Genomic DNA, 121,896 nt, shown 5'->3' on the forward strand with positions numbered 1-121,896 from the left:
AAGTGCCATGTATAATGTTCTGATTACTGGTAAAGTACATCTATGGGAATGACAAGTGCCATGTATAATGTTCTGATTACTGGTAGAGTACATCTATGGGAATGACAAGTGCCATGTATAATGTTCTGATTACTGGTAAAGTACATCTATGGGAATGACAAGTGCCATGTATAATGTTCTGATTACTGGTAAAGTACATCTATGGGAATGACAAGTGCCATGTATAATGTTCTGATTACTGGTAGAGTACATCTATGGGAATGACAAGTGCCATGTATAATGTTCTGATTACTGGTAAAGTACATCTATGGGAATGACAAGTGCCATGTATAATGTTCTGATTACTGGTAAAGTACATCTATGGGAATGACAAGTGCCATGTATAATGTTCTGATTACTGGTAGAGAACATCTATGGGAATGACAAGTGCCATGTATAATGTTCTGATTACTGGTAGAGAACATCTATGGGAATGACAAGTGCCATGTATAATGTTCTGATTACTGGTAGAGTACATCTATGGGAATGACAAGTGCCATGTATAATGTTCTGATTACTGGTAAAGTACATCTATGGGAATGACAAGTGCCATGTATAATGTTCTGATTACTGGTAAAGTACATCTATGGGAATGACAAGTGCCATGTATAATGTTCTGATAGCTGGTAAAGTACATCTATGGGAATGACAAGTGCCATGTATAATGTTCTGATTACTGGTAGAGTACATCTATGGGAATGACAAGTGCCATGTATAATGTTCTGATTACTGGTAAAGTACATCTATGGGAATGACAAGTGCCATGTATAATGTTCTGATTACTGGTAATGTACAACTATGGGAATGACAAGTGCCATGTATAATGTTCTGATTACTGGTAAAGTACATCTATGGGAATGACAAGTGCCATGTATAATGTTCTGATAGCTGGTAAAGTACATCTATGGGAATGACAAGTGCCATGTATAATGTTCTGATTACTGGTAATGTACATCTATGGGAATGACAAGTGCCATGTATAATGTTCTGATTACTGGTAAAGTACATCTATGGGAATGACAAGTGCCATGTATAATGTTCTAATAGCTGGTAAAGAACATCTATGGGAATGACAAGTGCCATGTATTATGTTCTGAATACTGGTAAAGAACATCTATGGGAATGCCAAGTGCCATGTATAATGTTCTGATTACTGGTAAAGTACATCTATGGGAATGACAAGTGCCATGTATAATGTTCTGATTACGGGTAAAGAACATCTATGGGAATGACAAGTGCCATGAATAATGTTCTGATTACTGGTAGAGTACATCTATGGGAATGACAAGTGCCATGTATAATGTTCTGATTACTGGTAAAGTACATCTATGGGAATGACAAGTGCCATGTATAATGTTCTGATTACTGGTAAAGTACATCTATGGGAATGACAAGTGCCATGTATAATGTTCTGATTACTGGTAAAGAACATCTATGGGAATGACAAGTGCCATGTATAATGTTCTGATTACTGGTAATGTACATCTATGGGAATGACAAGTGCCATGAATAATGTTCTGATTACTGGTAAAGTACATCTATGGGAATGACAAGTGCCATGTATAATGTTCCGATTACTGGTAAAGTACATCTATGGGAATGACAAGTGTCATGTATAATGTTCTGATTACTGGTAAAGAACATCTATGGGAATGACAAGTGCCATGTATAATGTTCTGATTACTGGTAAAGTACATCTATGGGAATGACAAGTGCCATGTATAATGTTCTAATTACTGGTAAAGTACATCTATGGGAATGACAAGTGCCATGTATAATGTTCTGATTACTGGTAAAGTACATCTATGGGAATGACAAGTGCCATGTATAATGTTCTGATAGCTGGTAAAGTACATCTATGGGAATGACAAGTGCCATGTATAATGTTCTGATTACTGGTAATGTACATCTATGGGAATGACAAGTGCCATGTTTAATGTTCTGATTACTGGTAAAGTACATCTATGGGAATGACAAGTGCCATGTATAATGTTATGATTACTGGTAAAGTACATCTATGGGAATGACAAGTGCCATGTATAATGTTCTGATAGCTGGTAAAGTACATCTATGGGAATGACAAGTGCCATGTATAATGTTCTGATTACTGGTAATGTACATCTATGGGAATGACAAGTGCCATGTATAATGTTCTGATTACTGGTAAAGTACATCTATGGGAATGACAAGTGCCATGTATAATGTTCTGATAGCTGGTAAAGTACATATATGAGTATGACAGTGTGCTGTTTAATGTCATGTTTTAACTGTAATAACTGGGGCCTTAACGCACTGTGGTACCCTATTACTATATTTGATACCATGGTGCTATCTTGGCTGATTTTATGATGAAATGTAGAGGCCACGGTGCTATAACTTTTGGCAGACCAGTGCTATGTTAATTTCCATTGTGCTATTTGAAATTCTAGGGAATACTCTGAGTAATACACATTTATAAGAATTACAGTGCTATGTATAATATTCTGATTACCGGTATAGTACATGTACAAGTAAGGCTGTGCTTTGTATAATATTTTGAATATTTGTATTGTAGATATACAAGTTTGGCTATACAATTTAGATTTACAAACTAGCAATTTCGCAAATCAGTTTACAATTTGTAAGCACATTCATTTCTAGTGTGTTATACAGAGAAATACAAGAGAAATAAAGAGACCTCAATATTCCACACAATTTTAATAATAATGATAAACAAAAAATCATACACATACATTTACATAATCTAATAAAGTGATTGAATAGTCAATAACAAATGATTAAAATAGAATAGAAATATTGTTAGGGGATGAGATGTACATACATGTAAATAAATAAACATTTAAAGAAGTAACCTTTGAAAATTCATAATTTATAATTAAATTTAATAAAATTTAAATATAAATTCATTAAGATTCATTAGTAAAATGAGGAAGTAGAAACATGTATAAATGTAACAACAGTTGACAAACTATAATGTCTGCATTACTGGTCATGATGAGGATGAACACAAATACCTCCACTTTCATTTTTGACAAAAAAAACATCTGAAAAGTGACATTTTTTTGGCATATTTGATAGATTTTATATTTTTATGCTTGAATCGGAGCGTTTTTAATGACTAAAAAAAATTCTCTCCCCCTAAACAAATTGAGAAAATATCCACCTCCCTAATTGTTTAGAACGCATCCCCCCCTCCCATAAACTTTTAAAAAAGTCATAAGAAACCTCAAATTAAAAAAAAATATGTATATGTTTATTATAACTAAATGGATAGTTTTCATTATATAACTTATGTACATGTTCCAGACCATATGAGTATTTGGACCGTACGCGTACGGTCCGGACCGTATGCGTATACTCGTACGGTCCGACCAGACGCGTACGGTCCAGCTGACCAGACATGTTTTGAGATCATATGGGTTAAACTTTAAACAAACATTTATCAAAATCTTTATTTTTAGTTATAAAAATTGTTATTATTACAAATAGATGGATGAAGTGAATAAGCGAACAATTGACATTAAATATGTGTTTAAAAAAAAATCAACGGTACCAATTTTGTTGCACCAGATGCGCATTTCGACAAAATATGTCTCTTCAGTGATGCTCGTGGCCAAAATATTTGAAATCCAAAGCTTATATAAAAGATGAAGAGCTATAATCCAAAAGGTCCAAAACGTATAGTCAAATTCGTGAAAGGAATCAGAGCTTTGCATGAGGGAGATACATTCCTTAATTTATAATAATTTCTAATATTTTGTAACAGCAAATTTAAATAACACAAAAAAATTCCGTATTTTCATGCCAGTACCGAAGTACTGGCTACTGGGCTGGTGATACTCTCGGGGACTAATAGTCCACCAGCAGAGGCATCGACCCAGTGGTAGTAAAAAAATCAACGGTACCAATTTTGTTGCACCAGATGCGCATTTCGACAAAATATGTCTCTTCAGTGATGCTCGTGGCCAAAATATTTGAAATCCAAAGCTTATATAAAAGATGAATTGTATATCTGAATCCTATTGTGTTACTCTGGCCCAAGGTGACACTAGTTAGTCTTGCTACCACAAGGAACGTCATATTTTTTTTTTTACATTTAATAACATGTTTTGTTCATGCATGTTCCTTTGCATATGCATTTTTTTTGTAAAGTTCTTAAATATTCTATAACAATTGTGCTCCTACATTATGTTTACTTCCGATAACTTCAATTTCAATGAGCATACTGGGCTGCAATTAATGAATTACTGACATGCTAAATAAAGGAGATTAACAGATTTGAATAAGCGTGATTTTTCAGTTAAATAGTTAAAATATTAAGTTTTCATTTCAATTACTATTGAACTTTTTATATTAATTTTAGATATAAGTTATGTTGATCTGTTATATACATTTGTATCTAATAAACTTGACCAACTTCTTAATATTAGTCAGACCGTACACGTACGGTCCGACCATATATGTATTTTGAAAAAGTACGCATACGGTTTAGACCGTACGCGTACGGTCCAAATACTCATACGGTCTGGAGATCTGTATTACATAAGGTGTACTACACCATTATATGTAACAGCAACCAGAGACCTGTATTACATAAGGTGTATTACACCCTCATATGTTACATCAACCAGAGATCTGTATTACATAAGGTGTATTACACCCTCATATGTTACATCAACCAGAGACCTGTATTACATAAGGTGCACTACACCCTCATATGTAACATCAACCAGAGACCTGTATTACATAAGGTGCACTACACCCTCATATGTAACATCAACCAAAGACCTGTATTACATAAGGTGTACTAGACCCTCATATGTAACATCAACCAGAGACCTGTATTACATAAGGTGGATTACACCCTCACATGTCACATCGACAAGAGACCTGTATTACATAAGGTGTACTGCACCCTCATATGTAACATCAACCAGAGACCTATATTACATAAGGTGTACTACAACCAACATTTACCAGAGACCTGTATTACATAAGGTGTACTACACCCACACTACACCCGTATATGTAACATCAACCAGACACCCGTATTATATAAGGTGTACTTCACCGTCATATTTTACGATAAACCGACCGTGCGAGGACTGTATAGCCAGTCAAGGTCGTTAAACACTTCCATATATATATTTTACGTCTAGCAGAGACCAGTCTCATATATGGTGTACTACATCCTCATATATGTTACATCCACAGGAAATCTGTATAACATAAGGTGTATTACACCTTCATATGTTACATTCACCAGAGATTTGTATTATATAAGGTGTACTACACCCTCATAGGTAACATTTACCAGAGATCTGTATTACATAAGGTGGACTACACCATCATATGTAACATCCACCAGAGACTTGTATTACATAAGGTGTATTACACCCTCATATGTTACATCAACCAGAGACCCGTTATCATATAAGGTGGACTACACCCTCATATTTAACATCAACCAAAGACCTGTATTACATAAGGTGTACTACACCCTCATATGTAACATCAACCAGAGACCTGTTTTATATAAAGGTGGATTACACCCTCATATGTTACATCGATCAGAGACCTGTATTACATAAGGTGTACTACATCCTCATATGTAACATCAACCAGAGACCTGTATTACATAAGGTGTACTACACCCAACATCAACCAGAGACCTGTATTACATAAGGTGTACTACACCCTCATATCTAACATCAACCAGAGACCCGTTATCATATAAGGGGTACTACATCCTCATATGTTACATCCATCAGAAATTTGTATAAAATAAGGTGTATTACACCTTCATATGTTACATCCACCAGAGATCTGTATTTTATAAGGTGTACTACACCCTCATATGTTACATCCACCAGAGATCTGTATTACATATGGTGTACTACATCCTCATATGTTACATCCACAGTAAATCTGTATAACATAAGGTGTATTACACCTTCATATGTTACATCCACCAGAGATCTGTATTTTATAAGGTGTACTACACCCTCATAGGTAACATCTACCAGAGATCTGTATTACATATGGTGTACTACATCCTCATATGTTACATCAACCAGAGACCTGTATTACATAAGGTGGACTACATACCTCATATGTTACATCAACCAGAGACCTGTATTACATAAGGTGGACTACACCCTCATAGGTAACATCAATCAGAGACTTGTATTACATAAGGTGCATTACACCCTCATATGTTACATCGAAAAGAGACCTGTATTACATAAGGTTAACTACACCCTCATATGTTAAATCTACCAGAGACCAGTATTACATAAGGTGTATTACACCCTCATATGTAACATCGACAAGAAACCTGTTTTACATAATGTGGACTACACCCTCATATGTAACATCAACCAGAGACCTGTATTACATAAGGTGTTCTACTCCCTCATATGTAACATCAACCAGAAACCTGTATTACATAAGGTGGACTACACCCTCATATGTAACATCAACCAGAAACCTGTATTACATAAGGTGTACTACACCCTCATATGTAACATCAACCAGAGACCTGTATTACATAAGGTGTACTACTCCCTCATATGTAACATCAACCAGAGACCTGTATTACATAAGGTGTATTACACCCTCATATGTTACATCCACCAGAGATCTGTATTACATATGGTGTACTACATCCTCATATGTTACATCCACAGGAAATCTGTATAACATAAGGTGTATTACACCTTCATATGTTACACCCACCAGAGATTTGTATTATATAAGGTGTACTACACCCTCATAGGTAACATCTACCAGAGACCTGTATTACATAAGGTGTACTACACCCTCATATGTAACACCAACCAGAGACCCGTTATCATATAAGGTGTACTACACCCTCATATGTAACATCAACCAGAGACCTGTATTACATAAGGTGTTCTACTCCCTCATATGTAACATCAACCAGAAACCTGTATTACATAAGGTAGACTACACCCTCATATTTAACATCAACCAGAGACCTGTATTACATAAGGTGTACTACTCCCACATATGTAACATCAACCAGAGACCTCTATTACATAAGGTGTATTACATCCTCATATGTTACATCCACCAGAGATCTGTATTACATATGGTGTACTACATCCTCATATATGTTACATCCACAGGAAATCTGTATAACATAAGGTGTATTACACCTTCACATGTTACATCCACCAGAGATTTGTATTATATAAGGTGTACTACACCCTCATAGGTAACATTTACCAGAGATCTGCATTACATAAGGTGGACTACACCTTCATATGTAACATCAACCAGAAATCTGTATAACATAAGGTGCATTACACCTTCATATGTTACATCCACACATATTTTTAGATATTGGAAAGTTATTAGAATTTCTTTGTGAACAGTGATACTTAGATGTTAACAGAAATACTTTGTGGTGAAGGAAATATACACATATTTTGTAATCAACTGGGATTCTAAGTATTATCATCACAACTTTGGACAGCCTTTGTTTTCTTGAGATACACATCAACACTACTTCAAGACTGGAAGTGCAAAACTATTCTACCTACATACAGTCACCCAGATATGATAAATATTAATGTATTGCCATAAATAGTTTGGAAGGCTTTGTCTACATGAGGTTCATATTATTTGAACCTAAAGTCCAAATTGTCTCGAACTTTATCTTAGATGGTATATATTACAGCTAGGACCTTGGTACTCGTTTAATACATATACATGTACATCTATTGGGAAATCTAAATTGACATCCGATTTACACTTATGGATTTGTGTAACGTAGTAGCATATTAATTTTGTGTTTCTTATTTTTTTGGAGGCCAAACGACCCCGATGACTTCCGTACACTATATACAGAATTAATGGCAAATCATCGGCACAGACATATCTAATGTATGGTCAAGCTATATTTTTATTTATTGTGGTCTACTAGTATTAGACAGATATTAGTAAATTTATTTTTTCACAAGGGCAAATAAATACACATTTAATATTTGATTATCAAAAACATCTTCAAATACAGCAAATATGACATGTTGACATTTTGCCACACATTAAAAAATGTTTTTAAAAATTGTTTTACACCTTTTGGGAAAATATTGTGTACGCGTTTTTCCAAGGGCAACTAATCTAAATGAACGACTATTCTTGCACCTGAACAACCGCTATGGTAAACCGTCAACAAAAAGATGCAAACAACTAAATCATTGAACACTGTCATCCTGAAGAATATATTTTGTACAGAAGATTCTCCAATCAGACAATACTATATATTGAGACTATATAAAACATAATTAAAAATTTTAAGATGTGCAAATCACAAATCAGATTCACATTTTGAGATCAAATACAGAAACTTCAAAACATTTAATGATGAAATGTTTTTACAAGATTTGTCAAATCAACCATTCGATATAATACAGGAAATCAATGATCCAAACGAAGCAATGGACATGTGGTATTACTTACTTGTCAATGTATTAGATAAACATGCACCTGTTGTTACTAGACGTGTAAAAAATAAAATATCAACTTGAATGGTATACTAATGAAATTGGTAAATCAAAATTCCAAAGAGATTATTTTCACAAAAAGAAAGACACTGAAAATTATAAAAAATATAGGAACAAAACTAGTGAATTAATCCGTTCTGCTAAAGCAAAATATTTTATGGATGCAATAGATAACGATAAAAACTGTAACATTCTTTGGAGGCATTTGAAGGATATGAATTCAACAACAACAGGGCCGTAACTACATTGTGGCAAATGAGGCAAATGCCTCATGTTTGAAATTTAAAAAAAACCCAAACAAAACAAAACAAAACTGAAACAAAAGATTGTCTTCATATCAAATTGTTTTCACGGAAAGTGTCTTGCAAGACGCAAGTTCTCTTTACTCTCAGATGTCGCCCTTGCATGTTTATCGTGGTCCATGTTTCTACTTTATTTTTAGTTTTCAGAGTTGATGGTCTATTGTTTGTACTTTTGTGTCCCGGGTTTATCTTTTGTTCATTTATTGTCCTACTTTATGACTATATAGATATAGGAAGATGTGGTGTGAGTGCCAACGAGACAACTCTCCATCCAAATAGTCTGAATGTTGATTTTCATTTGTAAACGTGTGATTTTGCAATGTTGCATGTCCACCAATGTCCAGGCATTGTACGAGAAATTTTTTTAAGAATATTTACGATGCTACTGGACAAAGAAAAATATTATCGTTTCTGGATGGAATTGAACTTGATACCAAAGAAAACAAAACTGGCTCTTTTTGTTGTACATAAAACTAGATAGCTGACATGGTTTAAATTAAAGTAAGACCACCAATTTCCCGGTATCAAATTATCTATAAAAACATCAATGTATTGCCATATGATCTTTTACATTAAACACAAAACTAATGCATAGAAAAAATACAAATGATCAGTGGTCAAAGTTTTTATTCTTGTTCTTCATCTTGATAGTTTCTGGTGGGGTTTTCAACAATAAAAGAATCATTAATACCATAAAACAAGGTCAAGATTATCCTTAGTGTCGACTTAAGCAGTACTTAAAGTATACTACTGCACTGTCACTATATATAAATCTAGTCACAAAAAGATCACCAAAGTCTAAGAACAATACGAGACAAAGAACAGACAGACGGATTCGATTTTAATGATTGTAAGAATTACGATTATTGCTTTATCCTTCATATCGGTCTACTTTTAATGTTGTCCCCGTAAAACCCGTAAAAGTCTTAAATTACAATGAATCTATATTTTTGCTTTGAGACCAGAATATTGTCAAAAAAAGCGCTAAAAATAAATTGCGTTTTAATGTAAGAAAGAGTCCGGGAAACGCTCAGAATGCACGATTTTGCTTCAATTTTCTCAGAGCTTCCCCAGACCCTCGCCAATTTTTTTTCGCCCCTTACGCTCTGCGAATATGTTTTGCCTCACTATTAAAAGTGGCTAGTTACGGACTTGAACGAAACAGGAAATTGACATTTTAACACACGAAGGAAAAGTACTTATAAACAAAAATGATATTGCTAACTGCTTAAATGATCATTTTAGCACAGTAGGTGAGAAGCTTATATCAAATCCTCACAAAAGTTTTAAATCTGAGAAAATTAATAACTATGTTAATTCAAAAATAATTGATGATACTAAATTTTCATTATATACTGTCACAAATGACGAGGTTCTACAAGGTCTAAAAAATCTAGACATAACTAAATCAACTGGAACTGATGGAGTTGGACCAAGAATTTTAAAACTATCAAGGTCGATTGTAGCAAGCCCCCTTGCTCACATAATAAACCTTAGTTTAGGTACAGGAATATTTCCTAATATATTAAAATCTGCTAAAGTTGCTCCCATATTTAAAGGAGGGGATAAAACAGACCCAAACAATTATAGACCCATTTCAATTTTACCAACTGTGTCCAAGTTATTTGAAAAAACTGTCTTTAAACAACTATATTTATTCTTAACCACACACAAATTATTAATACAACAGCAGTCTGGATTTAGAGAAAAACATTCTTGTCATACAGCACTCATTAAAATAATTGATAAATGGTTAGAAAAATTTCTCTTTTTAGATTTTAAGAAGGCTTTTGATACGGTAAATCACAATATACTTTTATCAAAACTCAAATTATACAAATGCGATGACCACTCTGTAAAATGGTTTTCATCGTACCTCTCTCAGAGAATGCAAAAAGTTAAGTTAGGAACCACTGAATCAGAATATAAAACTGTAACCTAAATGACTTACCATTAACATTAAGTCATACAGAATATGATCTATATGCTGATGATACAACTTTACATTTATCATCTAAATCTATTGTAAATTTAAATATATGTTTGAATAAAGACTTAAACAATGTTATTAAATGGTGTAAAGAAAATGATATGAAGATAAATAGCAAGAAATCAAAATGTATGCTTGTTGGATCAGACAGAAAACTGGTAAACTGTAATGAATGTTTATGTGTTTTATCACAAGACAATATCGCTTTAGATAATGTTGAAGTTGAAAAACTTCTCGGAATTTACTGTACAACAGTAGTCAATAATGGGTAATATATAGCTATTGTAAAAAAGAATAAGACCCTTTAATGGTAAATAACGTTTCAACCTTTTTAACAAATATATTCTGGTTGAAATAGTTTCGCATATTTTATCAATTTAACATTCAATATTTAAGCTGCTATATTTTACTGTATTATGTTAGAAAGTAGATACAATGATAATATTGTCAGCTTTAATTTATAAAATCTTATGTTATGATTAGGTATTAAAATACAACCTTGTCTAGCTTTAACTAGTTCAGTAGTATTCCTATATAAAATAAGGATATGTGGTATCATTGATAATTAAACATCCATCCAACAGAGTCGAAGTGCTGTGAATTTAAGCAACAAGAGGTGTCTGTAAGGCCAATAAGCAAACCCAATATCATATAAAAGTCCAAGACATGACAATGTGAAACAATTTCAACGAAAAAGAAAGCCTTGTGTTTTATGAAAATCAATATAACAGATACATGTAGTAACAAACCACAACCACTAATTTACCACCAGTTTCACTTTGGACAGGCACATATAGAATGGTTGCAAATTGTTGCTTATATCACTGCATTTTCTTTTATAGTACACCTGGTCCTTTTAATGGAACATATTTTAAAAGTTGTACCTTTTAAGGTATTTGCTTTAACGGTCTAGGTTGATGTACAAAAAATGGTACAAATACAACATTTGGGACACATACAATACACTGTCATAAATTTATGTTTCTCCCATCTTCCGCATAATATAAGAGGATCTCTGTAAAACTTTCAGCATATACCTTCACTTCACTAATAGCTATATAGAATTAATTGTGTAAATTCCTTTTGAATGTGGCAAACTTAATTGCAGGATCAATGATAAAGTACAGAACTAACCATGAGAGTATAGTATAACACAGCCTCTTTCTTACTCAATCATTTATTTCTAAACATGCAGCTTTCTGACATTGCACATTTATTGTATATATCATTTTGTATTATATTGAATTATTGAAATCTAGCAACTTGCATTATTTAACAAATATTTACTTGCACATGTTCTTAATGGTTAAATACCAATACACTTACTTGTGATGGTTGCAATAAAAGTTATTATAATTTTGATACCATATAATCAACTTTTCTTATGTACAATATTCTTCCTTCTAACTGGGCACATTTGCTTTATCAAGTCTTTAGTCACCAAATCCTATTTTTTAACACTTCATATATTTCAATTATTTTGCTTTTTCTTCCTTTTTGTTTCTGCATAATTCATGCAATGACAGCACCTTTCCAATTACTATTTATGTGTTGCGTCTTAATATCAAATGTAACACTTTAAAGTGACTGGAAAGGGTAAACAAATCATCAGACATGTAGAAGACATCTGGAAACAGCACCAGATCATTTGATATTGCAGCTTATAAAAGGGAACTCAGATTTGGATAGTTCCATTTTAAGGTAAAAAAATGTTAATCTCTTGTGAAATGAAATAAAAAATATGTTATCATTGTAGTTAATTGATAAAGATATCATTATGCGAGTATTTCTGAATTGGCTTTGTTATTGGTCCTTGGTCAGCTGTATTGGCTTTGTCTTCTCCTAAGGCCAACACAGCAATCCTCAAACCAATAACAATACCAATACAAAAATACTGGCATCTTCAACAAATAAAAACAGCATGGTAAACAAAATTTGTTAAGCTGAATACTATAATTTCTTCTTTTCAGTACATATTTTAGATGGATTATAAGAGAATTGGTAATGGAGTCCTTGCATGGTTTTTTTCTTTAAGGTAACAGATTTAAGGTTACTTTAATATCAATGTAACACTTTAAATTGACTGGAAAGGGTAAAAAAATCATCAGAAATGTAGAAGACATCTGGAAACAGCACCAGATAATTTGATATTGCAGCTTATAAAAGGGAACTCAGAATTGGATAGTTCCACTTTAAGGTAAAAAAATTTAATCTCTTGTGAAATGAAATAAAAAATATGTTAACACTGTAGTTCATTAATAAAAATATCATTATGCGAGTATTTCTTAATTGGCTTTGTAATTGGTCCCTCGGCCAGCTGTATTGGCTTTGTCTTCGCCTAAGGCCAACACAGCAATCCTCAAACCAATTTCAATACCAATACAAAAATACTGGCGTCTTCAACAAACAAAAGCATGATAAACAAAATTTATTTAACTAAAAACTATAATTTCTTCTTTTCAGTACATATTTTAGATGGATTATAAGAGAATTGGTAATGGAGGCCTTGCATGGTTTTTTTCTTTAAGGTAACAGATTTCAAATATTATGTGTCATTCTTTTTGTATTATACATAAATGGCAAACACTTGTGCAACAAAATCATGAACATTTAGCACAATAAATGGAATTGTGTTGTATATATATGTGTGCCGAATTGTATAAATAAAATATGTACAATACATATTGTAGATTCTTTTGTGTATCTCTGTGACTTCCATAGAGAACAGGCATGGGAGAGGTGGGTTACTGCAATGCATAATGGAGTCTCTCAGTTTAAACCAGAACTACTCAAGATGTTCAGAGACATATTGCAGCATCAACAACAGAAGATGAATATGTTAGAGCAAAAGAGTTCCTACAGGTAAAACATTGCATACTTGTAGATAGTCAAATACATTACTATAGATATAAGAAGATGTGGTATGAGTGCCAATGAGACAACTTCCAATCAAGTCATAATAAGTAGAAGTAAACCATTATAGGTCAAAGTATAGTCTTCAACACAGAGCCTTGATGCAGACTGACCACAAGTTATAAAGGGCCTAAAAATGACTAGTGTTAACCCATTCAAACAGGAAAACTAACAGTCAAATGTATATATAAACAGAGAAATGAGAAACACATAGTACAAGAACAGGAGTGAAAATTTATAGTCATACTAAAGTTTAGTAATATTACAGCTAATTTCCTAAAGCATGAAGAGCAAGACTTTACTTAGCTTGCTTGCTTTGTTTTTATATTGTACAATCATTAGGATAACACCCAATTAAATTCAAATATTCTATATACAGGTTAAACTATGTCTATATATATATTGTTTAAAGATGTCAATCATATTTTCTAAGCTTATGTAAACAATTATACAAACAAAGCAAGCAAGCCAACCAAAGTTTTGCTTTACATGCATTAGGAAATTAGCTGTAAACTCAACAATAATCAAAGCTAGTATATATTAAAAATAGAGAGAAGAGATATAACTTTTAATAAGTTAACTTAAAATTTTAAACCAAAAAGCATTACAAATTGTATCAACAGGTCAAATTAACACAGAAGTATGATTTGAGAGTACTCTAGTTAAAACTATACCTGATTGTTTTTTTTAATAACCTAAAAATATTTTAATGTTTATACAGACTGTGACAAGAAAAGTGTTTGATTTCCTGATAATGATTCATTTTCCACACAACATGGGCAATTAAAATGTGGAAGAGTTCTAAATGTATAACTGCACCTAGTACAAAATGTTAAATGTCTGTGGGACACAGTAATAAATGTAATGTCACAATCACTGAACATATAAATGTAATGGTTATATGTTTTGGTTAATGGTATTTTGTATTCATATCAACTTGAACTTTATTCATTATTACATAAATTGATATATATATACGCCTACTAGGTTATTTTTTGCAAGATTTCGCTGATCCTTTAACAGGGTCCATTGTACTATTGACAAATATTATTATGACTTCTGTAAGCCACTGAAGATATTAATTTGGCATCTTTTTAGTAGATCTAGGTTATGTATGTTTCATTCTTTAATAGGCCAGTGTTATCTGGAAAGAGAATGACCGGTTAAGTAACTGGTTTGGGAGAACCTGGCTAAGCAAGTACAAGGTATTTAATTTCTAATTATTTCTTTTTCTTGTATGTTATCAACAACAATCAACTATACTATTGCACTGTGGTGAACATTATTCAGGCTCTAGCATACAGTTCTGGAAGTTATTAACATAGTTACTTGCATAAGAATGGTTTTGATGAAATAATCATAATGTCTAGAGTGCATGGTAGAATTGTAGTTGGTCATTTAATGACTAGTAGGTCAAAGTTACAAATTTAATTAAAAAGTAATCTAATTTCAGCGCTGGGTAAAAAGTTTTCGTGAAGGAATATTTAATATATTGGTAAACACAAACAATGGTGTGGAGCGTCAGAACAAAGCCTTGAAGTATGACTATTTAGATATGAAAAAGTCAAAGTCATTAAGCCAGCTGCTAGGAACACTTGTAAAGAAGTTCTTTCCAGATTCATACACCAGGTGAGTATTATGTAAAACATACACACATTGATTAGGAAGTGCAGGAAATAAATATACAAAAATGTTATTGTTCACTTTTTTATTTCGTGTTTACTTTACTCCTTGATATTTAAACCACAAGGCATCTAGAATATGTTTGATTTTCATTAGCCCAATTAACTATTTAATTACAAAATCTCATATAGTTCAAATGTATTTTTTACTGACAATCAAGATGATTCACTATTCCATATTTCAGATACATTTGTAACACTCAGAAACGTGTCCTTCCCCCCAAACGTGTTCGATACTCCCAAACGTGTCCACATCGACGTCTCTGAACTGCAAAACATGTCTAGTTGTAAAAAGGGCGTCAAAGCGTGTCATTTGTATTATTTAAACGCCTAAACGTGTCCATTTTTTTAATAAACACCCAAACGTGCCCAATCCGTCAAACGTGCCCAATCCCCCAAACTCAAGTTGTCCTATAGTATAAAGGGAACTAAAAGATTGTTACACTGATATTCCGTAACAATAAAACTGTCCTTTTCCGCTCCAAAAAAATATAATTTAATTCTGAGTTATGATTAGTGTTGATTCCTAAAAACCGTAAAGTGTAAATTCTTATAACTGTACACAATTCATTTAGGCCTATTCCCAAATTCCCGGTATGGTAATAAAACTTATGTATAGTATTTATTGTTAATATGATATCGTTCAAATAATGCATGAAATATTTGGCACCGGACTTATGACTCTTGTTTGTATGTCTTCACTTTAGTAGTGATGCTGGAAATCTAAAATTTATTAAAATACCTGATAACCAGTTTATGATTTGAATATCTTTTAAAATATCAAAACAAGTGGATCAGGAACTGCTAACCATTCAGGGGCGGTTGAGTTCACTTCGGTTTTTATTGGGTTTGCATTGCTAAATCTTTAATATACTATTGGTATCGGTATCGGACTCGACCCGGAACTTCTTAATTATTGGCAATATTAATTACGTGGAAAACAAAAGGGCCTGGAGTGGTGTAATTTTTAATCTACGCCTTTGTACTATATTAGTTATATATAAAGTTGAATTCTTTGATTCGTCGTTTTTACGTGATGACGGCTGACAAATTGGACCTCGTAATTTTAGTATTATAGATGTATAGGCATAGTTAAATATTTGAATTTAATTTGGTGTTATCCGCTATGGTAAACGCTTAATCCAACTGAACTAGAATTGTTTGTACATGTTTGTGTGCTTTAAACGAGCATAATACTTGCAACTGGACTATAAGCAATTTCAGTCAAGAGTCGATTTATATGTTACAGATTAAATTTGCAATAACAACCGGCATTGAACCAACTAATACTAATAAATGATCACTTCATCAACTGTGTCCCCCATTATAGAATTGCCGTAAACGTTATTGATTTTTTTCATGTATTAGCGCTAAAAGACGTGAGACGTCCTGGCGTTACAGTGGACACGTTTTGGCGAATAACAATTATCGGACACGTTTGGGGGTTATAAAATCAGACACGTTTGGGGAATATTGGATATTACGGACACGTTTAGGGAGAATAGACACGTTTGGAGGAATCGGACAGACACGTTTGAGGGGATGGACACGTTTGGGAGTGTTACACATTTAATAGATAGTAAGTGACTTTTTGGTAATCAATTAAAATATGGTGATGGACACATATAACTAATTTTATATATTACAATGTATAACTCAATATTAGTGTTGCAACATATTCACTTGTTTTTTCTCTCATCCTTTAATTTCGTGGTTCACCTTTACCCACAAAATCCACAAAATTTGGTAAATAACAAAATAATAATGAATAAACAGTATCTTAAAATGTTGGTAAGATCTTTGTTGACCTTCATTTTGTTGCATTGCTTTGATCTGTACAATATATAAACAGTTGTATATCATCATTTCATCATAACAGTCATCATATAATAGCCCTTCCATTACAGGACCTCAGCTCTTTTATATGCTTATTTATGCAATTTATTTTTTTACAACAGTATAGCTTTGTCAAATTTTGTGGTTATATATTTCCATTAACATATCACATTTGTCAGCATTTTTTGGGATATTTTTTCAAATGTCACCAAAATTTTAAACTTCAGTTTTGTTAAAGCAATAACTTCAGATTTATATTTCAGTAGTATATATATGTTATTAAATTATGATTTTTTTCTCTGGTACTAATAAGTAATATGATCAATACATTTCAAGGAAATTCAATGACAATTGAAGAGATGGATGTACAAAACTGTATGTATTATATAGTTGATTGTGTATGACTAGGATGTCACAAGGGCATGACTGGGGTGTTAGATGTAGACCTTATACATGTAGGTGTGATAGATACAATATAACAATTATTACAAAGATATGATGTCTGTATGTATTATATAGTTGATTGTGTATGACTGGGATGTCCCAAATGCCTGGTTAGGGTGCTATGAGGGCATGACTGTGGTGTTGGATGAAGACATTATAAATGAAGGTGTGATAGATACAATAGAACAATTATTACAAAGATATGATGTCTGTATGTATTGTATAGATGATTGCGTATGACTAGGATGTCACAAATACCAGACTAGGGTGCTATGAGTGCATGACTGGGGTATTAGATGAAGACATTATAAATAAAGGTGTGATAGATACAATAGAACAATTATTACAAAGATATGAAGGTGTGATAGATACAATAGAACAATTATTACAAAGATATGATGTCTCTGTATGTATAATATAGTTGATGGTGTTTGATTAGAATATCACAAATGCCTGACTAGGGTGTTATGATGGCATGACTGGAGTGTTGGATGTAGACCTTATATATATAGGTGTGATAGATACAATAGAACAATTATTACAAAGATATGATGTCTGTATGTATTATAAAGTTGACTGTGTATGACTAGGATGTCACAAATGCCAGACTAGGATGTTACAAGGGCATGACTGGTGTGTTAGATGAAGACATTATAAATGAAGGTGTAATAAATACAATAGAACAATTATTACAAAGATATGATGTCTGTATGTATTGTATAGTTGATTGTGTATGACTAGGATGTCCCAAATGCCTGACTAGGGTGCTATGTGGGCATGACTGGGGTGTTAGATGTAGACCTTATACATGTAGGTGTGATAGATACAATAGAACAATTATAACAAAGATATGTTGTCTGTATGTATTATATAGTTGATTGTGTATGACTAGAATGTCATAAATGCCTGACTAGGGTGTTACAAGGGCATTACATGGGTGTTAGATAGGACATTATATATAAAGGTGTGATACATGGGTGTTAGATAGGACATTATATATAAAGGTGTGATAGATACAATAGAACAATTATTACAAAGATATGATGTCTGTATGTATTATATAGTTGATTGTGTATGACTAGGATGTCACAAATGCCAGACTATGGTGTTACAAGGGCATGACTGGGGTGTTAGATGTAGACCTTATACATGTAGGTGTGATAGATACAATAGAACAATTATTACATAGATATGATGTCTGTATGTATTATATAGTTGATTGTGTATGACTGGGATGTCCCAAATGCCTGATTAGGGTGCTATGAGGGCATGACTGTGGTGTTGGATCAAGACATTATAAATGAAGGTGTAATAGATACAATAGAACAATTATTACAAAGATATGATGTCTGTATGTATTGTGTAGTTGATTGCGTATGACTAGGATGTCCCAAATGCCTGATTAGGGTGCTATGAGGGCATGACTGGGGTGTTAGATGTAGTCATTATATATGTAGGAGTGATAGATACAATAGAACAATTATTACAAAGATATGATGTCTGTATGTGTTATATAGTTAATTGTGTATGAGTGGTATGTCCCAAATGCCTGACTAGGTTGTTACAAGGGCACGTAGTTGAGTGTGTACGACAAGGATGTCACAAATGCCTGACTAGGGTATAACAAGGGCATGACTGGGGTGTTAGATGAAGACATTATAAATTAAGGTGTGATAGATGCAATAGAACAATTATTACAAAGATGTGATGTCTGTATGTATTATTTAGTTGGTTGTGTATGAGTAGGATGTCACAAATGCCAGACTAGGGTGTTTCAAGGGCATGACTGGGATGTAAGATGAAGACATTTTAAATGAAGGTGTGATAGATACAATAGAACAGTTATTACAAAGATTTGATGTATGTATGTACTGTATAGTTGATTGTGTATGACTAGGATGTCCCAAATGCCTGACTAGGGTGTTATGAGGGCATGACTGGGGTGTAAGATGTAGACCTTATATATGTAGGTGTGGTAGATACAATAGAACAATTATTACAAAGATGTGATGTCTGTATGTATTAAATAGTTGATTGTGTATGACTGGGATGTCCCAAATGCCTGACTAGGTTGCTATGAGGGCATGACTGGGGTGTTAGATGAAGACATTATAAAAGAAGGTATGATAGATACAATAGAACAATTATTACAAAGATATGATGTCTGTATGTATTATATAGTTGATTGTGTATGACTGGGATGTCCCAAATGCCTGACTAGGGTGTTACAATGGCGATACTGGGTTGTTAGATGTAGACTTTATATATGTAGGTGTGATAGATACAATAGAACAATTATTACAAGATATGATGTCTGTGTGTTTTATATAGTTGAGTTTGTATGACTAGGATGTCACAAATGCCTGACTAGGGTGTTACCAAGGGCATGACGGGTGTTAGATGAATACATTATAAATGAAGGTGTGATAGATACAATAGAACAATTATTACAAAGATATGATGTCTTTATGTATTATAAAGTTGATTGTGTATGACTAGGATGTCACAAATGCCTGACTAGGGTGTTACAAGGTCATGACTGGGGTGTTGGATGAAGACATTATAAATGAAGGTGTGATAGACCCAATAGAACAATTATTACAAAGATATGATGTCTGTATGTATTGTATAGTTGATTGCGTATGACTAGGATGTCCCAAATGCCTGACTAGGGTGCTATGTGGGCATGACTGGGGTGTTATATGTAGACCTTATATATGTAGGTGTGATAGATACAATAGAACAATTATTACAAGATATGATGTCTGTGTGTATTATATAGTTGAGTGTGTACGACTAGGATGTCACAAATGCCTGACTAGGGTGTTACAAGGGCATGACTGGGGTGTTAGATGAAGACATTATAATTAAAGGTGTGATAGATGAAGACATTATAAATAAAGCTGTGATAGATACAATAGAACAATTATTACAAAGATATGATGTCTGTATGTATTATAAAGTTGATTGTGTATGACTAGGATGTCACGAATGCCAGACTATGGTCTTAGAAGGGCATGACTGGGGTATTAGATGAAGACATTATAAATGAAGGTGTGATAGATACAATAGAATCATTATTACAAAGATATGATGTCTGTATGTATTATATAGTTGATTGTGTATGACTAGGATGTCACAAATGCCTGACTAGGGTGTTACAACGGCATGACTGGGATGTTAGATGAAGACATTACAAATGAAGGTGTGATAGATACAATAGAACAATTATTACAAAGATATGATGTCTGTATGTATTATATAGTTGATTGTGTATGACTGGGATGTCCAAAATGCCTGACTAGGGTGCTATGAGGGCATGACTTGGGTGTTAGATGAAGACAATATAAATTAAGGTGTGATAGATACAATAGAACAATTATTACAAAGATATGATGTCTGTAAGTATGATAAAGTTGATTGTGTATGACTAGGATGTCACAAATGCCAGACTAGGGTGTTTTAAGGGCATGACTGGGGTGTTAGATGAAGACATTATAAATGAAGGTGTGATAGATACAATAGAACAATTCTTACAAAGATTTGATGTTTGTATGTACTGTATAGTTGATTGTGTATGACTGGGATGTCCCAAATGCCTGACTAGGGTGTTATGAGGGCATGACTGGGGTGTTAGATGTAGACCTTATATATGTAGGTGTGATAGATACAATAGAACAATTATTACAAAGATGTGATGTCTGTATGTATTATATAGTTGATTGTGTATGACTGGGATGTCCCAAATGCCTGACTAGGGTACTATGAGGGCATGACTGGGGTGTTAGATGAAGACATTATAAATGAGGGTGTGATAGATACAATAGAATAATTATTACAAAGATATGATGTCTGTATGTATTATATAGTTGATTGTGTATGACTGGGATGTCAAAAATGCCTGACTAGGGTGCTATGAGGGCATGACTGGGGTGTTAGATGAAGAAAATATGAATGAAGGTGTGATAGATACAATATAATAATTATTACAAAGATTTGATGTCTGTATGTATTATATAGTTGATTGTGTATGATTAGGATGTCACAAATACCTGACTAGGGTGTTACAAGGGCATGACTGGGGTGTTAGATAGGACATTATAAATAAAGGTGTGATAGATACAATAGAACCATTATTACAAAAATATGATGTCTGTATGTATTATAAAATTGATTGTGTCTGACTAGGATGTCACAAATGCCTGACTAGGGTGTTACCAAGGGCATGACGGGTGTTAGATGAATACATTTTAAATGAAGGTGTGATAGATACAATAGAACAATTATTACAAAGATATGATGTCTTTATGTATTATAAAGTTGATTGTGTATGACTAGGATGTCACAAATGCCTGACTAGGGTGTTACAAGGTCATGACTGGGGTGTTGGATGAAGACATTATAAATGAAGGTGTGATAGACCAAATAGAACAATTATTACAAGATATGATGTCTGTGTGTATTATATAGTTGAGTGTGTACGACTAGGATGTCACAAATGCCTGACTAGGGTGTTACAAGGGCATGACTGGGGTGTTAGATGAAGACATTATAATTAAAGGTGTGATAGATGAAGACATTATAAATAAAGCTGTGATAGATACAATAGAACAATTATTACAAAGATATGATGTCTGTATGTATTATAAAGTTGATTGTGTATGACTAGGATGTCACGAATGCCAGACTATGGTCTTAGAAGGGCATGACTGGGGTGTTAGATGAAGACATTATAAATGAAGGTGTGATAGATACAATAGAATCATTATTACAAAGATATGATATCTGTATGTATTATATAGTTGATTGTGTATGACTAGGATGTCACAAATGCCTGACCAGGGTGTTACAAGGGCATGACTGGGATGTTAGATGAAGACATTACAAATGAAGGTGTGATAGATACAATAGAACAATTATTACAAAGATATGATGTCTGTATGTATTATATAGTTGATTGTGTATGACTGGGATGTCCAAAATGCCTGACTAGGGTGCTATGAGGGCATGACTTGGGTGTTAGATGAAGACAATATAAATTAAGGTGTGATAGATACAATAGAACAATTATTACAAAGATATGATGTCTGTATGTATGATAAAGTTGATTGTGTATGACTAGGATGTCACAAATGCCAGACTAGGGTGTTTTAAGGGCATGACTGGGGTGTTAGATGAAGACATTATAAATGAAGGTGTGATAGATACAATAGAACAATTCTTACAAAGATTTGATGTCTGTGTGTACTGTATAGTTGATTGTGTATGACTGGGATGTCCCAAATGCCTGACTATGGTGTTATGAGGGCATGACTGGGGTGTTAGATGTAGACCTTATATATGTAGGTGTGATAGATACAATAGAACAATTATTACAAAGATGTGATGTCTGTATGTATTATATAGTTGATTGTGTATGACTGGGATGTCCCAAATGCCTGACTAGGGTACTATGAGGGCATGACTGGGGTGTTAGATGAAGACATTATAAATGAAGGTGTGATAGATACAATAGAATAATTATCACAAAGATATGATGTCTGTATGTATTATATAGTTGATTGTGTATGACTGGGATGTCCAAAATGCCTGACTAGGGTGCTATGAGGGCATGACTGGGGTGTTAGATGAAAACAATATGAATGAAGGTGTGATAGATACAATATAATAATTATTACAAAGATTTGATGTCTGTATGTATTATATAGTTGATTGTGTATGATTAGGATGTCACAAATGCCTGACTAGGGTGTTACAAGGGCATGACTGGGGTGTTAGATAAGACATTATAAATAAAGGTGTGATAGATACAATAGAACCATTATTACAAAGATATGATGTCTGTATGTATTATAAAATTGATTGTGTCTGACTAGGATGTCACAAATGCCAGACTAGGGTGTTTCAAGGGCATGACTGGGGTGTTAGATGAAGACATTATAAATGAAGGTGTGATAGATACAATAGAGCAATTATTACAAAGATATGATGTCTGTATGTATTGTGTAGTTGATTGCGTATGACTAGGATGTCCCAAATGCCTTATTAGGGTGCTATGAGGCCATGACTGGGGTGTTAGATGTAGACTTTATATATATGTAGGTGTGATCGATACAATAGAACAATTATTACCAAGATATGATGTCTGTATGTATTATATAGTTGATTGTGTATGACTGGGATGTCCCAAATGCCTGACAAGGGTGCTATGAGGGCATGACTGGGGTGTTAGATGTAGACTTTATATATGTAGGTGTGATAGATACAATAGAACAATTATTACAAGATATGATGTCTGTGTGTTTTATATAGTTGAGTTTGTATGACTAGGATGTCACAAATGCCTGACTAGGGTGTTGCCAAGGGCATGACGGGTGTTAGATGGATACATTATAAATGAAGGTGTGATAGATACAATAGAACAATTATTACAAAGATATGATGTCTTTATGTATTATAAAGTTGATTGTGTATGACTAGGATGTCACAAATGCCTGACTAGGGTGTTACAAGGTCATGACTGGGGTGTTGGATGAAGACATTGTAAATGAAGGTGTGATAGACCCAATAGAACAATTATTACAAAGATATGGTGTCTGTATGTATTGTATAGTTGATTGCGTATGACTAGGATGTCCCAAATGCCTGACTAGGGTGCTATGTGGGCATGACTGGGGTGTTATATGTACACCTTATATATGTAGGTGTGATAGATACAATAGAACAATTATTACAAGATATGATGTCTTGTGTATTATATAGTTGAGTGTGTACGACTAGGATGTCACAAATGCCTGACTAGGGTGTTACAAGGGCATGACTGGGGTGTTATATGAAGACATTATAAATGAAGGTGTGATAGATACAATAGAACAATTATTACAAAGATATGATGTCTGTATGTATTATAAAGTTGATTGTGTATGACTAGGATGTCACAAATGCCTGACTAGGGTGTTACCAAGGGCATGACGGGTGTTAGATGAATACATTATAAATGAAGGTGTGATAGATACAATAGAACAATTATTACAAAGATATGATGTCTGTATGTACTGTATAGTTGATTGTGTATGACTGGGATGTCCCAAATGCCTGACTAGGGTGTAATGAGGGCATGACTGGGGTGTTAGATGTAGACCTTATATATGTAGGTGTGATAGATACAATAGAACAATTATTACAAAGATTTGATGTCTGTATGTATTATATAGTTGATTGTGTATGATTATGATGTCACAAATGCCTGACTAGGGTGTTACAAGGGCATGACTGGGGTGTTAGATAGGACATTATAAATAAAGGTGTGCTAGATACAATAGAACCATTATTACAAAGATATGATGTCTATGTATGATAAAGTTGATTGTGTCTGACTAGGATGTCACAAATGCCAGACTAGGGTGTTTCAAGGGCATGACTGGGGTGTTAGATGAAGACATTATAAATGAAGGTGTGATAGATACAATAGAACAATTCTTACAAAGATTTGATGTCTGTATGTACTGTATAGTTGATTGTGTATGACTGGGATGTCCCAAATGCCTGACTAGGTTGTTATTAGGGCATGACTGGGGTGTTAGATGTAGACCTTATATATATAGGTGTGATAGATACAATAGAACAATTATTACAAAGATATGATGTCTGTATGTATTAAATAGTTGATTGTGTATGACTGGGATGTCAAAAATGCCTGACTAGGGTGCTATGAGGGCATGACTGGGGTGTTAGATGAAGACAATATGAATGAAGGTGTGATAGATACAATAGAATAATTATTGCAAAGATTTTATGTCTGTATGTATTATATAGTTGATTGTGTATGATTAGGATGTCCCAAATGCCTGACTAGGGTGCTATGTGGGCATGACTGGGGTGTTAGATGTAGACTTTATATATGTGGTAGTGATAGATACAATAGAACAATTATTACAAGATATGATGTCTGTGTGTTTTATATAGTTGAGTGTGTATGACTAGGATGTCACAAATGCCTGACTAGGGTGTTACAAGGGCATGACTGGGGTGTTATATGAAGACATTATAAATGAAGGTGTGATAGATACAATAGAACAATTATTACAAAGATATGATGTCTGTATGTATTATAAAGTTGATTGTGTATGACTAGGATGTCACAAATGCCTGACTAGGGTGTTACCAAGGACATGACGGGTGTTAGATGAATACAATATAAATGAAGGTGTGATAGATACAATAGAACAATTATTACAAAGATATGATGTCTTTATGTATTATAAAGTTGATTGTGTATGACTAGGATGTCACAAATGCCTGACTAGGGTGTTACAAGGTCATGACTGGGGTGTTGGATGAAGACATTGTAAATGAAGGTGTGATAGACCCAATAGAACAATTATTACAAAGATATGATGTCTGTATGTATTGTATAGTTGATTGCGTATGACTAGGATGTCCCAAATGCCTGACTAGGGTGCTATGTGGGCATGACTGGGGTGTTATATGTAGACCTTATATATGTAGGTGTGATAGATACAATAGAACATTTATTACAAGATATGATGTCTGTGTGTATTATATAGTTGAGTGTAAAATTGAGAATGGAAATGGGGAATGTGTCAAAGAGACAACAACCCGACCAAATAAAAAACAACAACAGCAGAGGGTCACCAACAGGTCTTCAATGTAGCGAGAAATTCCCGCACCCGGAGGCGTCCTTCAGCTGGCCCCTAAACAAATATATACTAGTCCAGTGATAATGAACGCCATACTAATTTCCAAATTGTACACAAGAAACTAAAATTAAAATAATACAAGACTAACAAAGGCCAGAGGCTCCTGACTTGGGACAGGCGCAAAAATGCGGCGGGGTTAAACATGTTTGTGAGATCTCAACCCTCCCCCTATACCTCTAACCAATGTAGTAAAGTAAACGCATAACAATACGCACATTAAAATTCAGTTCAAGAGAAATCCGAGTCTGATGTCAGAAGATGTAACCAAAGAAAATAAACAAAATGACAATAATACATAAATAACAACAGACTACTAGCAGTTAACTGACATGCCAGCTCCAGACTTCAATTAAACTGACTGAAAGATTATGATTTCATCATATGAACGACTAGGATGTCACAAATGCCTGACTAGGGTGTTACAAGGGCATGACTGGGGTGTTATATGAAGACATTATAAATGAAGGTGTGATAGATACAATAGAACAATTATTACAAAGATATGATGTCTGTATGTATTGTATAGTTGATTGCGTATGACTAGGATGTCCCAAATGCCTGACTAGGGTGCTATGTGGGCATGACTGGGGTGTTATATGTAGACCTTATATATGTAGGTGTGATAGATACAATAGAACAATTATTACAAGATATGATGTCTGTGTGTATTATATAGTTGAGTGTAAAATTGAGAATGGAAATGGGGAATGTGTCAAAGAGACAACAACCCGACCAAATAAAAAACAACAACAGCAGAGGGTCACCAACAGGTCTTCAATGTAGCGAGAAATTCCCGCACCCGGAGGCGTCCTTCAGCTGGCCCCTAAACAAATATATACTAGTCCAGTGATAATGAACGCCATACTAATTTCCAAATTGTACACAAGAAACTAAAATTAAAATAATACAAGACTAACAAAGGCCAGAGGCTCCTGACTTGGGACAGGCGCAAAAATGCGGCGGGGTTAAACATGTTTGTGAGATCTCAACCCTCCCCCTATACCTCTAACCAATGTAGTAAAGTAAACGCATAACAATACGCACATTAAAATTCAGTTCAAGAGAAATCCGAGTCTGATGTCAGAAGATGTAACCAAAGAAAATAAACAAAATGACAATAATACATCAATAACAACAGACTACTAGCAGTTAACTGACATACCAGCTCCAGACTTCAATTAAACTGACTGAAAGATTATGATTTCATCATATGAACGACTAGGATGTCATACATGCCTGACTAGGGTGTTACAAGGGCATGACTGGGGTGTTATATGAAGACATTATAAATGAAGGTGTGATAGATACAATAGAACAATTATTACAAAGATATGATGTCTGTATGTATTGTATAGTTGATTGCGTATGACTAGGATGTCCCAAATGTCTGACTAGGGTGCTATGTGGGCATGACTGGGGTGTTATATGTAGACCTTATATATGTAGGTGTGATAGATACAATAGAACAATTATTACAAGATATGATGTCTGTGTGTATTATATAGTTGAGTGTAAAATTGAGAATGGAAATGGGGAATGTGTCAAAGAGACAACAACCCGACCAAATAAAAAACAACAACAGCAGAGGGTCACTAACAGGTCTTCAATGTAGCGAGAAATTCCCGCACCCGGAGGTGTCCTTCAGCTGGCCCCTAAACAAATATATACTAGTCCAGTGATAATGAACGCCATACTAATTTCCAAATTGTACACAAGAAACTAAAATTAAAATAATACAAGACTAACAAAGGCCAGAGGCTCCTGACTTGGGACAGGCGCAAAAATGCGGCGGGGTTAAACATGTTTGTGAGATCTCAACCCTCCCCCTATACCTCTAACCAATGTAGTAAAGTAAACGCATAACAATGCGCACATTAAAATTCAGTGCCTGACTAGGGTGTTACAAGGGCATGACTTGGGTGTTAGATAGGACATTATAAATAAAGGTGTGATAGATACAATAGAACAATTATTACAAAGATATGATGTCTGTATGTATTATAAAGTTGATTGTGTATGACTAGGAGGTCACAAATGCCAGACTATTGTCTTTCAAGGGCATGGCTGGGGTGTTAGATGAAGACATTGTAAATGAAGGTGTGATAGATACAATAGAATAATTATTACAAAGATATGATGTCTGTATGTATTATATAGTTGATTGTGTATGACTAGGATGTCACAAATGCCTGACTAGGGTGTTACAAGGTCATGACTGGGGTGTTGGATGAAGACATTGTAAATGAAGGTGTGATAGACCCAATAGAACAATTATTACAAAGATATGATGTCTGTATGTATTGTATAGTTGATTGCGTATGACTAGGATGTCCCAAATGCCTGACTAGGGTGCTATGTGGGCATGACTGGGGTGTTATATGTAGACCTTATATATGTAGGTGTGATAGATACAATAGAACATTTATTACAAGATATGATGTCTGTGTGTATTATATAGTTGAGTGTAAAATTGAGAATGGAAATGGGGAATGTGTCAAAGAGACAACAACCCGACCAAATAAAAAACAACAACAGCAGAGGGTCACCAACAGGTCTTCAATGTAGCGAGAAATTCCCGCACCCGGAGGCGTCCTTCAGCTGGCCCCTAAACAAATATATACTAGTCCAGTGATAATGAACGCCATACTAATTTCCAAATTGTACACAAGAAACTAAAATTAAAATAATACAAGACTAACAAAGGCCAGAGGCTCCTGACTTGGGACAGGCGCAAAAATGCGGCGGGGTTAAACATGTTTGTGAGATCTCAACCCTCCCCCTATACCTCTAACCAATGTAGTAAAGTAAACGCATAACAATACGCACATTAAAATTCAGTTCAAGAGAAATCCGAGTCTGATGTCAGAAGATGTAACCAAAGAAAATAAACAAAATGACAATAATACATAAATAACAACAGACTACTAGCAGTTAACTGACATGCCAGCTCCAGACTTCAATTAAACTGACTGAAAGATTATGATTTCATCATATGAACGACTAGGATGTCACAAATGCCTGACTAGGGTGTTACAAGGGCATGACTGGGGTGTTATATGAAGACATTATAAATGAAGGTGTGATAGATACAATAGAACAATTATTACAAAGATATGATGTCTGTATGTATTGTATAGTTGATTGCGTATGACTAGGATGTCCCAAATGCCTGACTAGGGTGCTATGTGGGCATGACTGGGGTGTTATATGTAGACCTTATATATGTAGGTGTGATAGATACAATAGAACAATTATTACAAGATATGATGTCTGTGTGTATTATATAGTTGAGTGTAAAATTGAGAATGGAAATCGGGAATGTGTCAAAGAGACAACAACCCGACCAAATAAAAAACAACAACAGCAGAGGGTCACCAACAGGTCTTCAATGTAGCGAGAAATTCCCGCACCCGGAGGCGTCCTTCAGCTGGCCCCTAAACAAATATATACTAGTCCAGTGATAATGAACGCCATACTAATTTCCAAATTGTACACAAGAAACTAAAATTAAAATAATACAAGACTAACAAAGGCCAGAGGCTCCTGACTTGGGACAGGCGCAAAAATGCGGCGGGGTTAAACATGTTTGTGAGATCTCAACCCTCCCCCTATACCTCTAACCAATGTAGTAAAGTAAACGCATAACAATACGCACATTAAAATTCAGTTCAAGAGAAATCCGAGTCTGATGTCAGAAGATGTAACCAAAGAAAATAAACAAAATGACAATAATACATCAATAACAACAGACTACTAGCAGTTAACTGACATACCAGCTCCAGACTTCAATTAAACTGACTGAAAGATTATGATTTCATCATATGAACGACTAGGATGTCATACATGCCTGACTAGGGTGTTACAAGGACATGACTGGGGTGTTATATGAAGACATTATAAATGAAGGTGTGATAGATACAATAGAACAATTATTACAAAGATATGATGTCTGTATGTATTGTATAGTTGATTGCGTATGACTAGGATGTCCCAAATGTCTGACTAGGGTGCTATGTGGGCATGACTGGGGTGTTATATGTAGACCTTATATATGTAGGTGTGATAGATACAATAGAACAATTATTACAAGATATGATGTCTGTGTGTATTATATAGTTGAGTGTAAAATTGAGAATGGAAATGGGGAATGTGTCAAAGAGACAACAACCCGACCAAATAAAAAACAACAACAGCAGAGGGTCACCAACAGGTCTTCAATGTAGCGAGAAATTCCCGCACCCGGAGGCGTCCTTCAGCTGGCCCCTAAACAAATATATACTAGTCCAGTGATAATGAACGCCATACTAATTTCCAAATTGTACACAAGAAACTAAAATTAAAATAATACAAGACTAACAAAGGCCAGAGGCTCCTGACTTGGGACAGGCGCAAAAATGCGGCGGGGTTAAACATGTTTGTGAGATCTCAACCCCCCCCCCTATACCTCTAACCAATGTAGTAAAGTAAACGCATAACAATACGCACATTAAAATTCAGTGCCTGACTAGGGTGTTACAAGGGCATGACTTGGGTGTTAGATAGGACATTATAAATAAAGGTGTGATAGATACAATAGAAAAATTATTACAAAGATATGATGTCTGTATGTATTATAAAGTTGATTGTGTATGACTAGGAGGTCACAAATGCCAGACTATTGTCTTTCAAGGGCATGACTGGGGTGTTAGATGAAGACATTGTAAATGAAGGTGTGATAGATACAATAGAATAATTATTACAAAGATATGAATGTCTGTATGTATTATGTAGTTGATTGTGTCTGACTAGGATGTCACAAATGCCTGACTAGGGTGCTATGTGGGCATGACTGGGGTGTTAGATGAAGACAATATGAATGAAGGTGTGATAGATACATTAGAATAATTATTACAAAGATTTGATGTCTGTATGTATTATATAGTTGATTGTGTATGATTAGGATGTCACAAATGCCTGACTAGGGTGTTACAAGGGCATGACTGGGGTGTTAGATAGGACATTATAAATAAAGGTGTGCTAGATACAATATAACCATTATTACAAAGATATGATGTCTGTATGTATTATAAAGTTGATTGTGTCTGACTAGGATGTCACAAATGCCAGACATGGGTGTTTCAAGGGCATGACTGGGGTGTTAGATGAAGACATTATAAATGAAGGTGTGATAGATACAATAGAACAATTCTTACAAAGATTTGATGTCTGTATGTACTGTATAGTTGATTGTGTATGACTGGGATGTCCAAAATGCCTGACTAGCGTGTTATGAGGGCATGACTGGGGTGTTAGATGTAGACCTTATATATATAGGTGTGATAGATACAATAGAACAATTATTACAAAGATATGATGTCTGTATGTATTAAATAGTTGATTGTGTATGACTGGGATGTCCAAAATGCCTGACTAGGGTGCTATGAGGGCATGACTGGGGTGTTAGATGAAGACAATATGAATGAAGGTGTGATAGATACAATAGAATAATTATTGCAAAGATTTTATGTCTGTATGTATTATATAGTTGATTGTGTATGATTAGGATGTCCCAAATGCCTGACTAGGGTGCTATGTGGGCATGACTGGGGTGTTAGATGTAGACTTTATATGTGTAGGTGTGATAGATACAATAGAACAATTATTACAAGATATGATGTCTGTGTGTTTTATATAGTTGAGTGTGTACGACTAGGATGTCACAAATGCCTGACTAGGGTGTTACAAGGGCATGACTGGGGTGTTATATGAAGACATTATAAATGAAGGTGTGATAGATACAATAGAACAATTATTACAAAGATATGATGTCTGTATGTATTATAAAGTTGATTGTGTATGACTAGGATGTCACAAATGCCTGACTAGGGTGTTACCAAGGGCATGACGGGTGTTAGATGAATACATTATAAATGAAGGTGTGATAGATACAATAGAACAATTATTACAAAGATATGATGTCTTTATGTATTATAAAGTTGATTGTGTATGACTAGGATGTCACAAATGCCTGACTAGCGTGTTACAAGGTCATGACTGGGGTGTTGGATGAAGACATTATAAATGAAGGTGTGATAGACCCAATAGAACAATTATTACAAAGATATGATGTCTGTATGCATTGTATAGTTGATTTCGTATGACTAGGATGTCCCAAATGCCTGACTAGGGTGCTATGTGGGCATGACTGGGGTGTTAGATGAAGACAATATGAATGAAGGTTTGATAGATACAATAGAATAATTATTACAAAGATTTGATGTCTGTATGTATTATATAGTTGATTGTGTATGATTAGGATGTCACAAATGCCTGACTAGGGTGTTACAAGGGCATGACTGGGGTGTTAGATAGGACATTATAAATAAAGGTGTGCTAGAAACAATAACACCATTATTACAAAGATATGATGTCTGTATGTATTATAAAGTTGATTGTGTCTGACTAGGATGTCACAAATGCCAGACTATGGTGTTTCAAGGGCATGACTGGGGTGTTAGATGAAGACATTATAAATGAAGGTGTGATATATACAATAGAACAATTCTTACAAAGATTTGATGTCTGTATGTACTGTATAGTTGATTGTGTATGACTGGGATGTCCCAAATGCCTGACTAGGGTGTTATGAGGGCATGACTGGGGTGTTAGATGTAGACCTTATATATATAGGTGTGATAGATACAATAGAACAATTATTACAAAGATATGATGTCTGTATGTATTAAATAGTTGATTGTGTATGACTGGGATGTCCAAAATGCCTGACTAGGGTGCTATGAGGGCATGACTGGGGTGTTAGATGAAGACAATATGAATGAAGGTGTGATAGATACAATAGAATAATTATTGCAAAGATTTTATGTTTGTATGTATTATATAGTTGATTGTGTATGATTAGGATGTCCCAAATGCCTGACTAGGGTGCTATGTGGGCATGACTGGGGTGTTAGATGTAGACTTTATATATGTAGGTGTGATAGATACAATAGAACAATTATTACAAGATATGATGTCTGTGTGTTGTATATAGTTGAGTGTGTACGACTAGGATGTCACAAATGCCTGACTAGGGTGTTACAAGGGCATGACTGGGGTGTTATATGAAGACATTATAAATGAAGGTGTGATAGATACAATAGAACAATTATAACAAAGATATGATGTCTGTATGTATTATAAAGTTGATTGTGTATGACTAGGATGTCACAAATGCCTGACTAGGGTGTTACCAAGGGCATGACGGGTGTTAGATGAATACATTATAAATGAAGGTGTGATAGATACAATAGAACAATTATTACAAAGATATGATGTCTTTATGTATTATAAAGTTGATTGTGTATGACTAGGATGTCACAAATGCCTGACTAGGGTGTTACAAGGTCATGACTGGGGTGTTGGATGAAGACATTATAAATGAAGGTGTGATAGACCCAATAGAACAATTATTACAAAGATATGATATCTGTGTGTATTGTTTAGTTGATTTCGTATGACTAGGATGTCCCAAATGCCTGACTAGGGTGCTATGTGGGTAGGACTGGGGTGTTAGATGAAGACAATATGAATGAAGGTGTGATAGATACAATAGAATAATTATTACACAGATTTGATGTCTGTATGTATTATATAGTTGATTGTGTCTGACTAGGATGTCACAAATGCCAGACTAGGGTGTTTCAAGGGCATGACTGGGGTGTTAGATGAATACATTATAAATGAAGGTGTGATAGATACAATAGAACAATTCTTACAAAGATTTGATGTCTGTATGTACTGTATAGTTGATTGTGTATAACTGGGATGTCCCAAATGCCTGACTAGGGTGCTATGTGGGCATGACTGGGGTGTTAGATGTAGACTTTATATATGTAGGTGTGATAGATACAATAGAACAATTATTACAAGATATGATGTCTGTGTGCTTTATATAGTTGAGTGTGTACGACTAGGATGTCACAAATGCCTGACTAGGGTGTTACAAGGGCATGACTGGGGTGTTAGATGAAGACAATATGAATGAAGGTGTGATAGATACAATAGAATAATTATTACAAAGATTTGATGTTTGTATGTATTATATAGTTGATTGTGTCTGACTAGGATGTCACAAATACCAGACTAGGGTGTTTCAAGGGCATGACTGGGGTGTTAGATGAAGACAATATGAATGAAGGTGTGATAGATACAATAGAATAATTATTGCAAAGATTTTATGTCTGTATGTATTATATAGTTGATTGTGTATGATTAGGATGTCCCAAATGCCTGACTAGGGTGCTATGTGGGCATGACTGGGGTGTTAGATGTAGACTTTATATATGTAGGTGTGATAGATACAATAGAACAATTATTACAAGATATGATGTCTGTGTGCTTTATATAGTTGAGTGTGTACGACTAGGATGTCACAAATGCCGGACTAGGGTGTTACAAGGGCATGACTGGGGTGTTATATGAAGACATTATAAATGAAAGTGTGATAGATACAATAGAACAATTATTACAAAGATATGATGTCTGTATGTATTATAAAGTTGATTGTGTATGACTAGGATGTCACAAATGCCTGACTAGGGTGTTACCAAGGGCATGACGGGTGTTAGATGAATACATTATAAATGAAGGTGTGATAGATACAATAGAACAATTATTACAAAGATATGATGTCTTTATGTATTATAAAGTTGATTGTGTATGACTAGGATGTCACAAATGCCTGACTAGGGTGTTACAAGGTCATGACTGGGGTGTTGGATGAAGACATTATAAATGAAGGTGTGATAGACCCAATAGAACAATTATTACAAAGATATGATATCTGTGTGTATTGTTTAGTTGATTTCGTATGACTAGGATGTCCCAAATGCCTGACTAGGGTGCTATGTGGGTAGGACTGGGGTGTTAGATGAAGACAATATGAATGAAGGTGTGATAGATACAATAGAATAATTATTACAAAGATTTGATGTCTGTATGTATTATATAGTTGACTGTGTCTGACTAGGATGTCACAAATGCCAGACTAGGGTGTTTCAAGGGCATGACTGGGGTGTTAGATGAAGACAATATGAATGAAGGTGTGATAGATACAATAGAATAATTATTGCAAAGATTTTATGTCTGTATGTATTATATAGTTGATTGTGTATGATTAGGATGTCCCAAATGCCTGACTAGGGTGCTATGTGGGCATGACTGGGGTGTTAGATGTAGACTTTATATATGTAGGTGTGATAGATACAATAGAACAATTATTACAAGATATGATGTCTGTGTGCTTTATATAGTTGAGTGTGTACGACTAGGATGTCACAAATGCCTGACTAGGGTGTTACAAGGGCATGACTGGGGTGTTATATGAAGACATTATAAATGAAGGTGTGATAGATACAATAGAACAATTATTACAAAGATATGATGTCTGTATGTATTATAAAGTTGATTGTGTATGACTAGGATGTCACAAATGCCTGACTAGGGTGTTACCAAGGGCATGACGGGTGTTAGATGAATACATTATAAATGAAGGTGTGATAGATACAATAGAACAATTATTACAAAGATATGATGTCTTTATGTATTATAAAGTTGATTGTGTATGACTAGGATGTCACAAATGCCTGACTAGGGTGTTACAAGGTCATGACTGGGGTGTTGGCTGAAGACATTATAAATGAAGGTGTGATAGACCCAATAGAACAATTATTACAAAGATATGATATCTGTGTGTATTGTTTAGTTGATTTCGTATGACTAGGATGTCCCAAATGCCTGACTAGGGTGCTATGTGGGTAGGACTGGGGTGTTAGATGAAGACAATATGAATGAAGGTGTGATAGATACAATAGAATAATTATTACAAAGATTTGATGTCTGTATGTAGTATATAGTTGATTGTGTCTGACTAGGATGTCACAAATGCCAGACTAGGGTGTTTCAAGGGCATGACTGGGGTGTTAGATGAATACATTATAAATGAAGGTGTGATAGATACAATAGAACAATTCTTACAAAGATTTGATGTCTGTATGTACTGTATAGTTGATTGTGTATAACTGGGATGTCCCAAATGCCTGACTAGGGTGCTATGTGGGCATGACTGGGGTGTTAGATGTAGACTTTATATATGTAGGTGTGATAGATACAATAGAACAATTATTACAAGATATGATGTCTGTGTGCTTTATATAGTTGAGTGTGTACGACTAGGATGTCACAAATGCCTGACTAGGGTGTTACAAGGGCATGACTGGGGTGTTATATGAAGACATTATAAATGAAGGTGTGATAGATACAATAGAACAATTATTACAAAGATATGATGTCTGTATGTATTATAAAGTTGATTGTGTATGACTAGGATGTCACAAATGCCTGACTAGGGTGTTACCAAGGGCATGACGGGTGTTAGATGAATACATTATAAATGAAGGTGTAATAGATACAATAGAACAATTATTACAAAGATATGATGTCTGTATGTATTATAAAGTTGATTGTGTATGACTAGGATGTCACAAATGCCAGACTATGGTCTTTCAAGGGCATGACTGGGGTGTTAGATGAAGACATTGTAAATGAAGGTGTGATAGATACAATAGAATAATTATTACAAAGATATGATGTCTGTATGTATTATATAGTTGATTGTGTATGACTAGGATGTCACAAATGCCTGACTAGGGTGTTACAAGGGCATGACTGGGGTGTTAGATGAAGACATTATAAATGAAGGTGTGATAGATACAATAGAACAATTATTACCAAGATATGAATGTCTGTATGTATTATGTAGTTGATTGTGTATGACTAGGATGTCACAAATGCCTGACTAGGGTGTTACAAGGGCATGACTGGGGTGTTAGATGAAGACATCATAAATGAAGGTGTGATAGATACAATAGAATAATTATTACAAAGATTTGATGTCTGTATGTACTGTATAGTTGATTGTGTATGACTAGGATGTCACAAAAATGCCTGACTAGGGTGTTACAAGGGCATGACTGGGGTGTTAGATGAAGACATTATAAATGAAGGTGTGATAGATACAATAGAACAATTTTTACAAAGATATGATGTATGTATGTATTATAAAGTTGATTGTGTATGACTAGGATGTCACAAATGCCAGACTATGGTTTTTCAAGGGCATGACTTGGGTGTTAGATGAAGACATTATAAATGAAGGTGTGATAGATGCAATAGAATATAATGATAAAAGAGATGATTTTTCATTTCCTATCGTTAATTATCCATTTTTAGATGGTGACGTTCCCTTGTCACCATCTTACGGTGTTTATATATCTCAACTTGTACGATTCGCTCGTGTATGTAACAATGTTTTAGATTTTAACGACAGAAATTTATGTATTACTGAAAAATAATTACACCAGGGTTTTCGATATCACAAACTAGTCTAAACATTTACTAAATTTATCATCGGTATAAGGACATCATTCGTAAATATAGCTCAACATGCAGACTTCTTATATGTTCAGGTATTTCACATCCAATTTTTTATGGAAATATTCTTTATAAAGCACAAAGGTGTCAGTATTCACCTCAAAAACTAACAAAACCTTTGAATAGACTAATTAATCTTCTCATATATGTTAAGATGGTATGATACTAAACCCCTAACGGGAAGGATTGTGCCTGATGTTCATATGATGAAATCATAATCTTTCAGTCAGTTTAATTGAAGTCTGGAGCTGGCATGTCAGTTAACTGCTAGAAGTCTGTTGTTATTTATGTATTATTGTCATTTTGTTTATTTTCTTTGGTTACATATTCTGACATCAGACTCGGACTTCTCTTGAACTGAATTTTAATGTGCGTATTGTTATGCATTTACGTAACTTTTCTACATTGGCTAAAGGTATAGGGGGCAGGGGGGGGGAGATCTCACAAACATGTTTAACCCCACCACATTTTTGCGCCTGTCCCAAGTCAGGAGCCTCTGGCCTTTGTTAGTCTTGTATTATTTTAATTTTAGTTTCTTGTGTACAATTTGGAAATTAGTATGGCGTTCATTATCACTGAACTAGTATATATTTGTTTAGGGGCCAGTTGAAGGACGCCTCCGGGTGCGGGAATTTCTCGCTACATTGAAGACTTGTTGGTGACCTTCTGCTGTTGTTTTTTTCTATGGTCGGGTTGTTGTCTCTTTGGCACATTCTCCATTTCCATTTTCAATTTTATAGTTGATTGTGTACGACTAGGATGTCACTAATGCCTGAGTAGGGTGTTACAAGGACATGACTGGGGTGTTAGATAGGACATTATAAATAAAGGTGTGATAGATACAATAGAACAATTATTACAAAGATGTGATGTCTGTATGTATTATAAAGTTGATTGTGTATGACTAGGATGTCACAAATGCCAGACTAGGATGTTTCAATGGCATGACTTGGGTGTTAGATGAAGACATTATAAATGAAGGTGGGATAGATACAATAGAACAATTATTACAAAGATTTGATGTCTGTATGTACTGTATAGTTGATTGTGTATGACTAGGATGTCCCAAATACCTGACTAGGGCTATGAGGGCATGACTGGGGTGTAAGATGTAGACCTTATATATGTAGGTGTGATAGATATAATAGAACAATTATTACAAAGATGTGATGTCTGTATGTATTCTGATATAGTTGAATGTGTATGACTGGGATGTCCCAAATGCCTGACTAGGGTGCTATGAGGGCATGAATGGGGTGTTAGATGAAGACATTATAAATTAAGGTGTGATAGATACAATAGAACAATTAGTACAAAGATATGATGTCTGTATGTATTATATAGTTGATTGTGTATGACTGTGATGTCCCAAATGCCTGACTAGGGTGCTATGAGGGCATGACTGGGGTGTTAGATGAAGACATTATAAATTAAGGTGTGATAGATACAATAGAACAATTATTACAAAGATATGATGTCTGTATGTATTATATAGTTGATTGTGTATGACTGGGATGTCCCAAATGCCTGACTAGGTTGCTATGATGGCATGACTGGGGTGTTAGATGAAGACATTATAAATGAAGGTGTGATAGATACAATAGAACAATTATTACAAAGATATGAATGTCTAAAATTGAGAATGGAAATGGGGAATGTGTCAAAGAGACAACAACCCGACCAAATAAAAAACAACAGCAGAAGGTCACCAACAGGTCTTCAATGTAGCGAGAAATTCCCGCACCCGGAGGCGTCCTTCAGCTGGCCCCTAAACAAATATATACTAGTTCAGTGATAATGAACGCCATACTAATTTCCAAATTGTACACAAGAAACTAAAATTAAAATAATACAAGACTAACAAAGGTCAGAGGCTCCTGACTTGGGACAGGCGCAAAAATGCGGCGGGGTTAAACATGTTTGTGAGATCTCAACCCTCCCCCTATACCTCTAACCAATGTAGAAAAGTAAACGCATAACAATACGCACATTAAAATTCAGTTCAAGAGAAGTCCGAGTCTGATGTCAGAAGATGAAACCAAAGAAAATGTATGTATTATATAGTTGATTGCGTATGACTAGGATGTCACAAATGCCTGACTAGGGTGTTACAAGGGCATGACTGGGTGTTAGATGAAGACATTATAAATGTAGGTGTGATAGATACAATAGAACAATTATTACCAAGATATGATGTCTGTATGTATTATATAGTTGATTGTGTATGACTGGGATGTCCCAAATGCCTGACTAGGGTGCTATGAGGGCATGACTAGGGTGTTAGATGAAGACATTATAAATGAAGGTGTGATAGATACAATAGAATAATTATTACAAAGATTTGATGTCTGTATGTATTATATAGTTGATTGTGTACGACTAGGATGTCACAAATGCCTGAGTAGGATGTTACAAGGGCATGACTGGCGTGTTAGATAGGACATTATAAATGAAGGTGTGATAGATACAATAGAATAATTATTACTATAGAATAATAAATAAGATGTAAGATGGTCTATCTATTGAGTGTATATGTTGTGTACAAGTTTTCATTTTGTACAAATTATAATTTGTACAAAAATATTGTACAAATTACAATTTGTACAAAACGTGCCTGTACAAATTACAATTTGTACAAAATTTGACCAAAATTCACTGATAACTTGTACATGTTGTACAACAGTTTTTAATACGAATTTTGGTGAAAAATGCAATGATTCACATGGTAGAATTGTAATTAACTGACAACATACTAAACCTTATTAACATAACACACCGTTTTACACAACTACAAAAGGCAGGTTGATCTTTGATATATAGGATTTTTTTTCTTCAAATTTTTAATACATAAACGTCTTTTTCTTTAAAAAAAATTATCATTCAATAGTACTGCTTGATTAGTTCTTATCGTTATTTTGAGGTATTTTTTTTTATTTAGAAACTTTGCAAACGATTATATTTGTAAAATTTCATATTTCATATTGTTGGAAAAAAAACATTGATAAAAAAAGGCAAAACAACAACTGACATATTCCTGACTTTAGCATAGTCATATTCCTAACCAAATGGGGTGTTTAATCTTCTGGGATATTTATTTTGTCTAAAAGTCTGACCGAAGCAGTTAAATACACATGTTTATTCACAGCAACAGTTCCTGAGCTTATAGGCTCGCTATATGAAACAGTTAAAATGCCTGTAAAACAGGTCGTTATCGATTTGAGAGTCAAAAGATGGTTTGCAATACCTGATTCCATAAATCACTATATCACCTGCTCTAACAATTGATAAAGAACTACTTTTGAATTATGTAACTTAGGTTTACTTTCTGGTCATTTAGTACGTAGCAATTCAATAATGTGTATCAATGCTTTTTTAGCCAAAATCCGTATAAAAAATTATTGTACAAGTTATAAGTGAATTTTTGTCCTATTTTGTATTTTGTACAAATTGTAATTTGTACAAGCACTTTTTGTACAAATTACAATTCGTACAAAGTCAAAATACAAATTATGATTTGTACAATATTTTTGTACTAATTATAATTTGTACAAAATGATAACTTGTACATAACATATATATATATGACCAGTATGTATTATTATGTTGATGCAGTATATTAACAATTAGTAAATTTTATGATTCTGAAGTACAGTGTTTATTTTTAGACTTGACAATCGAATGATGTAAATGTTTTCTATTTGTGTTCATTGTTAAATTTTGGCCAGGTGATGCCATCTGTAACTTACATTTTAATTCACTTGTTAAAACCTTATGTATCAATGTTGATCCTCTTTCATGGTTTTTGTATTTGTATTTATAAAAAATCGAAAGTTTGATTTTTTTGTTCAATCAATAATGAAAGTGAAATAACAATTCGCTTTTTGCAGCCAAAAAGGTTCAATTTTGTCAAATTGCGCTAAGAAACATTGATAATTAGTTATTCACTTGCAAGTGAATGAGTCGACCTCTTTAAATCTGTATTCATGTGAACTTCAATTTAACCCCTAGCTAGAGATTGACAACACATGCATTGTACGTGTACTCGTTAGTTAAAGAAAAAGAATTTCAACAATGTGAGTGAAACTACGGTAAATCGTTTGATTACTAATTCGATGCACATAAAATCATTCTTATACGGTTAAAAGCAATGAGAAACATCTATTTTTAGCTCACCTGGCCTAAAGGGCCAAGTGAGCTTTTCTCATCACTTGGTGTCCCTGGTCCGTCGTCTGTCGTCGTTAACTTTTACAAAAATCTTCTCCTCTGAAACTAATGGGCCAAATTTAACCAAACTTGACCACAATCATCATTGGGGTAACTAGTTTAAAAAATGTTTTCAGTGACCCGGTCAACAAACCAAGATGGCCTCTATGGCTAAAAATAGAACATAGGGGTTAAATGAAGATTTTGGCTTATAACTCTGAAACGAAAGCATTTAGAGCAAATCTGACATGGATTAATATTTTTTATCAAGTCAAGATTTATCTGAAAACAGCGATAATGTTCAGCAAAGTAAGATCTACAAATAAGTCAACATCACCAAAATTGTCAGTTGACCCCTTAAGGAGTAATTGCCCTTAATAGGCAATTTTTAACCATTTTTCTTAAATTTTTGTTATTGTTTCATGTGTTTACAAAAATCTTCTCCTCTGAAACTACTGGGCCAAATTAATCCAAACTTGGCCACAATCATCATTAGGGTATCTTGTTAAAAAAATGTGTGGCGTGATCCTGCCAACCAACCAAGATGGCTGCCATAGCTAAAATAGAACATAGGGGTAAAATGTAGATTTTGGCTTATAACTCTAAAACCAAAGCATTTAGAGCAAATCTGTCATAGGTAAATTTGTTTATCAGGTCAAGATCTATCTGCCCTGAAATTTTCAGGCAAATTGGACAACCTGTTGTTGGGTTGCTGCCCCCGAATTAGTAGTTTTAAGGAAATTTTGCAGATTTTGGTTATTATCTTGAATATTAATATAGATAGAGATAAACTGTAAACAGCAATAATGTTCAGCAAAGTAAGATCTACAAATAAATTAACATGACCAAAATTGTCAATTGACCCCTTAAGGAGTTATTGCCCTTTATAGTAAATTTTACCAATTTTCATCCATTTTTGTAAATATTTAGAAAATGTTTTCCACTGCAATTACTGTGCCAAGTTCATTATAGATAGAGATAATTGTAGCAACAAGAATGTTCAGTAATGAAAGATCTACAAATACATCACCATCACCAAAACACAATTTTGTCATGAATTTATCTGTGTCCATTGTTTAATATGCACATAGACCAAGGTGAGCGACACAGGCTCTTGAGAGCCTCTAGTTAATAATACAGGTCCCTGGTAGATGTAACATATCAGAGTGTAGTACACCTTAAATCATACAGGTCTCTGGTAGATGTTACATATGATGGTGTAGTACACCTTACATAATACAGGTCTCTGGTGGATGTTACAAATGACAGTGTATAAAAAAGAAGATGTGGTATGATTGCGAATGAGACAACTATCCACAAACGACCAAAATGACACAGACATTAACAACTATAGGTCACCATACGGACTTCAACAATGAGCAAAGCCCATACCGCATAGTCAGCTATAATAGGCCCCGATAAGACACTGTAAAACAATTTAAACGAGAAAACTAACGGCCTTATTTATGTAAAAAAATGAACGAAAAACAAATATGTAACACATAAACAAACGACAACCACTGAATTACAGGCTCCTGACTTGGGACAGGCACATACATAAATAATGTGGCAGGGTTAAACATGTTAAAGGGATCCCAATCCTCTTCCTAACCTTGGACAGTGGTATAACAGTACAACATAAGAACGAACTATAAAAATCAGTTGAAAAAAGCTTAACTCATCAGATGGACAAAAATACAAGTAGACGTGGCCGAGAACTTATGCATCCCGACACAAAAAGACGCAATGAACAGATCTGAGAGTACTCGCAGTTATCTGACAGCTAGTTCAAAGCCACTAACAACTAATACAAAAATCATGCATCTAAGACTAAACTATCAATCCTTACACATCCAACATCCAATTGATTTAGTGTAAAGACGTCATAAACAGCCAGACAAAAACATGACCTTGTGCAATACCAAGTTACAGGTATCGACAGATTGTAGATCCATGAATATGTATATGTATATCACATACTAGTAATATTTAGTTAGCTTTTAATTTACTGATAACAAAATCAATATTTATACCAATAAAAACAATATTCAATGATCTTATTACAGTGTTGAATAGGTAATCTTTTAGAATAAGTTTATTTAAAGGAGGGACAAGTTTACATGGATCATTTCTAAATTTCCGGGCACGGTTAACAACATTTCCGTAAAAATGAGGATGTGCTATCCCGTTTGAAATAAGTTTTCTACAGGTACAACCAAACTTCAAAACCAAATGTTAGATGGTCTATCTAATGAAACATGCTTGGTATAATTGGTTTTTATGGTGTAGTAAGATAGTACTATGATGTCATATCTATTGAAACATGCTAGGTATAATTGGTTTTTTTTTTTGGTGTAGTAAGATAGTACTATGTACATCAACCAGGATACATTTGGTATATAAGGTGTATCACATCCACCAGAGTATATGTGGTATATAAGGTGTATAACATCCTCCTGTGTTACATCAACCCAAGTACAGGATACATGTGGTATATAAGGTGTATAACATCCTTTTGTGTGACATCAACCAGGGTACATGTGGTATATAAGGTGTATAACATCCTCCTGCGTTACATCAACCCGGGTACATGTGGTTTATAAGGTGTATAACATCCTCCTGTGTTACATCCACCAGGATAAATGTGGTATATAAGGTGTTTAACATCCTCCTGTGTTACATCGACCCGGGTTGGTGTATGTAAGGTGTATAACATCCTCCTGTGTTACATCAACCAGGGTACATGTGGTATATAAGGTGTATAACATCCTCCGGTGTTACATCAACCAGGGTACATGTGGTATATAGGGTGTATAACATCCTCCTGCGTTACATTAACCCGGGTACATGTGGTATATAAGGTGTATAACATCCTCCGGTGTTATATCAACCAGGATACATGTGGTATATAAGGTGTATAACATCCTCCTGTGTTACATCAACCGGGGTACATGTGGTATATAAGGTGTATAACATCCTCCTGTGTTACATCGACCCGGGTTGATGTATGTAAGGTGTATAACATCCTCCTGTGTTACATCAACCAGGGTACATGTGGTATGTAAGGTGTATAACATCCTCCTGTGTTACATCAACCAGGGTACATGTTGTATGTAACGTGTATAACATCCTCCTGTGTTACATCAACCAGGGTACATGTGGTATATAAGGTGTATAACATCCTCCTGAGTTATATCAACCAGGGTACATGTGGTATATAAGGTGTATAACATCCTCCTGAGTTACATCAACCGGGGTACATGTGGTATATAAGGTGTATAACATCCTCCTGTGTTACATCCACCAGGATACATGTGGTATATAAGGTGTATAACATCCTCCGGTGTTACATCAACCCGGGTACATGTGGTATATAAGGTGTATAACATTCTCCTGAGTTACATCAACCGTGGTACATGTGGTATATAAGGTGTATAACATCCTCCTGTGTTACATCAACCAGGGTACATGTGGTATATAAGGTGTATAACATCCTCCGGTGTTATATCAACCGGGGTACATGTGGTATATAAGGTGTATATCATCCTCCTGTGTTACATCCACCAGAGTACATGTGGTATATAAGGTGTATAACATCCTTCTGTGTTACATCAACCAGGGTACATGTGGTATATAAGGTGTATAACATCCTCCTGAGTTACATCAACCGGGTACATGTGGTATATAAGGTGTGTAACAGCCTCCTGTGTTACATCAACCAGGGTACATGTGGTATATATTAAAGGTGTATAACATCCTCCTGCGTTACATCCACCAGGATACATGTGGTATATAGGGTGTATAACATCCTCTTGGGTTGCATAAACGTGGGTACATGTGGTATATAAGGTGTATAACATCCTCCTGTGTTACATCCACCAGAGTACATGTGGTATATTAGGTGTATAACATCCTCCTGTGTTACATCAACCCGGGTACATGTGGTATATAAGGTGCATAACATCCTTCTGTGTTACATCAAGAAAGGTCAAAAACAAAAAACAAAAACTAACACTCCTTCTTTTGATGTCAATGGTTGCTCCCATAACTTGCAGGTTTGTTTTTATTCTTTTTTTCCCCATTTTATACTTGTTAATAGTGTGAACTTTTCAATAATGCCATTAAAATTTTAATCGTATAACTCGTGCTAAAACTATTCCCGCGGAAATGTGTGTACTCGTGGTTTACGTAAGTAACGTATCGGACGCAAGTGTATTTTATACTATTTTTCTTTGTTTTCTTATATTAAAAGCGTGTATTATTTGCGATATGCTTATTTTTGAAAGATAAACTTGATCTAGAAAAGATCGCTGTTTTACCGGAAAAAACAAAGACTCGTAATTGTTATTGTGAAAATGAAATACGTGCTCCCTTTACGTTCGTTCGTACCTTTCGTCAATTTGTAAGAAAGCTCTAATAATTCCTCCAGCAGCGTCTTGTGGTCCTGAAATGCACAGATAAGTTTTTTATGTCAACTGCATGACATTGGACCTTACCATTTTACCGCGTTCAAGGTTTATCATTGGTGATAAAAAAAACAACTTTAACCAAGGGCAATGTACATCATGATGTTAGTAGTTCAGTTCAGTTTCTTGTATTTTCCACCATTAATAGTGGAGCACTACCCTGGCGTTGAAGACTATGTAAATAGATATAGGAAGATGTGGTGTGAGTGCCAATGAGACAACTCTCCATACAAATAACAATTTAAAAAGTAAACCATTATAGGTTAAAGTACGGCCTTCAACACGGAGCCTTGGCTCACACCGAACAACAAGCTATAAAGGGCCCCAAAATTACTAGTGTAAAACCATTCAAACGGGAAAACCAACGGTCTAATCTATATAAACAAAACGAGAAACGAGAAACACGAATATATTACATAAACAAACGACAACTACTGTACATCAGATTCCTGACTTAGGACAGGTGCAAACATTTGCAGCGGGATTAAACGTTTTAATGGATCTAAACCTTCTCCCTTTTTCTGAAACAATAGCATAACATCACAACAAAGAAAAACATACGATAAAATATCAATTGGCAGACTTAACTCAATCAAAAAACCTATGATTAAACAATGAACGAATAAATTTGATCTGCGATATCTGAATACAAATGCACAGTTAATTAAATATTAGAGACAAACATAAATCTGTTAAACATACCTACTACATCTTACAGCACATTAAGCACCATACCTGTGGCCTATTAAACCCTCGAAACATCTAACAGCACATGTGTGAAAGAATATAAGTTCCCCAATAATATTTGTTTCTAAAGAAAGTTTTAGCATACAACAAAAGTTCCATTTGGGAACTTTCCTTATATAATATGCCATCCAATGCTATAAGAAATTTCCTTCACAAAGGATAAAATATTACTTAAGGAAAGTTCCCAACTGGAACTTTTGTTATATGCTAAAATTTAACTCTGGTCACCTAAAAGAGGGACGAAAGATACCAAAGGGATAGTCAAACTCATAAATCTAAAACAAACATACAACGCCATGGCTAAAAATGAAAAAGACAAACAGACAAACAATAGTACACATAACACAACATAGAAAACTAAAGAATAAACAACACGAACCCCACCAAAAAACTAGGGGTGATCTCAGGTGCTCCGGGAAAGTTAGAAGATCTAGGTTGGTCCCCTCCGTAAAACATTCAGTATGCCTTCGGAATATACAAATATTAATTTCAATAACGGCCGGGAAACAGACTATAGCAGATCCTGCTCCACATGTGGCACCCGTCGTGTTGCTTATGTGATTACAAATCCGGTAAAAAGTCTAATTCGGAAATACTAACACATACATATTGATGTTGGTAACCTCAGCATATATACCAAGCATGTTTCAAAAGATTGACATCAGATTTGGGTGTATGTAAGTCGCCTTTGGTCTGCAATTGAGATACAAGCGATGTGTACCTGAAGTATTATACTATAAGCCTGTCGAAAGTGTTGATGGGATAACACATAAAAGGGCATTAAGCGGAATTCCGAAAACACGATAAACCATCATAAAAGCCTAGAAAACTAACATAAAGGCAACTACCCATAAGAGTCAAAATCTTCCCCCAGCACTGCCCATGCATGCCATTGGGGAATATTATAGTCCAAACTAATACTTAGGGTGTCTTCTATATCCCTGAACCTTTACGTATACTAAAATATGTGAACGTAAGCCAAAAAAATATTTAATCGACCCCTACCCCCAATTTGGATAGTCAGACGCCAATATTGACCATACCAACCCCGGATTTTTCACCCTAGGCACCAAACTGAACATATTATTGGTCTATACAAGGTGTCATTTTCATCTTAAAGGCCTTGGCTAACTTTAAGATGTGCTTTCCAACATAAATAGGTGCTTCATTAAGCAAAAAAAAAAACACGATAAACCATCATAAAAGCCTAGAAAACCAACAAAAAGGCAACTACCCATAAGAGTGAAAATCTTTCCCCAGCACCGCCCAGGCAATGCCATTGGGGTATAGTATAGCTTAAACTAATGCCCAGTGTGTCTACTACATATAAAAAAGAAGATGTGGTATGATTGCCAATGAGACAACTATCCACAAAAGACCAAAATGACACAGACATTAACAACTATAGGTCACCGTATGGCCTTCAACAATGAGCAAAGCCCATACCGCATAGTCAGCTATAATAGGCCCCGATAAGACAATGTAAAACAATTCAAACGAGAAAACTAACGGCCTTATTTATGTAAAAAAATGAACGAAAAACAAATATGTAACACATAAACAAACTGACTTGGGACAGGCACATACATAAATAATGTGGCGGGGTTAAATATGTTAGCGGGATCCCAACCCTCCCCCTAACCTGGGACAGTGGTATAACAGTACAGCATAAGAACGAACTATAAAAATCAGTTGAAAAATGCTTAACTCATCAGATGGACAAAACTACAAGTAGACGTGGCCGGGTACTTATACATCCCGACACAAAAAGATCTGAGAGTACTCGCAGTTATCTGACAGCTAGTTCAAAGCCACTAACAACTAATAAAAAATCATGCATCTAAGACTAAACAATCAATCCGTACACATTTTAGATGCTGATGTTCCTTTAGCTCCATCTTACATAAATGTAAACGTAAGCCAAAAACAATTTTAATTGACCATTACTCGCCTGTCTTAACGTCAGGGTACACAAATTGCACCTATTTTGACAGTTTTTTAACCTACGTTTATTTATGCTTCAGACAAAAGTTTTCAGTATATGTTTATTTTGTAGATGTATCACTATTTACTATATGCATGGTTTCACCAATTTATTTTTGAATCCATATGGAATCACAGAAAAATGGTCTAAACTGACCTACAAACCATCAATGATTCTGAAATTAGGAGTACCCAATTAAATTGCATCCATGTTTAAATTCGCATCGTTAAAAGTAAAATAACAGAGCTTTTGTTTAATTTCTTCCGATATTTTGAACAATTGGATATTAGTCCATAGTAAAATCACAAAAATACTGAACTCCAAGGAAAATTCAAAAAGGAAAGTCCCAATCAAATGGCAAAATCAAAAATTCATACACATCAAACGAATGGATAACAACTGTCATATTCCTGACTTGGTACAGGCATTTTCTTATGTAGAAAATGGTGGATTGAACCTGGTTTTAAAGCTAGCTAAACCTCTCACTTGTATGACAGTCGCATCAAATTCCCTTTTATTGTCACCGATGCGTGAACAAAACAAACAGACACAACAGGCAAAAATGTCAAAAATATAGGGGTACAGCAGTCAACATTGTGTTATCATCTTAAAATCACTATAAAAACAACAAATGTAACGAAGAAGCACAAAAAGGCATACATCAAAATTAACATCCTCATTATGCTTACTCTTCATTTTAAAAGAAATTGATGCTTGTAACACATTTTTAAAATAGTTTAAAAAAGATGACGTTTCAGTACCTTTTGCTTTTTTTGTAAACACTTCATCTGTTAATAAATACTGTGAACGTTTTGTGCATATCTAAATATTTCTACCTATGTTGAAAGATATGCATAGTATCAAATCATAAAAATACAAATTATTAAGTCTCTAGGAAATCGTTCAAGATTTCCGCTGCTATTTTTGCTAAATAGGTGCATTTTGGGTACCGTTACGTTATAGCTAGACACCAATATTGATTAATTGGAAGATGTGGTATGAGTGCGCCCGGCATGAGACAACTCTCCATCCAAGAAAAAATTTATAAAAGTAACCATTATTAACCGGAAAACTTTGCTCACCTAACAAAAAAAACACCTAACAACAAGCTATAAAGGGCACCATGAAAAATACTGACGAAATTATGTAACGTTGAAAACTAACGGCCTAATTTATAACATCACAATTTACGAAAAGCAATATGACATACACCAACAGTTCATAATCACTGATTGCCGCAAGCTTGCAGGAACTACACATATACCAATGGCATGTGTGTAGACACATTCAATTCATCTATTTCAAATTGCACAGCAACATTTTTAAAAAGTCAATTCCTGTCTTTATACAAACGGTCATTGAAAGAATTCTTGCAAACTCATGAAATTTAAGGAAATACATACATGCATTTGAGTAACAGTTATTCTCAAATGACATAATATACCTGTATTAAAAAATGAAAAAGGTTAAATCTCAAATGTGTGTTAAGTATATAAAGCTAGGTAATAATTGCATTAATTTACAGAATTTAACTTAATCTTAATAAACATGATCATGATGGTGCAGTACATCAGTTACACATTCAAACTTATAATAGCTTAAGTTTTTCATTCACACATACATGTATATATATTTAGTATAGTTGCTTACTTAATTATGTATGATGATAACATTAATTGTTTTATTAAAACATGCAGTTCTATGAATCATGTGTACATACAAAATGACACATACTGATTATCCCATATTATTGAACCAAAATGCCTCCTTGATCTCTCATATGTGAAATACATTTCCAAACATAACCAACATGACCTAGCCACAATTTCAAATTGTTAGCATCCAGGAAGTGCCAACTAGGCATGCCCAGTCAATCTTGTGTAATTCCTGCAATGTTCTGGCAAACATATAGAATGGTCAAAGTTTTCTGCAATCTTGCGGCAAACATTCTTCATTATTTTAAACTTTCTGGCAATCTTATGGCAAACATTCTTTATTGTTTTAAACTTGCTGGCAATCTTACGGCAAACATTGATGTTTCTGCAATCTTCCCGCAAGCTGGCAGCAAAAAGCAGCAATGTTTGCCAGAAGTTTGCAGTTCAGTCATGTCAGTAGCGGCAAACATCTGCAAACACTATTTTCTGTGTTCCAGCAAACTTTTTGTTTGCCGCAAGCTTAATTGCAGCAAGTCTGCAGCAAGTTTTGGGCAAACAATTCAATTTCATAAGGGTGACAAGGGTGGTGAACCCGCATTACTAAAGCTAAATGGCTAAACAATCGCCGTGGAAATGAGATGTGCCCTCAATGCTGATACAACTTCATACCAAATACTATTGACTTATCATTAAAAGTTCAAAGTTTTTTTGTGACTTCTTTGATCTTCTTTGTTTCGGGATTTTTTCGTATAGAGTCTAGAGGGGGATATGAGGGGCCCATATCCCGAAAACCCAGGCTTAAAACATGACGAAATCCCGAACTTAAAAAAAACGTTGCGAAATCCCGAGGTATCGAAATTCGAATAAAGAAATTCCCGGAGCCCGAAAGGGTCAATCCCGAAATCCCGAGCTTAAAAACCCCTGATCCCGGAGTCCCGATAAAGGTCCTATCCTCCCTCAATCTACTGATCATATTTTACTTAGATTCTAACCGTAAAAAAAAATAAAAAAATCCGACATTGTTCTTTGTTTTAATATTTATCTATTACTCTGTTACCTTTCTCCTCATTGGCATTGGCAATGATTAAATGACAGGGAACCAGTCCTCTGAAACCTCATACGCACTCCATGCCGAGCAGACACGCCAAATACATAAATACATACATGCAAGATGGATAAAAGAAAAGCGTCATCATCAGAAGAGTCTCAGTACGGCAGCAAACTGTCATCCCCAGAAAGCAAACGACTAAAATCATCTGACTTCAGAACAGAAGAATTAATGGATATTGGTCTATTTTTTGCAGATAATCCGATTACTGTGTTGGAGTTAAAAGAAAAGCTTAAACTTGCACTGGTAATATTTCCACAAAATGACAGAAAAAGTCGTAGGAATCTTAGAAGTAAAACTGGAGAAATACCGACGTGTATAGAGTCACTTTGCAAGTTTACAAAAGAGCATGTAACTTTTTCCCTGGAGGATGTTGATTGGAATAAGAAAGTAACATTAGCCCCAAAATTTCAAAATGAACTTAAAGTATTTGAAAGAGAAGCGATCAAAGACCTCCAGGAGGCAAAAAAACATTTAATGGAATTTTCCGAAGAAATTCTGAATGGTGAGACTGATGAGTCTGGTCTGATGGCTGACAAACTTGGTAAAAGGTAGGTTGTTTGTTCCATATATATATGCCTGGTAGCAGGTCTGTTCCCTCCCAATACACATATTCAGCCCATTCTGTTATCCGAACATACGGGCATTTTTAAAATCAGTTTTCTCCCTTTCTTAGTAACGCTGATTTCCGTTGATAAGGCGGTGAAACATTGTTAGCATGCTTATCGTTTTAAGAGAACAGGCCGGATTGACAACTTTTAATAAAGTTTCTAGTGAATGAATGTGTATGTTTTTTTCGTGTAGATATTGTCAAGCCTTGTTGTGATGTAGGTTGTAAAAATCCGCTTAACTTGAAAAGTTGAAATAATTATTAATCGTTTAATAACACAAAAAATGCAGCTACAACATGTACAAATTGTCAATCTTTAATTACTCTCTTGTATATATACATTGTAATTTTATTATAATCTGCAGGAAAATAAATTAAAATCATTCTTATTATTTCATTTTTTTCCCTTTCTACTGTAGTAGAAACGAAGGACTTACAGTGTGAGAAATCTGAGAATAAAAAAATCTAAAAAAAAAAATAGAATATCAGCTAGATGGGATATATTTGATCTAGTTTTGTGAATATTCCTGTTTGACAAAAATATGCAGTGAAAACAAAACCGTGAGTGATCTTATGCCTTGTTTAATTTTCCCTAATCGAGGTCATGTGCAAATTAAGTAAGGTAATAAAAATGTCAACATCAAAGAAACGTTGAGAAAGATAAATTAACCTGGTCATCTGGTCATACTCACGGGTTATTAAAAGGTATATACGTGCGAAGTTAAGGATAACAGTGATAATTAAGACTACTAGAATTTGTCCTAAACGAATCAATTAACAATAAAATGTTGATGTTAATTTGTTAATTCAGAAAAGCGAACGAAGACATTACTCAAGGTGTATGAATATTCATTGATTGAGGTGATTTTAGGACATCAATAAAAAAAAAAAAAAAAACGCATGTTAAAAAAAAAAAGTTTTATATAGTACATATTAATAATAACATTCACGGTACCAATTTTTCTGCACCAGATGCATATTTCGACAATACATGTCTCTTCAGTGATGCTCGTGGCCAAAATATGTAAAATCCAAAGCTTAAATAAAAGATGAAGAGCTATAATCCAAAAGTTCCAAAAAGTATAGCCAAATCCGTGAATTGACAATATATGCCTTTCAACAATATTCCAGAACAATGTACTTACTTCAACACTTCATGACAGTCATGTTCAGGAGGTAAATAGACTTAATGACGCCAGAAAAAAATGTTTATCCCTGCCACACTTTGTGTGTGTCTGGTCCAAAGGAAAAGCCTGTATTCAGTGGTTGTTGCTGAATATCATATTTTTTTTGCGTTTCTTATTTTGTTCTTAAAAAAGTTCGTTAGTTTTCTCTTTTGATTTTTTTACATTTTTCATTTTGGTGCCTTTTATGCCCAACTATGCGTTATGGATTTTTCTCATTGTTAAAGGCCGTAGGATGGCCTATAGTTGTTAACTTATATGTAATTTGGTCTCTAGTGGATAGTTTTCAAATTGGCAATCATACCAGTACTGTTATAAGTTTAAGCCCTTTCTATAACTTCAATACTTGGTGATAGTGTCGGAAATCGAACACGTGAGATCATCCCGATTTCATAGTTCCTGCAGTTTGAGAAATGATTGTACATGTTGATTTTGCAATTTTTTGTGCACCTAAACTCATAATTGTGGCACATAAGTAGTACTGGTGCATTTTGATCTGTATAGAAGCTAGATACCTCTCGTAAAACGAGTATCTTACTTTTAGCGTGTGTAAAATGCAGTGAGTTCTATTTCAGTCAGTGTGTGCATGTACGTGAGATCGATTCTTGTATTCCAAAATTTCTGTATCAAATTAATCTACCAGTCAAAATTTGACACCTTAACAAGTATATGTTTTTAAAGGTTAACTCTAAATGTACAATAAATATATACAAGCAATTGTAAAAACGGCTTGCCTTGTACCCAGACTACCCAGACTTTGAAACCAAATTTTCGAAATATTTTTAAAATGACATATAATACTCAATATATAAAGTTTGTTTTAATCTGGGACATAATATGGTTAGAGTAATAGTCCTAGGGTATGAAGTAAATTTAATCAGATTAACTCAATTTTCGATAAATATAAAAATATACATGTGCATCAACTTCATCATGCTTCATTCTGACATAGAACTTCAATGTAGATCTAGTAAAAAATATTAATCAGAAATAAAATAGTTAATTCAGATTGACAATTGACAAAGATAAAAGATTTTTTTTTATCTTTTTCACACCCCTTGTCACCTGATAAGAAATGTTTATTGCTAATAATTAACAGGTTCTATTATATCAAGTACCCCTGGGATATATAGGGTGATCAGCGTATCGATGGAAAAGCGTCACCTACAGTGATGCCCGGATGCTGTATCTAAGTAGCTGCTACGTCACGCCGGATAAGAGAATAATACACATTAAAATAACCACAGGGGTTTCAACATGGGGTTTTAGTCCAATGAAATCATGACCCATAAACATACGTCTGACATGGCAAAATTATTCCGTTACCCACGATTTCCAGAGAAATACAAGAAAAAATGTTTTTTAAACTTGATATCCCCAAAACAAACTGATATATCCAGAAAAAAATATTTTTTACAGTGTTTTGCTACTTTTTATGGTGTTATTATATACTACTTTTAATAATATTAAAGAATATTAATTAAAGATACAATGTATTACTTGTTTTTATTCAATAAAGTGCAATTTCATTTCAAAAATTTGATTTGTATGTCTGGTATGCAAATTCCTTGTTTAATACTATACAAATCCTTGTTTAAAACAATATGGAGGACATTCTAAAGATACACAACTTAAGAAAACAAAAGTATTAAGGGCATACAATACAGTTTTGATCCTGTATTTACAGTTTGATGAAAAGTTCCATATAGGCTAGTTTTTGCCTGCTTAAATCAAATATGTAATAAAAAATATACCTTCATGTGCTACTTTTTGAGTTAAATGAGGTCGAAATTTTGTATATGGACCATAATTTGGTATTCGGCCTTTGGTTTCTTTTTGTATCCTTTTTTATAAGTTCTAAAACTTTAACTTTTATTCTGTGGGTTGTGTTGGTGTTAGAATAGTATTAATGGAACAATTGAGTTTTTCAAGAAAAAAATAATACATTTTGATTCACCGTTTACATGACAGGAAACCAATCTTTATTTTCTTTATTTTGTACAATATATTTCAAAAGACATAAATGAACACCATTACTAGTGTTACTTGCTTCATGTTAATATTTAAAATTTATTTTCAATGTTTAATTAAAGTTTTTTTTAAACGCGACAGGAAACCATAAGAAACCGAAAGCATTTTTTTAGTTTTATTTTATTGCAAAATCTGCTTAAAATAGTCTGAACAGTATACTTTTTCTTAAAATCCATCTTAAATGTAACAGTATTATAAAACTCCTAAATATGTGCTTGTTTTGAAAACAATTAGTACAATTTATTCAGAAATTTCCATATTTTCTTCATTGATACAGGATACCATAATCTTTGTATCTTGATGTTTTAGCCAAAAAAATGTAAAATTATATTTGGTTTTGAAATTCCAGTTATATACAATTTATTCCAAATCATTGGCAATGTAAAATTCTTTAAATCCAGTAAAGAAAAAAACTTTTAACTTGGAATTAAAATCTTTAAAATAGGCACCATGTGATATTTGTGACCTGTACACCATCTACATGTACATGGTTTCCACATTTTAACCTACTTTAGTGGGCTAAAATCAATAAAGTACTTCCTTTCAAGTCATGCATGGTAAAAGTTTACTTCTCCTTTGACAAGTTTATTGCGTTTCTGAAAAGTGTTTGCAGAACATGAATAAAAAAAAATAATTAAAAATTGTGACAAAGATACAATGTACCAACTTTGTACATTCCAAGTGTAACGGTATATTAACATGTATTTTCTATTAAATTATCTTAATTCACCTAAAATATCCAGTAATATTTATTGCTGAAGCAAAATCAATCCAACGAGCATCGGCACAATGATAAGAGACGTAATGTCGATTGAATTTTCCAAGGACCCTTTACATCGTTATCAGGAAACAAAGTGTGTCATAACGTCTGTCAAATCTGAAATTGATTTTGTCAAGTCATTGGGCATTTATTTTCACACAAGATTGTATGTAACATTATGCACATAAGAAAAACAATAGACCCCCGGTGCAATCTCTTTGAAAATTGTATTTTCCTTTTTTAAACAAGACGAAACAAGTCTACAGATTATGTTTGCTAACATCCCGTTGGAAACAAAAACAATGTTTAGACCTAGTATTTCATACATCCGGCTGTAAGGGCGTGATCACATGTTAGTCACATGTTTCACGTATGACCGGAAATGATTAGAACTTAACGACAAAAACAATTTTAATAAAAAAAAAGGAAATAACTGGACTTCTGTTTCGTTTAAAATGTAACGCATAACGATAACGTCATTTTCTAACTTAATTATTACGAAGAACAAAACTAGAATGTAAATCATCTCTGATTTACCTGTTTGAACATCTCGCGAGAGTTCATATTTGCATATTGTTATAAAGAATTCTATTACAACAAAGCAGATTACATCATCTAAAATTTGCGTTACGAAATTGGAAACCAAAGTAACGCTAGTGTTCTTACACCTGCTACAGAAATACTTATAGTTCTCGGCATTTTCTTCTGACTATTCTTATTGGTCGATGTTCTTTATTATTTGAAAGCAAAAGTTACGAATTTGCCGGTGACGATAATCTATAAATCAGTCAGCGTTATGCACTTCGGAAGCGAAAAGTAACGGGAGATACGACACAAAAATACTGTCGTATAATCTTTGAAATTTGTTAATTTCAATTTTTTTTCTAGGGAAGAGTAGCATACACTTGTATGTTGATAAAAATAAAGGCATCTTTAGATGTAGTTACAACTTTTCTTACAGTATTACACATTTTTATCACTTTTCTATCGTTATAGGAAACGAGCCCAATAGCAAATTATGGTCCATATTTGCTCAGAATTCGGATTTATGGTCGTATATTCCCCTTTGAAAGAAAACCTTAACTTTTTTGTTTTAAAAGATAAACACAAATTGTTTTTTGTTAGATAATTTGTAATTTTTGTATTTTAAAAGTATCCTAAAAAATTATGCATTTTTTATTCAGAAATAACTCATATTTATCAAATGGTCATGCATTTAGAAAACATCGTACTTTTTTGCTGTATATTTATGAAAATTTAAAAAAATCCTCTATTTACAGTTTTATAAAATTTGGTCCACATAATCTCCTTGCAAAATGAAACAAAATGTCTTTTTAAAAAATAGGGGTCCATGCACTCGTTTTCAGATTAAATCAGTTTGAATGATAAAAAATAGTCGAAAAATGTATCTTTTCCCGATATGTCATAGTTTGACGTCGCGAAAATGACATTTTACGTTAGCAATGTCATTACCTCCCCTGTAACTGTATCGTATGCCCTTAAAAGAACTGGAAGAATACATTGTAGAAAAGTGTCAGTCATGTCTGTCACTGAAAGAACTGAAAGAATAGATTCTATTAAAAAATTGAAATTATAAAAAAGTTAATACTGTTATCATAACTTCATTCGGGTATTTATTAAATATTTTCCTTTATTTTACATTCATATGAAAAACTGATTGTTGTTTTAAATAAATATCGCTATTGTTAACATGGTTAATGAAATGAATTATAGTTCGTCAAAGTTTTTAACTATTAGTACATTTTGTACATGTATACTTATAAGGTAACAAACAAAAGGTGTGAAATAAGCCATAAATAAGTTGATCAATCCAATATAATTTGTGATGACAGTAATTAAAATCACATATAGTTGGGGTTTGTTTTTTTCAGAACAGCAAATTACTTCCACATATATTTGAGGAATGCTCTTTCATAAAAACAAATAAACATTTCTTAAACATGTTAAATGGTTTTAAATATTTTCATAAAAAAAAATCTGACAATGTTGGACAGATCGAAAGTCACAGACATAGGGATAAAATAAAACAAAATATCAAAGTGGCTTGGTACTTAAACAGGATAGGAAGTTCCTGACTTAACGACTGCATGATGTCAAAAAATATAATGATTATAATTCAATAAATCTTAATTCATCTAGGTTAATGAGCTTTATCTTACCTCCTATACATTTCTAGGAATATGATTGGTTTAAAGCGTCCTTGTGGAAACTGTGTATATTTAATATTAGGTTAGTTGGGAGGCGAGGCTTATTTCATACACGGTTAGTAGTGGAGTTACGTCCCTTTATAATCCATATAAGGTAACAAGGAGGCGGGGCTTATTTCTGTTACGTCCCTTTAGAAAAACAAAACTGTACTGAGAAAAAATCTTAAAGGTTTCAACAGACAAGAAAGTGACGATAAAGTGAAATAAATTCATAAAACACATTTAAATCTAACAAGTTGTCATTGTTTGCATCTGTTTTTGTAGGATCAAAGGAAGTAGTTTCTTAATCATGTTAATGCTAACTGGAAGACTTGCTCATTTTGATAGGTCACTAGTCTGAATTGTACACGTTAAGATAGTCGGTAAGATAAATTCGTTACATAGTCACTCTGATTGTTTATTTACAGTGCTAGTGACGTAATACGGTATATATGGGGTCAGGAATTTACTGACCCCATATATACCGTATTAGGTCACTAGCACACTATGTAACTAATAATATTTCCTTTCCTTTAATTGTAAAATGAATATATGCATTAACAAGTAAATATTTTAAAATCTCTCTGTTTAAACAAATAAATATGTTTAAACTAAACTAAATATTCAAACAATTGTATACTGATCCTTAGGTCAAGTTTTTACCCACCAAAAAGTAGGATTTTCATGAGTTTTTTTTTAGGAAATATCTTATTAATTATGGATCAAAATTTAAGAATTTAAGTAAAATACAAAACTGTCATTGTAAGAATGACCAAAAGCTTTTAATACTTTTTATACGACCGCAAAAATTTTAATTTTTCGTCGTATATTGCTATCACGTTGGCTTTGGCAGCGGCGTCATCGTCTGAATACTTTTAGATTTTGCACTAACTTTAGTAAAAGTGAATAGAAATCGATGAAATTTTGACAGTAAATTATTAAGTTAGGGATTTCGTTACCACAAATAACTTAAAACTTGTACTTTATTCTTCCATAGCTGTATAAGCTTATTGACCCTTAGAAAAACTAATTTTTTTTTACTGTTCATTGATTATTTATCTAATTGAAACAAAAATATTTGTGCATTTGTTCAAAAAAATTGGTATAAGTAATCTTCATTCAAAATCTAGCTTAATCTCACATTTTTGTCTCATATTTAAAAGTGAGGTCCATGTTCTAGTTTTCAAACTATGTACACATTTGTAATTCAAAATCAGTCAAAATTGTATTTTCTCTGATGTGTTACAGTTTCCCAATATACATGATATATGTATTACAGCAAAATTGTATATATATGTATAGTTTTATTATTCACAGTGTGTTATTTATATTTTTTTTCAGAATGTTTTTGGATTGGTCTAAGAATACATCGAGATTTCTTGCTGAGATAAAGAAAGTCCTAGAAAAGTTAGGTTTACCATTGGAAGTACCACCTGAACCAATTAGAGATAAAATTGACGAAGTTATTTTAAGGGAAAGTGTTTTCACCAGTTTGTTCATGAAGTTTACAGAAATCTTTTTCCTACAGCCAGAGTAGGTAACATGTAGTATTGAACAACCCATAGCCTTAATTGGCAAGACTTTACATCTGTTGTCAGCAAGGATCCCTAAATTTTTCCACACATATTTGGTCATTTTGAGATGATTTAAAAAGTAAAATCACAAAAATACTGAACTTAGAGGAAAATCAATTCCAAAGTCCATAATCACATGGCAAAATCAAATAACAAAACGCATCAAAAAATATGGACAAGAACTGTCATATTCCTGACTTGGCAGTGGCGGATCCAGGAATTTTTATAAGTGGGGGCCCACTGACTTTCTAAGGGGGGCCGCTCTGTTCACGCTTCAGTGATTCCCTATATAAGCAACCAAATTTTTTCCCAAAAAGGAGGGGGCCCGAGCCTCATGGCCCCCCTAAATCCGCCTCTGCTTGATACAGGCCTTTTCAGATGTAGAAAATGGTGGATTTTATAGCGCTAACCCTCTCACTTTGAACTTTTGGACTATTTTAAATCTCTGTCTATTTCTGACATAAATTCTTACATACTTTTTATTATTTAACCCTGTATGCTAACATTGCCTTGTGTAAATTTTAAAATTGTTTGTATGTACATTGAACGACAAATCTATGTGACGTATAAAATTTTCTGATGCAGACACACTAATCAATGAATGTGTTTGTAGATAGATGTTTTTGTGTTCTGTTAAATTATTCCTTTTAAAATTGTAATATGATGACTGCTGTACCCATATTTTGACTATTTTGCAAAGTAAGATTTCAATATGACAAAAATTGTAATTTTCAAAAATCTTTGCTACAATTTCAAATGTGGTGTCTTGATTGAAAAATGTATCTGATGGCTGACATGGCTAAAAATAGATCATATGGGTTTATTAAAGAAGTCTTAGGGAAGATTTTGAAGGAAAAAAATCAAATGGTCAAAACTTGAAAACTAATTTAGATAAATATAATGATAAGGAGTCTTCATCAGTAACTATTGTAAGACTAAAATTGGATGACCTGCTTTTAGTTTAACTACTGGGCCAAGTTAAACCAAATATGGCCTCAATCATTATGAGGCTATCAAATACTAGTAGTTATGATTTTCAAAAACACATTAGATACAGGTGAGTGACACAGGCCCTTGACTTGTGTGCACGTGGGAGCCTCTAGTTTAGTTTATGATAAATTTTGTTGTTTTTCTACCTCACTTGAAACTGGTTCTGTTGTATGTGCATTGGGACATGGAAATACCAGGTGTTTGTTTATGAGTCCTCGCTTGTCAGCATTCCCAAATTTGTTATTTTAGCTTGATTTTTATACATGTGTTTTCAAGGTTTATATCTGTAAATATCTCGCAATTTAAAAAATGAGTGCAGATCAATTTATTTTAAAGAGTTACGTCCCTTTGCTATGCAAGCATGGTAAGTGGTTTCAAGTTAACATTTTTAAAGAAATTTATAAAAAGTTATAATAAATTTTTAACATGAAATATCTGCATTTTTTGGGACATTAGAACTCCCTTCTATCATGTCTATATAGTATATACATATTTTTTTTTAAGCATTGGAGATAACCGAAAGATTTCTATAAAGATAAGGAATAAGTCTGTTGGATGTATTCCTGATGTAAGATTTTATCAACATATACATAAATCCGAAGAAGGAAGATCCTGTTTGTTGTTAATGCTGGCTGAGGTGAGGAGAAGAGTGCAATTTACTCTCAATAAAATAGTGGTTCTATCATGTGTATGATTCATGTCCTGTTATGATTTGAAGCATATATTTTTAGCTCACCTGGGCCAAAATAGGTAAATGAACAATTCTCATCACTTGGTGTCTGTCTTTGTTCATTAAATTTTACAAAAATCCTCACCTCTGTAATTACTGGGCCAAATAAAACCAAACTTGGCTAAATAACCCTTAGGTTTATCTAGTAAGTTTAATAGATATAGGAAGATGTGGTATGAGTGCCAATGAAACAACTCTCCATCCAGATAACAATTTATAAAAGTAAACCATTAAAGGTCAAGCAACAGCAAGCTATAAAGGGCCCCAAAAATTAGTAATGTAAAACCATTCAAACGGGAAAACCAACAGTCTAATCGATATAAAAACGAGAAATGAGAAACTACATAAACAGACAACAACTACTGTTCATCAGATTCATGACTTCAGGACAGGTGCAAACATTGTTAATGTTAATGGTACCGACACCCTCTCCCTTTTCTGAAACAATAGTATAACATCACAACATAGAAAAACACACTATAAAATATCAATTGATCAATTGGAAGGCTTAACTCAAAGTTATGCAAATTAAAACACAATGAACGAATAAATTTGATCTTCGATAACTGAATGCTAATTCATAGTTAATAAATTTATAAATGATAAATAATTAAGGTCAAAAGTAAATAAACATGTTTAAACAAATTCAAAGTAAGATACCACTGTGAAATATTAAACAATTTACAGAAAATCATCACTTTTGTGAAAAGTCATATCCTACACAGGTAAATGAAAATAATTTTGTCATTATCGTGTACTTGATCATCTGTGTGTACAAAATCTTTCATTTAGGAATACCAATAAATAAAGGGATAATAGCAAATACAGGTCATAGTACGTACGGCAGAGCCTTGACCCAGACCAAACAGCAAGCTATAAGGGACCCCAAAATTATAAGTGTACACAATTCGAACAGGAAAACCAACGATCTAATTTATATATATACAAACGGGAAAATACCAAATAATATTTATGAACATCAACGAACGATATCTAACTGCTGAACGACAGGCCCCTGAGTCAATCAGGACAGGTGCACAAACATGCAGGGGGTATGGATAGTTTTGTATCGCCAGCATATTGCAGTTGAAGGCATTTCTTTCCAAAGTTCTTTGAAGTTTATTTCTAACAACGAACATATTTTGATAGGGAATCTAAGTAAGGGGGAAGGAAACCAATGTTTTGTTCTGTACATGTATTTTCCTCTGTTTTCTATTAATATCGGAGCACTCCCATTTGGGATAAATGGGGTTCATGCTGAATCAAATATTATCACAGACATTGACACAGTGTACTTGGGTGCTTATATGTTTAAAATCGTTATAAATATATGTTAGATTGTGATTATAAAAACAAGTGCAAATATCTGTTTATAATATTTACAAAAACAAACGGTGCTGGAAATGGACACGATTACATTTCCGGATGCGGGAAGCGGGAATATAAAAAAAATAAAAAAATTCTGTTTGAAAAAATAGGTGCGGGCGGGTCCATCGAACAAGGAATGAAATTGGTGTGGCCTTAACTTCTCCAAGTAAAGAAAAATTACTTGTACAAGTAGTACTCCTGACCATGCTGACTGACAGTGAGAAGACGAAAAATTATTATTTCTGTCCAGATGACAAAACAGAGCAAGTAATATACAATATTAGGTCAATGTCGACAGACACTTGTCTCAGAAAAAAAATATGCTATAAATGATGCCGACAACATCAATGGTAGTCGTGTCATACACCATTGTGTAGCAAAATCAATTCAAATTTATGGCATAACTAGTTTTAGTAGGGTTGGCAACTGAGAAATCAGCTACTTTTTTGTATGAGGCTAAGAAACTGGGGAAGGGTGAGGTTCTACTGGGCCCTTCCCCAGTTTTGTGCCTAATATAATTTTTGTTTGTTTGTGTGTTAATAGGTGAAAAAAGATGCATTAAAGATGCAAGATGATAATGATGACGCCAAAACCCCTTGGATAGAAAAACATTTAAAAAAGCAGGTACTTGGACAGATTGGATCACAGCTTTTATCAGAATGTTGGCACTCTGTGTTTGTTCCTAAGAGTCTAGGTATTGTTTGCATGGGGACAGAGGTAAGTTAATATGTTTTAAGCTGGTTTGTAAGAAGTTCAAAATCTGCTAATAGTGGCATTAGGTACTAGAAACTTTGGTGAATTGTTTATATCTATTGACATAAGCTCTTTTTTTTATGTTATAAATTTTCGACTTCCGGTATATTTCCAATTTATGGAGTTTTATTCATTACAAAAAAAAGGGTATTTTCTAGTTTTCAGACATATTTATGAAAATTTGGTAAATGGTTGATATCTTTTGTTGTGAGCTCCCTTTTGATTTTTATAAATTTTAGATTTTACATTTCCAAGTTATAAGATTTTATTCATAAAAGCGGGGTGATTTTCAAGGTTTTGGACAATATCATAAATTTGCATAGAACAGTTGTCATTAAACTTTGATGACTGATTTATTTCTATTAAGATAACCTCCCTTTATTTTTTTTTATAAATTTCTGATACAACATTTAGAAGTTATTGAACTTTATTGAAAAAGCCATGGGCTTATCAAATGGTACAGCTGTTAATTGATTAATATCTTGATTTTATTATTGATAAAGATAAACTGTAGCAGTAAAAATGTTCAGCCAATTAAGATCTACATAAAAGTTAATATGATCAAAATTGTCAATTGACCCCTTAAGGAGTTATTGCCCTTTAACCCTTTCGCAGATGAGTCCCAATTTACCGGGATTCACGCTTCAGACAGCTGACGATGAGTCCCGTTTTACCGGGATCAGAATACCTCTTTTATATTTCCCGCTTAAGGTAGCACAATACAAAGATTTTTCATCCCCAATCAGACATCTTTAAACTGATGTAATTCCATTCATCCTTCTTTAAATTTTATAAATGAGGTACCAAAAGAAAGAAGAATGATTAAATGAAAATTTTATACAATTTGTTAATTGTGCAACATGTGCAATAGCACAATATTGCATGTGCAAAAACAACACAGGAAACCTATTGAAAATGTATACAAATCTTTTAACCAATTGCAATTGGATTAATTTAAAGTCTTTGATTTTTGGGGTTATTGTCTTATATTGCTATTTGAATGAGGTTCCAAGGGTCCAAAATAAAACTTTGTTTGATTTCATCTAGGACTGAATTATTGCGGCTGTTTAATAAGCTAAAATCTAATTGTGCATTTAAAATTTTTATTTCGGGCTCAATTTTCAAATTATTTCATATTAAGGTTTGAAGAGTCCAAAATTAAAATTTAATTTAGTGTCCGAAACCTATAATATGTCGAAAAAATATTAACACTATCCAAATTCAAACAGTATCAAGCTTGAATTTTTTGTGTCCTAACTTAAGTCTACAAGTTTTGACAAATAACAATTATCAGAGTGTTTGGGTAAATTGGGAAGTTAATGACAAGTTTGAGAGATACAATCATTTGAGAGTATTTGACACATTTTTTGGGGAAGACGGCTTCAAGCCGTCAATCCCCTATGGGGTTGACCATAGTGACATTCCCTCACATCATTCATTTCGTTTTTATACGACCGCAAAATTTGAAAAATTTTTCGTCGTATATTGCTATCACGTTGGCGTCGTCGTCGTCGACGTCCGAATACTTTTAGTTTTCGCACTCTAACTTTAGTAAAAGTGAATGGAAATCTATGAAATTTTAACACAAGGTTTATGACCACAAAAGGAAGGTTGGTATTGATTTTGGGAGTTTTGGTCCCAACATTTTAGGAATTAGGGGCCAAAAAGGGCCCAAATAAGCATTTTCTTGGTTTTCGCACTATAACTTTAGTTTAAGTTAATAGAAATCTATGAAATTTTGACACAAGGTTTATGACCACAAAAGAACGGTTGGGATTGATTTTGGGAGTTTTGGTTTCAACAGTTTAGGAATTAGGGGCCAAAAAAGGGCCCAAATAAGCATTATTCTTGGTTTTCGCACAATAACTTTAGTTTAAGTAAATAGAAATCAATGAAATTTAAACACAATGTTAATGACTACAAAAGGAAGGTTGGTATTGATTTTGGGAGTTTAGGTCCCAACAGTTTAGGAATTAGGGGCCAAAAAGGGACCCAAATAAGCATTTTTCTTGGTTTTCGCACCATAACGTTAGTATAAGTAAATAGAAATCTATGAAATTTAAACACAAGGTTTATGACCATATAAGGAAGGTTGGTATTGATTTTGGGAGTTTTGGTCCCAACAGAATAAGGGGCCCAAAGGGTCCAAAATTGAACTTTGTGTGATTTCATCAAAAATTGAATAATTGGGGTTCTTTGATATGCCGAATCTAACTATGTATGTAGATTCTTAATTTTTGGTCCCGTTTTCAAATTGGTCTACATTAAGGTCCAAAGGGTCTAAAATTAAACTTAGTTTGATTTTAACAAAAATTAAATCCTTGGGGTTCTTTGATATGCTGAATCTAAAAATGTACTTAGATTTTTAATTATTGGCCTAGTTTTCAAGTTAGTCCAAATTGGGGTCCAAAATTAAACTTTGTTTGTTTTCATTAAAAATTGAATAATTGGGGTTCTTTGATATGCCAAATCTAACTGTGTATGTAGATTCTTAATTTTTGGTCCAGTTTTCAAATTGGTCTACATTAAGGTCCAAAGGGTCCAAAATTAAACTTAAGTTTGATTTAAAAAAAAATTAAATTCTTGGGCTTATTTGATATGCTTTATCTAAATATGTACTTTGATTTTTGATTATGGGCCCAGTTTTCAAGTTGGTCCAAATCAGGATTCCATATCAAGTATTGTGCAATAGCAAAAAATTTTCAATTGCACAGTATTGCACAATAGCAAGAAATATCTAATTGCACAATATTGTGCAATAGCAATTAATTTTCAATTGGAGTTATCTTTCTTTGTATAGAATAATAGTTGATAATATATGTTGGAAATTTGCCAGACATGACTATGATGTCATTTTCTATTTTTATTTGCCAATAACTTTATGTAAATAACTTCATTGAAAATTTGCCAATATAAAATGTTGCTGATGAAGCTTTTTTCCTTATCTTATCTAAAATGTTTTTAGATAATGTATGTTGGACATTTGCCAGACATGACTATGATGTCATTTTCTATTTTTATTTGCCAATAACTTTATGTAAATAACTTCATTGGAAATTTGCCAATATAAAATGTTGCTGATGAAGTTTTTTTTATTGTTTTATCCAATAAACAATGTATATTCACTTTTACTACCAACCAATCTTTACCATTCAGTGATAACAAACACTTTATTTTACATTTTAATATTTTATGATGTATTTAAAAGAGTAGTTATTGTTGCAAACTCCATTAGAAATTTGAATTAATATCAGTTTTGGAAAAAGGGAAGCGGGGATGTGAAAAAAAAGGGGGGGGGGGGGGGGTTTAAATTTTTCTCATTTCAGATTTCATAAATAAAAAAAAAAATTTCTTCAAACATTTTTTTGAGAGGATTAATATTCAACAGCATAGTGAATTGCTCAAAGGCAAAAAAAAAACTTTTAAGTTCATTAGATCACATTCATTCTGTGTCAGAAACCTATGGTGTGTCAACTATTTATTTTAGATTTAAAAAGTTTGAAGAAGAAATCTTTAATTGATTTGTAAAATCATGACATTTGTTTTGTGTAAAAAAAAAACATGTAATGTCAAAAATTTGATCACAATCCAAATTCAGAGCTGTATCACGCTTGAATGTTTTGTCCATACTTGCTCCAACTGTTCAGGGTTCGACCTCTGCGGTCGTTTAAAGCTGCGCCCTGCGGAGCACCTGGTTATAATGTGGAAAACCCCTCAAGAAATCTTACTAAGATTGAAGAGAAGGAGACCCAGAAATGAATAGTTTGACTTTAAACACCTTTTTACACATTTCCCTTCTGTTTCTCACGAAATTATCGTATCTTGAGCTCTCCTTTAAACCGTTTATGTTTCTTTTACAATCCGGAAAAATCAGTATGACGAGATATTCTAAATATATCTAACCTACATTGTATTTTATAGTGACGTCATTCTTGGAATGCCACACTACGCAGAAGCAGGGATATATCATGTATCCCCACGATCTTTTGTTTACTTCAAATGAAAGTTGTTCACCTACAAATTAAAGTATTGCATGTTGATGTTTGAATCATCTACAGCAAACATTATTATGTTTAAATTTAACAAATACCAATGTGTAATTAGTGCACCATCTCGGAGAATGATTTAAATAACCAGTGAAGGATAATATCGTCAACCTTTCTACATGTTCTATCTGTTCTTTTTTTCATTCTTTATATGAAGACTATCAAAAGATACCCCCCCCCCCCCTTTTCCAAAAAAAATAATTAAATAGAAACAAGGGCCGTCTTTCCCCTCAGAGCTATTCAGCTCTTTGATTATTTTTTTTTTTGGGGGGGGGTAGGGGAGGGGACATGTTTGAGAGTGTAACATATACATAGAGAGGAACTTTAAATAAGGCATCAAGAAAACAAAAAAGAATGAGCTTGATAGATGAATTTTACAACAAAAAAAATCAATCAGAGCTTAATCGCTCCATTACTCAGCATTCACTGGTGTTCTGTCATCATCTTTGTAAAGATCTTCTCCTCTAAAACTTCTTAACCAGCTTCATCTAACATTGGATTGAATCATCCTTATGATATCTTGTATAAATTAAGGTTCCTTATAGAATTACTGATTTTATTCAAAATCTTAAGATTTTGGCAGAAACTATGATAGATAGTAGACAGGACTTTGAATGGCATATTAAAAACACATTATTAGGAATCAAACAGCAAAAATATTCAACTACACAAAAATTATAGGTGGGCAATATTGATTTAGAAGCCTTTTGTTTAATTATTACATAATATAATGACTGGATACATGTTAATTAGGGTTATATTTAAGCAATTTTGCATATATATATACATGTATGTTATAATTTCCTCATATTTTATTATTTTAGATAATTTTTCTGTACATGGACACAGAGTTCAACCATTATGAGGCATTGATGGCAAACAACATAACAGACAGTCATAGGTCAACAATATACTACACAAAATCGTTTGATATAATGAAAATGGAGTCTAGAAATGAGTTAGTTGATTTTTTATTCTGGTTGGGGTGTTTACAGATACAAGATTTTAATGAATACTTTTGTGTTTAAGATCTTAAGGTTATGATAGAAATATCATGGTTCTGGTACAGTGATATTGTTTGCCTTAAATTAGTGCAGAATAAAGGCTTTTTCCCCCAGAGAAGAATCCCAATTTGAAAAAAAAAATGGCGTAAAATTATTCCCAAAAAGACAACTTCTTTCCCAAACGGTGCAGTTTCAGTAGTAATTGTGCACGAATATAAACTGAAAGACACTCATTTATACATTTTTCATGCCTAAAATGAGTATATGTGCAGATTTGAGGGTCTATTTATGTATCATCACTGACAAAAAGGGGTGTTATTTCAAAGCAGGGTTTGACTCTTGAAAGGGGTCTGTAAATTGAAGTTTCAGTCAAATTCATGGTTTATTCTAAATTTTCCAAATGAATGAAAATTGAGCATATTTTTCCAATAAAAAAGGGTAGAGGTAGTTTTGAATAAAGCCAACACTATATCTGTGGTAAAAAAAAGTGAAGCAACTGGTTAATTGACATTTTATCCAGTGAACAAAAACTGGATCTGGTTAGAATCTGGTTTTTTACTTTTTGTAAGGTTGTGTGGTGTGCATATTAGGGTTACAAATGTAGTGGGATAAGGAAAAATAGTCAGGTTTTGTTTATTTGATAAATGATAAATGCCCCTGCCACAGTGGGAGACGCATTCAGTGTAACCCATGTCCGTACGTTCATCAGTATGTATCTCTCAAAATTTGTTTTCCATTCTCTTACTTTAGTTTCCCTCAACCAAATATTATAAATTAGTTACACAATGCTTTTTACTTTAAAATACATATCATACTGGAATTTGGGTGGCGTTTACTTTTACCTAGTTATTCCCATTTTTAATGATATGCAAGTACGGCATCATCTGTGACCCATAGACACATTCTCCTTTTTTTTTTTTTAATACTAAGGATGTAGGCCGTAGTATAATCCACACATTCCTCTTGCTTAATGACACCAATCATATTGCTGTACATATTTAAAATTTAAAAACAAATAACATACAGTTTATATATATAGACTTTCATTGTTGTATTCATTTTTTTTTTCAATTAAATTTTTTCCCAGCCTTCCAAGATTTGATCTGCTTATAAAGTAATGTCAATAATCTTTTCTAGCCTCATTGGCACATATTTTTGAAGCCTTAAAGTATAATACTGTGAAAGTACTTTAATTTCATGGGTATCAATTTTCGTGGTTTGAGAAATATTAACATGTTCTTGGGTTTTTAAATTCGGGGTTTTAGTTTTCTAAAAAAAAGAAATTGAAAAATTAAGTACAGCTATTTGTAAGATCCAGGCAGGGGGTGATTCATGTCATGTCTCAGAACTGCTTTATTCTTTTATATAAAAGGCAGCTTAGATTGAAATAAAGTTTGCAAGCTTTTTTTTTAAATTTTGTTGAACGGTTGCTATGGAAACATGCAGCCATTTTTTTGAGGAATTTCTGATGAAATCAGACATGAAAATTGGAAAATGTCTACTTTTTGGTTGCAGCAATTTTATGCTAATGACAATTTCAAGAAGAAAAAAAATTTCAACATATTATAAGGCATTATTTGAAGTTTATATTTTGATGTTGAGGTTGTGAATTATTTTTTTGATGTAGGGTTAAAATGGTATTTAAAAAGGTGCAAAAATCTGTATTTTGACATTTTCTGAAAATAGCTTAAATATCATATATTAAATCAAGAAAAATTGACATTGAGCAGACAAGTTCATTATAAACTATGATTGCATCTTAAAGTTGATACATTGAATAATAAAAAACAGGAAAAAAACATCTGGGTTTTTTTGAAATTTTTTGTTACCATGGCAACAAAAATTGGTAAAATTCATAAAAATGACAAAACACAATACTGGTTCATTATCAAAATGTTTGCTATTTTTTTTTATCAATGTAATTTAACAGACAATAAAACTTATGATTTGTTTGAAAATGATAAAAAATTATATAAGCTTTAATTTAAGTGGCTGAAAGACAATAGCAACCAAAAAAAGCCCTAGCAACCGGTCTGAAATTGCTGAATTAATTCAGAATCAGCATCAAATACATGGTTTTCTAGGTATTAGATACATATAAATAATGGAGTTTGAATTTTATACTCAACAGTTAAATAGTTAATTTACAATTGATCTGCTTTTGGTTACCATGGGAACAAAAAAGTTCAGATTTGATACACACTATTTTGTACTTTATAATATCTGTTTTGCAGCCCTGTAAATGGACTTCTTTCAACAAGCAATCATATTTCTCTATATTTTCAACTCATATCTCTTGATTTCATGAAAGGGTCATTTGGTTATTGTAATAACTAAGTATGGCATAGACATTTTAGGTGGAGAGACAGTTAATAATGTAGGACTGCTGAATTTGGTGCATGGTTTCCTTAAAAATTTGTATTCCTGGATTTTTCTTAATATCTCAAAATTCAAATTTTATTTTGGTCTAGAATCGTAAAAGTAAATGGTACGTCTAAACACTGCTAAGGACTCATTAGTGCACTAAAGACCTATATAATGCCACTAAAGACTAGAAGGAGTGCTGCTATATATTTAATTTTTACATATTATGGTAAAGATAGATATTTAATGCAAAAAAATCGAATTTTATAGAAAAAAATAATCATAAATAAATAAGATAATCAACATTATTTAGACGGTTCATTCCTCCTATTCCCGCTTTTTTATAAATCTGGTAAGAAAATTTAAAATTTCATGTGGGAATAGGAGGAAAACTTATGCAAACAAAGGATTATCCTTAATCAACTTTTAATTGGCCAATGTTTTTTGGGATAAGAAATAGGTCATTTTGTATATGTTTGAATTTTGTGTTTTTAATTCAAATAAAAATGAAAGAAATGGAAGAAAATTGAGAATGGAAAATATGAATAAGTGAAAGCGATAGAAACGTGACCATATAGCATAAACAATCGAAATAAAGAAATGTAGCAAATTATCTTATATTTCTTTTATAACACAAATTCAAAAGTAAAGTCACACAAGCATTATAATATGAAACAAACAATACTAATATTGTAGCACACACATCAGAAGTTCACCGTATATTAGTCTATTAAAGTTTTTTAATCTATCGCTGGCTTATTGTTCGCTAGCTTGAGTAGTTCTATTCAACGTGAATAAGGTGGGTGGCTGCATCGCCAAACTCTACTGTTGTTACTTCTTGGTGGAGTATTAATGCTGCATAGTGAATAATGGTTGAGACCTAGATTCCTCATGTTTCAGTAGTTTTATTTGTTTAAAATGTTTGGTCGCGGGTGCTGGAATGTTTCGTCGACTTGCTTTGCCATCCCTTTAGATGACGTGAAGTCTCAGTAAACCCAGTTTGTAAATGAACAGTGTATCAAACTTCGTTTAGGTGAATTTTAAATTAAACTTGATTGTTATAAAAACAATTTATTAATAATCAAAACATTTATTGAAGAAATCGTGATTTTTAAAAGTGTGAATAGGAGGAAGACACCATTAAGACATGTTCCTGTTTTTCTTTGATATGCGGAAAAAAATCAATGAACTGATTGACAGATGTCAAATAACATAACAACAGTTACTGATTAAAAAATCATGATCTTTTTATTTTAAGTAATTTGTTTTTCAACTAGTTTGATATCTGTTTACAAAGCCTTCATATGGTACTATGTGGTATGTGCTTTACTTACTGTTGAAGGTCGTAGGGTGACATATGGTTATTTATTTCTGTTTTAATTCGTTTCTTGTGAAGATTTGTCTCATATCATAAGTTTCACCCATGTCCGTCAGTACTTTAGTCGTCAGGAAGTTTGTTTCTATTTTCTTATTTTAGTTTGCCTCAACCAAATGTTATGAAACATAATATACACAATGCTTATTACCACAAAACAGAGATCAAGTTTGAATTTAGTTGATGTCAATTTAACTGTTCCCGAGTTATGCCCGTTTTGCGTGACTTTTCTTTGTATGATACTTTAAAAATTGTTAAAACCGAGAACCAGATCAGTTTCATAGACGGATCCTGGGGGGCCCGCCCCCCCCCCTTTCGTGGGAAAAATTTGTTTGATTATATAGGGAATCACTGAAGTGTGACTGGAGCAGCCCCCCTTTATGTCAGTGTCAGCCCTTACAAAAAGTTCTGGATCTGCCACTGAGTTTAGAACTGTATATATAGTTTACCTTAAATGACCTGGTTAAGTGAAGAAAGGAGTAGGTTCAGTAAGACCCCGTTTTGGCCCAAAAATATAGCAGTTTTAGGAAATTGTAAAAATTTAATCCTTAAGCTATATTTTGGAAAGAAAAATGCCTTTTCTAAATAAATATGAGCTGTTTTTAAAAATACAATGCACAAATATCGCGATCTAGCATCATAACGTTATGCTAAATTACTGAAATCTTCAAAATTTTAGCATTTTGGTTAATCTATAGACGGTTTCCGTCTAAAATGAAAGTGGCCGTATTCGTGTTCATTCATAATATTGAAATGTAAGTTGTATTTGATGATAATACATAACATATATAAAGGTTGAGGATGAATACGTTTTTTGGAATATTTGATAGATTTTTCATATTTAAGCTTGAATCAGAGCGTTTTTAATGAATAAATCAGTTAAAATCTTTCACTTAAACTAATCGAATCAATTGAAATAGACTCTTGAATGTTTAAAAAGTGTCCAAAAACTTTCGTTTGATGAACCTGAAATTTGAGGCCAAAATCGACCCTTACCGCACCTACTCCTTTTTAAAAGGGACCATTTGACCTTTAAGGAAAACGTTTCTGGAGCCCTTTTTTTCTGTCATACATACCATATAATATTTTTCGACTTTCATGTATTTATTTTTGATCATTTCTGTTAATATAAGAAAGAAGATGTGGTATAATTGCCAAATTGAAACAACTCTTCACATACAAGAGACCAAAATGAAACAATAACTATAGGTTATCATACAGCCTTCAATATTGAAAAAAGCCCATGCCGCATAGTCAGCTATGAAAGATCCCGAAATGACAATGTAAATCACTTCGAACAAGAAAACATATTTATTTACGAAAAGTGAACGAAAAACAAATATGTAACACATAAGCAGACGGCAACCACTAAATTATATGCTCCTGATTTAGGACAGGCATGTGAATTTTAACCCCGCCACATTCTCTATGTATGTGTCTGGCCCAATTTAGCTTAAATATTTTAGCCTGTGTAATTTAACTTAAATATGTTAGCAGGATCCCAACTATATATTAATTAATCCTCAAGAAAATCTTTATATAGATAAATTAGTAATGATTTAGAATTTGACATATTGTGTAGACACCTATAACTACTAGTACTGTTGAAATCTTAATGTTGCCTAAATAACCCAAAACAGTAAAATTTCATTAAAATTACCAATTTAGGGGCAGCAACCCAACAACGGGTTGTCCAATTCATTTCAGGGCAGATAGATCTTGACCTGATAAACAATTTTACCCCAGTCAGATTTGATGTAAATGCTTTGGTTTTTGAGTTATAAGCCAAAAATTGCATTCTACCCCTATGTTCTATTTTTAGCCACGGCGGCCATCTTGGTTGGTTGGCCGGGTAACCGGACAAATTTTTCAATTTAGATACCCCAATGATAATTGTGGCCAAGTTTGGTTCAATTTGACCCAATAGTTTCAGAGGAGAAGATTTTTGTAAAAGTTAACAACGACGGACGACCACGCCGGGGGCAAAGTGATGGAAAAAGCTCACTTGGCCCTTTGGGCCAGGTGAACTAAAAAGGTGGAATATTCCAGTTTTCAGACAATGCTTTGAGCAGTTACGAACTTTGGTGACGGGTTTATATCTATAAACTTAACCTCCCTTTAGTTTTTTTTTATGAATTTGTGATATGACATTGAGAAGTTATTAAAATTTAATTATTCTTTGCAAAATCGACAAGCGTAACATGGCGCATCTGTTTTTATTTTTATTTTATGGAATTGCACCCCTTTCAAAGTCTAGGATCAGTTAAGAGTACATTTGAACTTTGCAGTATATCTGAGGAAGTTAATGTACACCTTAGCTGTGCCCTATCCTGATCTAGTTTAGAGCTTATATATGCTTCAATGCAGGTCTTTTCATAATGGTTTGGAAACAATTGAGAACATTGAATTCCCAATACTGCAGAATTCAACAAATAATAACAAATAATAACTCCAAGGAGAAAATATGTTAACATGGTGATAAAACCAAGTTATATCGATGTTATACACGTATATGAAATTTCTGAAATTGAAATTGATTCTATTCATAATCAGGCTCTCTGACCTAACGTTATCTTTTCAAGAATCTACATGTATGATTTTTTTTTTGATTTTTTAAATAAATCTACCCCCCCCCCTTTTTTCCTAACTTTTGGTTCTAATCCCAATGTTTCATTATATATGACATTTGTTAAACCTTCTGAAAAGAACAGACAAGACCATGAGTGAAGCAAAGCATGCAGTCATATTCCAATTTGAATATTAACACCGTCTATATATGTAATATATGTATTTTTACCTAAATTTCTAAATTTGATACATTTTAAAATAGATGTTGCTATGATTAATATGTATTTCCATGGTTACTATTGAAGTCAGCAACTATTAACGATGGTAATTAAGAGTAAGGTCATGCTTAAATGTAATTTTGTTATCAGTTATGAAACAATTTAGCACATTTAAGCTCTAAAACTGCAATATTCTGCAAATAATAACTCTGTTTCTAAGGAAAAAATCGGTTGCTATGGTGATAAAACTAATGAAAGTCCCAAGCTTTTTTCTATTTTATTTGGTAAAGTAGTATCCAAACTTCGTAACTAAAGTGCTAACTATGCTATACACAGTTGCTCTTTTCTGAAAAACACCATAGAAAATTTGATAATATCGCAAAAAGCTCAAATTCAGAAAAGTTGAAAATATGCAGTTTTTGGCAAAAATTTTCAAAAAATCTACAAATTTGGTTTACATGCAATCTTAACTAAAATGATGCTAAAACCTAGTTGTATCAATGTTACATATGAAAATTAATGAAAAATGCTTGATTCTTTTCCTAATCAGGCTCTGAATTGTAGTGATTTAGCTGATTTTAGAAAGATTTTACTATGCTTCACAACTAAAAAATAGAGTGTCCGTTACCATGGCAACCACTCGTATTTTCCCACTCATATTTATTTTTTGAGCAGTATTCAGTTACTGCTTCCTCTAGGCCAATTATAGAAAAAATCTGAAACCCTCATAAATCACATGTATATGGCACCCTGCCTGGTTCTTACAAAGAGCTGTACTTAAAGCCTTTAGAAACGCTGTGTAAATCATAGTGATAACACTAATTAACACAAGATAAAGTGTAATTAGGCCATAACCAGAAATCAGTATCATTAACAAATGCTATAAACGTATCTTGAATTGTCAAATAATTCTTATCAAAATAAAGCCCAGCATGAAATTATTATTTCCCATATGTACGAGAACTTTGAGGATTTAAAATGAACACTTTATCATACGAGCATATCCTTTATTTCTCATTGGCACTTATACCTAATATTTATTTAAGCTGGATAACTTGATGTGTTTTCTTTAGAAAATTGACAGGGTCATTTACACTTTCATTCGATTTAAGTAAGAATTATTTTTTCAAAATCCTGGTAAAAACTATAATAAATCTCAGACTTTTGACAGTAATAATGTAGTTTTAACAATGATTTTTATTCTGTATTTTCAAATTTCTAGAAAAGCACAATAATTTATTGTTCCTTTATATATAAATTCTATTGCTTAATAAAATATATGGTTGACAATGGCTTGTTTTTATCCCAATATGTGTAAAATCTTTCTATGAAATTTCCAGTTATCTGAGTTGAAAGCTGTAAGAGTAGTTGATTGAACACCTCACTTTTTTGCTTTCTTTCCAGCTTTTTCCCGATTTAAGAGGTTAACTGACCACCATGTAAGACTATTTTTCTCTAAACTTCCTGTGTCAAACTAGAAGATAAGCAATTATAATTCAATTTGATTTTGGAGATAGAACAGTTCAGTTATGACAAAAACCTGTAAAATGTAGAAATCTGGTATTATAGATAAGTAGGGAGATATACCACCTGGAATTTTTTACAATGGTACAAGATAAACGATACCATAAAGTTCCTGTGATGGTTACCCGATCTTTATCCTTTATGCTTCACATTTTGTGATCAAGATATCTATTTTAAAACTATTATAGTTTGAACATTAAATTTTACATATTCAAGTTTTTGCACTAGAATGGGAAATTAAAATCATTTTGATTTTAGTAAAGCAGGAATTCAAGTGTTTACTCAAACATATAAATAATAAGTTGTCCCCTAATAGACATTGTTTTTGCAATGAGCTATTAATTGCCACCCGAATCTTTCCTATATATTGCTCCTTATTCTATTAAGGGACTATCTTGCAACTACTTGGATGCTTTCTCTTTTGGGGCTCGAACCAAACGCTGAAAAAATGCAGTGCAAACGATATCATCTGTTTTACACTAGTCAGAGATCAGTAAAGACATGTTAAACGATTCTTGCTTAGAAGTATAAACAGAATAAACACAGGTTTGGGACAAAGCTGTTGAACTTGGTTTTTCATTTTATATAAGCATGCACTATTTTCAATCATGAAAATGGGTCCTACTTTGTAGAATTTTATTGCAAACCAAATAAAACTTTTCCACGGATTAATCTTCTAATTTTCACTCTATTTAATCTTTTGTCCCATTCAATATATACAAAAGTTATTGTTCTCTGTGTAGTTTTAATTCACAGGACCATTAATTCTGCTCAGAAAAATCTATCACTCTGATATCATTTAACCCCATTAAAAAATCATCTTCTAAATACATGTTTTAAATTAAAATAAACTGCATGTGATGTTTAATATTTTCAATATCAATAATATTTTCTCAATCTGTTCATACTGACAATAAATTGAACAATATCAGATGACACTGTGGTTAAGTTTCATTTGATTCTCAATTGGACATAGCTGTGACCATTGAATCTCATATTATATGATCTAATATTTTTAGAGAGAATTAGGTAGACATGTATGAAAAAAAAAAATTCATCCGAATTTAAACATAAAACTTACTTTCAGAACGTACAAGCCACACGATATGTCATCCTCTTGTTTAGAATGGAGGAGACTGCCTATATTCCATTGTGTGGTAGCAATGTCCACTAAACCTAGTTTAGACCTCTCTTTTAAAAAAAAACTGGAAAATATAAAAAATCAACATTCAAATTAATTACTTCTTTTCAACATCAACTTTCTTTATAATTTTAATTACAGTATGTACTAAAATAAATTGTATAAATTATCTTTCTTAAATTCTTTTTTTTGTAAATTCATTAGGGTGTAAAAGTGTTGACTGAAGTTCATTTGGTATGAAGCATATGGAAGCACTTCATTCTTAATATGTGTACACGGTCAACACTTTTAAAACCCTATGAATAATGATGAAATTACAAAAAGAAGTTTTCAATACTTATAACTACATTTTTTCGCAATGTTCATGAAAACCAGTGCTTAGCTTTTGCGCCAATTGGCATTTCATTTGCACCACAAACCATATTTCATTTGCTCCAATAAGAAAAAAGTAAAATCACAAAAATACTGAACTTAGAGGAAAATCAATTCGGAAAGTCCATAATCACATGGGAAAATCAATTAACAAAACGTATCAAAAACGAATGGACAAGAACTGTCATATTCCTGACTTGGTAAAGGCATTTTCAAATGTAGAAAATGGTGGATTAAACCTGGTTCTATAGCGCTAACCTTCTCATTTTAATGACAGTCTCATCAAATTCCGTTATATTTACATTGACACCTTTCCTTAACATCAATAATACAGGTAAATACAGGTAAATAGTTTTAAAAAATGATTTTTTTCCAAAAAAGACTTTTAATGTTAAAGACAGTTTCTGTTTGCATAATAAAACATACTAGTATTCATCAGAAATCAGTCAATGTATATTTGTTCCACCTAACAGAAGTTCCAATGGAAACTTTGTTATAAACAATGTCATGATATCTGTTCCTGTTGGAACAAATATTCTATACCATTTATTACGTTAGGAACATATATATAGAATAACCATACATTGTCTCGAAATATCAATGTTATTTGTACAAGGCTTAGAAACATGTAGAAAGCGAGGCTGTGCCAAGCATTTCTATCTGTTTCGAGCCGAGTACAAATAACAGATTGATATTTCGAGACAATGTATGATTATTCTTTATATACTGCAACTCTTATATAACTGTTAGGCAAGTGACATTTTCAGAAAAGACGCTTACTTAGTGACTTTAATGCACCCTACTAACACACAGCTGATTTTTTTTTATATGTTTTAGTATAATATCTGAACTTCCATTTTTGGTCAGTCGTAAAAAAATCGTATGATGCAATTTTTTTAAAATTGAATTAAAATCGAGAAATAATTCCAAATTGAAAAATGACCAACAGTATTGAAGTGTGAAAAAATAACATTTAGATTTATTTTCTGTTGTCACAATGCAAAAATTATGTACGTTTAACATGTCAATGTATAAAAAAATACTTTTCAAAAATAAAAGAAGTAATTTTTGCGAAAAAAAAAGAAGCTTTTTTTAACAATTTTGGAAGTTTTTTTAAAAATGGTGCCAATTTTCATATTTTTTTTTTCATTTCTTAGATATTTTCAGGTTGAAACCCAAATATATGATGTTCGTATTATTCAAAGTTCATTACTTGTTTAATACATATCGTTATCACTGTATTATTCTGGATTTTTTTACATTTTTACGCACTCCCCCTTTTCAATCAAATTTCCGAAATCGCTTTCTCTGTTAATTTCCCTCAAGTTAACGGACCTAAACGCTTTGAAAAGAGTATGAATAACCATGAAGGCATTTTTTTGGTACAATATCATGCACAGTATATAAAAAAAATTAAAAGGACCATAGAAGCTGATATGTCAACGTTTTTTCTTGGTAGAAAACCAATATCTTATTGTTCTTAGTCAATTTGCACTTACAAAAAGCAGAGATTATGAATAACTATTGAAAAATACTTCTTTCTCAATTGGATCAATGCACGTTTTGCAACTAAAAGTACACAAAAATGTGTCAAATCTGATATTTTCCCCATGAACTTGAACGTGAGATATGTCCACCTTTTAAATTTCCTACCGTTTTAACCATCGCATACGGTAGACCTACTGATGGTGCAAATTTGATCAATATGTTCTGATTATCAGGTTGTCTGCATGTTGATATCGTAAAATATCAGCTGCGAGACATAATATGAAGCTTTTTGTCGAGTAAGCACAGCCAACAAGATCAAAAAGCCTTTATATTATGCCAAGCAGCTGATATTTTACAATATTAATATGCCGATAACCTGATAATCGAATTATCGGGCTGTATTTGCGTCTTTTTGAAGCATTGTCTTAGTTTCACCAGCAACCGGAAGTTGACTTGATAAGTTCGGGTCAAACTTATCAACGTCGGTTCAAACATTATGACGTCGCTGATATGTCCGGGTCAAAGTTAAGGCCAGGTCAACGTATTTGACGTCACAAAGCCGTGATATGGAGTTTTATTAAGAAAAACTATATGAAAGCTAATTAGTTTGGAAATTTTTATAGCAATTCAAAATAATAACAGTTCCTTCAGAATGGAAATGACTATAATATACCTATACAAACTGATAAACAGATTTTGTCATAACATCATTAAAGTGGAGTTAAAGTCTTATAGGATTGTAAGTATGTTTTATTTTATCACCTTGCACTTTCACTACTTGACTGTGGTTTTCTACAGCAGTTATTTCAATTTCTGACCAGTTGAACAATTTGATTTTATAAAACAAATTGCAATTTGGTCAGAATTTTGAATAAGTTGCAATTGGTGGATAGCAACACTTACAGTCAAGTCACTGTAAGACATTAATACTTGCATTTTGAACTGCAAACCTTTTGACTGCACAAACGTGAGTGAAAATAAATGCAGTCCTAATAAAAAAACACGTTAAGAAATTAAAGTATACAATCCCAATTGTCAAAATAAAGGTCATCCTGGGACCTAACTTTAGTTAATGCACCGCATTCTAATTTTGCATCTGGGGTCAGTTTCACAACAAATCTTTCGACTAAAGCTGGTCGTAAGTCATGAATAGTTCAGTTTACTTATGATTAATCTTGTCTTAAGTTTTTTTGTGAAACCGACTTCTGTATCTGAAGTTTGGTAAACCTTAGTGTTGCAGCTATATATATATATATGTCGCGGAAAGGATTCCATTATGGTTGGATATCCATATCAAAAAAAAATTAACTGAAATATCCAACGGTTCAAAAGATATGGACCGGACACAAACCAGACAAAGACGAATAAACTATGTTTGAAAACTTGACGGCTCAAATGTCAATGATAATGTCAAAATGAACTGATTTAATTTATGAAGAACCACATGCCATCCCATAATACATCTCTGAACTAAGTGTGTTTAACATCAGTTCTATAGTTCAAGGCAATGCATTTTATATTTGAAATCATTGGTTTTTGGATGAACTGTATACATGTATGAGTTACCTGATGTAATTCGACACGGGCCACAAACAAGTGGGGACTGACGGACAGATAGACTTAAAATGTGGTTCATATATCCTCTTTAACTTTGCTTGTGGTTGTATTAAACATGTAAGATAGTAATTTCCGATCTTGACATGGTTTGTAGGCTGTTAACAAACAGGAGACTATTGTCACTGTTGATGTGACAAAGACATCTACTTTTTACTCTCTTTATTGCGTTGTTTTCTCTCCCTTTTACTCGTCCAACTTACAAATATCTCATCATATTTTTTTTTTCTTTCATTTTTTTATGAATGACCTTTGACCCCAATTTAAAAAAAAATGCACCATATTTCACTTTTACGACCGGGAAAAATGGAATCTTCACATTTTTTGCTTTCGAATGATATATAATATAGCTGTGTGTTAGATAGGTGCATTAAAAATATTTTTTAGGTCTGAATGTCACTCGGCAATGTTCAAAATGAAGTATTTAGGGTAAAAAACGTCATTCTTTAATTGTGAGGGGACAACATAAAATTGCCGCGAACCTGTATGTTTTATTGACGTCATAAATAGAACTGTACGGAAAAGCATTGTCAACGTCATAAACAAGGTGATATACGGTCAGTGACTGTATATCACATATAAATATACAGTCAATACAATTTGACTGCTCAAACAGCACAGCTGCAGTATATACTGTAATATTCATTCCTGTGGAAATAATATTCCAGAATATATTTTCCTTTTGGAACTAATATTATGAAACCATACAAGGTACATGTTTGTTGAAACTTCATTAAAACACAGTTCTGTTACTTTGAACATATTGAAAAGGGTGTTAATTTGTGACACAGTTCTAAGAATTATACAGTATAGTAAAGTTATAATTCTGTCCATCTCAGTTGTTATTCTGGCTTTAGAAGTTTAGAAGTTATCTCAACGATTTTTTATATGATGCATATATATGATAAGCTATTAACCGTATGTGTGACCACAAAACATACAGACTTATTTCCTCTGTCTCTGAACTGATAATGTCCATCTATACATCTCATACATGTGAACACTAATTGACTTATTAATTCTGAACCTCAGTTTTGTATTAGAAATGAGTACAGGAGAAATACTAAAGAAACAATTTTTATTCACAATACAACAATGAATGTTTAACTTTTCCGTTATGTTACCTGTATTGCCTGTGAAATGGCGCAAATGAAAGATTGGATTATTAAACTAGAGGGTCCAAGGACCCTGTGTCGCTCACCTGATATTTTTATTTACAATTGATGCATGATAAATGCAACTGTTGTACTGTCGTTTAGTTTCAGAGATATAATACTAAAAAGTGCGTTTGAAACCTATGTTTTATTTCAGCAGGCAGGGTCATCATACACAGTGGTCCCTTGATATCCTAGTGGTGATTTAAACCAAGTTTGTTTAAATTTGACAGTTGTTTCAGGGGAGAATTTTGTAAAATTTCTCTAACGAGAAATGAAAAGTAATGAGAAAGTTGTGAAGTCGTTTTGTTGTTGCGCAGCTGAGGTCGTTAAAAACTCTCTTTTGTTGTTGCAAATAGATCTTGACCTGATAAACAATTTTACCTCATGTCAGATTTGCTCTTAATGCTTTGGTTTTTGAGCGATAAGCCAAAAACTGCATTTTACCCCTATGTTCTATTTTTAGCCATGGGGCCATCTTGGTTGGTTGGCCAGGTCACCGGACACAATTTTAAACTAGATACCCGAATGATGATTGTGGCCAAGTTTGGTTTAATTTGGCCCATTAGTTGCAGAGGAGAAGATTTTTGTAAAATATAACTAAGATTTACGAAAAATGGTTAAAAATTGACTATAAAGGGCAATAACTCCTAAAGGGGTCAACTAACCGTTTTGGTCTTATTGACTTATTTGTAGATCTTACTTTGCTGAACATTTTTGCTGTTTACAGTTTATCTCTATCTATCATAATATTCAAGATTATAACCATAAACAGCAAAATTTCCTTAAAATTACCAATTCAGGGGCAGCAACCTATCAACGGGTTGTCCGATTCATCTCAAAATATCAGGGCAGATAGATCTTGACCTGATAAACAATTTTAACATGTCAGATTTGCTCTAAATGCTTTGGTTTTTGAGTGATAAGCCAAAAACTGCTTTTTAACCCCATGTTCTATTTTTAGCCATGGTGGCCATCTTGGTTGGTTGGCCAGGTCACCGGACATAATTTTAAACTAGATACCCGAATGATGATTGTGGCCAAGTTTGGTTTAATTTGGCCCATTAGTTGCAGAGGAGAAGATTTTTGTAAAAGATAACTAAGATTTACGAAAAATGGTTAAAAATTGACTATAAAGGGCAATAACTCCTAAAGGGGTCAACAGACCATTTAGGTCTTGTTGACTTATTTGTAGATCTTACTTTGCTGAACATTTTTGCTGATAACAGTTTATCTCTATCTATAATTATATTCAAGATAATAACCAAAATCGGACAACCTATCAACGGGTTGTCCGATTCATCTCAAAATTTCAGGGCAGATAGATCTTTACCTGATAAACCATTTAACCTCTGTCAGATTTGCTCTAAATGCTTTGGTTTTTGAGTTATAAGCCAAAAACTGCATTTTACCCCTATGTTCTATTTTTAGCCATGGCGGCCATCTTGGTTGGTTGGGGGGGTCACCGGACACAATTTTTTAAACTAGATACCCTAATAATGATTTTGGCCATGTTCGGTTAAATTTGGCCCAGCAGTTTCAGAGGATAAGATTTTTGTAAAAGTTAACGACGATGGAAGCAGGACGACGCCGGACGCCAAGTGATGAGAAAAGCTCACTTGGCCCTTCGGGCCAGGTGAGCTAAAAATTGGGGCAACTACTATCAAGTTTTTCTTTTACATACCTGTGAACTTTATTGTAAAAACATGTATCATTATGTATGTTTAAATTCATGCAATTCATTTTGCAATGAAGAATGACGCGAGCTTGCTGTTAGCCAATCAAAATAATTTATAATAATGATACATACATCTAATGTAAATAAATGTTATCTAAAAGTATGAATCAATAAAAAAAACATTTGATACGATAATTGATTACCGGGAGTCTTCAAAGTTGTTAATGCAGCAATGTTTCATAATATTTGTTAGTTTCAAGGGGGCAAAAATGAAAAGTGTATCAACTATAGTGATTTAACAAAATGCTTCCACAACTATGTATAAAGTAGAACCAAAAAAACGAATTTCAAAAGTTCAAAGAAAACGAATATAAGATTTCAATAATTAATATGATAGAATCTTTTGAGATGGTCTTAAAATTAGCAGTTTAGTTAACTTTTAAACTATGTTGTTCAAAAGGTGAAAAATTTTCATTATTGGGCTACCAGAATCAAATATAATATATCAGAGATCAATTTAAATTACAAATGTCACCATGCTTGTTAACTGAAAAACATTAATCCCCTAAAATTTTAAATCATTACTGCCTCATAGTTTTACAAAAGATGTAATTTTTTTCCTCATTCTTCACATGTACTATTCTAAAATTTTAACTTACAACCAATTCTGAAGAAGTTTTTGTTCTGAGAGAAACAGCTCACCCATTGGATTGAAATACAAGATAATTTGTTGTTGTAGTAGAATAACCTAAAATTAAATCAGACAGAGTTAAGACACAAATAATCATAAAAAAAAAATTATCATCCTTATACAACAAATTGTTTTCAAATCCTCCATTTTGTTTGTAACAAGTATTTTTCTCACAACATTCTTTGAAAAAACATTGTATTTGACGCCATATTTAAGCAGAAGGCCTAGGTCCAAGGACACAGTTATCGTCCTTTGGTTTTCGTTGTCTATGAATATAGTCCCTAGTGTAAACAGTGTATAACTTGCATGTTTTATTTAATACACTTTCCATAAATCAAATTCTTCCATTTCTTAAAACCATTAACAATCAAAAACTGAATTTTCAGATTGGAACAATTACCAACTTTATCTGTTACTTGTCATGATTAAACAATATATACCAAATATCAAATAAATATCATCAAGCATGAAAAAAAAGTGTGGAAAACTGAATATATCTTATTAAGAAAAAATCGCAAAATATTGGCAGCATTTACAGTTTAACATCTTATCTGTCACCGGTCCCAATTTCTGTGTTTTTAGCGCTCACAAGGGAAATCTTTTATAGCTGGCTATATGGTATGTATTTTTTTCACAATGTAAGGTGACCAATTTGTTATTTGAAGTCTGGTGGATAGTTGTCTCATTGAATTCATACCAGATCTCCTTTTATATATTATGTACATACCATAAGTGTCCAGTGGTTTTCATTCTCATGAACAGCACCAATTATTGTATCAAACTCCTTGAAGTCATACTGTAAGATGCAAAAAACAAGAATTTACAGAAAACCAGAACAATAACTGTCCATTATTTACTCATCAAAAGGCTTAGAGACTGTAACTTGAAAAGGTGTGTCTACTATTTTTGTTAAAAGTAAATGCTTGTATGGTTATATGTATGTGAAGGCCTTAAGGAAAAATAGTTTGTTGAAAAAATAACTGTGTTTACCTCATTAAAAAGTAATATCAATAAAATACTAAACTCAGAGGAAAATAAAAGTCCATTATCACATGACAAAATCGAATGACAAAACGCATCAAAAACAAATGGACAACTGTCATATTCCTGACTTGGAACAGGCATTTTAAAATGTAGAAAATGGGGGATTGAACCTGGTTTTATAGTGCTAAACCTCTCACTTGTACAAAAGTCTCTTCAAATTCCATTATATACTAAACTGCAAAAGAAATGACACAGTAGTTTGAGGCAAACATAATGGAAGAATTAATGCATTTTTCATTGAATGGGCGTATAAATACCCTTGTTATTTAACAAACCCGCATTATTTTAGTTCATTAATAGTTTTCCACCATCATATCCAAGATTTATTTAATTCAGGTCTGCCATTAGTGTTGAATACGTGGACGTTCATTTGTACTGTTTGTTGAATTGTGGTGTTCATGTAGACGTTGGATGGTGCCTACATTGCAGTTAAATGCATATGCAACTACTTGAGGTCGCTGTCCAGCATTCAAACGTCCTATTAGCTGTTCTCTTTATGGTGGGTTAAGTCATGGCATCAGTACTGCATCAAACAGATAATGATGACACGAAAACTTAGCACCTCCAAAATACCCTTATAGAGGCATGGACAACCTGCATCTCATAATCATGAAATGTGACTGTGAAACGTGTACAAGGACCTAAAGAGACAACTATTAGAACAACCAAATTAATGAACACAGCCAGCCATAAAGGAAATTTCAACATAATCTTAGCGTCAATTGAAGAGAATTTACCTAAACAAAAAAATAAATAGATATTTTTTTCAATACATATGAAATTGGTTTTTCTTTTAATTATTTTTAAATATGTATTTGAAAATTTAGGCTTTCGACAAATACAACGTTTCTTTTGCGGTTTAGTATATTTACAATGATAAATTTATCATAATTATCATTATTAACCTTTTATGCCACAATTTACAAAAATTATGTCATCTGATACAATATTTTAGATTTTTCAGCAACCAGGGGTGTATCAGGCCTTTGAAAACATACTACTTTTGGAAATTTTCAAAAGTATATATAGTAATTAAATAAACCATATGATCATGCTTTAAAAAAAAATACCTGATGTAATAACGAATGAATTTGTGGCTGATCATTAAATACAGCTGTCATTAGCACACTGTTGATATGGCAGACCTTGGGCAAATGTTCAGACAACATATACAAGTAGGCATTCATCACCTAAAACAAAAAATAACAAGTGAAACTGCGAGCTACTGCTCACTGATGATACCCCCGCCGCAAGTGGATAATATTAAAAGTGTAAAAATATGCAAGTGTTCGGTAAACAGGAAGTTGTCGACTGATGAATCTGAAAACGCATCAAACGGTATAGCTGAATTATAAAAATCCTGAAACCAAATTTCAGAAATCCTTGTATTGTAGTTCCTGAGAAAAATGTGACAAAAATTTTTAACTTGGTTATCATGTGTAAAATCATACAAGTGTTCGGTAAACAGGAAGTAGTCGAGTGATGAATCTGAAAACGCATCACACGGTATAGCTGACTTATATAAATCCTGAAACCAAATTTCAGAAATCCTTGTATTGTAGTTCCTGAGAAAAATGTGACGAAAATTTTCAACTTGGCTATCATGTGTAAAATCATACAAGTGTTCGGTAAACAGGAAGTTGTCGAGTGATGAATCTGAAAACGCATCACACGGTATAGCTGACTTATATAAATCCTGAAACCAAATTTCAGAAATCCTTGTATTGTAGTTCCTGAGAAAAATGTGACGAAAATTTTCAACTTGGCTATCATGTGTAAAATCATACAAGTGTTCGGTAAACAGGAAGTTGTCAAGTGATGAATCTGAAAACGCATCACACGGTATGGCTGACATATATAAATATTGATACCAAATTACAGAAAGGGTGGATGTGTAGTTCCTGAGAAAAATGTGACGAAAGTTTCATGGGATGGACTGACTGACGGACTGATGGACTGATGGACGGACTGACATACGGACTGACGGACTGACAGACAGAGGTAAAACAGTATACCCCCCTTTTTTAAAGCGGGGGTATAAAAAGTTATAAATAGATAAACAAGCATGGTGTAGAAATCTAATTACTTGCAGGAATTATGCAAAAAAGGTGCATGTTCAATTTTCGTCTCACAACACACAACAGTGGCACGATGCTCAAAATATCGAGCGACTGTTGTACCATGATTGCAGATGACCTGCGATTAGACAAAATTTTATGTTGTGGCTCTGCATAGATGTATTTTGGGTTCGTTGTGATCAGGGCTTAAAGGGCCAATTAACCGTTTTGGTAATGCCGACTTATTATTAGGAATTACTTTGCTGTTCATTAGTGCTGTTAACAGTTTATCTTTATCTATAATAATACTCAAGATAATAACCAACAGCTGCAAAATTTTCTTAAAATGACCAATTCAGGGGCAGGAACGCAACAACAGGTTGCCTGAATGAGCTGAATATTTCATGGTAGATAGATCTGGACATAAAAACAATTTTATCTTGTAAGATTTGCTCTTACTGCAAGATATAAGCCAAAAACTGCATTTTACCATGTCCTTTTTTTAGCCATGTTGGCCATCTTGGTTCGCAGGCGAGGTTATCGGACACAATTTTAAGACAAGATACCCTTTTTGATAATTGTGGACAAGTTTGGTTAAATTTGCCTCAGTAGTTTCAGGGGAGAAGATTTTTGTAAAAGATTACAAATATTAATTGAAAATTGTTAAAAATGGACTATAAAGGGCAATATCTCCTTAAGGGGTCAACTGACCATTTTGGTCATGTTGACTTATTTGTAGATCTTACTTTGCTGAACATTATTGCTGTTTACAGTTTATCTCTATCTATAATAATATTCAAGAGAATAACCAAAAACGGCAAAATATCCTTAAAATTACCAATTCAGGGGTAGCAACCTAACAACAGGTTGTCTGATTCATCTGTAAATTTCAGGGAAGATAAATCTTCACCTGATAAACACATTTACCTCATGTCAGATTTGCTCTGGTTTGGTTTCAGATATAAGCCAAAATCTACATTTTACCCTGGGCATTGTTCTATTTTTAGCTGTGATGCCAGTAGTTTTAGAAGAGAAGATTTTTGTAAAAATTGATGACGATGGAAGAAGATGGATGACAGATGCCAAATAATGAGAAAATTTGCCTGGCCCTATGAGCCAGGTGAGCTAAAATAGGCAAAATTTCCTTAAAACTACCAATTTATGGGCTGCAACCCAACAACAGGTTCTCCAATTCATCTGAAAATTTCAGGGCAGATAGATACCCTAATAATGATTGTGGCTTAGTTTTGTCAAATTTAGCACAGTAGTTTTAGAGTTGAAGATTTTTGTAAAAGTTAGTAGATGATGGATGCAGGACGCCTGACCATGGATGCAAGTACAGAGTATTATCTAATTTTAAAAACTGTTTTGCCTCAGATTTGCTTACCTCATCTGAAAGCCAATGTTGGATGGTATTCAGAGCATCCATTGAGATAGAATATGGTCCTACTTTAGATATAGTGTTTGCATCTCTTGATTTAGATCTCCAAATCTCTGACAGAACTGAATAATTAAAAGATATAACATATAGTTAAAAAGATGAAATTAATCCTTCACAATAATGTCAAAAATTGAAATTCAGATGGAAAACAATAATCATCAACCAATATAAGAAAAACAGAAACTTTTGTCGATTTAAAAAAAAAAAAACTACAGGAGGTTGACTTTCCCTTCTCCTGCAGTGTGATTATCTTGGTAATCTACAGAAGTTCTACAAACGTAATTGGACTTTTAAGAAATCCAAATTCCTTAAAATGATCCTATATGTTGGCATTTTGAAATAAAACAAGAATGTGTCCATAGTACACGGATGCCCCACTCGCACTATCATTTTCTATGTTAAGTGGACCGTGAAATTGGGGTCAAAACTTTAATTTGGAATTATAATTAGAAAGATCATATCATGGGGAACATGTGTACTAAGTTTCAAGTTGATTGGACTTCAACTTCTTCAAAAACTACCTTGACCAAAAACTTCGACCAAAAACTTTAACCGTACGGACGAACGAACGGAGGCACAGACCAGAAAACATAATGCCCCTCTACTATCGTAGGTGGGGCATAAAAACCTCACATGTTAACTGTTTGAAATCATGGTTCAACAAGTGAAAGTGTGAGCTACTGCTTATTGATGATACCACTGACAAATATTTCATTAAACAAGAAGTTGTTGAGTGATGGGTAAGAAAATGCATCACACAGTGAGGCTGACTTATATAAACACATTATTTTTCAAGTAGTATCTGAACCATGAAACTGAGGTCAAAGACAATGGACATGACAGATGAAAAATTTTGTAACATGAGGCATCTATATACAAAGTATAAGGATCAAAGCCTTCCACCTTCTAAAATACACAGCTTAAAGGAAGTTAGCTAATGTTGCAGATAGATCTTGTTTTGATGAACATTTCTACCCCATGCAGATTTGCTATATATACCGTAAGTTCAGAGCTATAAGCCAAAAACTGCATTTAACCCTATGTTCTATTTTAGCCATGGCTGTCATCTTTGTTGATGGGCATGATTTGATACATATTTTAGAACTTAATATACTAAGGATGATTTAGGCCAAGTTTGGTTCAGCTTCTTAACATGAGGTATCTATATACAAAGTATGAAGTCAAAAGTCAAAGTCTTGTACTTTTCTGAAATATTAAGCTTTAACGAATTTAGCTAAGGCTACTGCCTCTTCCGGATCACTATCTCTATGTCAAGCTTTCTGCCACAAAAGTCACAGGCTTGACAAAAATGATATTTAAATAGTCAAGTGTTATGGACTACTCATGATCATATGTCTATCAAATATACTGTTAATCGTACACAGTATTTTGCATTTATATGCAACTACAGTATACATATTTTATGCAACTAAAACTTATTCTAGAACTGTATTAAAAACCTTCATCAGATCAAAAGCTTGTTATTTGGATAATAAAACAATTAATAGTGCATCATTTGTTACACAACATGAAATAATACTTTTTTAAATATTTCAATATCATTTTTAAAGAAATCCACATTTAATTTTTTGTTTTACCCCATGACTTTGTTATTATGTAATGGCTGCTATGATTACTGAAACTTATTTTTTTTACAATTTCACAATTAAGTTGAGTAACAAATAATTAATGATCCAAGACATTGAGATTTTAAAATATTGATGTAGCAAGCAAGTTGAAGATAGACAAAAGGTAGAGCAAAGCTATAACAAGCACAAAAAATATCCATCTACAATTTTGATTTTAATTCACCAACCTTCTTCACAATCAACCTGTGACAGACTTCGTACTTTGACATCCTCCAATGATGACATCTTTAAAGTTGTTGCAGAAGAATCTTTCAAGGGTGATACCCTGGTATCAGCTCCTAATCCGATATTTGAAACTTCCCCAAAATGCAGTTCATCAACTCCCACTTCAACAACTTCAACAACTTCAACAAGTTGTGATGACAAATTTAAAGTTGATGCAGAAAAGACATTATCTTGAGGCAGACATGTTGGTGACAAGAAACCATCCTTAGTGTCAGACTGGTCAGCAGCAAATTGTGTTGACAAAACATCATCCTCTTTGTCAGACTGGTCAGCAGCAAGTTGTGTTGACAAAACATCATCCTCTGTGTCAGACTGGTCAGCAGCAAGTTGTGTTGACAAAACATCATCCTCTATGACAGACTGGTCAGCAGCAAGTTGTGTTGACAAAACATCATCCTCTGTGACAGACTGGCAAGCAGCAAGTTTTGTTGACAAAATATCATCCTCTATGACAGACTGGTCAGCAGCAAGTTGTGTTGACAAAACATCATCCTCTGTGACAGACTGGTCAGCAGCAAGTTGTGTTGACAAAACATCATCCTCTGTGACAGACTGGTCAGCAGCAAATTGTGTTGACAAATCACCATCCTCTGTGACAGACTGGTCAGCAGCAAGTTGTGTTGACAAAACATCATCCTCTGTGACAGACTGGTCAGCAGCAAGTTGTGTTGACAAAACATCATCCTCTGTGACAGACTGGTCAGCAGCAAATTGTGTTGACAAATCACCATCCTCTGTGACAGACTGGTCAGCAGCAAGTTGTGTTGACAAAACATCATCCTCTGTGTCAGACTGGTCAGCAGCAAGTTGTGTTGACAAAACATCATCCTCTGTGACAGACTGGTCAGCAGCAAATTGTGTTGACAAATCACCATCCTCTGTGACAGACTGGTCAGCAGCAAGTTGTGTTGACAAAACATCATCCTCTGTGTCAGACTGGTCAGCAGCAAGTTGTGTTTGCAAAACATCATCCTCTGTGTTTGACTGGTCAGCAGCAAGTTGTGTTGACAAAACATCATCCTCTGTGTCAGACTGGTCAGCAGCAAGTTGTGTTGACAAAACATCATCCTCTATGACAGACTGGTCAGCAGCAAGTTGTGTTGACAAAACATCATCCTCTGTGACAGACTGGTCAGCAGCAAGTTGTGTTGACAAATCACCATCCTCTGTGACAGACTGGTCAGCAGCAAGTTGTGTTGCCAAAATTTCATCCTCTGTGTCAGACTGGTCAGCAGCAAGTTGTGTTTGCAAAACATCATCCTCTATGTTTGACTGGTCAGCAGCAAGTTGTGTTGACAAAACATCATCCTCTGGGACAGACTGGTCAGCAGCAAGTTGTGTTGACAAAACATCATCCTCTGTGACAGACTGGTCAGCAGCAAGTTGTGTTGACAAAACATCATCCTCTGTGACAGATTGGTCAGCAGCAAGTTGTGTTGACAAAACATCATCCTCTGTGTCAAACTGGTCAGCAGCAAGTTGTGTTGACAAAACATCATCCTCTGTGACAGACTGGTCAGCAGCAAGTTGTGTTGACAAAACATCATCCTCTGGGACAGACTGGTCAGCAAGTTGTGTTGACAAAATATCATCTTCTGTGACAGACTGGTCAGCAGCAAGTTGTGTTGACAAATCACCATCCTCTGTGACAGACTGGTCAGCAGCAAGTTGTGTTGACAAAACATCATCCTCTGTGTCAGACTGGTCAGCAGCAAGTTGTGTTTGCAAAACATCATCCTCTATGTTTGACTGGTCAGCAGCAAGTTGTGTTGACAAAACATCATCCTCTGGGACAGACTTGTCAGCAGCAAGTTGTGTTGACAAAACATCATCCTTTGTGACAGACTGGTCAGCAGCAAGTTGTATTGGCAAAACATCATCCTCTGTGTCAGACTGGTCAGCATCAAGTTGTGTTGACAAAACATCATCCTCTGTGACAGACTGGTCAGCAGCAAGTTGTGTTGACAAAACATCATCCTCTATGACAGACTGGTCAGCAGCAAGTTGTGTTGACAAAACATAATCCTCTGGGACAGACTGGTCAGCAGCAAGTTGTGTTGACAAAACATCATCCTTTGTGACAAACTGGTCAGCAGCAAGTTGTGTTGACAAAACATCATCCTCTGTGACAGACTGGTCAGCAGAAAGTTGTGTTGACAAAACATCATCCTCTGTGACAGACTGATAAGCAGAAAGTTGTGTTGACAAAACACCATCCTTTGTGACAGACTGGTTAGCAGCAAGTTGTGTTGACAAAACATCATCTTCTGTGACAGACTGGTTAGCAGCAAGTTGTGTTGACAAAACATCATCTTCTGTGACTGTCCCCTCAGAAACTGTTGAGGATGCTTGAGAAAAAAAATATTATTAAATAACCTTGCCTTATATTAAAATTTTCAAACAGCAATAAATAAACTTAACTTTTAAAAATCTTCAAAATTGACACTCCTCATTTCTTTTTATTTGTGTGTCAGAAATTTTCAGATATTTTTTTTATTGATGTCATGCATATGATCTATACCAAGGCAGGAATATGACAATTGTATCATTTTGTCTGATATAATTGAGCTTTTGATTTTGTGATTTGATTAGGGAAACAAGAAACTGAAAACCCAGAAGGTCAAAATCATATGTAATTTACAAAATTACACTCAAAGTTTAAAAAATCTAAAATAAAAGGAAAAAAAAAGAGTTAATATTGCAATGCTATATTTAGCAGCTTAAGTGAACAGCTCAAATAAATGAATCTATGGTATTACCACTGCAGGACAATTTCTAATTTTTTTTTCTCTATTTGTCTACACTTGCATTTCATGAAGTCTTTTAGTTTGTTTTTTTTTATTTCAGAAGTGACATTTTTTGGATGTGAAAAAAACATTTAAATTAAATACTACTAAGGTAAAATAAACCTTTAAGATCAGCTAAACACATCTTCTCCAATACTACAGAGCACCTTTGGGTTGTCTGAAAACAAATTATTGAAAACTTTTTCAATTATGTATGCATGAATAGTTTCTTGAATACCTACATTTGGTGAAAATAAGCTTGGCATTTAAAACAAATTTTTTGCTTGCATATAAAGATTTAAAGGGAATAAAATAACAGAGTTTTAATTTCCTCCACATAACACTTATTTAAATTTTCTAAAGGACATAACTCATTTAAACCAGGAGCTCCGCAGGTCGCAGATTTTTACAACCGAAGAGGTCTAACCCTGAACAGTTGGGGCAAGTATGGACACAACATTCAAGCTTGATACATCTCTGAATTTGGATTGTGATCAAATTTTTGACACAATATGAGTTTCTGACACAAAACAAATGTCAAGATCTTACAAATCTATTGCACAGTATTGTGCAATTAAAGATTTCTTCTTCAAAAATGTGGAATTTGAGAAATTTGGGGGAAAAAAATGAAAACTACTACCATCCCCCTTTTTTTGCCAATTAGTCCAAAACCTGACATTACTTTATACATATTTTACAAGTAGTGTAAATGAGGTAAATGCCAAACATACCCAACATTGTATGTTAAATGTTTTTGCTCCCTTGCACTGCTTTTAAATTGTCATAATTGTCCATTGACCAGACAATCCTAGTTTCCCCCCTTTTTTGCCCCTAATTCCAAAACATTTTGAGCCATAACCCCCCCCCCCCCCCCCCCCCACACAAGTCAATACCAAACATCCCTTCATGGTATGGAAGCTTATAGTATAATTTCAGAGAGATGCATACACTTAAACATTAAACACATGTTATTGTTTGAAAACTACAAAAATGCTTATTCCGGGCTTCTAATTCCTAAACTATTGGGACCATAACTCACAAAATCAATCACAACCTTTCTTTAGTGGTATTGAACCTTCTGGTAAAAAATTATAGATATTCATTCACTAAAACTAAAGTTATTGTCCGGAATCTAAATGTGTCATCTGACTCTACTGTGGTTTTGGAAATCATGTAAAAATAGATGAAAATGATACATATACCCAAATAATGATAGAGGTCAAATTTGGTTAAACACAGGACTAATATTTTAATAAAAACACCAGGATGCTATCTTGAACAGTAAATCCCAACAAAGTACAAACACTTCATCAGTCCCTCATAAGGAACATTTATGCAATGGTTAGTTTCATTCCATTCAGTGGTTCGAATCTTTAACAGAAGACATCTGTATGCAAAACATTCTAAATTTTTGAAACAATGATCAGTTTGGCATTATATGTAGCTCACAAATAATGAGTCTTAGGACAGCAGAAGGGCAAAAAGTAATTGCCTTGAAAATACATAGCAAAACATATTCCTTCTAAGTACTTACTTTTGAAGTACTTTGCCTCCATGGAAGGTCATTTACACCATAATCGTACAAAATTTCAGTTCCAGGGGAAATATCCTGTACAGCATATATAGCAACCCTTGGTATGGTGTCTACAATGATCCTTCTAACTCTGGCATTTTGGCAACTTTTTATGCCATCGTTTACGTACTTTCCGATTCTTTTAGAGAATGTTGCATCAACACTACAAAAAATAAGTGCATATAAAATCAAGCAAAACTGGTGAAATATCATAAAATAAACTAGAGGCTCTTAAGAGCCGGTGTCGCTCACCTTTGTCTATATGCATATCAAACAAAGAAAACAGATCGTCATATGGATTCATGACAAAATTGTGTTTTTGGTGATGGTGATGTGTTTGGAGATCTTGCTTTACTGAACATTCTTGCTACTTACAATTTTGTCCATCTATAATGAACTTGGCCCTTAATAGTTCCAGAGCAAAATATTTTGTAAAAACTAATAAAAATTGTTAATAATTGACTATAAAGGGCAATAACTCCTTAAGAGGTCAACTGACCATTTTGGTCATGTTGACTTATTTGTAGATCTTACTTTGCTGAACATTATTGCAGTTTACAGTTAATCACTTTCTATAATAGTATTCAAGATAATAACCAAAAACGGCAAAATTTCCTTAAAAATTACCAATTCAGAGGCAGCAACCAAACAACCAGCTGTTTGATTCATCTGAAATTTTCAGGGCAGATAGATCTTGACTTGATAAACAATTTTATTCCCATGTCAGATTTGCTCTAAATGCTTTGGTTTCAGAGTTATAACCAAAAATCTACATTTTCCCCCTATGTTCTACTTTTAGCCATGGTGGCCATCTTGGTCTGTTTGCCAGGTCACTAGACACATTTTTAAAACTAGATGCCCTTATGATGATTGTAGCCAAGTTTAATTTAATTTGGCCCAGTAGTTTCAGAGAAGATTTTTGTAAAAGTTAACGATGACAGATGACGATGGAGACGACAACGACGCCAGACGAGAAGTGACAAGAAAAAGCTCACTTGGGCCTGGTGAGCTACAAACTGAAAAATTTTGTTAAAACTACCAATTCCATGGCAGCAACCCAACAATGGGTTGTTTTATTCATCTGATAATTTCAGGGCTGATAGATCTTGACCAATTCAACAATCTAACCCCATGTCAGATTTGCACTAAAAGCTTTATTTTTTTAAGATATAAGCCGAAAACTACATTTGACACCTATGTTCTATTTTTAGCCATGGTGGCTGTGTTTGTCAATGGATCAAAACTTCGGAAACACTCTACAAACAAGATACCCTAAGGAACATTTAATTAAAGTTTGAAGGTAATTGCCCCAGTACTTTCAAAGGAGAAGATTTTTTAATGTAAGGAAACTTGATTAACAAATTGTGTAAAATTGTCTTTAAGGGGCAATAACTCCTTAAGGGGTCAATTGACAACTATGGTCATTTTAATAATATTAAAGATAATAACAAAAAAACTGCAAAATTTCCTTATAACTACCAATTCAGTGGCAGCAACCCAATAACGGGTTGTTTGATTCTTCTGAAAATTTCAGGGCTGATAGATCTTGACCAATTGAACACTTTTTACCCGTGTCAGATTTGTTCTAAAAGCTTTAGTTTTTGAGATATAGGCCAAAAACTGCATTTGACCCCCTATGTTCTATTTTTAGCCATGGCGGCCATGTTTGTTGATAAATAAAAACTTCAGATACAATTTAAAAACTAGATACCTTAATGAACATTACCTTAAAGCTTGAAGGTATTTGTCCCCGTAGTTTCAGATGAGAAACTTTTTTAATAGTTTACGACGACAGACGCCGACGGACGCCAAGTGATGGCATAACCTCACATGGGACACTTCGAGTACTGGTGAGCTATAAATCAGCCCAATATCTGAAGGCATAAACGAAAAAAGTCTGTATAACAGTGATTTTCAACAATTTATCAAAGTCCAAAGATGGGCATAAGGACCTTGCAAGGTACGCAAAAATCAAATATACCGGTAATTATTCTATTACTTATAATAGGTGAGAATTCAACATCACAGAACCTTTTTAATCAAGTAGTCACTGAACCATGAAACTGAGGTCAAGGATATTGGATATGTAACTGATGGAAACTTTGTAACATGAGGCATCCATATACAAAGAATGAAGTATACACATCTTCCACCTTCTAAAATATAAAGCTCTGAAGAAGTTAGCTAAAGCTACTGCTGCCGCCACCATCACTGCTGACTTCGCCATTAAATCACTATTCATATGTCAAGCTTTCTGTAACAAATGTAGCAGGCTTGACCAAAATGAGGCGGCTAGGATTATTTTATTTTTTAAGTTATATTTTATATGAAATCCTTATGTGACATGTTTTTCATTCTTGTATATATGCAAGTCTTCAAATTAGCTTATATCATGTACATATTTTTCAAATTCTTCAATAAATATCTCTGATTGGCAACCACTGTTCTACATGTAATTGCTGCTTTAGAAACATATTATCAGTAAACAGCAAAATCATTGAGAAATTTCCTCTTTCAAAAAATGTATTTTGCTTTCTAATTAAGTGTTGATTTGTGGTCCTCATAAAATTAAGAAAATATGCATTGGTATGCCACCCAAGAATTGTGACTTCAGAATGAAATGAAAACTCAAACAGCCTTGAAATTAATAGGGTTGCATGGTGCTTTTAAGATTCTTATGAATGTAATACAGTAACTTCACAAACAAGAATGTGTCCATTGTACACAGATGTCCCATTGGCACTATCATTTCTTATGTTCAGTGTACCAGTGAAAGTAGGGCGAACTTAAAGGGAAACTTCGCAAAAAAATCAAAAATTGATATTATGTCCATTCTGTATAAAAATGCTCAAATTCATAGATATTAAAGTTTTATTCCGCTAGATAAGAGATCACCATCGACTTTAAATTTAGAGTATCAATTCTCTGAGTTCCGCCATTTTGACATCTTCACCGATTAAAAATCACGATATGTCTATAAACCACAAAGATCCAAAACTACAGTAACCGATGTAGTCGTAATTGCGTGTCGATATCTTGTCAATCGTACGGTTGTTTTATCTGACTAATTAACTTGATACAGAAAATGTTCTTATTTTTTTTAATAACCATAGTCTGTTATTTTTAAACTATTAATATTGGAATTAGTTAAAAAGTCAAAGATCAAATCATAAATAAGTGTTCCGTGAAAATTGTTTTCGAAAATCTAATTTGTTCATAATTCTTGAAAGTAATAAACTTTAGTCAAATAAATTCGGATCTGCCCTCATCTGATCACCAGCATGGCTAAAGGTATTGCTCCCAAAGGTATTGTGAGGGGTGTGAGGTGACATGCTCAGGTATTCAAGCAATTTCCTGTCGGGCTTGCAAGTTTATGCATCGTTTCACTTCTGTAGGTATTGATCAGTGTACACGGCCTATAACTTATAACTTTTCATTTTGAACTATCAGGTGTATAATATACATCTCTGTCTTGCGTGTCCGAAGGTGATATAATTAATAGTCATTACTTATTAAAACTCATACGCTTGATTATAAATAACATCTTGGGTGTAAAGAATATTATTTATAAAAATAAAAATAATACCAAAAAAAAAAAAGATTTGATGAAATATAATCTATTTACATATTTTTTCCAAGGGTAAATTTGGGAAAATGTAATATATACTCGTTGTCAATAGCTAGTAAAGGACAGATTGGAACATACCAGAAATATATCAATTTCGGGATTTATTTTCTTTCTTGATATTCAATGACAGCAATTTAAAGAATAAACTGCTCAAGTTGTCCGCTTAAGGGGTATTCTTGACAGTTAAAACAGACTTATAATTACAATCAAAAATAGGAAAAGATGACATAAAATTCGTTCTGTCTTTTTTTTTTAAACATCTTTGGTCAAATAGCTAAAGTATTATACGCTGTGAGACGAAGACTATTTTAATAAGGACATAAAAGAGGGACGAAAGATACCAAAGGGACAGTCAAACTCATAAATCTAAAACAAACTGACAACGCCATGGCTAAAAATAAAAAAGACAAACAGAAAAACAATAGTACACACGACACAACATAGAAAACTAAAGAATAAACAACACGAACCCCACCAAAAACTAGGGGTGATCTCAGGTGCTCCGGAAGGGTAAGCAGATCCTGCTCCACATGTGGCACCCGTCGTGTTGCTTAAGTGATTACAAATCCGGTAAATAGTCTAATTCGGTAGGTCATATTCATGAAAGGGAAGGGGATTGTAGTTACGACGTAAGGAACATATCCGATATCATTTGTGAAACGGTTATTCCATAACGGTCAACCAACTCGTGATGGCGTCCGTAAAATTTAATTAGGGATGATTTCAACTTCGCCATTTGGAACTCTTGGTTTAATAGCTTCCTTGTGAGCAGCAAACCTCTATCAAGAAAATCATGATAGGAAATGCAAGCACGGGAATATCGTATCAATTGGGAGATATATACCCCGTATGCAGGTGCAGGCGTATGTATGTATGGTATTATGAACAATTTATGAATAAATTTGGTTGATGTTTTTCACACTTGAAAAGAATATCTATTCGTAATTTTTTAATTCCATTCCAAGAAGATCTTTAAATTTCCTGTCAATTTTTTAAAACATCTTTTTTTTCAAATAGCTGAAGTTTTCATGCGTTGTGAGATTTAAAATATTCTGATAAGAACATTAATTAATTATGCTTTCGCAAATAAAATATTCATTCATTCATAATTCCTAATTAGGTAAATAAAGATCGCTTTGGATGGACTAAATTATATAATTGCAATTGCTAATGATCTGTTTGAAATATTAAAGGTTGCCGATTCTAATTTAAGGTAGCACAATACAAAGATTTTTTTACTTCCAATCACTAACATTTGCAATGCTGTAACTTTCTTATGAATGCATAGAAAATAATAAAAGAGGTACATATAGAAAGATAAAAGATTAATCTTTTAAATGAATGTAATATTTTTATTATGCAATCATTATGTAATCAATTATTATGTAATTAGTTGCAAAATCTGGGTAAGGTCACTTGAATGAATTTAGCTCTTTCATCTCTTTAACTATACAGTAAATTTTAACGAGATCTTAATCAACACATCATGGGCTTCAAAAGGGTGTCTCAGATTGTCTCTATGGTATTCCATTCTCTCATAAATCTCTTATTAGTGTGAACATCCTAACCACATAAAACAAGATAATGTTTAATTAGGTGTAAAATTTGTTCTATACATTCTATCTGAAATCTGAGACACCCTTTTGTAGATAATGGCCATAGGAACAACATATAATAAAATCAAGCCTCTAGGGATACCTATGCAGAAGCTAATTTCATTTGAAAGTGGAAATTTGGTGAAAAATATTTTAGACACAGTTAACATTATAATTGGTTACATAATTGTTGCATAATGCTAACATTGCATTAATTTGAAAGAGTAATCTGTTAGCTATCCAAAACTACCACTTTTATAAATTTTCAAGCATTATTAAGAAAGTTACAGCATTTTAAAACTTGGTAGTTGGAGTTATAAAATCTTTGTATTGTGCTACCTTAAAATAGTACAATTTTTAGTTCATACACTCGTGTTTAGAAGGCTATTTAATTTATTTATAAATTTATTCAATTAAAATAATTCCCGTAAATTAATTTATTTCTTTTTCTTACATTTCTGTGTCTAAAACTATAACTGACTCCCGTTTATCATTCATACGAAATGTTGTTCACACCTGAAATCGTGATCCGTGACGCCTAGATGTCACTGAATGAGGATCAAAATATTAGAATTACATAATGCTAATCTTTTAATTACCTTGGGTTTAACTCATTTAACATTCACTAAGTGTCACAAATTAATACACATTTTATTTCCACAGTACAAGCAAGCCAAATGAAAATGTTTGCTGGAATGAAGCAAAAAGTTCAGAATACAAGCATGTATTTTTAAATACACTATCGATCACGTCAGTTTCATATGTTTGTTTAAAGTATTTGTAGAACAAAAAATCATAAAAATGTTCTATTGTATTATTTACTTTAATTACTAAAAAATTGGCATAAAAAATCCACACATAAATCCTACAATCTAATTTTAAAAGTTGCATGGCTATCACTTACTTTTCATTGCTTGATAGCTACATCAAAAGTCGTCGATGCGCTTTAAATAGCGTTATTATATGGTTAACGAACAAGACTTAAATGAGATTAATTTCACTCCCGGCATGCATAAAGACTTAAACTACGTCACATAAGTCAGGAAGTTTGAAGAAATAAAATTAATAATACCCAATTTTCTTCTTTATTACTTTTCATATCAAAATAAAACTTGTTGAATATGTTTTTATGGTATTATGAACATAATAAGATGAAAAGTGAAAAATCCCAAATTATCCCTTTAATTTGCCATTAAAATTAGAAGGATCATATCATAGGGAACCTGTGTACTAAGTTTCTAGTTGATTTGACTGCAACTTCATCAAAAACTACCTCCACCAAAAACTTTAACTTTCAACATGACAGACAGGCAGACAAAATAAAATCAAAGCGCTGTAAGCGCTGAAGGCAGTTAACCAAAAACCAGGCAACCGTAATTATGAAAACTGTGGCAATGTTGCCTCAACAATAAACATTCATATATAGTACATTCATCTTTATCTAATGATTGATTTATTAAGGCAAATAATTTATATGTTATAAAGGTTTCAAAAGCAGTGCATATAACAATGTATATTTTTTAATGGTGAGTCTGCAGTGGCACAAGTTCCCAATGATTGCAGTTGTTCTACTTGGTAGTTAACCTTGGTTTTATTTTACTGCTAGAAGTTCAAGTTGACTTAGAATGAACATGTAGTTGTATGAATGGACTGGTTTCCCTGGAAAGAAAACTGAGTTTGTGTTCTATAGTACAAAAGTTATGAGACACGAATCAGACAAATGTTCACTACAACAGGGATCAAAGGTGAGGTCTGACTGACCTGCCCATAGTAAATGTAAATGATTTGTTATTTTGTCCCATACATATGAATATATATAATTTAGGGGTGGGATCTCAACGGTTTTCAAGTTCTCAAACAGGTAGGGGTAGGCAGAGGATTTAGGGGGCAGGGGGCCCGGCCCCCCTTTTAGGGGAAAACATTGGTTGCTTATATAGGGAACCACTGAAGCTTGACTGGAGCGGGCCCCCTCTTAGGTCAGTCAGCGGGCCCCCACTTCTGAAAATTTCTGGATCCGCCACTGGGGGTAGGGTGACCCTAGGGACTTCCCCTACATTTATTTGTTATATTGTCCCATACATGAATATATATGGTTTAGGGGTGGGGATCTCATTGGTTTCCAAGTTCTCAAACAGAAGGGGTAGGGTGACCCCAGGGACTCCACCTATATTTCATTTAATTAGTTATAATTTGGCCCATACATGAATATATATTGTTTTGGCGTGGGGATCTCAACCGTTTCCAAGTTCTCAAACAGGAGGGTTGGGGTGACCACAGGGACTTCCCCTATATTTGATTTGATTTGTTATATTGTCCCATACATGAGTATATATGGTTTAGGGGTAAGGATCTTGGCCATTTCCAAGTTCTCAAACAGGATGGTGTATAGTGACCTCAGGTACTCCCCCTATCTTACATTTGAATTGTTATATTGTCCCGTACATGAATATATGGTTAAGGGGTGGCGATCTCAACGGGTTTCAAATTCTCAAACAGGAGGGGTTGGGGTGACCCAAGGGACTCCCCCTATATTTCATCTGATTTGTTATATTGTCCCATACATGAATATATATGGTTTAGGGGTGGGGATCTGGACCATTTTTAAATTCTAAAACAGGAAGGGTGGGGTGACCCCCGGCGACTCTTCCTATATTTCATTTGATTTTTCATATTGTCACAAACATGAATGTATATGGTTGCAACCGCCTTAAATTTGCAAAGCATGGGTTGTTCTCAGCTTAATAAAGAATATTCCGATAATGTTACCTCAAATTATTTTTAGCCTCGCTCTGGTCGGCGAAAATTTAACCTAAAATCCTGGATCTGCTCCTCATATGGTTTAGGGGTGGGGAGCTAGACCGTTTCCAAGTTATCAAACAGGAGGGGGTAGAGTGGCCCAAAGAATGCCACCTATATATCATATGATTTACTTACATTTAGGTATATATAATATATTATTTGTGAAAATAAAGAAAGAAACTTTCAGCTACTTTAATTGACCCTTCAAAATTGAGAAAAACAATTAACCCTTCGAAATTGCAGTAATTTGTTTATACTTTAAAAGCATCTCACATGCATTATCATCATTTATCACTGATAAAGAAAATTTAGATTGTGACCATGAACATGTATATTGTTAGATATACTGTTCCCAGCTGTCACGTTATATTGGAGAATTTTTAAATTAAAATTTGTCAAAAAGTAATTTCGAGTTTCAGTCTGTATAAAATCTTTTTCTGCTTTTTCTTTCTTTTACATATATCTTTTGGATTACAATTCTAGTGTTTATATTCATTTACCATGCATAGATTTATTTTTATCCCTGCTTTGATTTATTTAGTAATTGATCGCCAAACCCGGAATTATCCTTACCCGCTTCCGGAATCGGATCCGATATTGTAAAATTTTGTCTTCACGGCCGCCATTGTTATATGTTTACAATGTTGTTTTTGTCAATCAGATACGATATTACTCGAATTTATACAATATTTTTCGGCGATTTTCTGTATAAAGCTAGCGGTTGAACAAAATGAACATCGCTGTCATAAATAATAATGATAAAAATAAGTTTTTAGCTCGTTTAATTGGAGACTTTGGTGAACATGGTGAAAAGGTTTGCAAAGTTATTTCTTATTTTCTTTCAAGTGGAAAGTGACTACGTCGGGCGCAGCTAGAAACCAACTATCCTAGTCGAAATTCCGCTTGCAAAAGTGGAAGGTATCGGAACTCGGACCACTGCTAATTTGCACACCTGCCTCCAAATTGAAAAGCTACGAAAATTTCTTTTTCTAATTTGAAATTGCCACAACAGCATGAACAATTGAACTTATTATATAATAGACTACTGACGTAGTTGTACTACGTATTGATGACAAACAATATCCCTACGACTTTTGCCATTTGGGAAATCTAAACTACTTGTCTTAAGAGATTTTCGGCGATTAAATATTTCATACAATTGTTCTTTGACATCTTAGCTAAAAGCACAAGTCATAATGAACTACACAAGGATTCTTAATAAGGACTACTTCCTATGTGTAACTTCAAAACTTTTTGATAAATCGACGATCATTTAAGGTTTTTCTGGTCATATTTTTTGTAATCCAGAATAAAAAGTCGTAAAAAAGTGTTCAATTAGTTATATATAACATATTATTCGGCTAGATAATAACAATGGCAAGTATTTCAGCATTTATTGGGTAGAACACAAATCTAGGGTGCTCGCATAATGCAGCTTAACTGCATAAAAACGTATGCAGACCAAACAACATAATGGCCCTAAATGGGGTAGAATAAATAGGACATAAAAAGAAGCTGTTTGATGACTCATTTTAGGGTATTGTGGTAGAGGATTCCAGTCTCTTGACAGATAGAACACTACTTATTGACAAGAAATACCTAACGAACTGTAATCTTTTAAAATTTAATGCTATTATGAACCAAAAACAGAAATCTAAACTTCAAAAATTGTGCCGATTCATTTGAATTACAAGAAGTAATTGTATCAGGATGCTGTTATGAAGTCTCCCAAACAAAGCTCCCATATTCATTTGATTTGTTTAATTGTCCCTTACAAGAATATATATGGTTTAAGGGTTAGGAAACTAGACTGTTTACAAGTTTTCAAACAAGAGAGGGTGGGGTGACCCAATATGGACTTCCCTTTAATTATTTCATTTGTTTTATTGTCCCTACAAGAATATATATGGTTTAGGGGTGGGGATCTGGACCGTTTACAAGATAATAGCACATTCTCAAATTGAATGGGGTGGGGGTGACCCCAAGGGACTTCCCTTCAATTTCATTTGATTTATTTCATTGTTCCCTACAAGAATATATATCGTCGCTGGGCTTCTAAAATGTCGTATATGACTTTTTTGGCTAAAAATACTTTTTGACACCAATGGTCTGGTCGGGAGGAAATCTTTGTTATCACAAAATAGCATACAGTTAGGCCAATCAAAATGTGTGAAATAAGACATATCACAAAATTGCCAATGTCAGTTGTTTGTAAAGTTTGCTTCCAAAATGTTGTATGAAAACTTGAAAATTGTTGTAGGATGGCTTTGGGAAAAAAATAATTGTACATTTCTTTATTTCTGTGAAAATAATTTAAGTTCTTGGATAATCCAGAAATGTCAACGTTTTTATTTCACTGCTATTTACAAAAATTTTTAAGTTCACCTACGACATTTTGGAAGCATGCATTTTGCCAAAATTTTCAAAGCCTGTTTGTGAGAAAAAAAATTCTTGAAAAATTTGTAATTTACAACATTTTAGAAGCCCAGCGATGATATGGTTTAGGGATGGGGATCTGGATCGTTTACAAGATAATAAAACATTCTCAAATTGAACGGGGTGGGGTAACCCCCATGGATTCTCTCTATATTTCATTTGATGTGTTTTATTGTTGCATACAAGGATATATATGGTTAAGGGGTGGTGATATGGACAGTTTACAAGTTTTCAAACAAGAGGGGGTGGGGTAACCCCCTATGGATTTCCCTTTTATTTCTTTTCATTGTTTTATTGTCCCCTACAAGAATATATATGGTTTAGGGGTGGGGATCTGGACCATTTACAAGATAATAGCACATTCTCAAATTGAATGAGGTGGGGGTGACCCCTAGGGACTTCCCTTAAATTTCATTTGATTTGTTTAATAGTCCCCTCCAAGAATTTATATGGTTTAGGGGTGGGTGATATGTACTGTTTACAAGATAATAGCACATTCTCAAATTGAAACGGGTGGGGGCGACCCCCAGGGACTTCCCTTTTACATCATTAAATTTGTTGTATTGTCCCATTCAATAATATATATTGTTTAGGGTTGGAGATTTGGACAGTTTTCAAGATAATAGCATATTTACAAATTTAAGTGAGTGGGGAGGACACCCCCCCCCTCCCCCCCCAAGGGATCCCCCTTTATTTCATGTGATTTGTTTCATTGTCCTATGATCATTTCTGAAGACTGTGTGTGTTTATCACTTAAAAGTTTTCAAGTTATATTCATTTGAAAATTTTCAAAAATAAAATCCCACAGGGTTCTATAGTAAACCCCTCCATACTTTCGGCCCCCCAAAATACCCCATAATAGACCCCAATGCACAAACGAACGATTGACGGCTCACATAGACATATTAATCTAACATTTTATGAAACCCTCAGTAAATCTGACAAGTGGTTTTGGAGAAACGCTGCAGACAAGTTCATTTTTTTAAAGTGGTGGAAAAAAATGAAAAAGAAAAAAATTAAAGGAAAAAGAAAAAGAAAAAGAAAAAGAAGCAGAAGAAGAATAATAAAAATAATAAGAACTGAGCAAAAACAATAAGTCTCCAAACTTTGTTTGGGAGCCTTAATAAATGACAAACTGGATTCTCTCTGATGTTAACCTGTCAGCTATACTAATCATACCGTTGTAAAAAAACTCATATTTAATGCTTCCTCAACAAATGTACATATACGCAATGTAATGTAAACTAATGTGTTTTTCTGTATACCTTTGTCCAACTTAGGTGATACCAGAATAAAATGATATACTTACCACATTTCTTTTTCTGCAAATCTGAAGAACATGATGTAACTTCCAAAGGAATTTGGATATTCTTTGAGCCGTCTTTTACCATCATTGCCACTTATCAATTCCCCATGATATTCCATTAGAAAGTCACCTTTCTGGAAAAACTTTGAAGCAAACACTCCTTTACCTAAATCAGATAAGACAATGTTTTTTTTCTCTCTATGGTTAGTTTAAAAAAAAAAACACAAAATCCTGGAATAAAAATATAACTGTTAATATCTGTGTCATTTAGTCTCTTGTGGAGTTGTCTCATTGGCAATCATACCACATGTTCATGTCATTATCAGGTGAGAAAAGAGTGAACTTAAACCGCTAACTACTAAAGCAAGTTGAAAGTTGGAACTGCATGATCTGCCCTTTTTTTTTTTAGTGAATAAATAATTTAACGTTGAAGACTGCATGCTGACCAATAAGTGAGACATTCAAAATGTATTGTGTTTTAATGTTAATAGGCTGCTGTCTTGTTGATGTTTATAAAGAGGTTCAATGGGTAAAAATGTGTTTAAAATATTCTTAGTAAAGTGTCAACTTTCTTTGCAATACATGCAGTATATAAATTTTTGTTTCGTTAAACTCCCTCTCCCAGCAAACTGTGGCATGGAAATTTCTAGCTTTCATCTCTTATCATTTTCAAATATACTTTGAAGTCATGTGGTAAAGACAATTTCTAAATTAAATTTAATCTATTTAAATACCTTTAACATTATCAATTTGTCTCACAACAAATCCATCCTTATCTTGAGCCAGTTGAATATCTTGGCGAGCTTCTTCATCTGGAGTGCACTTGAATGTAGGAAATGAACAAATAATGTACAATATTGTATTAATAATATAATTAGTATGCCTTCATATATGTAAATGAGATACATTTTGCAAGCCACTGCTTTGAAAACAAGAATGTGTCCAAAGTACATGAATGCCCCACTCGCACTATCATTTTCCATGCTGAATGGACCATTAAATTGGGTAAAAAATCTAATTTGGCATTAAAATAAGAAAGATCATACCATAGGGAACATGTGTACTAAGTTTCAAGTTTATTGGACTTCAACTTCATCAAAAACTACCTTGATCATAATTTTTAACCTAAAACTCATACTTTCAATTTCTATGTTCAATGGACAGTGAAATTGGGGTCAAAAGTCTAATTTGGCTTTCAAATTAGAAAGACCATATCATAAACAACATGTGTACTAATTAAGTTTCAAGTTGATTGGACCTCGGCTTCATCAAAAACTACCTTGACCAAAAACTTTAACCTGAAGCAAGACAGACGGACAGACAGACAAATGGAATAACAGACAGACAAATGAACAGATGGATGCACAGACCAGAAAACATAATGCCCCTCTACTATTGTAGGTGGGGCATAAAAAAAAATATTTTTGCCATGTGAATTATTTGATTATTTATGAGAATAAATAAGTATATAACTTCATTTGGTATATGGATTTTTTTTCAAGGTCTTTATGTCAGTCAAACAGGGTTCACCTGACCTCATTAGGTTTTTGTTATGTGCCAAGTCCATATCTCATAACTAAAGCAATAGGGCACTGTAGTGTATTGAATGATTGTAGAGTTAACATGTCTGTTTGGCAGGGTTTCATATGAACTGGACCTGATTGCATATGCATGATTGTCATGGTTAATGGATGAATGTTTTAAAGTTTTCATGGTTTTGTCCAATAATCAGATTCTATATGAAATATGTTAGTTATGATCAGTGTATTAAATGAATGTGAGGTGTACATATCTGTCTCCCAGTGTTCATCTGACCTTGACCTTAATTTCAAGGCTCAGTTTTCATGATTATGGTTGTTACTTATATTCTTTAAGGATATAAACTAAAGTAATCACAAACTAATATATCGTTGAAGCAGTCATTGCAGTCACTGTTGCAGGAAACAGCTTACCTATATTTCACTTTTTTACTCAAGGCAACACAAAAAAGTGAAAGTTTCAAGTTAATATTAACTAATGTTGGAATGAGGATTCATTTATGGGATTTAATCTGTTTTGTTAAATGACAAGAAATCAATGTATTTCTGTTTTTATATTTATAGTTACCCGTAAATGTGTTTGAATGTAACTTGTTATAGTCTTGTTTAATTTATTAATAAAATCTTAATTATAAAATCAGAATTAGTGATGGTCTTTCCTTAAAAGTTACTCAGTGATCCGAATTTTTATAGAACAAAAGAATTTCTTTATAATATAAGCAATATATTAAGTGATGGTCTTTCCTTAAAAGTTACTAAGTGATCCGAATTTTTATAGAACAAAAGAATTTCTTTATAATATAAGCAATATATTAGTTTTGAGCTTAATCACTTCTGTCATAGTTAAGAACACATGTGAAAAAAAATAGGTAATAAATTATACTTACTCTTAACCTCAAATCTGAAAAAAAACTTTATTCTCTGAAGAAAAAGGAATAAAGTGTATGCACTAATTGCTTAACTGTTGATTGCACTTACTTGTTTTTTTCTGACCACTTCTTGTCTTTATTCTAAAAAAAAATTAGGTTATATAAAAGTCACTGATCAACAACTGTCTATTGCAAATTGGAAATACAAAATCTGATATCAATGAAATGACCTCGCTGAATTATACGGTCTAACAGAAATCCTGATCTACATTATGGCAATCACCATTTCAGATTAGTTCATGTCTGGCAGATACAATCATTGCTGGACCCCTAGGTAATACTACATATATTGTATTTCTTTTTTTAAATTCATTTTTCAACTCATACTAACAGATAAAAAAAATTTGAAAAAGGATTCACTGCAGAGCTTTGAACTATGTACTATCTTACTGTTTGTATCAGGAAATTACCTGAATATTCTTATATTGGAGTCTACTGTATAAAGCAGGTTAAGATGTTTTTGTAAAAAAAAAAAATTGTACAGAAAAACTATTCAATGATAGATGGTTTTTCTAAAAAAAATTAAGTTCCCATTGATTCAACTCCACAAAGAACAAACTGATTCATGGAAAATAAATGATTTATATCAACATCCTGTTGACAGGTTTAATACATATTGAAAACAGGATAGTTATTCTTAAGTTTAATGAATCTGTAAACTTACTGTAAAGTTGTTATGGGAATTACTGAATATGGCCGTCTTTTCTGTCCCTCACATTTTCCATTTGTTTTCTTGTAAGGTCTTTTCCAAATGCTTTTCTTGTTCAATTTGTCAATCTTCAGAGAAGGAAGCTTTACTGCTAAAAATAAAGAATATTTATTCGAGTTCACAACTCTTCAAAACATTTTAACATAAGTAAGCCATACATCTATTTCATTCAAACTGTGTATTATTTGTCCATAATGATAATGATATTGATTGGAATGATAAGAAAGGGATAATAAAAAAATAAGTTTCAGAGAAACCTACAATATTAATGCAGAAAGAATATTAAGGCAAATTTAAATGTAGGTTTTTTTTCAAGAATTTATAGTAGTCTTTAGAAGACAATAAGTCTTCAAAAATAATTTCTTTTATCAGAAATGCAAATGTTTATGAGATTCCTGCTTTTAAATAACAGCTGCAATAAAAGATGAACTAGAGGCTTTGAAGGCCATGTGTCATTCGTCTATATCTACTTGCATCTTTAACTGTGGACACCACTAGAACATAAGGCCATGTTCACACCATACGCAGTGTACAGTAAACATGTTTACCTTTGGTTTAATGTAATGTACACTAGTTTCACATTAAATTTGTTCACATCTATACACCTTGTTTAGCTACCTGTACATAGAATTTGTTCACACTTGTAAACTATATGTCATTTAAATGTCCATTACGTAGAACCAAATTCAAATTTTCAAACAACTTTTCTAGTCTAGAAGTTAGGGAAGACCATTTGACTTGAAAAAAAGGGGAATGGATTTTTCGACAATTTGTTTTTTTTTAAATGGAGTCATGCAGATGATTATATATATAATTGGAATGAACAAATATTCTGAATCCAAAGTTTCCCCATACATTATAGTGTTAAATATTGAATAGGTACCATTGAAAAAAAACTTAATATAAAAATTAGTTTAGATCTCACGCGGAAAAAAAATCGGACTCAGAACCACCACCCCCCCCCCCCCCCCTTTTTTTTTAAAGTAAAGTGGTTGTTCCTTTAAGAAAGTTATTTTGGATGACTTGCCGTAGTTAATAGATATCTCGATTAAGCATTAAAAACGTAGGCTGCATCAGCGTGCTTACATACGAAGAAAAATAATTGCGCTCTTAAGGATCACTACATATCTATCTTTTTTGTATGTTTCAAATGGTATTTTTTTCTCTAAGGAGTATTTGGCAAAGAGAGGGAGTAATGTTTTTCTAATTCAGGGATGATTCCAGGTGTTTTCAAATGGGTCCCTAGAACATCAAATTGGGAATTTTTATTCTATTTGGGAATTTTTTAAGCATAAAATCTAAGACGAAATAACATTATTTTCCTGTAAAAACGGAAAATGTATATTATTAAGTTTAACCTGTACACTGATGTTCATGTAAGTTGTAACATTTTGAATAATTATGGATGGGCTACTGTTATTACATGAATATCATTGAACATGATGCACTAGTCTGCTAGTCATTGCTAGTCTATCATCTTAGCTATAGTTACGTAGGCCTATTACAAAAAATATATTTCAGCTAACATAAAGCACTGAAAAAAATCATTCATCGGGTATTTTTTCCACAGCAGGTCATCTCTATAAATTTACCTTGATTCAAATGGATTTCTAATTGAACTGGTCAATTGTCGAATTCAGAAAAGCAATTACAAATTAAAAGTTCATATACTTAATTGATAAGATATTTAAAGCATTAAACTAGTGTTCTTTAAAATTATTTGGATCATATTCAAAACTTTTGAAATAGTTCCATAACGATGACATCGTATTTCATGAATGGTCTATCATCAACATTATTTTCAAAAAACGGTCAAACTTTTGTCTTTTGAGGAAATAATTTCTTTTTCAAAACAAGTTTTCATCATATTATATAACCGGCTCTGCTGGGCGATCTGCTTTTACGAGATCGGTGACCATTAAACTTTATCCATCAATGTTATATCAAAATTTAAATTTGCTCTCTGCCGAGGTCTGCTTTGACACCCATTTTTATCAACCTGCTGGGCGATCTGCTTTTACAAGATCGAATACTCCCATAACATATTAATCAATTGAATTCGGCTGCTAAAATTGTTTGCCACATGTTGACATAATTAAATCGTTGTTACAAACTATGAAAAATTATAGTTGCCTTAATCAGTGAGAGAAACTTTTCCAGAAATATCGATTTTTATTTTATTTTCCTGAATTGGGAATTCATTTTCATGTACATTTTTTTGGGGCCGCTGGCCGATTTAAGGGCCGCCCAGCGGCCCTAAACTATATAGTGGAATCATCCCTGTAATTGTATTTTAGCAGATCTGAGATACTACACAAACAAACAATCAACCTCACCCTTTTTCAGTAATGCATTTATGAGTGAATCGTTGTTTGATTTAATACCAGTGGCAAATATTTCTGTCAATGTGTACGTCCAGTCTAAAGGCCCTTGGGCTGATATTGGTGTCTCGGGATGATACGACATATGATACGGATTTTGCCATGTTTTATACACTTTATCATATATTTCAACAGGAGAGTTATATTATATGAACTGTTCACTGGGTTACCTTCAGTTCTACTTTTGTCTTGTTTTAAAAGCCTTAAAAGAACTGCTCAATTACTTATCCAAAGCACCTGGGTTACCTTACAATTTGTGTGCTATTGTTTTAAAAATATTTTGTTAATTGTTGTATTTTTTTGTGTGTTTTGTATTTTTTACAGTACCTTTTTTGAGGAAAAATATTTCTTAAGCTTACATAAATAAAAACTGACTATGTAAAAAAAAAGTAGGGGTGTGATTAAGGGTAAAGGTGTGATAAAGGGTATGCGATAAAGGGTGCACATCAAAGTTGCACGATATAGATTAAACAGCAAGCTATTTATCACATATTCAAAACTACTGTATTTACTACTAAACATATGATAAAGTGTTTTTATAACAAATATATATATCAAGTTTAGACAAATATTTCTGTAAAGAACTTTATTAATAAGTGTTATAAGTATAAATTTTATATAAAAACCGTTTTTTTAAATATACATGGGAAAATTATAAGTTCTGAATGCCTAGTTCTGTGTACACTTAACCTACACAAGGCCTACATGGACTATCGACTGCATGTAGACAAAACATGATTAAAATTACATGTAAACATTGAGTTTTATCAATGGGAACGTAATTATGTTTAGTTTATTTGTGAGCTACACTAACACAACACAGAGTTTAGTTATAGGTTAGACAATACTTGGTCATGTTTTATGAAGATTTAAGCCCAAGGCGAAGCCGAGGGCTTAAATCTTCATAAAACATGACCAAGTATTGTCTGACCAATTTAGAACATATTCACACTTTCGAGTGACCTTACAAAATTATCCTTTCCCATTGTAATATATTCAAACCTAAACAAGAGTTCACTTTTTATAATGAACTAAATATGAAACATAGGTAATGATCATTTCATCCATCATTTCAATGGATGAAATGAAAAGGCACTGACATAGTTTGTGAAGGATAAATTGTTTTTCTTCTGCTTCAGGTAAAATTTAATACTATATATATCATATCTTTAAATATTTTTTTTATTTTAAAAAGCAACACAATAAACAATGTAATATAAATCCCCTTTTTGAAATTTGATTTTTTTTTTATGAATATAAAACTCTGTAAGAATATTTGAATTCAGACCATTTAACATTAAATGCTCACTTTAAATTGATAAATTTAAACGTATTGTGTTTTTGAAAGAAAAAGAAAATAATTCCCTCAAATGTAAGTTTACCGTATATAAATTAAATAAATATGATTTTATTTATCCTTACCAATTTGTTTTGTGTATTCTTAATATATGTATTATTAGAAAATGCATGAAATTTTTCAAACTTTAAAATGTTTTTTTTTTTTTTATCTTTGCTCTTTCACCTTTGATCAGTAGGTTATTTTCCCAAGGAAAATGCCTTGGGTGATTGTACACTTCATTAGTGAAGCTATAAGAGTTCACTTTCATAATTAACTGACAATGAAAAGTCATTCATGTATAGCATTTCATAGTGCATGGAAAACCATGTACTATGAAAATTAGAGGGCAAAAATCTGACTTTTCATTGGACGAGAAGGGGTGAGTATGTTCTAAGTCAATGTGAACACAGCCTTATTCATGACTATAATCTTTTCTCTTTTTAAATTGTATTGCCATTCATATTACTAGTTTAATTTCTCTCTTTCTTTTATAAAAAAAAATCCAAAACACAAAAAATATTATTTTAGGGCAATAACACCTGACAATTTCAGCAATGCTGACTAACTTGTAGAACTTGTCTTACTGCTCATTTTTAATAATATTTTGAAGTTTCTATCTATTTATATAATTGGTAAAAATCATCAGAAAAGAGTAATAACTCAAATCAAGAATCAACTAACGATCTTGGCCATTTTAATAATTTATGGATCTAGTGCTGCTGATCATTCTTGCTATTAAATTTAATTTTCTATCCATCTATTATAGTTACCAAGATAATCAGCAAAAATGAAGAAGAAAAAAATCGTACTTTGTCATTTCAGGGTAAAAAATCCAAAAGATAAAAATATGCTGTTTTGATGTAAATGCACAGTAGGCAGATCTCAACATTTTGAAAAAATCTTACCTTTTACTATAAAAAAACGTTTTTCAATAGAGTCTAATATATTCTCATTGTATTCTATGAGTTCTATAATTTTAAAGTTACTAGTTATAGTTGTCACAATAACTAAGCTGTACCAATTTAACTAAGAATGTTCTTCTGCTTATAAAAAATGAGAAAATTGTCCAACAGTTATGTCAGTAAAAAATGTTTAACAGCCCAGCTATATACTGATACCATGTTTACATTCACTGCACCAGTGCATTATACCTTTTTTTTCAAAAGCACAAACAATAGTTGTATTACTATTATAAACCCATCATTTTTAGTGACATACTTGCATTTATCAAGATTTTGAAATCTTCCATAATTAAGGATGTTTGCTACTCTGTTTAAAAATAACAAGCTTTTTAAAAGACTGTTATGAATTGATAGTATATAAATAAAGAAAAAATAAAAGCAGAAAAAAATGGAGGGTCCGTGTGCTTGTTTTCGAGATATAAGCCATAGAAAATTTGGCGGGAAATAATTCTCTCTAGATTTTTCATACATTTAACATTGACACCTTTTTTGGTTCAAAAACTATGAAAAAATAACAACGATTTTATAAGATTTTGAAATATGGCTTTTTGAACTTTATGTAACAAAATTATGAATAGAAAAGTAGGGGTTAATGGGCAAAATTTTTAATGGCAATACAAGGATAAAACCAGAGGATTCCGAAAATCTGGCAAAAATTCTTAAAGTAGAGGAGCAAACATTCTAAAACTGCAAAATTAAAACAACATCGAACATCGGAAAAATTCATCATCTGTAAATTCATTGCTACGAAAGTATATAAAGGAAATATAAATTTGTTGCAAATTTTGATGCTTTTTCAGATAAGCCTAACATTGTTTTACTTCACTGGATTCCTTAGACAGTGAGAAATGATATATCTTTTTTTTCTTCAAGTTTTTGGCCTTAGTTAAAAGTCCAATCTTTAAAATATATTAGGTAATCAAGTCTTTTTCTATATATTTTACATAACTTTATGTATTTCAAATATATCTATATCATGTAACATATGTCCTTCTTTCCCTTTTCCCTATGAAAATTTTGATGTCTTTTTGATTGCAAAATTTGATGGGTCATTACTGGTCCTTTATCTTGAACTAGCAGAGTGAATATGACTAGGCATATTCAAATATAACTTATTTAAGCCCATTTATTTAAATTTTCTCAATCATTTTTTACCTGTTGTTTGTCTGCTAGTTAAATTCTTTTTCACTACATCACTATATAGTGCTTCATTTTCTTTCTTTTCCTTGATAGATTGTTTGCTTGTTCTGGCTTTCTCAATAGCTTTCACTGTAAAACAAAAGTTCTAAATTACCAGTAAGGCCTGAATCTTGAACAATACTCATAATAATATGATAGATTAACTATAGTATAACAATAAACACTCTTAAAATAAACAACCTGATGTTTGTTATACTTATGACATATGTTGAATTGTTCATGTTTGTTATACTTATGACATATGTTGAATTGTTCATGTTTGTTGTTATACTTGTGACATATGTGGAATTGTTCATGTTCGTTATAACTATGACATTTGTTGAATTGTATATGTTTGTTATACTAGTGACATTTGTTGAATTGTTCATGTTTGTTATACTTATGTTCATTATCAGGTTGTTATACTTATAACTTATGTTCATTATCAGGTTGTTATACTTATAACTTATGTTCATTATCAGGTTGTTATACTTATAACTTATGTTCATATTTTCAAGGTTACCTATTTAACACTGTAATTAAATCTTTAAATATTGTTATATTTGGTATAAATATTGATTTTGTTATCAGCAAATTAGACCAACTTGTAACTACACATAGCTAGGTACTTTCACTGTAAAACAACCAGTTGATACATATAGTTTTGCACTGCACAACTGCCTGAAAACAAGAATGTGTCCAAAGTACACAGATGCCCCACTCGCACATTATTTTCCGTATTCAATGGACCATAAAATTGGGTAAAAAATCGAATTTGGGATTAAAATTAGAAAGATGATACTAAGTTTCAAGTTGATTGAATCATCAAAAACTACCTTGACCAAAAACTTTCACCTGAAACTAGCACTTTCATTTTATATGTTCAGTGGACCGTCAAATTGAGGTTCAAAGTATAATTTGGCTTAAAAATTAGAAAGATCATATCATAAGCAACAACTGTACTAAGTTTCAAGTTGATTGGACTTCAGCTTCATAATAGACAAAAACTACCTTGACAATTTTTTTTTTACCTGAAGCAGGACAGGGATGAGCGTAGGTAGAGCATAAACGTATTCAACACAAAAAGTACACAGAAAAGAGCTATGTTATAGTGGGACAGTAGTAGGAACTCACACAAAAAAAATAGCTGAAAAATTTAAATTAAGCCTCAGTCCCACTAGACCACGATCTCACCACACTCACCGCGATCTAAATTAAATTCAGATCGTGGTACGGTCGCGGTATGAGCGGCATGAAAATGTAAATTTTTGTTGCTTTCACGATGCTACTACGTCCTCATTACGCTTCTTCAACGATCCCGCTACGATTATAACACGTTCTCACCGCGCTTATTCTGCGACCATACTACGCTTATCAAGATCTTTCTACGCTCATCACATTCTCACTACGACCATACCACAAGTTATCCAATTGCAACACGATCTTACCACACTTCTACTGTGATTATAGCACGTTCTTACCAGGATGTGGTATGAGTGCCAATGAGACAACTCTCAATCCAAGTAACAATTTTTAAAAGTAACAATTATAGACCAAGATACGACCTTCAACACGGAGCCTTGGCTTACACCGAACAGCAAGATATAAAAGGCCCCAAAAATTGCTAGTGTAAAACTGTTCAAACGGGAAAACCAACTGTCTAATCAATATGAAAACAAGAAGCATGGCTGAACCGTTAGAGAAAATGGACAAGAAGTCCCAATTACATACAGACAAACAAACCCTGGAGAAAATTAATATATTTTATTGGAAAATGACAATGAGAATAATGGTCGTAGTATGAACGTAGTCAGGTCGTGAGAAGAGCGTGATGAGGACGGCAAGGGCGTGCTAGAATCGTACTATGGTCGTGAACAGTGTGGTATAGTCGTAGTGGAAGCGTAGTTTGGTCACGGTGAGAACGTGATGATCGTAGTAAAGTCGTAATAACGTCGCAATGAGATCGTAGCGCAGTTTCTCCGAATAGAATCACGCTTTCGCTACGCTCTCACTACGATGGTACAGCGACCTTTGCGATCTTACTACGATCTTAGTGCGCTCTCACTACGCTTCTACTACGACCTGATTTGGCCACGACTGCACCACGATTATTTTGAACATGTTCAAAGTTGGCCACGCTCATCACCATCTTGAAGACCTCACCACGCCCGTGATACGACCCTACTGCGATCTAGTGCGAGCATGGCCTAGTAGGACTGGGGTTTTAGCAGTTTCAGAAAGATCATAATTATACTTACATTCAGGTATTGTCTGGATACTATAAAAATGCTTATTTTTGCCCTCTTTTGGCCCTTTATACATTAACTGTTGGAACCAAAACCCCCCAAATAAATCCCAGCCTTCCTTTTATGATTTGAAACCTCGTGTTAAAATTTCATATATTTCTATTTACTAATACTAAAGTTATTATCCAGAAACCAATGGTCTTATAGCTAAATTATAAGCTGACACCAATGCTAACAACAATTTGGACCATAACTTCCAAAATCAATCCAAAAATGTTTTGAACCATATATAAACTAAAGGCTCTCAAGAGCCTGTGTCGCTCACCTGATTCTATACTTGGGATTTTGAAAAAAATATTAAAAACTGTGAAAAAATTGTAACAGATACTTAAAATGATGTTTTAAGCCAAATTTGATTAAATATTGTTATGTTTGATCAGTAGTTCTCTTAAAGAAGACATTTGTATGTATTTCCCATAGGATCCCATATTAAACTAAGTCCCCCGTTGGTGGCCATCTTGAATAATGGAACGGCTACAAAGTAACAACACTTTGTTTAGTACCTCATAAGGAACATTCATGATACATTTGGTTTCATTCCATTCAGTGGTTCTTCAAAAGAAGACATTTGTATGGATTTCCCATAGGGTCCTATGTTAAACTAGGTCCCGCCCCCTGGTGGCCATCTTGGATAATGGATCGGCTACAAAGTAAGAACACTTGGTCAGCACCTCATAAGGAACATTCATGCCATGTTTGATTTCATTCCATTCCTTGCTTCTCTAAGAAGACATTTGTATGTATTTCCCATAGGGTCCTATGTTAAACTAAGTCCCTGCTGGCAGCCTGATCTTATATAATTGATCGGCTACAAAGTAAGAACACTTGGTCAGCACCTCATAAGGAACATTCATGCCATGTTTGATTTCATTCCATTCCTTGCTTCTATAAGAAGACATTTGAATGTATTTCCCATAGGGTCCTATGTTAAACTAAGTCCCTGCTGGCCGCCATCTTATATAATGGATAGGCTACAAAGTAAGAACACTTGGTCAGCACCTCATAAGGAACATTCATGCTATGTTTGGTTTCATTCCATTTAGTGGTTCTCTAAAAGAAGACATTTGTATGTATTTCCCATAGGTAATATGTTAAACTAAGTCAGCCATCTTAGATGATGGATCAGCTACAAAGTAACAACACTTAGTAAGCATCTATATATCTCATAAGGAACATTCATGCTATGTTTGGTTTCATTCCATTCAGTGGTTCTTCAAAAGAAGACACTTGCATGGATTTCCCATAGGGAACTATGTTAAACTAAGTCCCCTGCTAGTGGCCATCTTGGATGATGGACCAGCAACAAAGTATCAACACTGGGTCAGCATCTGATAAAAAACATTCATGCCATGTTTGGTTTTCTTTCCGTTCAGTGGTTCTCTAAAAGAAGACAATTGTATGTATTTCCCATAGGGTCCTATGTTAAACTTAATTCCCCCCAGGCAGCCATCTTGGATGATGGATCCGTTACAAAGTAGTAACACTTGGTCAATACCTCATAAGGATCATTCATGCTATGTTTGGTTCCATTTCATTCAGTGGTTCTCTAGAAGATGTTCAAAATGTCGACAATGACGAACGCCAAGTGATGAGAAAAGCTCACTTGGCCCTTTGAGCCAGGTGAGCTAAAAACAAAATTCCTAAACTTTGAATGAGAAAGTTAGAACATAATATAATATTGTTTTCCCATATTATCAACGGAGATTTTTTATTTATTGATCAAGTCATGCGAGTAAAAAAACTGGTATCAAGATAGTGCAAGAAAATGATAACACTGGATTAATTTGGTGTTTATGTTAATTGCACTTTTCTGATCATGTCTTTTAAAAGTTACAGATAATTTAAATTTAACTTAATCACTCAGGAATTAAAAAAACCCAATTCAGCCTTTAATTTTGAATGAACTCAGACAGAACTTCAATTTACCTGGCTTTTGATGTTGAACAACAGGAGACTCTACCTCGGCTGCTGGTCCTTTACCAACTTTGTTTTCAGCACTGACACTACATACATAATGTTTGTCCAGCTTCAGATTCTTAATGGTATAGGAGGTGACAAATGATCTGCCTCGTCCAATCTTTTTCCAGTCATCAGAATCAACCATTTTCAGGGAAATATTGTACCCAGTAACCTTTGAATCGCCAATTGCCTTTGGCCTTGTCCATTCCAAAGTCAACTTGTCATTGGTCCTTGTCTTCACCTTCAAATTTGCAGGTGCTTGTGGTACCTCTGTTGTAAATGGAGATTAAATATTTAGTTGATTTCTTATCTTAAATTCAAACACATAAGTATGAAGCAGGGGAACTAGAGTCTCTAACAAGGTGGGCTTTCTCACCTGCATCTTCAACAATAGCAATTTTTGTTTAAAATTAGAGGCTAGCTCTCATGAGCCTGTGTTGCTTAAAATCTTGTAAAATAAGGTTTAAATCTTAATAAATAGTATAAGATACCCTAATAACTAAATTAAAAAAGGTTATCCCA

At 33.4% G+C, this 121,896-nt stretch overlaps 2 protein-coding genes across 2 annotated transcripts; one reads left to right on the forward strand and one right to left on the reverse strand.

Annotated features, from left to right (window-relative positions):
• Positions 1 to 52,044: 52,044 nt before the first annotated feature.
• Positions 52,045 to 69,595, forward strand: LOC134699008 (uncharacterized). The gene is made up of 5 exons (XM_063560701.1): positions 52,045 to 52,640; positions 60,223 to 60,414; positions 61,950 to 62,082; positions 64,087 to 64,260; positions 69,167 to 69,595. The coding sequence occupies exons 1-5, from the start codon at positions 52,153 to 52,155 to the stop codon at positions 69,368 to 69,370; spliced, it is 1,191 nt and encodes a 396-aa protein (XP_063416771.1). The 5' UTR covers positions 52,045 to 52,152; the 3' UTR covers positions 69,371 to 69,595.
• A 25,142-nt stretch (positions 69,596 to 94,737) lies between these two features.
• Positions 94,738 to 121,645, reverse strand: LOC134699082 (N-lysine methyltransferase KMT5A-like). Its single transcript, XM_063560769.1, has 8 exons — positions 121,342 to 121,645; positions 117,086 to 117,199; positions 111,204 to 111,339; positions 110,505 to 110,511; positions 108,807 to 108,894; positions 108,076 to 108,238; positions 96,270 to 96,471; positions 94,738 to 94,913 (listed from the first exon to the last, which is right to left on the reverse strand). Exons 1-8 carry the CDS (start codon positions 121,517 to 121,519, stop codon positions 94,833 to 94,835), a joined length of 969 nt encoding a protein of 322 aa, XP_063416839.1. The 5' UTR covers positions 121,520 to 121,645; the 3' UTR covers positions 94,738 to 94,832.
• Positions 121,646 to 121,896: the final 251 nt, after the last annotated feature.

The sequence above is a fragment of the Mytilus trossulus genome, unplaced genomic scaffold, assembly GCF_036588685.1.
Source record: "Mytilus trossulus isolate FHL-02 unplaced genomic scaffold, PNRI_Mtr1.1.1.hap1 h1tg000024l__unscaffolded, whole genome shotgun sequence".
Lineage (NCBI taxonomy): Eukaryota > Metazoa > Mollusca > Bivalvia > Mytilida > Mytilidae > Mytilus > Mytilus trossulus.

What these genes read in the sequence shown, in the direction of transcription:
- LOC134699008 (XM_063560701.1), top strand. Translation starts at nt 52,153, where the DNA reads ATGGATAAAAGAAAAGCGTCATCATCAGAAGAGTCTCAGTACGGCAGC. An exon ending in GCTGACAAACTTGGTAAAAG is followed by an intron (nt 52,641 to 60,222) that starts GTAGGTTGTTTG and finishes ATTTTTTTTCAG; the next exon opens with AATGTTTTTGGATTGGTCTA. An exon ending in ATCTTTTTCCTACAGCCAGA is followed by an intron (nt 60,415 to 61,949) that starts GTAGGTAACATG and finishes TTTTTTTTTAAG; the next exon opens with CATTGGAGATAACCGAAAGA.
- LOC134699082 (XM_063560769.1), bottom strand. Translation starts at nt 121,519, where the DNA reads ATGGTTGATTCTGATGACTGGAAAAAGATTGGACGAGGCAGATCATTT. An exon ending in ACAAATTGATAATGTTAAAG is followed by an intron (nt 108,239 to 108,806) that starts GTATTTAAATAG and finishes TATCTGATTTAG; the next exon opens with GTAAAGGAGTGTTTGCTTCA. An exon ending in TTTGCAGAAAAAGAAATGTG is followed by an intron (nt 96,472 to 108,075) that starts GTAAGTATATCA and finishes TATTTTTTGTAG; the next exon opens with TGTTGATGCAACATTCTCTA.